A 125,344-nucleotide genomic window follows, 5' to 3' on the forward strand; every position below is an offset into this window, starting at 1 on the left:
CCAATTTCCCATCAACCCACATAGCCTTCCAAAGGTGAAAAAGTTTAAAGTTTCCCAAAAAGGAAACATCAGCTGGGAACATCAAAGCCAAGGCGCACAAAGCCATTTTGCTGGGCTGCGCAGACTCTTTGTTGGCTACATGTCTGTGTTGCCCAGTTTCCTGACGCACATTGTCTTCGGCTGCTAATGGATTTAGAGCCAAGTGGGAAGGGGTAGGGAAACAACAGCAGGGCTTCGAAAATGACTCTCCACTGAGCAAAGCTAAAAAGAAATCTCATGGCATACTAGATTTGGACAACAACAGTCTTCTCACTCTTGGTCAACAGAACACCATACCTGTATGTGTGGTGACAGGCCGGCAGCACTCTGTAGGAGCCAGCAGAGTTTCCACTTTGGCACAGCGTGGTTTCACACTGGAGCACCCCAGCGGTTGTTCTACTGACCACAGGAAAATTGAAAGTTTAACGTTTTTCCTTCTCATCACCTCGCCACCCCCTGATGGGCGCTTTCCTGTCATTTTGTCTTTCCGGATGGAATGATGCAGAGGAGACCTCTGGGGATGGCTGAGAGTTCGTGCCAGAACACAAGGGCGGGGAAACCAGTGGACAAGATGTGAAAGGGCTTGATAAACAGGTGAGAGATATCGAGGTGCCAAAACACAGCTGCAGAGCTGAGCTGCCGGCTTTGCTGAAGCTGAAGCCCCAGCGAAGACTGGGGTATGCTTTCTCCTGTTGCTGGGACTTGAGAGGGTGGGAGCCCCTCAGGCAGGAGTGTTTCTGTTCTCCATGGAGCTGCCCAGCTAAGACTTGCTGTTTCTCAACAGCCAGGTCATGATGAAAAGGAAGAGATTTTCCTCCAGGACAACAAGAGCTTCTGTTTCCAGGATGCCGCCCCTGCTGTTACTGTGCTGTGTGACCAGGGCAAGTCTCAACTTTTCCACCTGTAGTTTTGTCATCTGTGGGTAGTAACAAACCGCTTCTCTGGGACTTGGACCACTTCGTTTATCAAGTGCAGGAGGAATGAGGAAATACTCACTGAACTCCAAAACACCCTTAGGTGAAAGCCTTATGGGGGCGGGAAGAACTTTGCTTTCTCTCCAATAATCCCCCTGGCTTCTTCCAGTGGTGTGTGGCAGTAATACAGGGCCACTGACTTGGAGGCTGGATGCCTGAACACCTGTTGGCTCTGCCTTGCAGTGTATCTGGAACACGTGGCCCCCCAGGGGCTCTCTATATTGTATTGCCTGCTCTGGTCTTCCATAGCCTTGAGTCTAAAGTTGGAATGCCACCTGGTGGAAAGTCGACCAGATGGATACAAGAACTCAGGTTCTTGCCCAGCTCTTCCCAACAGCTCAGAAATTAACACATCCTATTTCTTTACTGTCACTATGCAGTAGGTCACCTGAGGGAACTTGTAAAAAAAAGAAAAATACCACTTCCCTGTGTCACCAAACCAATTGAATAAGAATCTGAGGATGAGGCCCTGTTTAGGTTTTTTTGTTTTTTAAAAAAACTCCACAGGTGATTCCAATGTGTTTTGAAGGCTGAAGCATTTAACCTTCGTGATTTACAGCTCTTAGAGGCAAGAAGCTCAGGTCCAGTGCTGACCCAGACACCCTGTTAGTTGGCAGCAGAGTCAGGACTGGACCTCAAACTTGGAACCCCTAATCCTTGAAAAGTACCTTGAAGTGATTTACAAAAATTGCTACCTTCCCCACATATAGAAAGTCTTGGGTTTCCTCAATAAAAATCATCCCCAATTCTAAAAATATCCATGGGGGCGCATCCCTATCCACGTGGAAGGGCAGTTGGGCCCTGCACTGAGAGTGACCAACAGTGACCTTCCCCTGGATGGACTCACTAATCACAGGTGCTGCTACCAAGCTGGACAGAGGACCCCTCACTCCCAGCTAGATACAGCTTTGCTAAAATGTTGAGGGACAACTGATGGGAAGTAGCCACAGAAAGTCACATCTACCAAGAAACTCTGTCCCCACTTTCACTTACATATCTTCTGAAAGTTTTACCAAACCAAACTTGGGTCCACTTGCCCACCACACAGCAAAGCCAATTTATTGACATGGGGTTGTGGTGAAGGAACACACAGCGTTTATTTACAGGACCCCAAGCAAGGAGCATGGGTGGCTCAGGCTCAAAAGACCCAAAATCTTTATTTTATTTTACCTTTATTTTATGGAAGTGTTTTTTACTCCTTGCTTTTTTTTTTTTGCCACACCATGCAGCATTTAGAATATCCCAACCAGGGATTGAACCCATGCTCCCTGCAGAGAAAGTAAGGGGTCTGATCCACTGGACCACCAGGGAAGTCTGGGGAGGGTTTTTAAAGACAGCATTTGGGCTGAGGGATACAGGGGCCATGACTTGTTCTGATGTGGTTGGTGGTGACAGTGTGGCTTGAGGAATCTTACTCATCAATCTCTGGTTCCAACCAGTCTGGGGTCTATATGCTCAGCTTGTAGTCTACCGGCCTTTGTCTGACAGGGTTGGGGCCATTAGAGCCTGTAGAACAGCTCAAAGGTACATGTCGGATTGTTCTCCCGTGAGGGAGAGCTCAGACTCTGTTTTATGGAGGAACAATTGTCTTTACTTTTCTCATTTGACTCCTTTCTCTTTGTTTCCACATTCCGCTACCCTAATTACTAACTGCTTGTGACTGCTCTTCTGAACTCAGGGAAAGCCTAGGAGACTGAAGCCTTTTGCCACAGACAAGAAGCAGGGGAAGTAGAGGGGCTTTTGTACCCAGAGGGGCCCTGAAGGGTTCTGCTTGGTTTCAAGAGGAATGCCTGTTGGATGCTTCCCTGCCTGGGCCCATGTGGCTGAGGCCGTTCTCTTTTTTTTTTTTTTTTTAATATTTTATATCATGTTGAGGTGGGGGTGGTGTCACTTTATTTATTTATTTATTTATTTTTTATTTTTTTTTAAATTTTTTTATTAGTTGGAGGCTAATTACTTCACAACATTTCAGTGGGTTTTGTCATACATTGATATGAATCAGCCATAGATTTACACTTATTCCCCATCCCGATCCCCCCTCCCATCTCCCTCTCTACCCGATTCCTCTGGGTCTTCCCAGTGCACCAGGCCGGAGCACTTGTCTCATGCATCCCACCTGGGCTGGTGATCTGTTTCACCATAGATAGTATACATGCTGTTCTTTTGAAACATCCCACCCTCACCTTCTCCCAAAGAGTTCAAAAGTCTGTTCTGTATTTCTGTGTCTCTTTTTCTGTTTTGCATATAGGGTTATCGTTACCATCTTTCTAAATTCCATATATATGTGTTAGTATGCTGTAATGTTCTTTATCTTTCTGGCTTACTTCACTCTGTATAAGGGGCTCCAGTTTCATCCATCTCATTAGGACTGGTTCAAATGAATTCTTTTTGACGGCTGAGTAAAATTCCATGGTGTATATGTACCACAGCTTCCTTATCCATTCATCTGCTGATGGGCATCTAGGTTGCTTCCATGTCCTGGCTATTATAAACAGTGCTGCGATGAACATTGGGGTGCACGTGTCTCTTTCAGATCTGGTTTCCTCAGTGTGTATGCCCAGAAGTGGTATTGCTGGGTCATATGGCAGTTCTATTTCCAGTTTTTTAAGGAATCTCCACACTGTTTTCCATAGTGGCTGTACTAGTTTGCATTCCCACCAACAGTGTAAGAGGGTTCCCTTTTCTCCACAGTGAGGCCGTTCTCTTTCCCAGCAGACCAGAAGGTTCCATCAGGTCCGATAGTGGTCTGTAAAGTTCAGAGCAAGGGAGAAAGTCTGGGAGGCAGTCTAAGGGCTGTGTTCTCGCCTGGTAATTGACACCTGGAAGGGCTACCCTCCCGCTAGCCCGAAGTCTTTACACTCCCATGGCCTTGAGACGTTACCTGGCACCCTCCTCTCTTTCAGGAAATGCACTCAGCAAACATGCTCTCCTACGCCATGTTTCCCTAGCTATGAGACCTGGGATCCCGTCACAATAAAAGGACTTTCTGGGCCTCTAGTCATCAGTCTGGATAGGAGTATTGAGAGCTTCAAGTGCTTGCCACAAGACCTTGGGTCGATCCTTTGATTCCTCTGAGCTTTTGGCCCCTCAACTTTAGAACAGGAATCTAGAAAACAAACCCTGCTTACCCCTCAGAGTTGCAACAGAGATCAATCTCATTAGTGTTATGTGAAAGACCTTTATAAACTATGAAGACTGTTTGAATGAGGACCTTTAATGATTAGGGAATTGAGGCTTGAATGGGCACACAAATACTCAAAAGGATTGATTTTTCAGTGAATTAGCCCAGATCATTTTGGAGTTGGGAAAAAGCTTCAAGGGGTCCTTACCTCAGGGGTCTATTGTGGAGCATCTCTGCATTTATGGGCTCCCTGATGGCATACAGCGGGTGTCCTCCCCCTTACAGAGGGAGATCTCAGCACAGATCCTGTCCTCTCCTGAGTGGCAGAAGCTGTCCCAGAGCCAACACCTCTGTAAGGAAGGCTATAGGCACCTCTATTGCAATCAGCTTCATGACAAGAATTTATTTACTGGCAAATGCCAGTAAATGTTGGTTAAGTGAATTGATTCCAACAGAAGGTAATGCCCCACGCTAATCCTACACTCTTAAGATCTGCAACTTTTCAGGGAAGAAGTGATGGATACTATTGAAGATCAAATTAATTGGGGGGAAAAAAGAAATAACCAAATAAATCTCTCCAGTTATAAGATAATACAGACTGTCTATTGTAGCTAAGGAATAACAGGTATGTATTATACATGGACAACAAAAAGAAATAAGAGCACAATTCAATTTCATAAAACTTTACTAATGACTGTTATTAATATGGGCCCCAAACCAGGCTGGACATTGCAGTATGCAGAAAGAAATCACTCATAGTGTTATAACTGGGTGAAGGATTGAATGGTGATGAGGGGGGAAATGTCAGGAAGGATTTAAGGAAGAGGTGGCATTTGATGTGGGCAAAAAAGGGGAACTGGGGGGATAATCCAAGCAGGGAATCACATGATGAATGAAACTCTGGGCATATTATGATTAAGTCACAACAGCTACTGCATTTGCTGTGCGAAGTGTTTTATATACACTGTCTTATTTGTTCCTCATGGTAACTCTATGAGGTGGGTATTTTTTAAGTATTTATTTATTTGGCTTCAGGTGACTTCCCAAGTGGCTGAGTGGTAAAGAATTCACCTGCCAATGCAGGAGATGCAGGAGACGTGGGTTTGATCCCTGCGTGGGAAAGATCCCCTGGAAGAGGACATGACAACCCACTCCACTATGCATACCTGGAAAATCACATAGACAGAGGAGCCTGGAGGGCCATAGTCCATGGGGTTGCAAAGAGTCAGACACTACTGAAGCGACTAAGTGCGCGCGCACACACACACACACACACCCCGGGTGTTAGTTGCAGCACTCGGGATCTTTGATCTTTTGTTGCAGCACATGGAATCTTAGCATGTGAGCTATTAGTTTTGGAATGTGGAATCTAGTTTCCTGTAGGCTCCCTACACTGGGAGCATGGGGTTTTAGACACTGGACCACCAGCAAGTTCTTGAGGTAGGTATTTTTATTCCCATTCTACACATGAAGAAACTGGAGACCAGATGATCACAAAATGGCAGGAACAATGACACCCCCATCTCCCAAGTCTTTGCTCTTATGGATTCCAGCATGGATGGAATTAGCTGCTCATAGGATGATACAATGGGAGAAAAGATAGAATGAAGACAAATCATGGAACATCTTGTTTATGGATTCTGAGGTGTTTTATTTAACATAGAGATGGAGGGGCACAGAAGTTTTCAGGAAGGGGAGGAACATGACAAGAAATGTGCTTTGAGAGAGAGGACATATGTATATGTAGAACTGAATCACTTTGCTGTACATCTGAAACAAACACAACATTGTTAAGCAAATATCCTTCAATAAAAGTTAAAAAAAAAAACCCAATAATGTGCATCAAGGTCACTCCTGTGGCCAGCGGGAGGGTGGACAGGAGATCACTTAGGAGGCTGCAACCATGACCCAGTCTTGGAAGGAGAATGACGGCTTGCCCCCAAGCTCTGCTGACCAGAAAGTGTGGCTCCAAGACCAGTAGCCTCCGCATCACCTAGAGCTTGTCAACAATGCAGACTCTTGAGTCCCACCCAGACCTAAGGAATTTGAATTTACATGTTAACTTGATATCCAGGTCATTCTTTTTTTTTTCCCTTTATTTATTTATTTATTTTTTCAGTGGGTTTTGTCATACATTGATATGAATCAGCCATAGATTTACACTTATTCCCCATCCCGATCCCCCCTCCCACCTCCCTCTCTACCCGATTCCTCTGGGTCTTCCCAGTGCACCAGGCCGGAGCACTTGTCTCATGCATCCCACCTGGGCTGGTGATCTGTTTCACCCTAGATAATATACATGCTGTTCTTTTGAAACATCCCACCCTCACCTTCTCCCACAGAGTTCAAAAGTCTGTTCTGTACTTCTGTGTCTCTTTTTCTGTTTTGCATATAGGGTTGTCGTTACCATCTTTCTAAATTCCATATATATGTGTTAGTATGCTGTAATGTTCTTTATCTTTCTGGCTTACTTCACTCTGTATAATGGGCTCCAGTTTCATCCATCTCATTAGAACTGATTCAAATGAATTCTTTTTAACGGCCGAGTAATATTCCATGGTGTATATGTACCACAGCTTCCTTATCCATTCATCTGCTGATGGGCATCTAGGTTGCTTCCATGTCCTGGCTATTATAAACAGTGCTGCGATGAACATTGGGGTGCACGTGTCTCTTTCAGATCTGGTTTCCTCAGTGTGTATGCCCAGAAGTGGTATTGCTGGGTCATATGGCAGTTCTAATTCCAGTTTTTTAAGAAATCTCCACACTGTTTTCCATAGCGGCTGTACTAGTTTGCATTCCCACCAACAGTGTAAGAGGGTTCCCTTTTCTCCACACCCTCTCCAGCATTTATTGCTTGTAGACTTTTGGATATCCAGGTCATTCTAATGCTCATGGAAATTTGAACAGCACTGTCAAAGAACTGGAGTTCTGCCTGGGGGTGGAGTAGGAGAAGGGGGAATGCTCTGCCAAGAAGGATACGCCATTTTGGGACAGCAGATCCCTCTGAGAATCAGAGGAAGGTCAAGGGTCCTTGTCCCAGGAAAAAGCGCCCATGATGACCAACATTCACCTGCAACTTTAGGGCTTTCACAGAGCCCTGAAGAGCCTGAAGACCACGGGCTGAGTCTGTAAGGAATTCCCAAGTCTTAATTCATGAATAATTTAGTGGAGGAAGAGTAGCAAGGGGTTTATAATTTTAAAAAATATCCAAGTCTGAAGCCATGGGCTGCCATTCTAGAGGGCTGTTCAGAGCCTGGACAAGGCTTTGGTCACGGTGGCCAGGGCCAGGTCTCAGTTTCCATCCCACCCACCCGCCTTGCATTGTTCTCCAAATTCCCTGGTGACCTAAGCAGACACCCTGGAGCAGGCAACAAGGAGCAGCTTCCTCGAGCTGAACCAGGCCTGCTTGCCTGTCTGCCTGCTTTTCTTTAGTCCCAGAAAAGCCAAAATTAGTCTCACTTTTGTTTCTTTTCTCAGGAGCCTCTACATTGTATCTCAGGAAAGGATTATTGTGCTCTGGGGACCCTATCTTATCGTGGGGGAGGTGATGAGTGAAAGGAAAATGGTCTTTGACAAATTGGTTGAATTCGGGCAATCACATGACTTTCCAGTAATTGCCCACCACTGCTTCAGTGAGGCTATTGTTTCAGCTCCCAAATATTTAGCCAAGTAGGAGGCTGGGGAGGGCTGGGGAGCCATCAGAGAGGTTTAAGAGCTTGATAATGTGGGGAAAGGACATTTTGGGGGGAGATCCTCTGATATTTTGATGGAAATAGTGATACCCAGGAGACTCTGGCCCCCTGACTTCTTTATTACTGAGTTCTTTGGGGTTAAGCTGACACCTTAGGATCACTTAGAGAATTTGGAGAGAGAGGGAAAGATTCTTTTGGAGGGGTGGAATCCAGAGGCCATGAGCATGTGAGCCTCGTATGATTGGGCAATCACTTACCTCATGGCTGGACAGGCTGCCTCTCTGATGCCTCTGGAGCAATTTTACTTCTCACAATGAACACTGCTCTGAAAAACAAAATCAGGCAGAGTGAGCCAGGGGGCAAAAGTGACTTGAACTGTCAGAGCTAAAGTTTTCACGGGAAAAATTCAAGGCACAATCAGGCATTTGCCCTCAGACAACTTTTCAAAAATTCCTGCATCTCTGGGGAGAGAGAGAGCTCCTGTTGACCTCAGCCAGGCTTGCTCAGCTTGACATCATGGGACATTTGGGAGATGAGGCCAGTGGCGGCAGCAGCATGTGAGAATGTTGTGTTATCGACGGGGAACACTTTTCCCCTGGGCTCATGCGGTCATCTGTCTGATATGCTTGTGGGTGGAGGTGGGCAGAGGGGAAGGGTGTGTCCAGTCACCGGCGACAGAAAAGAGCCATGAGGTCATCAGAGTCCAAGGATTTCCTCGCTGACCGGTGGCAGCAATTGTCTTCCCAGCTTGCATTCCCAGGGGTTCACCTCCGCTCCCATGGAGGGTTCTGATACTGGGATTCCTGCTTTGGACATATATTTTCTTCTATCCGATAGCCAGATAGGGGTTTATTATTTGGCAAGAGATTTGAGTTTTAATGCTGAGAAGTGCACAGATGACAACTCCTTCCTGTCTCAGCCTTCCTGAGAAGCCCCCTTGCCTCGCATAAGCCCCTGCTTAGGCACCACTGTGTGGGCAACCCTCTACCCTCTTTGCACACACCCTCCCCATGGGTCCCTTTCTTGGCATCTCATGAGGATTTGAGATTCCTCCCCTCTCTCCCACTCCCAGATCTCCTGAATTTTAAAACTTGAGGATCTGTGTGATGGGCAGGCCCTGGTGATTCTGCTGCATTGAGTTTGGGAATCATTCAGCCAGCTGATCTCGGGGACAGATTTAGCTCTGGCATTCTTGGATTGAAATGTTCTGCGGGATAGCAGGCCCCAGGGAGTAAGCCCCAGCCTCCCACTGGCACAGTTGAGTTCTAATAATCATTAGCTCTCTGTCTTCTTACTTTAGTGATTCTTAACCCTGGCAGCATATCAGAATCATGTGTGGAGTTTTACAAAAATTACATATGATTTCTAAGCAGAGGGTAGATATGGGGCGGGGGGGTGGGGGGTGGTGGTTCTCGTCTCTTTTCTAAAAAGCAAAAAAGGGGCTTTATAAACCCCAGCAGTGGTTTCATCAGAAAGTTATGTGTTTGCACCTGCTAATCTCTTTGGGAATCTACCTAGTGAGGACCAGTCATTTGGGGCCACAGAGGACAGACAGCCTTCTGAGCAAAGAGGGGCATGGGAACCCCATGATTTGCCCAAATGACTTCTTTTAAAAGAGTAGCCTTCTTAGGGAAAGGGATGTGCTCAGATGCTTTAGGTTCCAAGAAGATCAAAGAAACCTCGGACCCTTGGGTAGATCGTTGCAGGGAAGGAGGTAGGAGAGGCAATTCTGGCTCTGCCAGCTGGTGAGGCTGGAACCGGGTCTGACTCAGCATTGTGGAGCCAGCTGGTGTCCTGGGAGGAGGCTGTGGGGGCGAACTGCTGTATTAGGAGACCACAGTTAGCAAAGGGGAAGGCAGTGGTTCCCTCTCCAAGGGCTAGGGCTGGGCCTGAGAAGCTGCTGGGAGCATCGGGGCACCAGTTGAGGCGGCGGCAGGACCAGCGTCCAATAGTGACACCATGAGGCAGCTAGCAGACACAGCACAAGTTGTGATATATGCTAATATTTCTTTGGTGTGGTTAGACCAGCACCGATCTAAGTGCCAAGCCCTTATTCATTCCTTTAGTAACAGCTCTGTGAGGGAGTTATTATCACCCTTTTGTAAAGAAAAGGAAATTGAGGCACGGAGGTTATAAGAGAGTAGCCGGCAGGCTGTGAACTGGGCAGTCTGGCTCCAGAGCCCCCATCCTTAACTGCCAGACAGGCCTCGCTGCCTCCATAACATTAGCCACTGTTTCCTGAGTGCTTACTACATGCTATTAGTTCTCTGTGCTCACCACTATCTTATGAGGTAGGAGCTGGTTTTCTTCCCGTTTCACAGATAAGGAAAGTGAGGTTCACAGATTTATTAGCGGACTGCTCATCATTATTCTCTCCCATTCTGGGAATGAAGGCCAGACTAATCCCACATAATCTCACCATGGTTCCTCTGTTTTTTGGAACTTCTAAACCTTTAGGATTCTTAGAAAACTGCAGTTAAGTGAGACTCTTGACTAGGGGATCCTAGGCCTCTTGCAATAAAACAAGTGTGGTCTTTAGAGGGGAACTGGAAAAACAAAAGTGAGACAATATTTCTACCTCCAAGCAGATCACACCAATTTCAGGAGTCCTGCCCCAGATTTACTGAATGAGACTGCATGAAGGGTGGGGCCAGGAAATGTGAGTTGAAAACAAAACCAAAAACAAACCACAGGTGATGCTGGTGCACAGTCAGGGCTGAGAATTACTGCCTTTATTTCACAGTAGTATTTTACATCCTCAGTGACCCAGCAGCAGTGGTTTCAGGAACTGTTTCTAGTTTCCAAATCCTCCTGCTTAGAAGGAAGCTGCGGGTGGGAGCTGACTAGAGGGAAGGAGCTGGCTAAAGACTGGGGACAGAGAAGCCAAGCCCAGGAGGCCCAACACTCACAACCACGTGCTCTGCGTTCATGCCCTCTGCTGTCCTTCTGTACTTGGAAACCAGTCTGTTGAAAGACAGTCTCAAATGTCTTATTCTTGGTGAACACTTCTCCTGTCCAGCTGGCCCTCCTGGCCTTGCTGCCACAAAGGCTTGCACCCTGGGAGACCCAGCACAACACTCCTTCTATGTTCTCCCCGCACCGGGCAAGACATGCTGGCAGGACTGGGTAATTTTTCACCTGCTCCCTGGCCCAGCAGGGTGTCTGAGACATAGTCCACTCTCAGCAGTGCTAGCTGACTGAGCAGAAGAGAAAGGAGGAAGGGAAGGGTGAAGACAGAGGGATGGGGAAGCCAGAAAGGGCCAAGTGCTGAGCAAGGATGGAGGATGGCCAGCGAAATTGTATTTAGTGCTGACCCCTTGAGCATTTGTGACCTCTGTTTGGACCCACGGAATATGCCAGTCTAGGCTATCTCCTGGCCACCCAGGACCGACAGAGTTAGGAAAAATTTTATGACTTCACCAAGAAGCATGACTTACTTGTGTGGATGCTTCTACTAACCCTAGGAGATAAGTAGGGTAGATGTTAATAACCTCATTTTATATCTGAGGAAATGAAAGATCAGGAAGCTAAAAAACAGGGATTTTCCTGGAGGTCCAGTGGTTAGGATTTTGCACTTTCACTGCAGGGGACCAGAGTTCAATCCCTGGTTGGGGAACTGAGATCCTGCATGCTACATGCCAAAAAAAAAAAAGGAAAAGAAAGTTAACTAATATGGTCAAGGTCACATGACCAATAAGCAGAGGATCGGATAATCCAAATTCCTTGCTAGTTCAAAAGTAGCTTAGATTCTTAAAATTGGAAGAGCCCTGGAATATCATCTGATCCATCTCTAGTCAGTAATGCCCCTTCCCCAAAACACTTCAGAGGAGGGGTGATGGAGCTGTGTGGGATAACTTTTAGTACCAGGGAACTCCTTGCCTCCACTGCAGCTGGGACAGAACCAAAGGCAAGTTCTTTTTGCACCAGCTCAATCCTCTCCTCCTGAAGATCAGCCAAAGGCATGGCTCCCTTTCCACTCTGTCCACTCTGCTCTACTGCCCCTGAGATGCCAAGGCTGACATCCAGGACTGAGTGGGGGCCCTCCTGTCTGGCGCGCTGACAGAGGGCCACCCATGCTCACTCAGCCAGGACAGCGACTCAGCCGGAACAATGTGGATGAGTCACGACTTGCCTATGGGGATCTATTTCCCAGTTACAGTATTTCAAAGGGGCAACATTCTCAGCCACTCTCTGCCTGTTCAGGAGAAGTTAGAGCATCTCAAAGCATCTCCATCCTGCCTCCTCAGAAGTTGGAAAGGTTTTACTCATACAACCTCATAATAAAAATGTACTCAAGGTGGGAGGGAGGCTCAGGAGGGAGGGGATATATGAATACGGCTGATTCACATTGTTGTACGGCGGAATCCAACACAACATTGTAAAGCAATCATCTTCTAATTAAACATAAAATTTTAAAAAATGTTCTCAGGGTCTAAAAGACATCCAGGTGAGTTTGGCCTGAAGAGGAGGGAAAGCTACAAAAGAAATTGCTTCATGCTTAGGGAGTCATGATAATGACTGACAGTTCGATGGCCTTTGGGAGTTGAAAAACCCTTTCATGGTTTGTTTTCGGGTTTTGCAACCTATCAGTAAGGCAGATGGGAGAAGAGGAAATAATTTTGTGTCTGTGTGTGCAAACAAGAATAAGAGAATCGGTCCCTGAGCTGGCGAGTGGTGGTATCAGGACTTGCCCCCAGGCCTTCTGGGTCTGAGGTCGCTGACTTTGGCCAGGGGGAGGGACCACCCAGCGCTGACAGCGCCAGGCTCACACGTGCTGCCGCTCAGGCTCCGCGCCAGCCACTCCCGCTGGGACTGTGGCAGCACTTCTGAGTCTGGCGCTTTATTGCATACTATCTTATCTCAATAGGAAAAGGCAATTCAGGGGAAGAATTTCCTTGTCACCGTGCTCCCAGCTTTCCATTGTTCAGCTTTCTCAGCCCTGGTTCATCCCCTGGGTCTGACAATTACTCATATCCATGGAGGTGCCTTATCAGGGCTGTCTAAGATACAGGGCCTATTTTTCTCTCAGTACCAGATAAACTGGAATCTGTTCACCCTTTATGGCCTGATATCATCCCACAATCAGCCAGCTCAGAAGCCAGTTTGCACAGGGAAGCTGCTTGAACAGCAGTCTCTAGTAATCCAGTAGTTTCCTTCACAAAGCCCTAGAATTTCAGGGTCCTCTACAGGCCAGGGTGATGGAGAGCCACCTCTTGGTGAAGCTGACTGTGAGAGTCTTCACTCCTGTACTTCCGCCCTCAAATTTTACTCTGAAAAACTTCCAACCTACAGAAAAGTTGCAAGAATGATATGATGCACATGCTTATACTATTCACCTGGATTCATCAGTTGACCCCATCTCATCACGTTTGTTTTACCTTTCCTATATAGCTGAACAATACATACTTTTTCTTGTTTGACCATTTCAAAGTGGCCAAATCATGATGCTTCTCTTCTAAATAGCTGGCATGTCTATCTGAAGAATAGGGGGTTCTTCTACACAACCATAATACTATTATCACTCTCAAGAAAATGAAATAATAATGTTAGCTAATATGCAGCACATGCTCCAATGTCCTCCATCTTGGTAATATGAACTTCATATCCTGGTTAAGGTGATATCCTCACATCACCCCCACAGTAATATGCAGATTTCATCATTGTACAGGGATCTATTTCCATTTGTAACTAATAAAGTAATTAGCAGGGTGTGATGAAATAAAATCTCTTTTAAGACAGGACAAGAAAACTTAAACATAAAATCCTCTCTCTGCATCCAGTTGCAACTCCTCCCTCTCCTTAATGTGCAGTGAGTATCTGCAATACACATACACCAGAACTTCTCAATGATGGGAGTGCCTCTTAACTGTAAAGTTCACTTTTACCCTTGTTTCCAACACTAGTTATGTAAATTCCTTGAATATCTGCACTTTTCCCCAATTGGGGAGTCCCCAATTCCCCAATTCGTGCTAACTTTAAGCCCACTTTGCACAAGTTTACCTGGACTACGTAAACTTGGTGAACTTTATGTAAAACATTAGTATGTCATTTTGATGTATTTACTGCCCTTTGTCTTAAGAATGACTTCTAACAGAAGGAACAGCTCTCAGAGCTTTCTGAGAGTCTGTTTCCTGGGTTATAATCTTCAGTATGGTTCAAATAAAATTCCCTTATTTTCTTCTTAGGTTGATTGTTAACTGAATTTTCATACACAAGAGGTACTTTGTAACCCTGTGAATATCTTCTCATGAGTTTTTAGCAATTATTGAGGTCCTTGCCTGTCAAATATTATTATGATGGATCACTTTGTTTTTAACCCCCCCAAAAAATATTCATTATGAAAAAGGTATAAAATACTGAAAAGTATAATGAAAATATAATTTCTACAGCCACACAGAGAGCAAGATGAAAATACATGCACAATACATAGTTACTTATAAGCTTCCTCTTCTAATATTTACTTCCTCTTCTAATATTTACATGAATGTTATTTGGGGGAGCATATAGGTATTTATAACTTTCTTCAGTTTATTTTGTATAATTATATGATAAACAATACTAATTTTAAAAGTTTATAATATTCTGTAACAACCTATGGGGAAAGAATCTGAAAAGGAATCTGAAAGTAAATCTGATTTACTTTATTGTACAACTGAAACTAACACAACATTGTAAATCAACTATACTCCGATAAAAAATTTTCTAAATGTTAATGAAGCACCAAAAAGTATTAAAAAGCATAACATTTACAAATATATCCATGACAGTTACTTATGTATATTAATATATATATTTTTTCATATGCCTCTTTTCTTATTCATACTAAAGAAAGTGAAAGTGTTAGTCGCTCAGTCGTGTCTGACTCTTTGCAACCCCATATACTGTGGCCCACCAGGCTCCTCTGTCCGTGGAATTCTCCAGGCAAGAATACTGGAGTGGGTTGCCATTCTCTTCTCCAGGGGATCTTCCTGACCCAGGGATCGAACCCACATCTCCTGCATTGTAGGTGGATTCTTTACCATCTGAGCCACCAGGGGGCTCAAACTACAGAACTCTCAAAAAAAAAAAAAAAAAATCTGTCCTTTTAGTCTTCCCACCTTGCTTTTAAACAACAACTAGGCTTTCATATTTTCTCAGGGGCTCTCTCCTGTCTGTTTTCCCTGGTTTGAGAATCATTGCTATCTGGTCTCCCTTTATTGTTCTTTGGTCTTGAGGGATGTGATGATCAGCAACGAGCTGGAACTACAGCAGCTGCTTGAGCCAAGGGATTTCTCTTGAAACCAAAGGTTTATGCTGCAAACTTGAAAGGGAAGAGAATTTAGAGGGAAATATTTTTAAACTGGGGAATGTATTCAACTGCTTCTACAGTAAAGAAACCACTACTACAAGAATCCACATAATCCCTTTACTATAGAAAGTCTCATAAAAAGACTCTTTTGATATTGTCAGTGAACAATGTTTTAAAAATAACTGCTAATATTGGCACACTCTCTTGGATTCTCCTTTTGTTGCCTGACATTGTCTTCTGCAGATTTTTCTTTTCATGTTAGAACTGGGAATTCAAGTTGTGAGAATGAGCAAGCCACTCAGGTACTGAACTAGGTGATTTCAAGGTAATTCAGATCTGTTCCTCTGTGGTCTTCTAGGTCTAATACCCAAATAGCATTTGTTCATGAAAGTATAATATTTAATCTTTCCAAACAAGTGGGGTTTTGAGGCTTTATCACTTTTGCGCCTGTTTTAAACACATTTATGAAAACATCTCACACAAATAGAAAGGCTTTAAAAGTAATTTCCTTAGGGCAATGTTCTCAAAGGATCACTTGAGGAGCTTGTTAAAGATTCCCAGACCCTGGGACTTCCCTGGTGGTCCAGTGGTTAAGACTCTGCACTTCCAAGCAGGTGGCTCCATGTCTGGTGGAACTAAGATCCTGCATAACTCAGTGCTGCAAAAAACAAACAAACAAAAACAAATGAACAAAAAACAAACCCCCAAAGATTCCCAGGCCCTGCCCAGATCTAGGAAATCACTGGGGTGGAGCCTAAGAGCCTATTATTTGAACAAATATCACACACACCAGAGCTTTAGGACATACATATTCCATAGTGCACTTGCTGATCAGAAAGAAAGGCCTGTGGGATAGCTCTTCTCACATGAGATCAGGCTGTCCTTGGGAAAGACAGTGGCAGCTGCAGTGCAGGAGAGCCCTTTTTCCGGTTGTGGGGTTAGAAAATCTCTGAGACTTGCATTGGAGATGCTCCAAGTACTAGGACACCTGCAGGAGAGATAAAAGGATGAGGGTCAAGGTCAAGTCCAGAGCCCAGGCAGGACTAGCTAGGCTGCTCTGAGAGCAGATGCGACCTGTTGCAGGCAGGACTTAGAAGCTGGAGGCTAGATCAAGAAAAACAGCAAGAGGAAAGGGCCCTGGCACAAAGGATTCCACAGTACAAGCAGGATGTAAAGACAGTTTTGACGAACAGTTCTCAACATCCCGTGGTGTCTCATTAGCTTGTACTTAATGGAAGTTGGAGATAATCTAGCCAAGAAAAACAAAACAAAAACAGTATAATCTTGGAAGCTTACGGCTGGAAAGCACGTTTGAAATCAAACCCAAAGGAGAAAACTGCTAGAACAAAGCAGTCTTTAAAAAAAAAAAAAAAAAAGAGTGGGTGGGTGGACCATTGCGGGCAGAAGGGAGGAGCAGGGCACGATGTTTTCCTTTACAAGCTTTTTGTTACAATCTGATTCTCTTTTTAAAAACCGTGTACCTGTACTATTAAAAAAAAAAAAACCGTATCTTAAATATATTTAAAAACAGAATCTGCTCTGCAGTACACCCTAAAGGATGCTGAACGATCTCAAATACTTTGAGAAGGGTAATCTCGTGATTATCCCCTTACAAAACAAGCGGTGTGAAATGTACCCCAGGAGGCGTCCTCTGCAGTTCCCCCAAGGCCCGGGCGCGGTGGCGGTGAGGTAGGAAGCCGCACACAGCGGGGACTGCGGGGCCGGCACATGCAGGATTCGCGACTCGCGTGAGGCGGTGGCTGCACAGTGCGCACGCGCCGAGCCGCACAGGCCCTCTCTTCCCGGAAGTTGGCGGGCGGTGGTTTGAATGGATCGCAGGCTGCTGGGGTCTGGCAGAATCCCAGAGGGAAAGGTAGCAAGTAGGAACTGGGAGTCACTTCTCATGGTGCCACTAGGGGCCTCCCTCCCCGTCACAACTTGTGGAAGCCACTTACTGCCCCACTAAGGCAGTGTGGAGGGTGAGAAGGGGACGAGCGCCCTTGAGCCAGGATAGGGACTTAGCTCTGCTGCAATCACATAAGAAAAGCCTTTCTTTTTCTTAATGATTGATGAGTTCTTTTTCTGTCACTGTGGAAAATATTATTCATATATCATATTTAAGACTTTTCAGTACTGGAAGGAAACTGCAGACATTTTTAACGTCATATACTGTGATCTCTTGTTACAGCAAAACTTGGACTCTTCATAAAAGGGGGATTTTATCTTAAACGGATAGTAAAATCCAAACAGAGAGAAGTACATATGATATAATGAAACCTATTTTTAAAGTGTATCTAAAATTTCTCTTGATAGTGCCTCTTTCTTAAGAGTTTATGAACATGTCAGTCTTCTGTAGGAAAGAATTCACTGGCATATTCATAAAAGGGAAAAAAGGACAGAAATTTGTCCTTTCATTTTATAGATGAGGAAATTGTGACCAGAAAAGGAAATGACTTGACAAGGATCTCACTGAAGCAGACCTAGGAACTGGAGTCCAGCCATGCTTCTTGCCTCTCCTGGCTCCGAGGGAACTCATACCCCATTGTAACAATCACATGTGAGTGTGGCATCAGGAGATTGTTCATACATCTCTTCATCATACTGAAGTACTGGGGGAGATAAGGGGATTGGTTCTCAGGGTCTAGACAGATTTTAAGAAAATTTTACTGATAACAGTTCCCCCTAAATCCCAAAGAAAGATTTCTTTTTTTGGGAGATTAAAATGGGTGAAATTTTTTTTTTTTTTTTTTTAAGTAGCTTAAGCAGGGGCCGGAAAACCACTCAATCACTTATTGGGGTTGTCAGGCTCTTCACTCCTCTGAAGTTTCTTCCATCTGACGGTGTGATTCTTTGGTTACCAACTGGCTTTTCGGACATATGTAGCCAGGAATTATAGGGAGGAAGGAAACAAATCCTTCTTCAATGTCTACTTTGAGTCATGAGTGTTAGTAGTGTTATGCATTCCATACATATTACTTACTCTTCACAACATGCTTTCTAGATAGCTATTATTCTCAGTCTACCCCAAGAGTTCACCAAGTTTAAGTAACAAGCTCCAAGCCATGCAGATAAGAGGCAGCACAACTACTATTATACCATCTCTTGTGTTCAGATGAATGGGTAGGAGAGGAGGGTTACACAATTGGTTCCCACCTTCTCCCTAGTGTAGGTAACCTCTTTGCACTGCTCTGTGAGTCTTCAGGGCAATTAACTCCCATTATCATCCTGGTCTGACTGAGTTAGGGATGGAGGTGCAACAGAGGCCCAGGGCAAGAATCCTCTTACTAGGAGGAAGGCATTTTGGCTGGCACTTCTTCGCAAAGGCTCCAGAGTTACAGAACTTCAAATAACAGGCAGGTTCTCATTAAACAATGAGGCCAAACTTTGCTTCCAAAATTCTCAGTTTAAAGGTTCACTCTGGATGAAGAGACTTGGGAGTCTGTTTTGAGACAAGCTCAGACAATTATAATAAGAAATGGTTTGTGAAGGAAGAGGCTGGGACAATGGGTTCTAAAGAGATGGTCAACATCTAGAGCTCAAGCAATTTGTGCTGGTCAAAGCCAGCAAGATCACTTGATGTTCTTGAATGAATGGACATTCCCATCAGGATCCAACCAATTTCTGGGAGCATAAGCCAGTCTCCCCTTGGGGGGAGGGGACTTGCTAAAGGCAAACTCCAAGGATGTCATCCTATTCCCATGCCTTTTACCTTTCCAAAGATAAACGCTTTTTCTTCCCTGCTGTCACCAGATTAAACACACTCCCCAAGTTCGTACTGTATCCATGACTGTACATTTCTGCTTCCTGAAAAGTTGTGGCTGTAGGGATGTAAAACTGACCAATCAGCTGTGGCTGATCTGAGGCATGCCAGCCAGCTTCCTACTCTATCTTCCAGTAGCTACCAGTCAGCTATAGAATTAAGTACCAACTCCCAGTTCCTCTCCAGCCTCTTCCCCTCTCTCTACTCCCATTCTGGCTACATCAGAGTCTTCTTTCCTTGGCTAGATTCCCCCCTTCCCTGCTTCCAATTCTCTGTGTGGTTTCATCTTCTGAAATGTTCTCCTAACTCCCTAACCCTGCCCCCAACTCAAAGTTTCATCTTCCATCAAAGTACAGCTTCAGTGATTAAGATCACAAAGCAAGACCAACTTTAGCAAACTCCGTTACAAGACAACCAGGAAGGAAAAAAAAAAAAAAAGACAACCAGGGTCCAAAGCAACTGGATAAATAGGGTGGCTTTAGGTTCACTTCTAGTTCACAGGTCACCCAGGGAATTGATTAGAATCTATGCAGAGACCTGTGGAATCAAACTGCTTCCCTGAGGCACCCCCTCTTTCATGCTGGTGGGACTTGCACTACCCCTTTGGAGCAACTGGGCAGCTGCAGCTGAATCACACAGGCTGCCAGGGGCCAGCCAAGAGCAGAGCTGTGTTTCTTGGCATTTCTCCCAGATCCCCTCATGGCCGACTTTGAAGGCTGTGCTGGGATTCAGATGTATCCCTGAGCTCCATGGTGAAATACTGTAGTTCTCTCAATCAGGATTTATTCATTCCAGTGTTCCTCCCACCTTAGCTCCAAAATAAACCTGCAAGAGGATTTTGGTGCTTGAATTTAACACTTCCGGCCATGCCTCTTACCCTTTGCGTGCTTTCAGCTACCTTCTAAGGCAGACAGTCCCATCACCTGCAGACCCTGCTCCAGCACACACTCTGCCAGATTGGAGCAAGTCCTCGCACCTAGAGCAATTAGCTTTGCTTGCCTTTGCAATACCAGTGATCTTGTAAACACTTGGCTGATCAAACAGTCCTCTCTCAACTTTCAGCAGGAAACTCTACTGGGTTACCGGAGGGCAGCAGCCAGGTCCCATCAGAACTTGTCATTGTGTCCTAGACACCCAGACTATGGGCCCACTGCTCGCTAGGCTTAGCCAGGTCTTGCAGAATGGGGCTTTACTGAGATTCAAACATATTAGCTGCTTGTTAGATGAACTCATTCACAGCAGATATTCAGAGTATGGCTGACTCCAAAGGGAAAAGGAAAAGAGGGCCCAAAGTCCTTTAGATTATATGTCAAAGCACGAGTGGTTTGTGACAAACTGCAGATCCTTAGAACAAACTTTGGGCATATTCAAGTCTGTCCAGTGGGCCCAAAGTCTTAGCTCCATTCTGAGCCATAGTGCAGACCATCCAAGCTCCATGACAGCTCCTGGTTCCTCACTTTCATGGGCAGCCTTGGCAGAAGCTTAATTCCTACCATGGCTGTCCCTGCAGGTTGATCCCTGCTCAGCTCCTGACAAATGCTTGACCTTGGTCTCTGGGCTGCTGAGTTGGCTCCAGAAAGTGTTATTCATCAGAGGGCAAGTCCACTGGCTTCACAGACCACCTGTGTACCTGTGATCTGAGTGTCTCCATGCTGTCTTTGTTCCCTCCAAGGTTTACATCTTCAGGATCCCACTGTGGAAAGAAGACACAAGAGGTACCTTGGTGGACTAGACCCTTCCTATCTCTTACGGTTCCCCCGACAGCTCCAGTCCTGGTTCTCAAGGCCCAGGCACAGATAGTAAACAGATAAGGACAGGTTAACCAGGCCTGTGATTCTAGGACCTAACAGGGCAAGTGTAACTTTAAATCAAGGAATTAACAGACAGCTACCCTGAATAGATCAGTCCTACTTCCCCTCCCATTCTCTATTCCCCCTGTCTTCACCAAGTCCTTCTCTAGTGAGCCTGAAGCATGTTCCCTTTATCCTAAGAATTTCCATCTCTATGCCAGACTTATTCCTAGAAAAGACCAGGAAAACTCAACCTATTCTTTATGGCCCAGGTAAGTTCCTTCTTTTCCAAGAAGCCTACCCTGATACCCACTGAGCTCTTACCCTCTTCTCTGTCCTGCTTGTATCACTAGTTTGCGGCTGATCATGGGAAGTCCTACCCTTTGCCTGAGTGTCTACTTTGTCCTGAGGTAGATAACAGAGCCCCTTATGAGTAGGGCACTAGTCTACCGTTGTCCCCCACCCCCCATATGGTGCTTCTTCTGAACTTGAGGTCAGCCAACTTGTCAAAAACAAACACTTAAAACCTAATCCAGAGTGGTGGTCACTGCCAGTGAATATTTCATCACTCTGACTCAGACAAGTATGGGAAACCGAAATTTGCAGGAGTAGGAGTAAAAAGTTAAAAAAAAATAGGTGAGCACACAAGTACTGATGAAGCTATATGCAAAGTCTTCCTATTGTTCTAATAGGATGGATAAGAGAGAAAGCTCTGTATGGGGGCCAAGAGCAAGGGAATCCTTAGTGATTCCAGCCACAGAGGTATGTGGGGGTCAGGCTCAATTCTCTTCTGTGGGTCTTAATTTCTCCATGTGTGCACTGGGAGTCTGAACCAGGAACTAGATAATATGAGCTCTCATTTCTCTATGACTGGTGATTCTGAGTCACAAGGTTGCATTTGAAGGTATCAAAAGACCCAGGAAACAACAAGCAAAGGCCACATAGGATGTGTCAGCCCAGGCCAGACAATCTATTTGGGCAAGAAAATAGAGCCAGGCATCGATGTGCACTCAAGAAAAATGCTCCTCCAGCTGCTCAAACATGAATCAAACAATCCAGTCCTTAGAAGGTCAGGACAAGGTCCTCAAGGCTCCCTGAGTCACTTGACAGACAACGCCTGCAGCCTGCCAGTTATAAAACACAAATTGTAGCTCTGAACAGAAAGAGTCCACTTTAATTCGTGATTTACTGATAATAACTGAATTGATTCTACTACTTGGTCAGGAGAAACAGCGTCGCATTAAAATGACCACCTCACCTTCCAGTCACCCTGCTGGTGAGGGCCCGAGCTGATCTGTTGGTGTCTGGGGCTGTGTCAGGCCCTGCCGGTTTCTCATCTACCTGTGGTTGCAGACTTGGGGGGATACCTCTAAGCAAATCCTTTCCAGATGTTATCAGAGATGCCAAGTAAAAGAGCTCCCTGGCCCCTCGGCCTCCAAGACCCAGTTGCCTAGCAGCGGAAGCAGGGGCCTGGTCCATTCTCTGAGAATGGACGGTGTGCTCCTGGGTGAATTCTATGTTCAAGTGGAGACCCACGTGCTAGATCTTGTTTTGGACCAGCCTTACCAGGAGGGCCCAGGGTGCTTATCAAAAAGGCTCCCTTGACCCCATATGTAGTTTGGGATCTAAGACTTGGCACTTGAACAAGCTCCTAGGGTGATTCTTAGCCACCCTAATGTATCAGAACCACTGATCCAGCTCCTAAAATGTCTCCTTAAGAGTTATCCTTGCTACTCCTGACCAGTTCAGCTGCCGGGAAACAGAAACTCTGATGAGGTGCACTCTTTAAATTGGAATGAAACCTTCAAAAACATTTTAAATCTCTTCCTTCTGAATTCCCAGAATAATGTGTTTTTAAATGTCTTTTTTAAGTAATAAAAACATCACTGGAATCCAGGCATTCAGAGAATTGAGCAAAAGATAATCTACTCTCTTATCATAAAAACAAAAAACATCCTGGGAGGTGACAGGCACAGGTGGCTGTCATGAATCATGTGCTCATTTGTCACTTGGAGGCGAGGATGGAAGGGAGACAGGAGCCAGCTGCCCAAGGTCTCCAAGTGACAACAGGGGGGGAATGTTGATCTCTGCTCTCGCAGCCACTCCCAGCACCATTACCATTAGGGAGCTGCCGGGCTTCCTCCTGTTCAGAGACTTTTGTTCCAACCACATTTCTTCCTTGGGTCATGCATCTTCTCTGAGTCCCCACTAGATGGTTCAGACAAAGCAGAAAGAACTCTGAACTGAAAGAGCCTGGAAAGAACCTCAACTTTCAGACTCTCCTCTTATTTTCAGATTTTTTTTTTTTCCCCTAGAGGAATTTGGCATGGGCCCAGCCATCTAAGAGGGGCTCACAAAAACAGGAACTGAAATCAAGCCACAGGAAGTCCCTTCTGGAATAAAGAGAGAGCACAATTGTCCATACCTGCTCCGAGATTAGGGCTTCCCAATACTTCTGCTGCAGAATAAAAAGAGATAAAGAAAAAAAGTGTTGAATAGAGTTTGCCACCATCCCTGAGCAGAGCAGAGATCAGCGCCAGCCTGTCAGCTCCGTGAGCCAGGAGCCTGGCCCTCCACTGGGCTGGAGGCAAAGGAGCAGCTGACTTCAGCAAGCAAGAAGGCAGCAGCTACTAGCGGCTCCAATTTAGTTAAATGGTCACTAGGATAACTGTGATAATTATGAAGGGCTTGAAAAAGATTATCATCTATACAGATTTTTTAATTACTATTATTAGGACTTATTATTATTAGACATAACAATGAAAATTCCATTTATTAACCACATGGCTGAGATGAGTCAACTCGAAACCATAAAACTAAGAAAGAAAGATGCAAATAAAATCTTCACCTTGAAACTACGGGGTATTTGCTACCACCCAAGATTCATTTTTAATCAGCCTTTACTGTACAGTTGGTTCCACCCCCAAGCCTCAAATATATCTGCTTCAGGTTCTTAAAGGGTAACATTGTCATCTGCTCTCATTCCTCCGGCACCTCCTGCAGTGCCCGGGACATGTGGGGTGTGTGTGTGTAGCTGTGTTATCTGAATTAAGTTTATAAAAACTTTATTGAACCCCTCTATTTGTCTGCTGATAACTGCTAGCCCACGGGACATGTGGGTGTGTGTGTGTGTGTGTGTGTGTGTGTGTGTGTGTGTAGCTGTGTTATCTGAATTAAGTTTATAAAAACTTTATTGAACCCCTCTATTTGTCTGCTGATAACTGCTAGCCCACGGGACATGTGGGGTGTGTGTGTGTGTGTGTGTGTGTGTGTAGCTGTGTTATCTGAATTAAGTTTATAAAAACTTTATTGAACCCCTCTATTTGTCTGCTGATAACTGCTAGCCCACGGGACATGTGTGGGGTGTGTGTGTGTGTGTGTGTGTGTGTGTGTGTGTGTGTGTGTAGCTGTGTTATCTGAATTAAGTTTATAAAAACTTTATTGAACCCCTCTATTTGTCTGCTGATAACTGCTAGCCCACGGGACATGTGGGGTGTGTGTGTGTGTGTGTGTGTGTGTGTGTGTAGCTGTGTTATCTGAATTAAGTTTATAAAAACTTTATTGAACCCCTCTATTTGTCTGCTGATAACTGCTAGCCCAGAGATGGGGCTCTGCCATATGTGTGTGTTGGGGGGGGCCCGGGACATGTGGGGTGTGTGTGTGTGTGTGTGTGTGTGTGTGTGTGTGTGTGTGTGTAGCTGTGTTATCTGAATTAAGTTTATAAAAACTTTATTGAACCCCTCTATTTGTCTGCTGATAACTGCTAGCCCAGAGATGGGGCTCTGCCATATGTGTGGGACATGTGGGATGTGTGTGTGTGTGTGTGTGTGTGTGTGTGTGCCATATGTATGGGACATGTGGGGTGTGTGTGTGTGTGTGTGTGTGTGTGTGTGTGTGTGTAGCTGTGTTATCTGAATTAAGTTTATAAAAACTTTATTGAACCCCTCTATTTGTCTGCTGATAACTGCTAGCCCAGAGATGGGGCTCTGCCATATGTGTGTGTTGTGGGGGGCGGGGAGGCGGGGTGGAGTTCCACTCTGGGCCAGGGCTGGAGGAAGGGGTGGAGCAGGCAGAGAGGTGTCCCAGGCTGTGCTGGCAGAGCTCTGCCCCAGGCTCACACCCAGGGCACCTGGAAGGCCTGGGGCAAAGGGCAGAGACCCCACCTTGACTCTGAGGAGGGCAGAGAAGGGGCACCAAGGCTGGGTTCTTGGTCAGTGCCCCCACACAGGCTCCCTACCCCTCACTGGGCAGGATGTGGTGGCCCCAGCAGGAGAGAGGGCAGCATAGGGGGGTGGGCGAGGCAGAAATGAAGCCTGACAGTCTTCTCCCCAGTTCCTCCCTCTTCCCCTGCCTTCCCTCCCCACACCGCCCCCCCCCGCCGAAGTCCTTCCCTCTTTTTGCAGGAGGACAGAATGTACTTCAAAAACTTGAGTCACCACTGACTTCAGCTGTACCACACCTTTTTCTTTTGAACAACTTTTAAATTATAAGGTTTTCAATCATACACAAAAGTAAAACAATAACACCCATGGACACATCCTCCTTCATTTGTTCTAGCTCCCCCAAGTTTTCATTTGCTGAAGTATTTTAAAGTAAATAATGTCATCTGTAAATACTTCAGTATGTATCTTATAGATCAGGACTTTTAAAAAAATCCTAAGCACAATTGCCATTATTATACCTAACAAAATTGTTATAATTCCACAGCATTCTTTTTTAATGACATCCTGCTGGAGGGAACATAAACTGAAAAACAAAAGATTAATTGGAGAAGATACAAAATTACTAAAAATGATGGTTCCCCACACACAGCAAAAGATGGAAATGTTGATGACAACATAGGGATTGAAAAAGTTACATAACTTCTGCAAACGTAATGGAAATAAAACAAGAGGTGAAAGAAAGAATGGTAACCTTCATCTTTCTTTAGAAAATACAGATGTTCATGTAAAATATAATTGGTGATGTGTGATTACCACAGTGAGTTTTGTTGTTTGTTTTAAAAAAATTACTAAATTCAGTGTGATATACTGGATTATATTCTGGAACAGAATAAGAATTTTAATGGAGAAGCTGGTGTAATTCAACTAAAGTCTGTACTTTAGTTAACAGTAATGTACTACCAGAATAATGTTAATTTCTCAGTTCTGACACATGCAGCATGGTGGTGCAATGTGTTGATCTTAGGGGGAATGGAGTGAAGGTAAACAAGAACTCTCTGCACTACCTTTGTAACTTTTCTGTAAATCTAAAATTATTCCCAAATAAAAAATGTATTTAAAGACAAGCAAACAAATAAAGAAGCTGGAGTCCTCCAACTAGGGTTGAAATGAAACCTTGAAACCTCCCTTCCAAAATCTTCAGCAACCTAAAATTTCAGAAGAGTGCCCTCTAGTGGAAGTAGTAGCCAGGACTTCTTTTTCAAGTACCTTTCTAAACCAATGAGAATGTCCCTAAGGAGTACAATTAATCCAAATCTTTGTAACTGAGGTCTTTCTCCACCCCTTACGAAAAAAAGTGAAAATAACTAATATTTTTGTAGTCTTTTCCCTGTTTCAGGAGCAAAATTTGTTCGTTTTTGTATAGAAACTTTTCAGGAAACCAAACTGAAGACTGCTCATAATTCTATCCCTGAAAGAGAGCCCTTATGATTTAACTCTCTGAAACACACACACACAAATTAAATTATGCAAATTGCTTTTCTCTCTTAACACAGAATAAGCATTTCTATATACCCTTAAATTGTCTTTAGGACCACAATTCCATCACTTTCATGAACCACAGCACACAGTATTTCAATTAGGTCATTGCTAAAAGTATACATTTTTGTGTTCTGAAATCTGCCCCCAGGTCATCTGCTAACTTCTTTGTTCCTGAAGACTCTGAGGTGTATCTCAGCCACTGAGGAGAGAGTCACTTTCCAGACTGGCAGCTGAATGAGCCCCCAGAGACCATCTGTCCAACTCCCTCCTTATATTTAAGGAGAAGAGACTTCCCCAAGCCTGGGGTGGTGAAATGTTGCTGGACTCAGGACCTGTTATAAAGGGTTTTTTTTGTTTTTTTCTGATCATAAAGTTTTGAGACTGGCCAGATACACACCAGCTACAGTTCGGTCTTAGACTTCATTAAGTAGATTTCCTTATTTATTTTCCTCACACCTCTCAGGCTTTTAAACCTTCCACTGTACACTTCAATATTTCATCCTTCCTATTTCTTTAGTTAATTAAGCAGTTCTGTAGCACTTAACTTGGGATCAAACATGGCTTCACCTCATACATTCTTTCCACCTCTCTACCAGCTCTCTACCTCTCTACCTTATGATTATACAGTGGAAGTGACAAATAGATTCAAGGGATTAGATCTGATAAACAGAATGCCTGAAGAACTATGGTCAGAGGTTCATGACACTGTACAGAGATCAAGACCATCCCCAGAAAAAGAAATGCAAAAAAGCAAAATGGCTGTCTGAGGAGGCCTTACAAATAGCTGAGAAAAGTAGAGAAACTAAAGATAAAGGAGAAAAGGAAAGATATACCCATTTGAATGCAGAGTTCCAAAGAACAGCAAGGAGAGATAAGAAAGCCTTCCTCAGTGATCAATGCAAAGAAATACAGGAAACAATAGAATAGGAAAAACTAGAGATCTCTTCAAGAAAATTAGCAATACCAAGGGAACATTTCATGCAAAGATGGGCACAAAAAAGGACAGATGGACCTAACAGAAGCAGAAGATATTAAGAAGAGGTGGCAAGAATACACAGAACTATACAAAAAAAAACCTTCGTGACTCACATAACCACAATGGTGTGACCACTTACCTAGAGCCAGACATCCTGGAATGCAACACCAAGTGGGCCTTAGGAAGCATCACTATGAACAAAGCTGGTGGAGGTGATGGAATTCCAGTTGAGCTATCTCAAATCCTAAAAGATGATGCTGTGAAAGTGCTGCACTCAGCATGCCAGCAAATGTGGAAAACTCAGCAGTGGCCACAGGACTGGAAAAGATCTGTTTTCATTTCAATCCCAAAGAAAGGCAACACCAAAGAACACTCAAACTACCACACAATTGCACTCATCTCACACACTAGCAAAGTAATGCTCAGAATTCTCCAAGCCGGGCTTCAACAGTACATGAACTGTGAACTTCCAGATGTTCAAGCTGGATTTAGAAAAGGCAGAGGAACCAGAGATCAAATTGACAACATCTGTTGGATCATCGAAAAAGCAAGAGAGTTCCAGAAAAACATCTACTTCTGTTTTCTTGACTATGCCAAAGCCTTTGACTGTGTGGATCACAACAAACTGTGAAAAATTCTTCAAGAGATGGGAATACCAGACCACCTGACCTGCCTCCTGAGAAATCTGTATGCAGGTCAGGAAGCAACATTTAGAACTGGTCATGGAACAACAGATGGGTTCCAAATTGGGGAAGAAGTACGTCAAGACTGTGTATTGTCACCCTGCTTATTTAGCTTATATTCAAAGTACATCATGAGAAATGCCAGGGTGGATGAAACACAAGCTGGAATTAAGATTGCCGAGAGAAACATCAATAACTTCAGATATGCAGATGACGCCACCCTTATGGCAGAAAGAAAATAAGAACTAAAGAATCTCTTGATGAAAGTGAAAGAGGAGAGTGAAAAAGCTGGCTTAAAACTCAACATTCAGAAAACTAAGATCATGGCATCTGGTCCCATCACTTCATGGCAAATAGATGGGGAAACAATGGAAACAGTGACAGACTTTCTTTTCTTGGGCTCCAAAATCACTGCAGATGATGAATGCAACCATGAAATTAAATGACATTTGCTCCTTGGAAGAAAAGTTATGACCAACCTAGACAGCATGTTAAAAAGCAGAGATATTACTTTGCCAACAAAGGTCCATCTAGTCAAAGCTATGGTTTTTCCAGTGGTCATGTATGGATGTGAGAGTTGGACTGTAAAGAAAGCTGAGCACCGAAAAATTGATGCTTTTGAACTGTGGTGTTGGAAAAGACTCTTGAAAGTCTCTTGGACAGCAAGGAGATCCAACCAGTCCATCCTAAAGGAAATCAGTCTTGAATATTCATTGGAAGGACTGATGCTGAAGCTGAAACTCCAATACTTTGGCCATCTGATGCAAAGAACTGACTCACTGGAAAAGACCCTGATGCCAGGAAAGATTGAAGGTGGGAGGAGAAGGGGACAGCAGAGGATGGGATGGTTGGACAGTATCACTGACTTGATGGTCATGAGTTTGAGCAAGCTCCGGGAGTTGGTGATGGACAGGGAAGCCTGGCGCTGCAGTCCATGGAGTTGGAAAGAGTCGGACACGACTGAGCGACTGAACTGACCAGCTCAAACTTCCTACTCAGCTCTTCCTTCCTGGTCTGTAGCGAGTAAAATGGGATGTGAGATAGCAAAATGGGTCACAAGCCATGGAGTGCTATGTGCAAGGCCCCTGGTGACCTGGATCAGTGAGAGAGAAGTTCTGACCCATGGTGGGCCGGTTTCCTTGATAAAGATGACAGTTTCACTGCAGGGACATGCCAAGGTTGGCATGAAGGGTCGAGATGGGGAAGCCATGTGTATCACAATGGTGGGCAGCAGGGGTTGGGAAGAAGGCCCTTTTCGCTCCGGTCACAGGGATTCCTAGAGTTTGGTTCAGCCAAACTCTAGGACCAGCAGGCAACCTTGGTCCTGGCAACCTTGGTTCCTATTCCTGATTCTTTAAAAATCTTTTTTACCCTTTAAAATATGAGATATAGCTGACATATGACACTGTATATTTGTGGGTTTTTTTGGAAGAAATTTTACCATTCATGTGCTACTCAGAACCAAAGAACTGATTCAGTGTGACTAACCTCCGCCTGCCTCCCCCAGCTGTACACCTTCACACGTAGAGTCACTTGCTAAGTGGGACCTGAAAAGATGACCTGGTCCACAGCTGAGCGTCTGTGGGAACAGTGCTTTGTCAGAGCCTCACCGGCTCCCCGAGCTCATCATCTTCACTTACAGAGCAAGTGAGAAAAAGGAACGGCACTGCCTGGCTCAGGGGCTCCAGGGCCAGCGTGGGGGTCCAGCCCACCTGCAGCCTTCTGTCCACTGCACTGCATCTAGATCCGTCGACAGGTTTGCAGAGCCCCAGCAGCACCCCCATTTGATCCTCACAATCTCTGTAATGTAGGCAGGGCAGGCCTCCTGATTCCCGTTTACAAAGGGAGAAACTCAAACCCAAGGAGTCCAGTGCAGAAGCATGGCCACCAGGCAGGTGAGAGCCTAACCAGCCCCACCCCTGCTCAGCGCCCTCTCTTCTGCTCAGCCCTGCTGCCCTCCGGGCCCAGTGGAGAGTCTTTCCTCACCCCCGGGGGAACTGGCTGACTCTCCACACATTTCCAAACATACCATCTCTCCTGGCTATAGGGCACATAGGAGCACAGATCTGGGCAGGGCAGATACCACACCCTGAACTTGATTTCTAGCCTTTGGGGCCTATTGGCATGTTCTGGCCTCTTTCTTCATACTTACATGTATTTTCTTTTAAAACTGGGACTTTTAGAGTCAGTGTGTATGGGCGTGTTAGTCACTCAGTCGTATTTCACTCTTTGCTCCTCTGTCCATGGGATTCTCCAGGCAAGAATACTGGAGTGGGTTGTCATGCCCTCCTCCAGGGGATCTTCCCAACCCAGGGATCGAACCAAGGTCTCCCACATAGCAGCCAGATTCTTTAATGTCTGAGCCACCAGGGATGATGTGTATGTTCTTTTTATTAACTAATTGTTTTTTCCTTAAAAAAATGATGTGGCTTTAAGAACAACAAACGTCAGAGGCCTCTGTCCTGACCTGTGGGTGCTGGAAGCTGGGTCTGGAACAAGCAGTGCTTGTTGTCAAGGTTGTCAAGAGCCTCAGGCACAGAATTAGCAGGACACGGGGGCTGGGACTGGAGCCTCTTCAGCCAGCCATCTGATATCTGGTGTTTGGCTCTGTACACACACACACACACACACACTGTGCTGGCTCCAGCCAGTCCTTCTCGACATGCAGACTTTCCTTCATTGACAGAAACGGGCCCCCTGCAGAATTCCTACAAAGCTTCTTACAGCAGGTCGACAGCATCGCTCGGAAGCACAGAAGGAAAAAAAATGACTAAGTGCTCCTTCCTCACCAAGAGGCACTCAGTCTTTTCTTGCATCCCAGAGGCTAGCAGGGGAAAGCCTGTAAAGGCACGGGAGTAGCCTCAACGCGAGGGTGAGCCTGCACTCATGAAGCAGGGGCTGGCCACTGTCCTGGCGAGTGAGGAGGCTGGCTGGAAAGTCCTGCTCCCTGTGGGCCCGGCCCCCCACCCCGAGACTGCGGCTGCTGACCCCTCCTCCACAGGTGCCCAGGATGCCCTCGGACGGCTGTGCTAGGAGGGGGCTGCCTCGTGTGTAATGGCTGAGGGAGTGAGTGGGCACAGTCCCCGTGGAGCGTGTCCTCTCTGGTGGAGACATGCAGAAATCCGTGCAGCCCACACAAATGACCTCTCTACTGAGTCACGGGTCACACTCAGGTTCTGTCGCCGTTCATCTGGTGCCCTGACCAGCCCAGCTGGTGCACACTTCGAGGATCAGTGAAAATAACCCAATTCTCCCTCCAGGCAAGTTTCCACATCTTATCTGTCTGGTCCGTCCCTTCTCTTGTGTGTTCTGCATCACTGGAATTCCTTGTAAATCCCAATGTTTTATCCTGTCTGTTAGACAGGGCCTTGCCTGAGAACAAAGGCAGAGCACAAGAGAGTCCTATGGAGAGTTTTTAATCTGTAAAATGGGAACAACCGATAATAGACTCGGTCCTGCCTACCGCCCTGGGGAGTTCCTGCTGAGGCAGTGGGGTGTAGTGGGTATGGGTAACAACAGGGTTTCTGAGCCAGGACTTCTGAGCCAGGTTCAGATCCCCAGGTCTGCCAATTATAACTATGACGATGGTGATGATGTTTTCTTGGGCATGTTACTTAAACTCACTTAATCCCAGTTTTCTCTTCTGGGAAACAAATATGTAAAGGTCCTTGCCTCGGGCTATTAGAAGGATTATACCAAACAGTGTTTGTAAAGTATAGAACATATCATGTGTGGCTCATGACACAACCTCAGTCACTGTGAGCAATGGTCTTAAAATGCTTAGTGAGCTGAGTGATGTGGATACAGTGTATGCTGTATTGAGGGGCCATTCTTCTCTCCACCTCCCCCAGCATGGCAGGAAGTAAGTCTTCAAATCCCTCAGTATGTGCCCCAAAGCCACAAAGCCACCCTCTGAGAGTTAAGTCACAAAACTATAAAGGTCAAAGACCACACAGGAGGTAAACACATCACCTTAGCGACACAGAGTGGCTCCAGGGCCTCACAGTGGGAGTGCACAAACGTTCCCTTCTGTACCCGACGGTCAGGCAGAAGCCCAGCTGGTTGGCAACAGACACAGACAATGAGAGGAGGTCAAGGGCACGGATGCCTACTGTGGCCAGAGAGTGGGGACAGATGCCCCGGGTGCTGCAGCCCAGTGTTACAAAACATTTGAACTGTGCAACGCTGGGAGCAAGAGAGGCTGCAAACCAGAGGAAGTGGCGACCTGGGGCCCAGCATCTGACCACAGGCCTCAGTTCCTTTGGTGTGTGGTCTGGAGGAGCAAGGTCATGATCAGGCTGTGGACAATCTACCAAGGGCCTCCCAGCTGGTGAGGTGGGTCAGGCCGGCTCCCCTGTCCTCACAAGGTTTTCTTTCAAATCCCGCCCCCCTCAGAATATGTTTGCTGAATGAGTGCGTGACGGAACAGGTGGGTGAATGCGGCATCCCACTCATCAAGTAAAATATGCTCTTGCTCCCCTTCAACCATCAAGGATCCAGAATCTTTAAGAAATACTGCTCTGGGGGAAAAAAAAAAAAGAAATACTGCTCTGAAAAGCCAGGGAGACCACCCTGTCCCACCACCCTAAGCTGCTGCTGGTTGATTGACAGGCTTGCAGCTTAATTTTCATCATTACACCTTCCAAATTTGGAAAACTCAGCAGTGGCCACGGGACTGGAAAAGATCTGTTTTCATTCCAATCCCAAAGAAAGGCAACACCAAAGAATACTCAAACTACCACACAATTGCACTCATCTCACACACTAGCAAAGTAATGCTCAGAATTCTCCAAGCCAGGCTTCAACAGTACATGAACTGTGAACTTCCAGATGTTCAAGCTGGATTTAGAAAAGGCAGAGGAACCAGAGATCAAATTGACAACATCTGTTGGATCATCAAAAAAGCAAGAGAGTTCCAGAAAAACATCTACTTCTGTCTTCTTGACTATGCCAAAGCCTTTGACTGTGTGGATCACAACAAACTGGAAAATTCTTCAAGAGATGGGAATACCAGACCACCTGACCTGTCTCCTGAGAAATCTGTATGCAGGTCAGGAAGCAACAGTTAGAACTGGACATGGAACAACAGACTGGTTCCAAATTGGGAAAGAGGTACGTCAAGACTGTGTATTGTCACCCTGCTTATTTAACTTATATGTAGAGTACATCATGAGAAATGCTGGATGTACTGGATGAAGCACAAGCTGGAATCAAGATTTCTGGGAGAAATATCAATAACCTCAGATATGCAGATGACACCACCCCTATGGCAGAAAGAGAATAAGAACTAAAGAATCTCTTGATGAAAGTGAAAGAGGAGAGTGAAAAAGTTGGCTTAAAAGTCAACATTCAGAAAACTAAGATTATGGCATCTGGTCCCATCACTTCATGGCAAATAGATGGGGAAACAGTGGAAACCATGAGAGACTTTCTTTTCTTGGGCTCCAAAATCACTGCAGATGGTGACTGCAGCCATGAAATTAAAAGACACTTGCTCCTTGGAAGAAAAGTTATGACCAACCTAGACAGCATATTAAAAAGCAGAAACATTACTTTGTCAGCAAAGGTCTGTCTAGTCAAGGCTATGGTTTTTCCAGTAGTCATGTATGGATGTGAGAGTTGGGCTGTAAAGAAAGCTGAGCACTGAAGAACTGATGCTTTTGAACTGTGGTGTTGGAGAAGACTCTTGAGAGTCCCTTGCACTGCAAGCAGTTCTAACCAGTCCATCCTAAAGGAAATCAGTCCTGGGTATTCATTGGAAGGACTGATGTTGAAGCTGAAACTCCAATACTATGGCCACCTGATGTGAAGAACTGACTCACTGGAAAAGACCCTGATGCCAGGAAAGATTGAAGGTGGGAGGAGAAGGGGACGACTGAGGATGAGATGGTTGGATGGCATCACCGACTCGATGGACATGAGTTTGAGTAAATTCCAGGAGTTGGTGAAGGAGAGGGAAGCCTGGAGTGCTGCAGTCCATGGGGTCACAAAGAGTCGGACACGACTGAGTGCCTGAACTGAACATCTTCCAAAATTTCTACAATAAACACATCTTACTTTTAAGAAGAGAACATACACATCACCAGAAGACCCGAAGAGTCACATATCTGACAAGCTACACTGTCCCCTGCTCACATATTCAACAGTCTGTACCGGGAGATTTACAATCCCAGTTGACCTGCAGTGTCTACGTCTAGTGAGCTTCTCAGTTATTCAGGACTCAGGGCTTTGCCATGTGTCGTGTACGTGTGTTTCAGGTAATGAAACAGGAGGACTGTGCTGGGGGGAGGCAGGGGTTCTGGGCGGCGGGCAGCTGAGCTTCTAAAAATATATTCCTTATTTAACAAGGGCAAACGTACTCATTTCCACTTGCCTTACTTGTGAGTGTGATCCCATCCCCTTGGAATTTACATAGTTAAGCAAATAAATGTCTAAAAAGAGAGAGAATAGAGGAGAGGAAGGAAAAGGGCTGCAAAACACAGAAATGGCCCAAAACAGTCATAGAGACAAATTTCCAAATTTTTCAAGGTCACGGTCCAATCCTGACCTCAGTTAGGATTTCCAGAGTGAGAGTGAGTGTAGCTTCCCACCCTCCCCCTCCCGCCTCCCCCTCCCCATCTCACCAACCCCACTGTCCCTTGCCCTCACTGAACACACTCTGCGCTCAGGCTCCCTCTCTCCCTGGAGCCTTGGACTCAGCTTGGACTGCTGGCTCCCGGCCGCCAAGCCATACACCTTGGGTGTCTGCCCATTCTGAGACCAAACCCAAGAAACAAACAGCATCAAATGCAGGACTTCGGCATACACAGACCCTGAATGGTCCCTGGTCTGAAATAGAATCTCTCCCTCAAAACCCAGCTCTCAGGGACCAGCTGTCTTTGTTCCAGGACTGAGAGATAAAGATGAGGGCAGCCCAGGCCTCCAGACCTAAAAGCTTGTGCACAACAGCCTGGCAGGGGAGGCAGGCCCCGGCAGCCCTCCAGGCCACACAACAGAAGGGGTGTAAGAGATGTATGGGCTGTGGGCACCCAAGAGAGGGAGGCTTTAATCCCTGGGGTGTGTGTGGGGTGGGGGAGTAGGTGGTATCTGGGTATGATTCTGACATGTGGAAACTGGGCCAGAGAAAACCCAGGAAGAAAGGCCCAGAACCCTGGGGACGAGGGAGCAGTCCCTGGCCAAGCAGGGCATGTAGGTGAGGGCGAGGAAGGGGCACAAGGCCAGGGCAGGTGTGCATGTGGCCTGCACACCACGGGATCTGGACTCTACCCCTGAAAATCACATGCTTTAAGTCTTTCCGATTTCAAGGTTCACTATGAGTCCAACAAGTATGGGGGACTGACTCGGGACCTGTGGCTCATTACTTTGCCAAATAAAGCCACTAGGACCAAAACCAAAACCTCAGCACCAACTAACCACTTCCTATTATCATCAAGTCATAAAAAGGTATTTAAACATCAAAAGAGTGGGAGAACCCAACCAACCCAGAATGAAGGTGTCCCCCGCTGACACCACCTGTCCATGATGCTGTCCTTGTTCTCACTGGCCGCAGACAAAGGGAAACTTCCTTCTGACCAGGGCTGGGAGCCACAGCTTGTGGGGCTGAGAGGGACAGGACCACAGACCTAAGAGTTATACCCATTTCTGTATCACAGAATGTGATGTGTCTTGTTCGCAGATCCAAAAATTCACAATGAGACAAAGCTTATGAAAGTGCCAGGTAGGATGCCCACCAAGGGCCTCTGTGTATCACCCCGGTGGCATCACAGGGATCAGCTGGTGCTCCTTGGAGGGGAAGAAAGGCTTCCCTGGTCAAATGGGTTTGGGAACCACGGAGACTCTTTAAAAAGTTTGTCTTTCAGCATTTATTTATCTAAGACGTGACTGTTTCCAGTGACTCAGTGGGCAGTGCTTCCCTGACTCATCTGACCACAGAAAGCTCTGCCCAGTGTGGATTGTGTAGGAAAGTCCTTGGAAGATGCTTATGCACTATTCAGCAGGCACGAGGTCAGCGTGGAGGAGTAGAGAGATGCAGGTACCATGGAGGCACGGGCAAGCCCGGGTGAAGGAGGACGCGTGCACCCACCAGCAGACCCAGCACGTACCTCGAGGTCGGAGTTGATGGAAGAGACCTGGGAGGAGCTGCTGGAGGACACACGGGCCTGGATGACCTGAACTGGAGGGTAGGAGGGGGGCTCCTGCAGGGACGCGGCTCCCGTGTTTGTCTGTCCGTTGCCAGGCAGCCTGCTGGCACTGCAGCTCACCTGCAAGGTGTGTGGGGAAGGGCAGGCAGAGACTTGGTTTACATCTTTGTTTTTTGCACTGTCAGGGCATTCATGTCCTTCAGCGTTCAAAAGATAGGAAAGGATGTAGCATGCAGCGGTCTCCACCCTCCTCCCGAAGCCACCGAGCTCCCTGCAGAGGCAGCCAGCACTCGTTTGTGTCCTTCCAAACTTTCTGTGCACACACGAGCAAATGCATGGACATATTCCCCCCATTCCACTAACAGTAGTGCACTCCATAGTCCTTATGTATCTTCCTTTCTTTTCCACTTAACAACATGCCTGAGAAACAGTACTACCGCAGTCTGTTTTTGTAGCATTGTATCCTGGTTCACAATCTGCTTAACCAGCCCCCTGCTGATGGACATTTTAGGGTATTCCCAAACTCTTGCTTTTATAGTCATTACTGAGTGTGGCAAATTATATTTTACATTCAAAATTTCAGGATGTACAGGATAAATTCTTAGAAGTGGAATTGCTTAGTCAGAGGGTATGCACACTTGTCATTTGGATAGCTCTAGGCAAAAGTAGGGCTTCCCTTGTGGCTCAATGGTAAAGAATCCACCTGCAGTGTGTGAGACCTGGGTTCGATCCATGGGTTGGGAAGATCCCCTGGAGAAGGGAAAGGCTACCACTCCAGTATTCTGGCATGGAGAATTCCATGGATTGTATAGTCGATGGGGTTGCAAAGAGTCAGAAATGACTGAGCGACTTTCACTCTTACTTTCACTTGGCAAAAGTGCACTCCATCGAGGCTTAACCAACACACCTGCCGGCAGACTATGAGAGTGCCTTGGGAAGGGTTAAGCGGGGAAGGAACTTGTGAGATTATCTATCTAACTATCATCTATCTGCACCTATCTATCTAGACTTCCCAGGTGGCCCCACCAATGCAGGAGACATGAGACGCAGGCTCGATCCCTGGTTGGGGAAGATGCCCTGGAGGAGGAAACAGCAACCTACTCCAGTATTCTTGCCTGAAGAATCCCATGGACAGAGAAGCCGGGCAAGCTATAGTCCATAGATTCTCAGAGTTGAACACGATTGAAACAACTTAGCAAGCACCCATATCTATCTATCTATCATCTATCCCTCTGTTCAACTCAGAAGAGAGCTTCCTCCCACAGGGCACACAGGTTTCCACAGGAATCCTTGAGGCTATGGGCTGGGGTTTCAGTTCAGTTCAGTCACTCAGTTGTGTCTGACTCTGCGACCCCGTGGACTGTAGCGCCAGGCTTCCCTGTCCATCACCAACTCCTGGAGTTTACTCAAACTCATGACTATTGAGTCAGTGATGCCATCCAACCATCTCATCCTCTGTCGTCCCCTTCTCCTCCCGCCTTCAATCCTTCCTGGCATCAGTGTCTCTTCAAATGAGTCAGTTTTCCACATCAGGTGGCCAAAGTATTGGAGTTTCAGCTTCAGCATCAGTCCTTCCAATGAACACCCAAGACTGATTTCCTTTAGGATGGACTGGTTAGATCTCCTTGCAGTGCAAGGGTCTCTCGAGAGTCTTTTCCAACACCACAGTTCAAAAGCATCAATTCTTTGGTGCTCAGCTTTCTTTATTGTCCAACTGTCACATCTATACATGACTACTGGAAAAACCATAGCTTTGACTAGATGGACCTTTGTTGGCAAAGTAATGTCTCTGCTTTTTAACATGCTGTCTAGGTTGGTCATAACTTTTCTTCCAAGGAGCAAGTGTCTTTTAATTTCATGGCTGCAGTCACCATCTGCAGTGATTTTGGAGCCCAAAAAAATAAAGTCTCTCATGGTTTCCACTGTTTCCCCATCTATTTGCCATGAAGTGATGGGACCAGATGCCATAATCTTAGTTTTCTGAATGTTGACTTTTAAGCCAACTTTTTCACTCTCCTCTTTCACTTTCATCAAGAGGCTCTTTAGTTCTTCTTTGCTTTCTGCCATAAGGGTGGTGTCATCTGCATATCTGAGATTATTGATACTTCTCTCAGAAATCTTGATTCCAGCTTGTGCTTCATCCAGCCCAGTATTTCTCATGATGTACTCTGCATATAAGTTAAATAAGCAGGGTGACAATATACAGCCTTGACATACTCCTTTTCCAATTTAGAACCAGTCTGTTGTTCCATGTCCAGTTCTAACTGTTGCTTCCTGACCTGCATACAGATTTCTCAGGAGGCAGGTCAGGTGGTTTGGTATTCCCATCTCTTGAAGAATTTTCCACAGATTGTTGTGATCCATACAGTCAAAGTCTTTGGCATAGTCAAGAAAACAGAAGTAGATGTTTTTCTGGAACTCTCTTGCTTTTTTGATGATCCAACAGATGTTGTCAATTTGATCTCTGGTTCCTCTGCCTTTTCTAAATCCAGCTTGAACATCTGGAAGTTCACAGTTCATGTACTGTTGAAGCCTGGCTTGGAGAATTCTGAGCATTACTTTGCTAGTGTGTGAGATGAGTGCAATTGTGTGGTAGTTTGAGTATTCTTTGGTGTTGCCTTTCTTTGGGATTGGAATGAAAACTGACCTTTTCCAGTCCTGTGGCTACTGCTGAGTCTTCCAAATTTGCTGGCATACTGAGTGCAGCACTTTCACAGCATCATTTTTTAGGATTTGAAATAGCTCAACTGGAATCCCATCACCTCCACCAGCTTTGTATTGATGCCTCCTAAGACCCACTTGACTTCACATTCCAGATATCTGGCTCTAGGTGAGTGGTCACACCATCGTGATTATCTGGGTCGTGAAGATCTTTTTTGTGTAGTTCTGTATATTCCTGCCACCTCATCTTAATATCTTCTGCTTCTGTTAGGTGCATACCATTTCTGTCCTTTACTGAGCCCATCTTTGCATGAAATGTTCCCTTGGTATCTCTAATTTTCTTCAAGAGATCTCTAGTCTTTTCCATTCTATTGTTTTCCTCTATTTCTTTGCATTGATCACCGAGGAAGGCTTTCTTATCTCTCCTTGTTATTGTTTGGAACTCTGCATTCAAATCGGTGTGTCCTTTTCTCCTTTGCGTTTAGCTTCTCTTCGCAGCTATTTGTAAGGCTTCCTCATACAACCATTTTGCTTTTGCATTTCTGTTTCTTGGGGATGGTCTTGATCACTGTCTCCTGTACAATGTCACGAACCTCCATCCATAGTTCTTCAGGCACTGTCTATCAAATCTAATCCCTTGAATCTATTTGTCATTTCCATTGTATAATCATAAGGGATTTGATTTAGGTCACACATGAATGGTCTAGGGGTTTTCCCTACTGTCTTCAGTTTAAGTTTGAATTTGGCAAGAAGGAGTTCATGATCTGAGCCACAGTCAGTTTCCGGTCTTGTTTTTGCTGACTGTATAGAGCGTCTCCATCTTCAGCTGCAAAGAATATATCAATCTGATTTCTGTATTGACCACCTGGTGATGTCCATGTGTAGAGTCTTCTCTTGTGTTGTTGGGAAAGGGTGTTTGCTATGACCTGTGCGTTCTCAGCAAAACCCTATTAGCCTTTGCCCTGCTTCATTCTATAGTCCAAGGCCAAATTTGTCTGTTACTCCAGGTATTTTTTTATTTCCTACTTTTGCATTCCAGTACCCTATGATGAAAAGGACATCATTTTTGGGTGTTAGTTCTAAAAGGTCTTGTAGGTCTTCATAGAACCGCTCAACTTCAGCTTCTTCAGCATTACTGGTTGGGGCATAGACTTGGATTACTGTGATACTGAATGGTTTGCTTTGGAAACGAAGAGAGATCATTCTGTCGTTTTTGAGATTGCAGCCAAGTATTGCACATTGGACTCTTTTGTTGACTATGATGGCTACTCCATTTCTTCTAAGGGATTCTTGCCCAAAGTAGTAGATATAATGGTCATCTGAGTTAAATTCACCCATTCCAGTCGATTTTAGTTTGCTGATTCCTAAAATGTTGATGCCATCTCCTGTTTGACCACTTTCAATTTGCCCTGACTCATGGACTTAACATTCCAGGTTCCTATGCAATATTGCTCTTTACAGCATCGGACTTTACTTCCATCACCAGTCACATCCACAACTGGATGTTGTTGTTGCTTTGGGCTCAATCTCTTAATTCTTTCTGGAGTTATTTCTCCGCTGATTTCCAGTAGCATATTGGGCACCTACCGACTTGGGGAGTCCATCTTTCAGTGTCCTATCTTTTTGCCTTTTCATACTGTTCATGGGGTTCTCAAGGCAAGAATACTGAAGTGGTTTGCCATTGCCTTCTCCAGTGGACCATATGTTGTCGGAACTCTCCAACATGACCCGTCTGTCTTGGGTGGCCCTATACGCATGGCTCATAGTATCATTGAGTTAGACAAGGTTGTGGTCCTTGTGATTAGATTGATTAGTTTTCTGTGATTGTGGTTTTCAGTCTGTCTGCCCTCTGATGGAGAAGGATAAGAGGCTTATGGAAGCTTCCTGATGGGAGAGACTGACTGAGGGGGAAACTGGGTCTTGTTCTGATGGGCAGGGGCATGCTTAGTAAATCTTTAATCCAGTTTTCTGTTGATGGACAGGGCTGTGTTCCCTCCCTGTTATTTCAGTTTAGTTCAGTTCAGTCGCTCAGTCTCAGTCATGTCCGACTCTTTGTGACCCCATGAATCGCAGCACGCCAGGCCTCCCTGTCCATCACCAGCTCCCAGAGTTTACTCAAGCTCATGTCCATTGAGTCAGTGATGCCATTCAGACATCTCATCCTCTGTTGTCCCCTTCTCCTCCCACCTTCAATCTTTCCCAACAACAGGGTCTTATCCAATGAGTCAGTTCTTCACATCAGGTGGTCAAAGTATTGGAGTTTCAGCTTCAGCATCAGTCATTCCAATGAATATTCAGGACTGATTTCCTTTAGGATGGACTGGTTGGATCTCCCTGCAGTCCAAGGGACTCTCAAGAGTCTTCTTCAACACCACAGTTCAAAAGCATCAATTTTTCGGCACTCAGCTTTCTTCACAGTCCAACTCTCACATCCATACATGACCACTGGAAAAAACCATAGCCTTGATCAGAAGGACCTTTGTTGGCAAAGTAATATCTCTGCTTTTTAATATGCTGCCTAGGTTGGTCATAACTTTCCTTCCAGGGAGTAAGCGTCTTTTAATTTCATGGCTGCAGTCACCATCTGCAGTGATTTTGGAGCCCAGAAAAATAAAGTCAGCCACTGTTTCCATTGTTTCCCCATCTATTTGCCATGAAGTGATGGGACCAGATGCCATAATCTTAGTTTTCTGAATGTTGAGCTTTAAGCCAACTTTTTCACTCTCCTCTTTCTCTTTCATCAAGAGGCTTTTTAGTTCCTCTTCACTTTCTGCCATAAGGATGGTGTCATCTGCATATCTGAGGTTATTGATATTTCTCCCGGCAATCTTGATTCCAGCTTGTGCTTCTTCCAGCCCAGCGTTTCTCATGATGTACTCTGCATATAAGTTAAATAAGCAGGGTGACAATATACAGCCTTGACATACTCCTTATCCTATTTGGAACCAGTCTGTTGTTCCATGTCCAGTTCTGGGGCCAAACTAGAACTGACTCATTTGAAAAGACCCTGATGCTGGGAAAGATTGAAGGTGCGAGAAGGGGACGACAGAGGATGAGATGGTTGGATGGCAACAATGACTTGATGGACATGAGTTTGAGTAAACTCCGGGAGTTGGTGATGGACAGGGAGGCCTGGTGTGCTGCGATTCATGGGCTCCCAAAGAGTCGGACACGACTGAGCAAATGAACTGAACTGAAAGTATGGTGTGCTTAGTTTGAGCCTCCCTGGTGGTTCAGGTGGTAAACTGCAGGTGGTTCTGCCTGCATTGCGGACACCTGTGTTCGATCCCTGCAGTGGGAAGATCCCCTGGAGAAGGGGAAGCCTACCCACTCCAGTATTCTGGCCTGGAGAATTCCATGGACTGTACAGTCCATTGGGTTGCAAAGAGTCAGACACGAGTGAGCAACCTTCACTTTCACTTTCAAACGGTGGAGGTAATGAAGATAACGGCGACCTCCTTCAAAATGTCCCATGCTTGCACTGCTACACTCAGTGCCCCCAACCCTGCAGCAGGCCACCGCCGACCCACGCCTCTGCCAGAGACTCCTGGACACTCACGGCAGGTCTGGGTCAGTCTCTTGTGGGGTCACTACTCCTTTCTCCTGGGTCCTGCTGCACAGGACCTGGTGCACAGGTTCTGTTTGTGCCCTCCAAGAGTCTGTTGCCCCAGTCCTGTGTAAGTTCTGGTGGCTCTATGGTGGGGTTAATGGTGACCTCCTCCAAGAGGGTTTATGCCACATCCATGTCTGCTGCACCCAAAACCCCTGTCCCTGCAGCAGGCCACTGCTGACCTGTACCTCTGCAGGGGACACTCAAACACAGGTCTGTCTCAGTCTCTGTGGGGTCTCTGGGTCCTGGTGCACACAAGGTTTGTTTGAGCCCTCTGAGTGTCTCTGGTGGCTATGGGGTTTGATTCTAAACACGATTTCGCCCCTCCTGCTGTCTTGCTATCTCAAATCCTAAAAGATGGTGCTGTTAAAGTGCTGCACTCAGTATGCCAGCAAATTTGGAAGACTCAGCAGTAGCCACAGGACTGGAAAAGGTCAGTTTTCATTCCAATCCCAAAGAAAGGTAATGTCAAAGAATGCTCAAACTACCACACAACTGCACTCATCTCACATGCCAGCAAACTAATGTTCAAAATTCACCAAGCCAGGCTTCAACAGTACATGAACCGTGAACTTCCAGATGTTCAAGCTGGATTTAGAAAAGGCAGAGGAACCAGAGATCAAATTGACAACATCCGTTGGATCATCGAAAAAGCAAGAGATCCAGAAAAACACCTACTTCTGTTTTCTTGACTATGTCAAAGCCTTTGACTGTGTGGACCACAACAAACTGTGGAAAATTCTTCAAGAGTTGGGAATACCAGACCACCTGACCTGCCTCTTGAGATATCTGTATGCAGGTTAGGAAGCAACATTTAGAACTGGACATGGAACAACAGACTGGTTCTAAATTGGAAAAGGAGTATGTCAAGGCTGTATATTGTCACCCTGCTTATTTAACTTATATGCAGAATACACCAAGCTCAAGCTGGAATCAAGATAGCTGGGAGAAATATCAGTAATCTCAGCTACGTAGATGATACCACCCTTATGGCAGAAAGCAAAGAAGAACTAAAGAGCCTCTTGATGAAAGTGAAAGAGGAGAGTGAAAAAGTTGGCTTAAAACTCAACATTCAGAAAACTAAGATCATGGCATCTGGTCCCATCACTTCATGGCAAATAGATGGGGAAACTGGGGAAACCATAAGAGACTATTGTTTTGGGCTCCAAAATCACTGCAGATGGTGACTGCAGCCATGAAATTAAAAGACGCTCGCTCCTTGGAAAGAAAGTTATGACCAACCTAGGCAGCATATTAAAAAGCAGAGACATTACTTTATCAACAAAGATCCGTCTAGTCAAGGCTTTGGTTCTTCTAGTAGTCATGTATGGATGTGAGAATTGGACTATAAAGAAAGCTCAGAGCAGAAGAATTGTTGCTTTTGAACTGTGGTGTTGGAGAAAACCCTTGAGAGTCCCTTGGACTGCAAGGAGATCCAATCAGTCCACCCTAAAGGAAATCAGTCCTGAATATTCATTGGAAGGACTGATGCTGAAGCTGAAACTCCAATACTTTGGCCATCTGATGCAAAGATTTGACTCATTGGACAAGACCCTGTTGCTGGGAAAGATCGAAGGTGGGAGGAGAAGGGGATGACAGAGGATGGGATGGTTGGATGGCATCACCGATTCAATGGACATGAGTTTGAGTAAACTCCGGGATTTGGTGATGGACAGGGAGGCCTGGTGTGCTGCAGTCTATGGAGTTGGAAAGAGTCGGACACGACTGAGCCACTGAACTGAACTGAACTGATCTCTCTGTCTGTCTCAGAAGACAGCTTCCCCTCACAGGGCACATGGTTTTCCACAGAGATCCTCGAGGCTGTGGGCTGGGGTTTCAGAGCATGCATATCTATCTATCTGTCATCATCAATCTATCTCTCTGTACATTTCAGGAGAGAGCACCCTTCCACAGGGCACACAGGTTTCCACAAGATCCTTGAGGCTGTGGGCTGGGGTTTCAGAGCCAGGCAGTCATCACACTGACGCAGCACAGGAGGAGCAACCTGCCTTCCAGACCATGTGTCCACCAGCTAACTGTGTGACCTTGGCAAAAAACCTCCTCCTCCTAAACATCACTTTCCTAACATGTAGGTAGGGCTGGTAGCCCCTGCCTGTCCTCCTCTTAAGTGTTCACGAGGATAAGATTTAGTAAACACCCTGGACACATGAGAAGAACAGTGCTTGTACTGGTCCCCAAATCACGCAGGGCTGCAACCCTAGACAGGTCAAGGGCACAGATCCCTGTGAGAGTCGGCTGGAAGGGAGGAAAATCCACAAAGGAGACACAGGCAGAGACACAGGGGTGTGGCAGAGGCCTCCCAGCCACAACAACGAAAGAATCTATAAAGTCCCCAGGGCTGACCACATCTGAGTCACAGATAAAATGGAGTTTCAAATGCTGCGAGTTGTGGACTCCTAGGACCCCACGCCCTCAGCCTGGCCCCAGCTGTGCCTCTTGGGAAATCTCTCATTAGACCAGTGTTCAGGAGGGGATGTTGGGAAGAGTGGGCACCTCACTGGCTCGTTTGCCTGCTTCATAGGGTAGTCCAAACAGGATGTGTATTAAAGCACATGGCATCACAGTACCAAACCACAACATGCCCAGTAGGGCATTCTCATTTAAAAAAAAATATGCTAACAAAGCAGGCATGAAATGGTGGCAGAAAAAGCATGTCCTTTTTATAAAAGCTCAGGACACAGAATCAGACAGGCTTAGTCTGAAACCTATTTTTGAGATTTTCCAACTATGGGATCTTGGGCAAGTGAGTTAACCTCTCTGTGACTCATTCTAAAATAATAACAAAGTATTAAATATAATAACATAATAATAATTCAATAATTTCTATAACAATAGAAATAACACTTGTATCTACTTCCAGTTGTTATAAGAATTTGTGCTGATGATAATTTTAAAAAACATTTATCAAGCCTTTTCTGGGTGTCAGCCATTATGCCAAGTAAGAAGCTGCATAACTCTGTAAGGAAAGACACAGACTGGGTAGAGACAGGTATGAATCCTGGTTCCAACACCAACAGATCGTGTGACCTTGAGCAAGCTTCTTAATCTCAACCGGCCCCTTTTCCTTCTCTGTAAAATGAACACAGTAACCTCAAGGGTTAGGTGTTGGGATTAAATGATGTAATCTATGTAAAGCACTCAGACCAGTACTCTAAGCACTATGACCAGTACAGTTATCACCAGAAGGGTTGGTTGTTATCAGTTACTCAGCCTGACAGGCAGCTATTCCTCAGTAAACAGACCACCACGGGAATGACGACTCTTCTGCTCATGCTAGAGGCAGGGCTCCAGGCTCCCAGCTGGGAGCTGTCATGAAGACAACGCTCGCCCTCTGGTGGACACAGAAGGAAGAGAACAAGACAACACAGTCCTCCCAGAGTCTGTTTCCCAGCAGGCATCCTCTCAAGACTCAGATACTGGGAGTGTTGCGTTTAAGTGAACGCAACTTTCGCATTATTGTTTTTTATTTTGCGTCATTCTTTTTTATTTTGCATTATTATTTTTCAGAAATTCCATGATTTCAAAATTTCTAATGCAAAGCGTTGGCCAGATGCTGCCAGGGTTCCTCGTGCTTTCCCCAGGGCTTCCAGTCACCCACTTACCCACCCACCCTCCCGACGGAAGAAGAGCTTAACGGCCAAAGTAGGCTCTTAATTGTGAAAGCGTGCTCCGAATCTCCCTAAACTTCACTTACATCACATACAGATTATCTGCACCCACTTCCCAAGAAACAACAATAAAAATAAAAACCTCTCTATCAGGACCAAACTCTGAGCTGTCAGCATGTCCCAAGGTCAGCTCAGTGGGGCCCCAACCACTGAACTCTTCATTCCAACACACCTGGTGCTGTGACTCGATGCACCAGGGTTGAGGCAGATAAGACAGAAGGAGACAAGGTTTATATCCCAGCAGGAAACAGAAAACAAACAAAAGTAAAAGATCATGAAATGTGCTTTGCAGAGCATTTTAACAAGTAATAAAGTAATACAGCAGAAGAGGTAATACACCCATTTGACTGGGTGGTGGAGGAAGAAGGGCCTTTGGAGAAAGTGATGTTTCTACTGAACAGAAAGACGAGAAATAAGCAGACATGTAAAAAAATCAGGAGGAAGAGCGTGTAGGCAGAGGAATGAAGAGATACTCTGTGTGGCCAGAGAGGAGTGAAGCAGGGTAGAAGAGGAGGCAGTCAGGGATTGGGCGAGCACAGGGCTGGGAGGGTCTAACAGGTCTGTGTTAGGAGATTAGATTTTACTCTGCGTGAAATGGGAAGCCAGAAGTGAAGTGAAGTGAAATTCACTCAGTCGTGTCCGACTCTTTGTGACTCCATGGACTATACAGTCCATGGAATTCTCTAGGCCAGAATACTGGAGTGGGTAGCCTTCCCCTTCTCTAGGGGATCTCCCCAACTCAGGGATCAAACCCAGGTCTCCTGCATTGCAAGCAGATTCTTTACCTGCCAAGGGAAGCCAGAGGAGTTCTTTAAATCAAAGAGTGACAAGATATAATTTACATTTTAAAGAGAACTTTCGGGTTGTAAATGGAGGGGGTAGGACAAAAATAGCAGAGAGGAGCAAACCAGTGACAAGGCTCCTGGATCTACTTGTTTTCCCACTTTTTAAATTGAAGTACAGTTGATTTACAATGTTATGTTAGCTTTAGGTGTACAGCAAAGTGATTCAGTTATACATATTTATGTGTATATGTCTATATTCTTTTTTTCAATTCTTTCTCATTATACCTGCCAAGCTCCTCTATCCATGGGATCTCCCAGGCAAGAATACTGGAGTGGGTTGCCATTTGCTTCTCCATAGGATATTCTCGACCCAGGGATCAAACCCAGGTCTCCCACATTGCAGGTGGATTCTTTACCATCTGAGCCACCAGGGAAGCCCTATAGTTTATTACAAGATATTGAATATAGTTCCTTGTACTATGTAGCAAAATCTTGTCATTTATCTATTTTATACATAGTTTTGTGCATGTTAATCCCATACTCCCAATTTATCCCTTCCCCTACCTTCCACTTTGGTAACCATGTTTGTTTTCTATATCTGTGAGTCTATTTCTGTTTTGTAAATAAGTTCATTTGTAGTACTTTTTAGATTCCACATATAAGTGATATCATATAACACTTGTCTTCCTTACTTCATTTATATGATAATCTCCAGGTTGGATCTACTTTATTTTTATTTATTCATTTTTTGGCTGTGCCCCGTGCCAAGCGGGATCTCAGTTCCCCATCAGGGATCAATACCCATGTTCCCTGCATTGGAAGTGCAGAGTCTTAACCACTGGACCGCCAGGGAAGTTCCTGGATTTACTTTAAATGAAGTATTTACAAGACTCGCCCACGGGTGAGATGGGCATAACCACATGGTGGGAAGAGGGGGATCTGGGTTTGCCCCATTGCACTGACATGAGGAAGATAGGGAGAGGAGCAGAAGCCGGTCTGGGCATGGAAATCCAGAATTCCCTATTGGACACGGCATGTGTGAGATGCCATGTGGTGACAATGAAGGGGTAGTCGGGCAGCCAAGACTGAAAAGGATGGAGACACAGGCAGGGGAGATCACAAGAGCAGGCAGGTGGGGCTATGGGATCAGAGAAGGGAGCCCTCCTGAGGCGGAGTTGGGGTACTGCAACCTTGAAGTCAGGCTCGCCGGGAGGAGCCTGCAGGAGTGAGGGAGTCGGAAAAACAAGGACAAGGAGAGCACCAGAAACTGGAAGAAATGGGTGGCTGAATGAATTGACTCTCAGCTAGGACGGAAATTATCCCAGGATTTAGCAACAGGGAGGTCACTGTAGCCTCGACAGGAACATCTTAGTGGGGTATGGGACATGAAGTGGATGTCTTACCACCTTTTTCAGTCTTTTCTCCAGCCCTCCTCCTCCTGAGGGCCCCACGAACAGGCCAGAACCCCGGGAGTCACCCCATACCCTCACTGCTCTACCCACTGACTCCACTGAAGCTCTGCGTCTCCATCAGCTCTGACCTTGGTTCAGGCCGCACCAGCTCTTTCCCGGACTTGCAGCTTCCCTTACTGACCCCCTTATCTCTAGGCTCCTCGCTCCAATCTGCCCCCAACATGGCCTGAGTGATGGCTCTAAAATGCATGTCTGACCCTGAGTCTCTAGTCCTGAAGTCTCCTGGACTCCCATTATCCTCAGGATCATGGTCAGCTTCCACACCGTGACCATCTCACCCTTGTCTCTTCCCCACTTTTTCATCTTCCCAGCTCCACTTCATCTGACCACCTCCTGCCTACCAAGACCTTCAAAAGCTCTTTCCTCTTTTTTACATGCTTTCCTGATTCATTCTGCCCCTCCTGCAGCTAAAGCGTCACCTCTTCAAGAAGCCTCCCATGACCATCCCCCACCCTTCTGGGCACCCGGCTGTGGCTCACGGCCGCTTACCTGCTGCACCGGTTCAATGGTCAGCTCCATGTAGCGACTGATGGCTGCCATCCTCTTGAGCGGCTTGCAGTGTGGGAGTGTGGTGAGCGGCACCCAATCCGAGTTCTTTCAAGAGGAGACAGGAAGACAAAAAGGAAGGAGACACTTTCTAACAACAGGATTCCATTTTCTTCAAAAGAATCCCTACAGTATTTTTTCTGTTCTTTTATGGCACATCTCACTTTCTACTTCCTATAAGATGTATCTTATCTCTTTGATATCACAGAAGGTGGGTGGGTCCAAAACTTTGCTGCACAGTGGAACTACCTGGGATTCTTAAAAAACAGCTAATGTTTAGCTTTTAACCCCAAACATTCTGATTTAATCAGTGTGGAAGTGACCTGGAGAGTTTAAAAGCTCCCCAGACAATTATAAAGTTTGGCAAAGCTGAGAGACCACTTAAGGGGGTGCTAAACAAATGCTTTTAGAAGAAGTGGTTCTCGAACTTTACTGTGCATCAGAAGCACCAAGAGGACTTATTAAAACACCTTGAGCTGTGTTTTGGTAGAGCTTGGTGGACCCTAGAACTTGCATTTCTAACAAGTTCTTGGGCGATGCTAGTCCAAGGACCACACTTTGAGAACCAGAGCAGTAAAGACTGCTGAAGAGATGGTGAAGGCTCTACTTCCTCTCTTCAGAACACTAAACACATGAGGCTCTCTTGAAATATTTTAGCTCCCTTTTGGAATATAATTTCATAACAGATTCCAGAATGGAATGAAAATAACATCCATTAGAGCCTTCCTGGGAACTTGGATCTTTGGTCCAAGAACCTATATCACCACTTTTAGCTTGGCCATACCTATACGCTATCTCCTATTTCATTAATTCAGTCAGATTATGCCATTAAACCTAGAACATTTGGAGGAGTGCACCTGGCTCACTCACAAGGAGTCTCATTTCCACTCTGAAAGAAATGAGAATAGTGAGGAGTCTACATAGGAGACTAGATTTTTTTTTTTCCTGAAAAAATTATCTTAGAAAAGAGGGAGCTGTTTATGTTCAAGTCTTAACAAACTCTCTTATTATCATGAGGTACTTGCTCAATTATTTGTAGCCAAGGACTTCTGACAAAGACAAACTCCCTCAGTTAGCATAGTTCTCTTTACTTACAGGAGTCACCTGATTAAATCAGTAAAGACAGAGACAGACACATTTACAGATATGACATAATTGTAAATGGTGGATCTTATTGTAAGCAACACTTTAAAAATCAGCTTTTTAGCAATATCATCTTTTTAAAAAGTTGTGTTATTGGTGGTGATGCTGTGCATGTCAAATGCATGCAAAAAGTAGGGACATAAGTTTTTACTAAATGAGGGCAAAAAACACATTACTTCTAAACTCAAGTATTAATTTATATAGTAAGTGAACTTCAATATGTGTGTAAATTACCAAATAGCATAAGTGGACATTTGGCTGTTTTATCTACATTGCTAAAAAATGTTCAAGTTTATATAGCGATTAAAAAAAAAAAAACTTTAAAAATATTTTGTATTTGGAAAAACAGAGGATCCTATTTTCTCAGGGCACTCAGCATTGGGCATAACAGTAGTTCTTTAAAGTGACTGGCGGGCCCACACCGGAGGGACCCCCAGACTCCCAGGCTGGGCCCTGGCAAGGCTCTCCACCTCTGCCCATGCTGGGCGCAGACACCAGTTGGCCCCGTCCAGCTGGGAGACCTTGCCTCGGTCATTGCCTCCTGGTTTTCTTCCTCCTTCTCTGCACAGGTCAGAAGGGCTTGGGTGTCGGGGTTCTCTCCTGCTTCAGAGGAAAATCCGAAGACCTGCCTCATCTTGCTCTTCATCACGCAGGAAAGGAAAATGATCTGAGAAGTGGGAGTTAAGGTTCAAGGAAGCGGAGAACTTCAGTTGCCTGATGCTGCCTTCACCTTGGCAGCCCGAGGGCTCCACCCTAGAGTGACGTCCTCACTCCCCAGAATCATCCTGCCAGGGTAGGCCCCAGAACAGACACGAGACCATCTGACGACAGAGCCAGGTGCAATTCTCTCTGTTCCCCCAGGGCCCACCACCCAGCCAGGTGCTCTATTCACTTGGTGAATACTTGTTAAACCAAAGGATTGTGAAAACCATCTTCCTCGGCTGAGGAAGGATGGTACACCTAGTGGGTTGAAGAGCGTCCTCTCCAGATTCATATCCACCCAGAACCTCAGAATGTGACTTTATTTGGAGACAGGGTCTTTGCTGATATCAAGAATTAGTTAAGATGAGGTTGGCAGTGGACTAGGGCGGCTAAGGTAAGTCCCACAACAGGAACTTTCGAGGAAAAGCAGAGATACACAAAAGGAAAAGGGCCACGTGAAGATAGAGGCAGAAATGGGAATTATGCTGCCAGGAACCAAGGCACCCCAGGAGCCCACCTGAAGCCGGAAAAGGCAGGGCAAGACTCTCTCTTTGAACCTTTGGAGAGAGTGTGGCCCCGTCTGGACTTGGGGCTTCTGGTCTCCAGAGCTGAGATAATAAATTCCTTTGGCTTAGGCCATCGAGTTTGTGGCGATGTGTTATGGCAACCCTGGGAGACTCAAACAGTAGGTGAGAAATCGTTTTTGAAACTGTTTCTGCTAAATCCACAGGGTTTTTTCACACACTCCCTCGCCAGCAGAGGTGTTATCCACTGTCAGCATCTCCACCCTCCATTGTCTGAGCTTAGCGTGCCCTTGAGGCCCTCACACCAAGGTCACTGGGGTGTCAGCACATTGGGCAACATCCACCCCAGGCTCCAGCATCAAAGAGGACAGAAAATCAGTGGAACAGAATAGAAAGCCCAGAGAGAAATCCACGAACCTATGGACACCTTATCTTTGACAAAGGAGGCAAGGATATACAATGGGAAAAAGACAACCTGTTTAACAAGTGGTGCTGGGAAAACTGGTCAACCACTTGTAAAAGAATGAAACTAGAACACTTTCTAACACCATACACAAAAATAAACTCAAAATGGATTAAAGATCTAAATGTAAGACCGGAAACTATAAAACTCCTAGAGGAGAACATAGGCAAAACACTCTCTGACATAAATCACAGCAGGATCCTCTATGACCCGCCTCCCAGAATATTGGAAATAAAAGCAAAAATAAATAAATGGGACCTAATGAAACTTAAAAGCTTTTGCACAACAAAGGAAACTATAAGCAAGGTGAAAAGACAGCCCTCAGATTGGGAGAAAATAATAGCAAATGAAGAAACAGACAAAGGATTAATCTCAAAAATATACATGCAACTCCTGCAGCTCAATTCCAGAAAAATAAATAATCCAATCAAAAAATGGGCCAAAGAACTGAACAGACATTTCTCCAAAGAAGACATACAGATGGCTAACAAACACATGAAAAGATGCTCAACATCACTCATTATCAGAGAAATGCAAATCAAAACCACAATGAGGTACCATTACACGCCAGTCAGGATGGCTGCTATCCAAAAGTCTACAAGCAATAAATGCTGGAGAGGGTGTGGAGAAAAGGGAACCCTCTTACACTGTTGGTGGGAATGCAAACTAGTACAGCCACTATGGAGAACGGTGTGGAGGTTTCTTAGAAAACTGGAATTAGAACTGCCATATGACCCAGCAATCCCACTTCTGGGCATACACACTGAGGAAACCAGATCTGAAAGAGAGACGTGCACCCCAATGTTCATCGCAGCACTGTTTATAATAGCCAGGACATGGAAGCAACCTAGATGCCCATCAGCAGATGAATGGACAAGGAAGCTGTGGTACATATACACCATGGATTATTACTCAGCCATTAAAAAGAATTCATTTGAATCAGTTCTATGAGATGGATGAAACTGGAGCCCATTATACAGAGTGAAGTAAGCCAGAAAGATAAAGACCAATACAGTATACTAACACATATATATGGAATTTAGAAAGATGGTAATGATAACGCTATATGCAAAACAGAAAAAGAGACACAGATGTACAGAACAGACTTTTGGACTCTGTGGGAGAAGGTGAGGGTGGGATGTTTTGAGAGAATAGCATCGAAACATGTATATTATCTATGGTGAAACAGATCACCAGCCCAGGCTGGATGCATGAGACAAGTGCTCGGGCCTGGTGCACTGGGAAGACCCAGAGGGATCGGGTAGAGAGAGAGGTGGGAGAGGGGATTGGGATGGGGAATACATGTAAATCCATGGCTGATTCATGTCAATGTATGACAAAAACCACTACAATATTGTAAAGCAATTAGCCTCCAACTAATAAAAATAAATGGAAAAAAAAAAGAGGACAGAAGGTGCAGGATCAGCTGTGCAGGCCAGGTCGGCTCGCAAAGCCCTCCCCAGCCCCTGAGAAAGACAAGGCGAAGGTAAGAAAACAGGTTCACAGAGGGTGGGGCCGACGCAGTGGGGAGCAGCATGGAGACAGGAGCCAGCTCTTCTCTGAGCCCAGGGCCAAGAAGTTCACATTCCCTCTGCGGTCTCACAGAGCTCCAGTCAAGAGATACTTCTTATTATAAAAAAAAAAAAAAGGAAAAAAATACAGAATTGCATGCTGCAATTGTGTCTGCCTGCCCTAGGCTTCAAACCACCACCCTGGCCACTGAGAAAGAATTCCTTCTACCAAGAGGGTAGGAGGGCGTGGTGGGGCAGAGGGGAGAGGAGACACAGGACACCCCGGGACCCGGGATGGATACAGACAGGTCCAGCGCCGCGCGGCCGAGCGAGGTCAGGAACCAGGGCGTGGCCCGCAGCAGGTACTCAGGCCGCCGGTCATGGGCCACGATGGCCGAGGCGTAGAGGAGACCGGCCAGGGCTGACAGGAACCGGGTCCACAGGTGGATGGACGGAAATGTCTTACCCCGGCACTGGGCAGAGAGAGGAAGGGGCTGGGCTGGGAGGAGCACTGCCACCTCGCCCAGCTCCCTTCAGTTGATTCTAAGACCCAGGGCCCTTGATGTGAGAGGTTGGAAGGCAAGCCCTCTGGCCAATGCCAGCGCCCAAAGGTGTTGTTTCCATTGGGCTTCAAGCTGCTTCCAGGAATTCCCTGGCAGTCTGGTGGACCACACGCTTTCACTGCAGGGGACACAGGTTCAATCCCTGGTCAAGGACCTAGGATTCCGCAAACCATGAGCCAAGGCCAAAAAAAAAAAGTTGCCCCCTTTGTCTGGTGAACTCCTATTCATCTCTCAGAACCTGGCTTAAAATCAACTCTGGGAAATTATTCCTTGCCGCCTCCACCCTAAGGGGAGCAAGTAATGCCCTCTTCTGGGTCCCTCACAACTGACATATCCCTCTACTGGAGTGCCTTTCACCCTGATCATGACTTAGCTGCTTACATATCTGTCTGCCCAACAGAAAGAGAGCTCCTCAGAGCAGGGCTGAGGGCCTCACCATCTCAGTGCCCTGGCACCTGGCACTGGGCAGGGGCCTGTGAATTTCAGTGGGGCAAGCATGAGGAAGATAGAGTTATGGAGAGCCAAGCCCTGACCCTTCTCTTCCTGGGACCACCAACTCTGAACCAAATCTGTGCTGGGGGCTGGAAGTGGGCCATGCCTCGGCTGCTCCTGCAGCAGCAACGATTCCCCATGTTAGCACAGTGCTCTACTGATCGGAGCATGTTTCAAATCCCTTGTCTCATTCAAGGACTTGCCCCTGGAAAAATGGGATCTTCTCCCACCAAAGCTACCCAGCCAGACTGCGGCTCAGCGACCCCACCAGGGGTAAGTTAGAGGCAGCTTCTGGGGGATCCAGGGTCTGAGGCCATGCTGGCTCAGCTTCCCATTGCACCCCAATCCTGCTGGCTTTCTTCCTAATGAGGGAACCCTAGCTCTGGGCTTTTGTTCACTGGACCAGACACACTCAGGGCTGGCAGGCCCTCTAAGATTACCCAGATCAGTCCCAATGCAATCTCCCTCTATCTTCTTGCCAAGGGGTCATCTGGCTTGAATGCCTCTAGTGATGAGGAGCTCACTACTTACTAAAGCAGGAATAACAATACCGATTGCCCTCAACATGCCAGCCACTGCAAAGTGTCTAACCCACGGAGTCTTCTTCTCACTGAATGGGAAGTGGCCCTCCCAGTAACCTGCTGATTATTGGTTCTGGTCTTGGTTCTGATCACTGAGACCGCAGAGAACAAGGCTACTCTTTCTGCCCCAAGACAGCCCTCCATTTCCTGTATCCATGAACTCCCTATTTTCTAGGCCAGATACAGTCGCTAAGTGAGAAGTGTCTGCTGGCACGACCCTGGGCAGACCCCAGACGTCCGGCACACAGCCAGAAGTAACACAGAGAGGGCCACTGCTCTCACGGTGCCCACCCTCTGCTGGGGAACCAGGCAGCCACTCGGCAAATAGCTAAAGGAGCCAATTTCAGGCTGTGATAAATGCGATCAAGAAAATGAAGCAGAGGGAGGGACCCAGAGGTGGGGTTGGCTTGGGGTATTTTAGGGGGGCTGGTGTTATGGGTTGGATTGAGTTTCCCTAAAAAGACATTGGAGTCCAACTCCCAGAGCTAGTAAATGTAGCCTTATTTAGAAGTAGGGTCTTTGTAGATGATCAAGTTAAGCTGAGGTTGTTAGGATGAGTCCTAATCCAAGATGACTACGTCCTTATGACAAGGTGAAAGTCAGATATAGGAATGTATGGAGAAAAGGCCACGTGAAGACTACATGCATTGGTGCGTGCATGTGTACGTGCACACGTGCGCACACACACACACATACACACACACAGAGAACACCACACAAATCCTGGAGTTGTGCTGCCACCAGTCAGGGAACTAGCAGAAGCTCGGAGAAGGGCCTGGAACAGATCCCTCTCTAGGGCCTTCAGAGGGAGCGTGGCCCTGACACTTTGGGGTCGGGCCTCTGGCCCCTGAGACTTAAAGACAATACATTTCTGTCGTTCCCAGTTGTGACACTTTGTTACGGCAGGCGAAGGAAACTTTTATAATACAGGTGGCCAGGGCACCACAGCAGTTCCTTCAAAGGTTGTCATGTGACACAGCTTCCCAGCCCCCACACTACCCTGGAGACCCCTCCCAGGGGGGCTGAACTGAGCACAGTGCTCCCCATGCTCACCTCCATTGATCTGGAGATCACACCTTTGCTGAGGAGGCCGGGTGCCCTGGGAGGTTTCAAGCTGCAGCTCTCAGAGCGCTCAACTAAGACCCCGACATCCCCAAATCCTGTTCTCCTGGAACTGCTATTAAATCACAGCGCTGAGACTTCCCTGGCGGTCCAGTGGCTAAGACTCTGCACTCCCAGTGCAGCGGGCCCCAGTTCAATCCCTGGTCAGGGAACTAGATCCCACATGCTGCAACTAACAGTTTGCATGCCACAACTAAAGATCCTACACACCGTAAAAAAGATCGAAGATCCTGAGTGCTGCAGTTAAGACCCGGCCCAGCAGAATAAATAAATTAATATAAAAAAACCACAGTGCTCTTGGGCAAGTGACCGTTTTAAGACTAAAGGATGGGCTGACACATTTCTGGGGTTGCGTAATATGTGGCTCTCTTGCAGGTGCCCTCTTGCCTTGGCGGCCTTCCCTATGCTCTCCTCTGCCCCTAGTGCTTCCGCTCACCTCTGCTCCTCAGGCCCCACCCTGCCTTCCTGCCGACCTGGACTCCCCCAGCACCCAGTGGTGTCAACAGTCTGCACCCTCATTCATTTGCACAACGCAGAGGTTTCTCTCCCTCTTTTCCAAAACCCCAAACATTTGATTCTCTTTCTAAGAGCATTCGAACACCTTGTTTTCCATTTCTGTGTCTTCTTGAGACTGAGCTCGCCAAGGGCAAGCAGGGCATCTCAAGTCATGTCTGTTTCCCCCAGGGGAGTGGCCAACACAGGGCTTCCTCTACCCCAGACACAGGGAAAATATCTGCCAACAAGACACGCTCGAATATAAAGAGCCCTGGAGCTGAACAATCCTATCTTCTAAAACCTCAAACCTTTTCGTTCCTTAATAGGATGCTTGTTCATCCAAACCCAGGGCTCCTTCCTGAGAGCCTGCTTCTCATTTGCCACAAGAAATGGAGTGAACACAGAGCTCTCCTGCTGTGAGCCTCAGGATCCCCGGAGCCTGGGGCCAGCTGTCCTCTGGCCTGCACACATATACACACACACACATATCCCCCCCACCACATACATACAGACACGGCTGTGCACACGGGGACACCACCTCTCCACCCCAGTGACCTGGTACTGGGAGGATGGTCCCAGATGCCCTAAGACCTGCAGGGGTGACCCACGGCCCCAGCCCCAGGCTCACGATTCTGGAGAGTGGGGGGATCCGGGAAACCCAGGCGCCCAAGGCCGCGATGCCACCCAGCAGGAAGCCGAGGATTTCCGTATTGTCCTGTGGGAACAGTGATGCACTCAGCACCCTGGGGAGACGCCCAGGCACTCTAGGCCCGCCTTGTCCTGCTTTAAGGTGGTTCTTCCCAGCAAAGCGTAAGCCTGACCCCCACCCCCCGGATACTAGTTGGGACTGTGTGGAGGGGAGGGACCCACATTCCCCGACATCATACCCCCTTCCCCCAGCCCGAGCAGGCCTGGCCTCACCTGCACCAGGATGCCCAGCAGCCTCCGCTGTGGCCCTCGGTCGCGGCCTGAAGCCCTCGGGACGGCGGCCCACAGAGCCCAGCCCGGGCCCAGGCTCAGTGGCAAGACCAGGGCAAACACGCTGGCCCGGAGCTGCCGCCTCCTCTTCCTCTCCCGGGAGCCCCGACCTGCGCCAGACACCAAGATCCTGCTCAGCTGCCAGGATCTGGAACCCGACAGACAGCCGTGTGGGAAGAACTGGTGTTGACCCCAGCCACGAGGCCAGGGCGGGCTCCCACGTTGTTCCACAAGCCAGACCTTGCCCACTCTTGAAGGGCCTGTGGTCGTGCCCTCTCATTCCCCCCATCCCCCATGCCTGGTGCTCCTCCCCTTCCTCAGCCTTTCATGTCGTTTTATGTTTCAAAGCAGGTCAGCATTATCCTTTATCACATACATCTGCTGTTCATCCTAGACTGGAGCCCCCTAAGGGCAGGCACTGCGCCCAGGCAGCTCTAGAATCTGCGCAGAGCCTGGCACTGAGCGGAACCCGCACAAGCTTGGTGAATGCGCCATGAGGGGGCGGAGTGGTGCCAAGGCATCAAAACTGTGAGCAGGAGAAGCATCGTCTTCTATACAAGTCTTCTTGAAATAGAAGGCAGATCATCTGCTGAACAATTCCAAAAAGTGCATTCCTCCTCTGGGCAGCATTGAGCCCAAGGACATCTTACATTACGCCCTGGTGCAAGCACTTCCTTTTAAGACAAGGGTCCGAGCGTGTTGCTGCCCCTTGTCAGGAATGTCTGGTCCTACATACTCCCAGCCTACCCATCCCATCTCAGTCACCTCCAGCCCCTGCTCTGCCTGAGGCCGTCCAGGCCATTCCTGGACTCCATTTCCAGAAGCGGTGGGGCTTCACCTGGAGCCCCTGGACGTGCACGCTGGGTATCACTGTCTGTCCCCTACGCCCTGCCCCCTCCTTCTTCCTGACCTCTTCCCAGGCTGCTCTTTCATCCGGAAAGCCCTTTCCTGCGGTCCCAGTTCCAGCGTCACCTTCTCCCGACACCTGCAGACCCTCCCCTCCTCTGCGGCCCACTGTGCGCACACACCCTCACTAGCAGCGCTAACTGCCTCTTAGCGCCCTGACTCCCTGCTCTGGCTGAGGCCGGGGAGCTCGCCCATTCATCTGTGCCTGGCAGGGGCCCAGCTAGGGCACGACAGGGAGAGGTGCTGATGAATGAGATGAGTGGACGATGAAGTCAGGAACAGGTAGCAGCACACTCACCCGAACTGGACTTGAATTTGGAACCACAGACTGGGAAGAGAACGGACACAAAGGTCACCAGGTCAGCAGCTGCCAGGTAGGCACCAGTAAAGACCTGCGAGCAAAGGAAAGGTCTTGGTGTTCAAACCTCTTTCAACAACTGTAGTACCTCTCGTTCTGGATCTCCTCCACCACATATGTTCCACCGAAATAGGGTTTCCAGGGATGCCTCCAACTCCATCAAGGTTGGTTATCACCTCCATTCGAGGAAATGGGGTTTTGCTTAAGTGACCAAAGCCATTATAAAAATGTTCATCATAGAGATAGGACAAGATCCCAGCCTGCCACACTTTCCATTGCACGGCGTAGTCTTGTTGTGCAACTTTGGCCCAGCCACTGACCTTCCCAGGGCCTCTGTTTCCTCATCTGTAAAGCAGGGATAATAACAGCACCTCTTTCAGTGTGAAGTTGATGATATGAGCTGACACATGGGAAGTTGCTTAGGCCAGTGACTGGAGGGGAGTAAGATGCACCTACTGAAACTTGCAGTAGCTACTGACAGTACAGTTGACACTTGAACAGCTCAGGGCTTGGGGCGCTGACTTCTTTGCAGTGGAAATTCTGAGTGTCACTTTACAGTAGACCCTCTGTATCTGGTGTTCTGCATCCATAGATTCAACGACCCGTGGATCATAGGGTGCCATAGTGTGTATTATTTGAAAAAAATCCATGTATAAGTGAATGCACACAGTTCAAATCCGTGTTGTTCAAGGGTCCACTGTATTTAGTGCTTAAGAGCATGTGTTCTGGGGTTTGAATCCTCACACTGTTCCTTATAAGAGAATGACTTTAGCAGGGTTATTTAACCTCTCTACACCTCTCCACACCTCTTTTACACCTCATGGTGTAAACAGGGATGATGTGAGCACCCATAATTTAAGGATTAAGTGAGTTAATATATGAAAAGCCCTTACTATTTAATAAACATCAGCTATTATTATCAGACTCGAGCTGAACTTCATTATCGTCTATCAGCTAGTGAGAATTGCCTCCAAAATGAAAGGTGATTTGTTTCTGATAGAATGCTGCTGACAGCAGGGTCTAGAACTCTCCAAATCTGTGTCTGAACACCAGGCCGCCCTCCTTCACATCTCCCTGGGTGGCAAAAGGCCAGGACCAGCCCCCTTAAGTGGGGCCCACAGGTCCTTCTTCCTTGGGATACGTGTTTCAAGACAGGCTTTCAAGACAGGCCCCTTTCTACACAGATTTGTTTAAGGGCCCAGACTTTGGAAAAACTCGAAATGTTTCTCACTTGCTCCAAAGCCCACATCACCACCTGAGAAAGGACTCAGATACCCCTGAATGAGTGGGGACAGTGCCTGGGCTCTAAAAAACAGTAACAGCAAACATCCTTTTTTTTTTTTTTTTTTTTTAATTGGACATCTACTATGTGTCAGCTCCTGTTTTAAGTGCTGGATCGGCACTGAATAAAAGTTGTTGCCCTTATGAAGCTGACATTCTAGTAAGGGTTAACATGCAATAAAGAATCAGTTCAGTTCAGTTCAGTAGCTCAGTCGTGTCCAACTCATTGCGACCCCATGGATGGCAGCACGCCAGGCCTCCCTATCCATCACCAATTCCTGGAGTAGACATAATGAATAAAGTAAAGCAGATGGTATATTAAGGGGGAAATGAGCAGGATGAGGGGTCTGGAGCAGATGTGGGAGAGGTAAGGCACAATTTTAAACAGATGGTCAGGAGGTCTTATTGAGAGGAGATTTTCGAGCAAAGACTTGAAGGAGGTGACCAGTGAGCTGCATGTTTATTGGAGGAGCAGAAAGACCAGCAGGGGCACAGGCCCTAGAGCAAAACTGCTTCACGTGGGAAAGGAACAAATCAGAAGCCACTGTCACCTGTGGTCCCAACCTACCTGGATGGTGAGCTGTTTGGCCAGAATCGCCCCAATGGTGTCACACAAACTGGTCAGGAGGCAGCACGCAGCCCACAGCACTGACTGGTCCCGTCCAGATTTCCTCCCACATCTCAGATACAGAAGCCTGAGGGGACAGACAGGGGTGTGGACAGAATACAGAGATGTAAGGTTGGGCTCCCAGAGCAGGTGTCTGAAAAAGGCAGCTGTGACTTTGTGTCCTTACGAATCACTTTCTTCCCTGGATATTCAGCAGGTGTTTTTGACCTTAGTTTAGAGATGCAAAAAGTAAAGGATGGAAAGGACTCTAGCCTCTGACCAGCAAGCCCACAGCAAGAGCCAGGCCTCACAAAAGAGGTTTTCTTTCCCCCTACCAATCTGGCAGCCTCAAATTTACGACCCACCTCTCAGCACTGACAAACGAGCTGTCAGCTTTTATTTTTTTGAAAGGAAACAGGAGAGTTATAAAAGTAATCCAATCATTGCAGTTTCACTGCAGAGCAGAGTTAATTGCCTAAATGAAAAAGGCAACTTGTTTCTTTGCAATTAACATGAAATCCTTCTAACCCATCTGTGCAGTGAGGTGGCTCGGTTTCTGCCAGCCGCATCTGAATTGATTTCATTTTGGGTGCACGTTCTTCACACACGGGGGGAAGATTCCTCAAAGATGCCGTGGCACTTTGGGTTGACCTCCCTCTAGGGTCCCCCACTGCTGGCTTCTCTCCCTTACTGTTCACTTTCTACCCCCACATTCGCCCAGGAATAAGTGCAGGAAGGCAGGACAAGCTGGAAGGGGCCAGATGTCTCTTTGTCAGCATCATTAGTCAGATCTTGGAAATACTTTGTATGAGCTGTTTCCCTGCCAACATTTTTACAGGTTTTACAGGGAAACTGAGGCACAGTTGCAGCTCTGGTTTCATTTCCTTTAATCATTGGGTAGGACTCACTCCACATCATTAGGACCGTTTGGCCAGTTCTGAGCGTCAGCCCTTGGGACCATTCTATGAGGACAGAAGGCTACTGGGCTCCCAAACATTCCTGACCTACACGATGAAGCCCAAGCTCCCAGTGGGAATGTCAACTCTTAATTTTGAGTCCTGAAACTGTCTGAAGGCCCAAGAGTGAAGACTCTACATCAGAGACTCTCCGAGTTGGACACAGGTTAGAAATAATTCATTTCAACCCTCCCATTTGAGAGAAGAGAAAACTGAGGCCTATGGTGAAAGGTGAGTTAATGGCGGGCCTTCTACTTCACTTGTGGAGACCCTGTGTGTGCCCTGATGCTCTTCAGCCACTTCTCCAGCTCTCAGGGCCAGGGACCCCGGGCAGGCCCTGATCCAGCCCCTACACAGCTGAGGCAAGGTGAAAAGGCAGAGGCTCTGCTCTCAGGCCAGCCAGTGGGCATTCTCACAGAAGCTCCGTAAACTCTCCAAACTTAGTTCGTAGAGGGTAAGGTGTCTGATAACACCCATCTCAGAGGGTGGCGGTGAGGAACATGTGAAATGCAGGTAAACTGCCTCCTTAGTTCCCATCCTCTGATCTGGGTAGTCCCCTCACAAGCCTGCCCCTTCCAGTAGGTCCTGGGGTTTCGGTTCTCCCCATTCACTCAGGCAAGTTAGTTAACTTGTAAAACCTCAGGCTTCCTCATCTAAACAGAGTCAATGACAGTCCCTGCCTCTCAGGGTGGTGGCAGGGATTGGTGAGTTAATGATGGCAGGACTAGGCCCTCAGCAAATGTTCCAAGCGTTTTCTTATTCATGGCCTGCAGACTCTCTTCAGCAACTTCAGACCTGTGAACACGATTGAGTGGTGAAGGTAAGCAGGTGTCAGCCTCCCTGGGGGCTGCCCCCCCCCCCCCCCAGGGAATACATGGGGGGTACCATCCTCCAGAGCTTGGAACAGGGTGGCAGAAGACCTAGAGACCATCTTTAGTCAGACATCACCCTTAGAACCCAGGTTATGGTGATCACTCGGCCAGACCACTTCAGGTGTTGGACAGACCAGGGCAAAGTGTGTGGCCAGGGTTAGATAATTACCTCTCCCCTTCTCAGCTAGGAGGGCCGTGGGTAAACTGAAGCCAGAAACATTGAGAGACAGGCCGATGTCCTCTGCCAAGGGTGGATGGCAGTGCGGGAGCAATAATAATGCTGTTTAATGAGCACTTCGGAAGAGCTCTACCAGCACTAACTCATTGGATCCTCCCAGCCGGTCCCATGTGCTAACATTCCCATTTATGTGAGGAAAAGTGAGCCCCAGGGACTTTACAGCTCGCCTAGCTCACAGTCAGTCAGCGGGGGAAAGGCTGACAAGAGAACCCAGGACTGGCGGCTTCCAGCCCGCGGTCCCGTCCACCATACCACCCAGCCTCCTGTGGGCTCCCAGCCCAGCCTCCTCGTTCGTGGAATCCGGAAAGAAGTATCTGATTTCAGTCTACAGCAAATGTTCCTTTCGACCCTGGAATTGTCCTGCCTCTTGCATCCTCCCTTTCTGCCCTCCTCCTTCTAGGTTCCCAAGAGCGAGTCAGCAGGGCCAGCGCCCCGTTCCCCCCGCGGCCGCCCGGGTCCCCATTACAGTGCGTGAACGGCGATCCAGCAGGAAGAGGCGCAGATCCACAGGCCGAAGGAGATGCAGACACGGTGGCGGGCGAAGCAGCGGTCCAGGTAGTCCCAGTCCCAGAGCGCGGGCGCCGGTGCGGGGCTGGGCGCCTCCCCCATGGCTGGCTCCATTCCGCCCAGTCCGGTGCCTGCGCCTCCGCGTGGCCAGGGACCCGCGTGCAGCCTCCCTTGCTGCCCGCGGCCCCGGCGCTGCCGCCCCGCACGCCCCCTTCTGTGTTCGGTTCCGCAGCACAGGGCCGGCCAGATCACACCGTCCGCCGGCCGGAGATGGGCGCGCCCAGCTCCGCGCTCCCGGGGGCGGGCGGCGGCGGTCAGGTTCCAGGGAAAAGTTTCCGGAACCGTGCTGCTCCCCACCACTCCTGCTATTGTCGGGGGTCTGCGGGCCGGAGGCCGCCCCCCAGCGGCGGGAGCCCGGAGCAGCCTCAGCACAAAGGCTGCGCTCCCTGCCCCCCAGACAGCGGCGGCGCGGCTCCGCGGACCCCTTCGCTGTCACCCATCCCCCAAACCGGAGGCCAGAGCGGAATACAGTGACCTGCCCGCCCAGTGGGAGGCACCTTCATTACCCCACATTTCCTGAGCCAAACAATACATACTTGGCTCCTGGCGAGCCGCTTGGACTCTGGTGATCCCAAGAGGTGTGAGATCGTTAAAACGGCACGATACAAAGGGTGCGGTGGGAGGCCAGGAGAGAGAAATCGCACGCGCTCCCCGGCATCCTCGCTCACCCTCTTTTCTGAGGCTGTAGGTGCAGCCTGCGTCCCCACCATTTGCCCAAGCGGGGCTCCAGAAGTGAAGTCCTCCTGGGCGGCGACCCCCGCGGTCAGGGAGCCCCCTGATTTTTGCAGTCTGTCCCCTCCCATTCAGACACGTGGCAACTCAAGTACACAGGACGATTTTTCTTGAAAATAAACTATTATAATTAAAAATTTTCCTTGTTGATTTTAATAACTTAAAGAAAGACTTGACTGTATCGTTTCTTTTTTTATTTTTAAAGATAGCTCTATGGCGATCCCATTCATATACCATAGGAAATTCATCCTTTTAAAGTGTACTAGTCAGTGGTTTTTAACATATCCACCGAGTTGCTGCAGCCACCATCATTATCTAATTTTAGAACATTTTCATTACCTGGCAAAAAACCTAGTACCCACTAGCAGTTAGTTACTCTCCATCCCCCTCAAGCACTCCCAGCTCTAGACAACTTCTGTCTCTATGGATTTGTCTATGCTGGACATTCCTTATAAATGGAATCATCCAACAGATAACCTTCTTGTGACTGACTTCTTTCACTTAGCATCATGTTTTCAAGGTTCATCCACATTGTGGCATGTATCAGTGCGTCATTTCTTTGTTATTTATTTGACTGCACCGGGTCTTGGTTGCGGTACTTAGGAGCTTCCATTCCCTAATTCCCATGCAGGGATTTAGTTCTCTGACAGGGATTGAAGTGGGGTCCCCTACATTGGGAGTTCGGAGTCTTAGGGCCTGAACCACCAGAGAAGTCCCCATTTCTTTTCACGACTAAAAAATAATCCACTGTATGGATGTACCACATTTTATTTATCTTTCCATCATTTGATGGACAATTGTTTCCACTTTTTGGACATTATGAATAATGCTGTTATGAGCATTTGTGTACAAGTTTTTGTGTGGCTATAGGTTTTCAGTCTCTTGGGCATATACCTGGGTGTGAAATTGCTGGGTCCCATGGTGACTCTGTGTTTCAAGTTTTGAGGAACTACTGGACTGTTTACCAAAGTGGCTGTGCTGTTTCACTGGTTCATTCATCTTTAAAAGCTATGATCACTCACAGGAGAAACGAACACTGTCAGTCTTTGTGCTAAGAGCTGGGGACACACTGTTGAGAAAAACAGACATGCTTCCTACCTACCTTTACAGTTCAGTAGAAGAGAAAGATACTAAATAGGCAATTGAGCAAATAGAGATTAAATTAAAATATTAAACAAAACGGGCCAAAATTCAAATAGTAAAATGATTAAGACAAAGTGATATAAAATTAATGCCAACTAAGACGGTTGGTTCAGTGGTAAAGAATTCACCTGTGAATGAAGGAGATGCAGGTTTGATCCCTGGGTGAGGAAGATTGCCTGGAGGAGGAAATGACAACCCACTCCAGTATTCTTGCCTGGAGAGTCCCATGGACAGAGGAGCATGGCAGGCTACTGTCCATGAGGTTGCAAAGTTGAATACAACTGAGCATGCACACACGCAAGACAAGATTAGAGGGATAAATTAAAAGGGAAAATACATGTAACCCAAGTTTCTCATAGTCTATAAACAATAAATACCCATAGTCTAATCTCTGTCTTCTGGTTCTTTTTGTTTTTGTCTTCCGGGTTTTTGTGGGTTCTTCCGGTGTTTTCCTCTGTGCTTACAAATGGTCGTCTCTGCCTTGATCTAATCACCCATGAGTGCTGACTGGTGGCCACCTAGATCCTGGGTTCCTCTGGTGCCTACAGCTCCCAGAGGCAGGTCTATCCCAAAATAATCTATCCCACTAGTTGTCTTGCTAAGGTGAGGACTGTCCACGCAGTCTGGTGTCACCCTTTCACCAGGCCCAAGATCACCTTATACTATCAGTTTTGTTTAGACCTGAAATTACCACTGTTTAACTTGATTCAGTCTTTATTATGGTTTCCTTCTCCCTCAGCATCAGCATAAATCCTGGGGAGATGGACCTAATTTAAAAGTTGTTTCAGGGAATTCCCTGGCAGTCCAGTGGTTAACACTTAAGGGTTTAAGTCCTACAGTTGCCCTTCCTGAGACGTTGAGGTGTTGTGGCCCACAGATTGTCAGTATCAGAATCGCTCTGGTTGCCCTTCAAAAAGCAGACCTACTAAATCCAGCTCCCTGGGCGTATGTCCTTGGAATCCACATGGATTAGTGTCCTAGGTCTGCTGAAACAAATCATCACAAATCTCGTGGTTTAGAGCAACAAAAAATGCATTCCCACACAGTCCTGGAGGCCCAGAGTCTGCAATCAGTGTCACAGGACGAAAATCAAGGTGTTTCCTGGGCTGCCTGCCCTATTCCCTAGTGGCATCTGGTATCTGGTGCCTGCCCTACTCCCTGGCACTTTAATGGAGCAGCTCTTTGTTGTCCCCCCTCTTCCAGCATCTGGTGGCTTCGAACACTCCCTGCCTTGCGGCTGCATCACTCCAATCAGTCTCTACCTCCTGTCTCCGTGTCTCTATCACCTTTTCCTCGTCTATGTTTAATCTCCCTCTGCCTCTCTCTTATAAAGACATTCTGTTTACAGCCTCCTCAAATAATCCACAATAATCTCCCTGTCTCAAGATCCTTAACTAAATCACACCTGCAAAGACCCTTTCTTCATACAAGGTAACATTTACAGGCTCCAAGGATCAGGACTTGATATCTTTGGGGGCCATTATCCAGCCAACTGCACTGTTTTATGCAAGCTTCCTGGGAGATGCTTATGAGAAACTGGGTTATGAGATGGCCCTGGCTTGGGGTGGAGAAACTGTGGGGAGCTGTTTCCAGTCACTGGATATCTGGGGACATCGGATGATGCAGTAGAAAAGTGTGGGTTTTGGATAATTTTGGACTGGAATTCACATTCTGCCTCCTTGCAGCTATGACTGGGTAAAGCGCTGATCCTTTCTGCACGGGAGTATTCTTACCTGTAAACTGATAACAAGAGTACCTACCATAGAGTTACTGTGATTATTAGAGATCCTGCAGATAAAGCATCTGGCACATGCCAACTGTGGCAATTATTACTGTTACTGTCTTTCCCAGGAAGAGCCTCAGATCTACTTAAAAACAAATGTGGTTCAGGGACTTCCCTGGTAATCCAGTGGCTGGAGCTCTGTGCTCTGGTCTGGGAAATAGGTCCCACGTGCCGCAACTAAAGATCCCTTGCACCACAACTAAGACCCAACACAGCTAAATACATACATACATATATATTATATATAAATGTGGTTCAATGAAAATGTGAAAAGGAACGTCAGCTAATGGAGACACAGCTCAGTTCTTTTCTTTTTTTTTTCAGTTCTTTTCTACCATGTGCCAGGAGCATCGGTCTTCTGCCCCTGGGTCTCCGGAATTATCCACAGCTCAGAACTCCCAAACTTCAGTCTCACATAGAAACTGCCTATGTGACATGTCTTGCATGTCTTAATTGAGCACATCTACAATGAAACTGGATGATTTTCCTTTCCAAACCTGCTCCACCAGGATGGTATTCCCTCACAGGTGATTGGGCATCTTGGTCCTGAGGGGTCCAGTGCCTGCTCTACTCCTCTGTTAGGGACTTTCAAGCATGCTAAGTGTTGTCTTTCTAGCAGGCTGTGAGCGCCCTGCCATGGTTGAGTTCGTATCTGTCTCTGCAACTCGGTGCTTGGCACATAGTAAGGAAAATACATATGGAATGAAAATATTGATTTTTAAACAGGCCAGAGAGTGATATGTACTTAAGAACATACTGGAAATGCTCTAACAATACCTAGTATTGTGTGTGTGAGTACACTAGGGAAGGCTTTCAAGAAACGCATGAGCTGAGCTTTGAGATCAGGTGCTCCTGCTGGCAGGAAGGGCTGGCCTGTTGGGCACAGGCGGCAGCAGAGATGCTGCAGCAGGTAGAGCCGGGTGAGACGGGCAGTCGGTCCAGTCCCAAGGGAGCCAGGACTCCGTCCTGTAGGGGACACTTAGGATGATGAATTCTAACCAACTCCCTCCCTCCCAAATTCTTTCAGTACCTTGCATGGGGTTCTCCACCTGATCCACCCTCAGGAAGCAACTCAGTTCCTTTACATGGCTCCTCCCAGGCCATGTCTTCTGGCCATTGTCCAGTTTGACAAAAAGGAAAATTTAACAAGGGAATCATAACACTCGTCCTCCCCACACAGCTCGTAAGCACATCCTGTTGGCAGAGGCACTGCAGCCACGGGCATTGTCCTAAAGAAGGAAGGGCTGCAGCAGGCTGACCAGTCTTGCAGGAGTGGGCAGCCAATCGGGCCATAAATCCCAACTGCCTGTGAAGCGGGTGGGGCTGGGGCAGGGGGAGGTGGCTGTGGGCGGGTGAGCAGTTCAACAGCTTTTCTCTTTTGAGGACACACTGTCTCCTGTCAATGTTCTCATAAAATGCATTATATAGAGAAAGAGCTTGTGGCTACTCCTCAAATAACATAAAAAAAGTTCATCAATTTACCTGCTATGTAGAAATTAATTCTACGATAATGCATTAAAAAAAAATGTATATTTATCTCTCTACTTGGCTACCCCAGGCCTTAGTTGCAGCAAAGACCTTTGATCTTTGTTGCAGCATGCAGGGTCTTAGTTGAGGCATGTGGGATCTAGTTCCCTGATCAGGGATCTAACCTGGGCCTCCAGCATTGGGAGTGTGGAGTCTTAGCCACTGCATCACTCAGGAAATCCCTAAAGAATGCATTTTGAAATACTGGCCATTTCAAATCTTAAACAGTCCCATTGTGGACAAACTGGAGTCGAGATTGAAGCAAGTGATAGGATTGTTAGGGTCCTGAGTTCTATTTAGAACTTTGTCATCAACACATTGTACAATCTTGTTTTTAATAAAACATTTAAAAATTTTACTTAGGGACTACTGTGTGAGCACTTTATGCTAACATAATGCCTTAAAAAAAAAAAAAAAAGGAATAAACTATTTTGTTGTTATTGTTTTGGCCATGCCAAGCATCATGTGAGATGTTGCCCCACAAAGGATAGAACTCACAGTCCCTGCAGTGGAATAGGAGTCTTAACCACAGAATCAGGTAAGTCTTTCATTTTAAATTGCTCAAAATGGCTGTTACTTTTTGTAACTGGAGACTTTTTTGAAAGCACTTTCCTTCCTGTACGGCCTCTCACCCTCAACTAGATTACAGTACATTGAACACACAGACAACAAATGGCTCTTAAGGGTGGAAATTTAAAACAATTTTCACTTCTCCACAAAGACTGAAGAGGGGAAAGGGCTAATACAACAAGGTGGCACTTGGATTTCTGGCCTGCTATCAAGTTTTACCTGTTTACCCACAAAGAAAACATTGCTATTGGCTTCTTGACAAAAACTTTACTTCCTTCTAATTTCCTGAAAGTAAATAGATGACAGATCTATAGCAGGTTCTGCTTTAAAAGAATGGTATGTCCCCTGTAATAAAATATTGGAAAAAATTAAGAACCATAAAGTGGTAATGACTGCCCTTTGAAAATCTCAGAATACTAATCTCTACGAGGGTGGGCATACTATTTAAAAATTTCAAGTCAGCTTAGGAAGACATACTCCAGGCAGAAGCAAAAGTGAAAACAGAAATTCCCCTTCAGGATGTCCCAGTTTGGGTTCCTTAGACTCTAAGCAAAGACTTAGGTTCAGTTAGTTTATTTGGGAGGCAAATCCATGAAGCAGAAGCGAGGAAGCGAAGTGAGACAGGGTAGGGAGAAGAGCAAGGAAAGGTGAGTTAACAAGATAGTTTAACCATGAGCATATAGGGCTCAGTTCCACAAAGCATCTTGTGATAAACATAGAATGCTGCGTGACAGGAACCCGGGGTACTTACCAGCCAGCCCCCACTCCTTACTGGTTGGGGGTTACCCTGTGGGGCTTCAACCTCCTGCACTTCCAAGCTGCCCTTTGTGAGGGCTGAGCAAGCTTCTGGGGTGCCAGAAAAGTCCTCCTGTGGGAAAGCAGGGAACACAGGGCTTGTGGCAAGCTGTCAGCCTGTACAGGAGCTGGGCTGCAGGAAGGTGGACGCCATGATGCCGAGGGATGTGGAGTGTGTGTGTGGGGGGGGTGGGGGGGCACCTGCAGAGACATCCATCTCTTACAAGCTGTACTTGCTAGAAAACTGATTCCAATACTATTGACAGTTGTTATCCACTCACGAACGTTTGACTTCTCAAAGGTACATCTCTAGAAATGCCCTCACATTTATGCTTGATTTTCCACAAAGGTGCCCAAACAACTAAATGGGAGAAGGCTAACCTTTTCAACAAATGGTGCTGGGTCTACTGGATATGCACATGTGAAAGAATTAAGCTGATCCACTTCCTGACTCACACTACCTACAAAAGTTAACTCAGGTCCAGAGACCTGAATTTAAGAGCTAAAACCCTAAAACTCTTCAGAAAAAAAATATGAGTGTATCTTAGTAATCTTGCATTTGGCAATACTTTAATTCTAACACCAAAGCACAAGCAACCAAAGAAAAAAGATAAATTTAGACTTCATCAAAATAGAAAAGTTGGTCAATGAGTATTTGTTAAACTGGTGAATAAAAAATTTTAAATTCCCCAGATAGAACACATTTTCAAATATACCAAATATATTACAGTCAGTTAAAGGCAAGTCTTCTTAACTGTGAATTCATGAACTTTGGGGTCTATGAATCTCTGGATACATTTTGCAACTTTGCATAGGTGGTAATGCACATTTTTCTGGAGAAAGTGTCCATAACTTCCATTAAATTTCCAAAACCATCTATGACACAAAAAAACACATGCTCCCCTCTGGGGTGGAGACTCATGTAGACAGTAATCTTCAGTAGGTCATGCTCTCCACAGGGTTTAAAACTCACCCACGCCAACCCCCGTTCCAAGATCTGATATGCCTTCTGCCATATCAGGGGTGTAAGTTGGTATGTGTTTGAGGTTGAATATCACAAATTTAATCATGTAGTAAAAAATCCAGCCATGTTTTAGCAAATTAAAATCATTTAAAGAATGTGAAATGTGCAAAGAGCAATAAATCTATATGAGCCAATAAAAAACCCACCAAGTAGCAACTGAACTTTAATATCTTTCCCCCAAATTCCCAATTTATAAATTACTATGCATTTGTGTATATATTTACACACATATACATCATAAATTCCCTCATCTTAAATTCAGCCTTCCACAGGAGCAGGGTTCTGGGAATAAGACAACCGCTGGTCTGAGTTGGCGCTCTGAGGAGGCCCTCAGTCTTGACACCAGCTGTTGTGTGTGCCTCACAAGGGTCCACTCTATAGCACCACAGATGCACAGCAAAGGTGCCAGTTCTGCTGCAGTCCAAGTTCATGGATCCAGGTGCTTATAGAGTCTGCGGCTTTTCTCTTTTTTATTTCTGTTGCCATGTTTTTTCCAGGGCTTCCCAGCCCCCCTCTCAGAGCTCACAGCAGCTGCTGTCACCAAGCCACTCCCAGGCTTGTAGCCCATCACAGCCTGGACTCCTTTGGTCAGAGCTCTCACATTTTCCTAGGAAATAAGGGAAGATATTAATGGCAGTGTCAGCAATCTCCTTCAGAGGATACACAGAGAATTGCTTGTGGAGAACTCCAGGATAGTGGACTTCCATCTCCAACTGCTCTTCTCTCTCTCCCCATTCCTGAAATAAGTTTCTCAGAGTTTTGTCTTCAATTCATTCTGCCTTCAACTTTTGTTTAGTCCCATGGCTTCAAACACCATCTATAACAATATTCATAATACCAGCTATTTTCTGGAAATCTCTCTTGATATCAAAATTCTACTTGTGCAACTCAGTTAGTTAGAAGCTGACTCTACATTCTTTATTTCGGCCAGTGGTGTAAGAACCTGCTCAGCCGCCAAGACGACACACTCTCTTCTTATCTGTCACAACAGTTAGGCACTGAGTTCTGTGGACTCCAGTCTCTAGAACTCCGTACATCTTCCTCTCTTATCCATCTCCACTGCTTTAACCCAGGGGTTCATTGGCTTTTACTGGAGCACTGCAAGACACTTCTATCAGAGTTCTCTAATCTGTATCTCTCTAAGTCCTGTTCTCACAGATCTCTGAAGGTCCCATGTAGACTGGGGAATCAAGTCCACATTCCCTCCAATGGCAAACAGGGTCACCTGCAACATGGGTTCTGTGCCTATAAAGCCCACACTCCCCTATCTTTTTGCCTCTGTTCATCAACTCCTTCTGCCTAGAAATTTCATCTTCCCACTGACACATTTTCTTTTGTTTCTCAAAGTCTAGCTTAAATATCATTACCTTCTGCAGTTTGGCAAGGATGTGGAGAAATTAGAACCCTCATACATTGCTGGTGGGAATATACAGTGGTATAGCCACTCTGGAAAAAAGTCTGGCAGCTACTCAGACGGTTAACTATATAGCAATTCCAATGACTCAGCAATCCTACTCCAAAGTATACAGCCAAGAGAAATGAAATACATGTCACAGAAAAACCTGCACATGAATGTTCACAGCAGCTGATATACAAAAAGTGGAAACAACCCCAATATCCATCAACTGACAAATGAATAAACAAAATGTGGTATATTCTATTTAATGGAATATTACTTGGCAATAATAAGCAAAATATGTACGGATACATGAATGAACCCTGAAGCTATTAGGCTTAGCTAAAGAAGCCAGCCACAAAGGATCATACAGTGTATGATCCCATTTATATGAAATGTCCAGAACAGACAATCTATTTACAGAGAAAGTAAATAGAAAGATGACTGGTTGGAAGGGGCTAGGTGAAGTAGGAATGGGAAGTGAATGCTAATGGGTACAAGGTTTCTTTTTGGAGTGATAAAATGTTCTAAAATTACATGGTGGTGATGGTTAACACAACTCTGTGAATATACCATAAACTATTAAATCATATATTTTAAAAGGGTGAATTCAATGATACGCAAATGACGTTCCAATAAATCTGTTACACAAAAAGTGTACTGGATCCGAAGTTAAAGAAACTTTAAAACTCACCTGATGGAAAAAAGTTTTATCCACTACATTTTCAATCTGATGTGCCTTTTTATTCCTAACCACCTGCTTTATTTCCCCACCATTCACTTTTTTCTCCAGGAGTCGCTGGTGTTGGTACTGAAAGGTCACAGGATCTCTGCCAGGAGGAGGATGACAGTACAGGAGTTTACCCTGCAGAGGCAACACATGTGGTAACAGCGCATCCTCAGAGCATCTGTGTGAAGTTCACAGAAGTAGCCTCTCCCCAGGGCACACTGATGGAACTTTCTTCCTTTTGATAGCCGAGCTGAGTTCTGGTCACTGCGACTAGAGAAGTCCTAACACCTAGACGATGATCCTTAGTGTTCTATAGGCCTCACCTTTCCATAGTCCTAACTTAGAATGAAATCTTTCTTCTCTGTGCCCCTAGAGTCTTGTTTAATGTACTCTTCAGTCCAAGTATGTGATTACATTGGGTTGGCCAAAAAGTTGTTTGGGGTTTTTCTGTAACATCTTATGTAAAAACCTGAACAAGCTTTTTGGCCAATCCAAAACTTACTGTGGTAGATGGTGGTTCAGTCGCTCAGTCGTGTCCAACTCTGCAACCCCATGGACTGCAGCCCACAGGCTCCTCTGTCCATGGGATTCTCCAGGCAAGAATACTAGAGTGGGTCGCCATTTCCTTCTCCAGGGGATCTTCTGACCAAGGGATTGAACCGGGTCTCCTACATTGCAGGCAGTCTCCTGCACTGTACGTGGATTCTTCACTGACTGAGTCACCAGGGAAGCCCTATACTTAATGTGAGTATTTTCCAAAACAAAAGCCAGGATGCAGTTGGATAGTGTGGCTGCACTAATAGGGACACTATTGCCACTACTGTCTAATGCCATTGTTCACTGGGTGCCAAGTTTCCTCTTTCTACCATATATACACATAAAGACTTTTTAAACTCATTTTCCCCATCCTCCACCTAGACAGCGTATTAAAAAGCAGAGACATCACTTTGCCGACAAAGGTCCGTCTAGTCAAAGCTATGGTTTTTCTAGTAGTCATGTATGGATGTGACAGCTGGATCATAAAGAAGGCTGAGCCCAAAAGAATTGATGCTTTCGAACTGTGGTGTTAGAGAAGACTTCTAAAGAGCCCCTTGGACAGCAAGGAGATCAAATCAGTGAATTCTTAAAGGAAACCAACCCTGAATATTCATTGGAAGGACTGCTGCTGGAGTTGAAGCTCCAATACTGTGGTCACCTGATGCAAAGAACTGACTCACTGGAAAAGACCCTGATGCTGGGAAAGGGGGTGAAAGAGGATGAGATGGATCAGAGACTCAATGGACATGAGTTTGAGCAAACTCCAGGAGATGATGGAGGACAGGGAAACCTGGCGTGCTGCAGTCCATGGGGTCGCAGAGTCGGACACAACTGCGCGACTGAACCACCACCACCACCCCATCCTTCACAGATTTACAAATGGCAAAGAATAATTAATTAATAATTCATCCATATAAGTATTCTATTAACTATTTTCCTCCTAAATTTAAAAAAAACCATGGCTGCCCTCTTTTATTTCTGTGCCCCGAAAGCCCCACTGATGACATAACTGAGAAGAGGAGGGAATAAAGTGACATCCTCACAGCCAATTATTATACCCCCTGTAATACTTTTTGTGGAAAGAAATAGCTTACTACTACTACTACTAATAAAAACTACCGGGCTAATTTTACACTAGGCACTGAGCTAAGTGGTGTTTGTGTATATGGGGGTGTCTGTCTCCAACTCATATATACCACTCTCATTTATTTCCCATAGTAATCTCATGAGATAGGTACTATGAACTCCTATTTTGCTGATGAGAAAAACCCAAAACTCACCATGTCCTCACTGTAACAGGAAAATAATAGCTCATAGACTTACATACTTTATCACCTTTACTGGTAACAGATATTCAGAGATGTTTATCTATTTCATATCACGTCAGTCCTTTCTATGTTTTATACGATGCTGGCTCCCCCGGATCAAGAGTACAATTCCAGTTATAAAACAGTATCAAAAAGAAAATATCTCCTTTATAACCCAGCTGGTTGCCATTACCCTAACCACATGCAATGGAAAAAGACCTACTTACTTATTCGAGAGGAACAAGAGGCAGGGTTCACTTACATTGACATAATCCTTCAGGATGTAGCGCGCAGATCGAGGCTGGTCTGGCTGTCCATGTGCTGTCATGAATCCTCGCATACCTATAAGGAGAAATGAATTTTGTAAAACCTAAGTTAGAAGACATTGTAACAAAGAAACTTGAGGTAATGGAAATCTAGCCTTTTCTGTTACTACACTGCATTCTTATTCTACCTTAAAAAAAAAAAATCAATTAACAATGTAGAAAATACTTTGGTTAGCATTACAAATACAGCTGATAATCCAGGACCAACTATACTGGTACATCTGCTCTTTTGCCAAACACCGAGCAGCATGTGACAGACATGCTCAATCTCTCTCTACTCTAGTTATTTCTTCAATCTCTTCCATTTTAAACACTGATTCAAGGAGGCTACTTGTAGAATGATACGTCGTCATTATCAGCAAAACCAAAAGCAATAGATCAAGTTTTCTTATTTAATGATATACCTACACTTTTTTCAGTTTCCCAAACATACAACAAAGATCCCTTTAATACTAATTCAATTAGAAGGGAACACCAGAGCACAGCTGGTAACAACACAGGCTTTAGCTGACAGGTTAAAAACCCAGCTCCTCATCCTAGCTCTATGTTGGGTCCTTTAGTTTAGAAGAAAGTAGTTACAACTATACACAAAAAATACATTCAGGAGGAGGATGAAAATCTAAAAATTAGAAAAAAAATTATAGGAAAACAGTTTTTCCCAAGTAAAACACCAAACCCAACAAAACTAAAAAGGAAAAAAACTACTGAAATCATTGACTTCCATAGGGCTAAAGAAAATGTACATCAGGAAGAACATCTGAAACATAGATAGCAAAGAATTGCTATAAATCATTAAGACACAAACAAATGCTGCATAGAAAAAAGTGATTCTTAGAAGATAAAATGGTTAACAAATATAAGGACAGATGATGAATTGTACTAGTATTTTAAGAATGTTTAGGCATGTGTTTTTACAAACTGGCTTTGTCCTCACTTTTTGGTTTGTCAGAGAGAATTAGATGAAAAATTTGAAGACTCATACTACTTTCAGTTTTACTTGGATATCAAACCAGATGGAAAGTCTGATACAAAGTCTACTTTTCCCCATCTTTCAGGCCAGCACAAGGGAGAGATGGATTAGGAAAGAAACCTGGGTTCTCACTGAGGCTATGCCACTGACCAGACACCACCCTGGGCAAGTCACTTCATGCTCGGAGTTCAGATTACTTGTCATAAGGAAAGGGAGATAAAAGATGGGGAGATCTTTAAGACCCCTTCTTATCCTATGATTTTGTGACTATATCAGTCTTACCACAAGTGCTTAATAGCCATCCTCTTTAAAATATCTCAACTAAAAAAAAAAAACCAAAAAAAAAAAAAAAAAAACCCAACTCAACTAAGGCAAAAATTCAAGGTCTGATTTAACTGTGGTTTATATCAAATCACCTTTCTCTGCCAGTAAACACTCAAATAACCTGAACTCTTTCCTGACTGAGGGCAATTTCTTGAAAGGCAAGATACATACACATGGAAATTTTTTTAACACAGCTATTTCTTTAGGTAGATACAGGTCTTTCCAGATTAAAGTTTGTGTTCAAGATAAATACATCACAGTCAATTGGAGAAATGACAAAGATAATTCACATGTGTGTGTACGCTAACTAGCTTCAGTCGTGTCTGACTCTGTGCAACCCTATGGACTACAACCTGCTAGGCTCCTCTGTCCATGGGATTCTCCAGGCAAGAATACTGGAGGGAGTTGCCATGCCTTCTCCAGGGGATCTTCCCAACCCAGGGACTGAATCCTCATCACTCATGTCTCTTGCACTGGCAGGCAGGTTCTTTGCCACTACCACCACCTGGGAAGTTTCTACATGGAACTCCCATGAAGAAAAGCCAATAGAGCCTCAGATCAGAACCCCAACATCTACACTTGGGTACAAGGCCTCCTACAGGAAAGGGCCTGAGACCACGAAAGCCTGGGAGGACACGTCTCCCAGGCACTGATTTCTATGGTGAAAACCTGGGGAAGAGGCGAGGAATATAGCACACCTCCTTCTCTAACTAAAAAGCACCTAACATGAAGTAAAATACCACTCAGGCAGCAGTCGGCTCCCCCTCCTTTACTGCCGGACCCTGAAACCACTACCAAGTCAGCTACCTGGAGGCTACTCTGCAGGCAAGACCAATAGGACCACAAAAATATCAACCCTGAAAGATGACAAATGCTAAGGGAAAATTCTGAATTTGTATCTTTGCAGGGTACTTCTGTCAGTAATTACATTGTTACTTTTTGTTCACATTTTAAAATAAATCACCGCTCACATCCATAAGCCGTCAGCAGTTCTTCTGATGTTGGAGGTCGCTGGGGATCTTCATCTTCTCTAGGCTTTATGATGTCAATGCCATAAGTAGCTTCTAAAACATGTCTTGGTATATTCTGGCAAACATAAGCTTGTCAAGGAATCTACTTCTCTGAACTGACCCCCCTCTCCCTCCCCATGGCATCTTCTAAGAACACTGTATTTTGGCACTATGGTGACAAAAAACTTTCCACCTCTCCAAAGAAATATGATTATTCTTAATTTTAAAAGACTTTCAGTCCCTCTTTTTTTTTTTTTTTCAGTCCCTCTTTTAAAAAAAGCCTTATGCACCAATGACTACCTCCAAATGTATCCTTTAAAAATATTATCTCTGAAACAGACTTCAAGATGACACATTTTTACCTAAATACATTACAGATTTGTGAGATGATCCTAATTCAGAGACAAATCACACTATCTTTGTTTCTAATCCTTACAATTATGTAAGGAAGGATTATTTTTTCCTCCCCTATTTAATTACTCAGATTTTTCTGAAGCTCCAATATACACAGAACAACCACAATTTTGGCACAGCACCAAGGATATTAGTGATACAGGTGGGACATGATCTCTCATCTGGTCAATTGGGAGGATTCCACTGCAAATCATCTCAGCTTTGGTAGAGACAAAGGATGGCATCACCAGGCCTGGGCAGTCACACAAGCAGAGGCCAGGTTCTACATAGAGAGTCTGAAGGACAAGTAAGGGGGTTATGCTGGGCACACAGCATGGGAAGGGAAAGAAGAGCAGCACACGGGTGGCAAAGAACTTCAGAAAATACTCAGAGGGAGGACTGTCTGAGTAAATACAGAGGCTGATGCTGTAGAAATACCTGAAAATGCTTGGTGTGACCAGGCGTAGCAGACACAGATACCTTCTTGTTGCCTAGGATGGTGTTGATTGTTGAACTCTTACCAACGTTTGGATAGCCCACCTAGAAGGGAGTCAGACGGAATGTCTACAGTAAAAGTTGGCAATCATCACAGGATGCCAAAAGCCTACCCTATCTAAAAAGCCTGCATCACAGGATGCCAAAAGCCTACCCTATCTAAAGGAAAGAACACTGGACCAGAGGGCAGAAGACAACCTTAAAAGTTTTCATTCTGGTATCTCTTGTAAGTCACGAGACATGTAGGGATTAACTGGGAGACTGTAGAAGGTAATACGAACAGGGGTGTAACCAGTTTAAGCCTTGAGAAAGTTCATTCTTTGAGCTGGGCTGTCTGTCACACATGGCCTGCTCCCACGACGCCCATGGGCAACAAGAAGTCTTCAGTCTTCCCTATGACACCAGGGCCTCACTGGTCTCTGGGGTTCCAGTGCAGTGGGAATACAGACCCTCATGAATCAATTTTATGACATATCTCATCTTACCAGTCCAACAGTAAGTTGTCCATCCTTCACCTTCTTTCCAGAGTGCAGCTGCTTAAAGACCTTGAGTAACTCCTGCTTTGATACCAAGTGACTAAAATTGTGTATTTGCCTCTTCTGCGGGGTTTTCCTTTCTTGAGCCTCAGAATCCAGAGTATGGGCCTCCTTGCGGTCCTGGCCACAGGCTTCCTCATCAGGGCTGCTGCCATCTTCCAAACACGTCTGCCAGTCCTCCTCCTCCTCCTGACAGTCCTCATACTCACTCTCTTCTTCTTCACTACTGGCAACTGCACCAAGTGAAAGATGTTCAGCCTCTTCGTGTAGAATTTCAGCTTCGTCGCAACTGGAGTTTTCAAACTCGGCTGTGATAGCTTCTCCAGTGTCTCTGTTTACTTCTTCCTGATGAAATAACAAAAACCACAAAAGTTCAGAAGTGTGTAACAACTGCACTTTTCACTCTGGTAAAAACACTCAGAGTTGGTTATCTAAGATGAACAGAGGACAAAAAACATTATGAAAAGGAAAGGTAAAAAGAGGGAGATGAGATAACATGAGGATATAACTGAACTATCCACAGTGGTGCCCTCCAGAGAGGGGGACCTTCATATCACACATTTTTGTATTATTTGAACAAATAACATCTATTACTTTTCTAATAGATAACTCCTGTCTATGGCTATACTACCGTGAACACCTTGATCTTGTCTAATAGATAACTCTTTTATCTATTAAAAAAAAAAGTAAGAGTTTAGAAAAGCCTGTGTCAAGCTGAATTCCTTGGCAGTACTTTTGCAATGGGCTATAGAATAAAACAAAAGTATTCTCATTAACAGTAAAACAGTTAATATTCTCTTCTCTGCACAAAGCAAGAAGGGTATAATTTATAATTAATATAAATTTTCATTTTAAAAGACAGTGATTTTCATAGTTAAGGAAACTATTCTTTTATAACTATCTTTAATAAATCATAGCATCATGGGGCACAGGTCCCTGTGTGTGAAATATGAGAGCAACAAAACAACTCTGTGCATGGAAATTATTTGCCGAACAATGACTTCTTTTGGAAAGAGAATGGTAAAAATGATTTACAATTCATGGGTGTATTAATCCTTCTGGATGAATTATAAGCTGGAATCAAGATTGCCAGGAGAAATAACAACCTCAGATACGCACATGATACCATTCTAATCACAGAAAGTGAAGAGGAACTGAAGAGCTTCTTGATGAGGGTGAAAGAGAAGAGTGAAAAAACTGGCTTAAAACTTAACATTCAAAAACTAAGATCACAGCATCTCGTCCCATCACTTCATGGCAAATAGATGGGGGAAAATGGAAACAGTGACAGATTTTATTTTCTTGGGTTCCAAAGTAACTGCAGATGGTGACTGCAGCCATGAAATTCAAAGATGCCTGCTCCTTGAAAGAAAAGCTATGACCAACCTAGACAGCATATTAATAAGCAGAGACATTACTTTGCCGACAAAGGTCTGTACAGTCAAAGCTATGGTTTTTTCCAGTAGTCATGTATGGATGTGAGAGTTAAACCATAAAGAAGGCTGAGCATCAAAGAACTGATGCTTTTGAACTGTGGTGATAGAGAAGACTTTTGAGTCCCCTGGACAGCAAGGATATCAAACCAGTCAATCCTAAAGGAAATCAACCCCATATATTCATTGGAAGGACTGATGCTGAAGCTGAACTCCAATACCTTGGCCACCTGATGTGAAGAACAGACTCAATGGAAAAGACCTTGATGCTGGGAAAGATAGAAGGCAGGAGAGGGGGACAACAGAGGATGAGACAGTTGGATGGCATTATCGACTCAATGGACATGAGTTGGAGCAAACTCCGGGAGACAGTAAAGGACAGGGAAGCCTGGCGTGCTGCAGTCCATGAGATCACAAAGAGTTGGACAGGACTTAGCAACTTAACAACAATCTTTCTGAATTCTTACAGATAATAAAGCAGAAATACAACAATTCACAGTATTACCAATTCTTATCAACAAGGGTGAATTGATTTAGATTTAGAAGTGATGCAAACCTATCATTTCCAAATAATCTAGTGTTAGAATGAGTAGCCACTACAGGAGAGGGCATAATAAACTCAGTTAAATAGATATCCTACATTTTAGGGAAGAAAAAAAGTCAGGGAGAAGAGGTATGATTTCACTGTCATTTCAGGAGACTCAAAAAGAAACTTGGAATTGGAGCAATTTCTATAATAAAGGTCACAAAGTCACTGTGTACTATTCTGAACATTTAAAAGTATGAAAGAGGCAGAACACAATAATGTGAACTGAACATGGGTATTTGCTAGGAAAACTAAGGCTTGAAGCAGTTTAGGTTCAGGAAAAATGATAAAGGCAACAAAAGGACTTTGCAGTAGTTACATCAAAAATTAAAAGAAAGAAGGGACCAATTGAAAAAGTATATACAGCTCCCGTGCTAAGACTAGCAAGAGAGGCACTCTCCATCCCCCCTCTAGTGTCTATATCAGAAGCTTTCTCTGTCCCTTTTTCACTTTAATAAAACTCTGCTACACACACATACACACATAAAAAAAAGAAAGAAGGGAAAAGTCCATCTTTTGGGGAACACAGTGCAATTTAACAAATGGCCGAGAGAAAACAAAAGTACTCAATTAAAAAAAAGTCTCATGGCTGATTCTTATCAATGTATGGCAAAAACCAATACAATATTGCAAAGTAATTAGCCTCCAACTAATAAAAATAAATGGAAAAAAACAAGTCCCATTAAAAAAAAAAAAAGAATGGTTAAACAACCATGGAGAAAAGAGCAAACTTCAGATAGGTGAAAAAACAGTGAATATCTATTTTTTAATAAGTTCATGCTTGATATTCAAATGACAGATGTGATTAGATACGATAACACAACAGTAGTAGCTGGTAACAACTTGGAAAATCATGAACAGAGATTTCAGAAGATTTAGGAAGAATAAATAGGGTTCAACTTTTAAAAAGGAAGAAAGAATATCTTCCATAAACCAAGCACTGGTAATCCAGTCTGACAGGGAAACAATTCTACAAGTAAGCTAACAGACACAACAGGAGGCAGCAAAGATTCCCTGAGAACACATCGTGCAAACAAATCCCATTTCCCTTGGGAATCTACTCCTTGGTTGCCAGTTCAGGGAATACCAGAGATGTAAAAACTGATCCTTTTCCCATTTTCAACAGGGCCACTGGGCTGATGCATCAGGGCTGAGTGACATATTGATAAATAGTTATTCAGCACTGCAACTAGACACCAACTTCCAGGAAGGATTTGAAACAAGAGAAGCAATAATGAAGAGGACAGACTATGAAGCCAGATTGCCCGAGGATTACAAGCACTTAAATTCTTTCTGGAGAAGATGAAATAAAACACAGAAAGTACTCAGAATAGCAGTGCCTGCTAAGAACAGGTTTTCTGTGGGTTAGTTTTTATTAATAACAGTAACAGCACAATAACTACTGTTATAGTCTTTCAAATACATCTTAAATGCTTGGTACACCTGCACTTATTAAGTCCACAAAAGGTCGCAGAACTCTATCCTCAGCCCCAGACTACTCAACAGCGTTATCAATGAACATTAAGAAGACACAGAAGGGCCAACACAATACCTGCAGATGATTCAATTCTGGAAGAGAAAAACAAATGACATATCCAAAATGAATTCTACCTTGTCCCCAAACCACTAATATTTAAGAGGAACATGTCCTAAGCTGAGCTAAAAATAAAGTGAGAAACTTTCCCCACATGTAAAGATAGATGAGATCTGCTTGCTAAAAGTCTTATCTTTAAAATACTGAGTTGGTCAAAAAGTTCGTAAAGGTTTTTCCCTTAAGGTAGTATGGGAAAACCAGAACAAACTTTTTGGCCAATCTGATATTTGAGGGATACAGTTGTTCATAGGTTTAATGAGCCAAAAGCATAAGGTCCTTTGAAAGAAGGTGAATTAACAAAAACCCTGAATTCCTGGGAGTATCCTAGTCACAAGAAATAAGAATACACGTCCTCGGCAAAGCACACCTGGAGGACTATACTTGATCAGTGGCCACCCATTTTGGGTGCTCTCCTGACTCAGGCAGAGAGGCCCTCAGGGTGAGGAGTGCACTGGAGGACACGTCTATTAGGAGCAGCAAAGCAGAGATATGTACCTTCTGCAGAAAAGAGAACACAGGGAGAAAGGAAGAGGCCTTAAATTAAAGTTAGGAGAGCTGAACCTTATTGGACTAAAGAACTTTCACCCTGGAGAGAAAAAGAATGAGACACCTGGTATGTATGGCCTGAGAGAGCATGTGTGTGACTGTCTGCCAGGGAGGTGGAGGGAAGAAGCCCTTCACAGAGTCAGAGCTCACTAACTTCTGAGCTCACCAACAAGAAGGGGTTGTATTTAGAGCACCCAGCTCAGGCCACTAACTCGTCAGCAATGGCTAACAGAGGTGAGACCAAAGGAGGCAGACAGGAAAAGACATGACTTTAGGTCTCTTTCAGCTCTAAGAATGCTGTTGCTAAGTTCTTTCCATAGCTGGTTATCATTAATTTTTATTAGAAAATAACCCTTAAACTGTTTCTAGCAAAATTGGGTTAAAACACATGGTATATATTAATTTAGTATTACTTCATTTCTTTGTTTTCAAAACAAAGTCAAAAGAGATTCTAGTCAAGTCCAGAGAAGTTATTACATTCAGCTGTATCTGAATTTTGGTTTTGACTTCTCTTAAAAGCAACTGTAAAGTCATTAGGAAAGTTCCTATACAACTTTCTGCCTAACATTTTAAAAAGTATGTGTCTTCAGAGAAAGCAACTTTGCAACTTACTTTTCTGTAGGTCATCATACTACCCTACTACTTAGGGAAAAAAGAAATAAAGCCCCACAAATCAACAATAAGAAAAAACAAACAAAGCACACTTAACAGAAACCGAAATCTTCCAACCCGAGAAGTCCCCAGTTACCTTAGAGTTAGCCATCAGTTGAATGGCTTCAGCCAAAGCTGACCAGAAAATGACCTTCACGTTTTCTTTTTCGAAGAATTCAGCCCAGGCACTCCGCTGCTCGATAGTCAATAAGTCTGCCTTATTCACCAGAATAACATTCTCCTTGTTGTCATCAATGGTTTTCACATAACATTCCTAGGCAAGACAAAGATATTCAGATATCTCTCCAAATGGGGAAAAATTTGGCTAATTATACTGAAGATCCCCTTCCCTAGTCCCTTCTAGTTATTACTAAAAGGTCTTACTGTCACCGGTTTAAAACAGTCCTAATATGAAAGATTTTTAATCATAGTACATGATTAAATCCATGGTATGGATACTTTCAGCAGGCTTTGAAAAGAAGTTAGGTCACATATGCTTACAAACTCTTCACAAAAAAAACTAAAGGGTAAAAAGGAAATGCTTTCCTGCCCTGCTCTTATTTCTTTAAATTATACAGTTTCTTTCAAGCAAAGATAAATAATTGTATTTAAAAAAAAGATTTGTCAGTCAGCAGGAACTATTTTCAAGCCAAATGATGACAGTCAATAATCTTATAAAAAATATTTTTGAAGTCTAAAAGGAAAATAAGACCCAGTGATTAAGTTAACCCCAAGCATAGCTTTCCATTAGGAAATACCCTAAAAATATTGAAAGCTGAATTAGTAAGAGTTTCCCTATTTTGAATTTTGTTATTCACCAGATTTTAAAATAATGGTCCTGCTGTGGTCCTCAAACAGAAATAGGAACACTTCATGTGTTTTCAGTCTTATTAATTCAAAGCCTGTATCGCCTCATTTCTAGTGATACTCACACCTTAATGATGACCCCCTGCAGTATTTTACAAACTTAGATCATTTGTAGAATACCACAGAAGGTAGTAAATCTGGTGTGCGAAGAGAAAGCTTAGTGGGATGAACGGACTAGGCATATGCCCAAATCAGCAAAATGCTACTTCATTTACTTAAAATTCTCTTAAAAAATGAGACACACTGGCAAATTCCTCTGAACAGAGTGGCTTCTAAACTAAAAGCTAGAAAGTTCAAGTGTTTGAGGCTTCCTGCAGATGGAAACAGCAGTCTGAAGAAAACATGTCTGAAGGGCCCCACTGCGCAGGCTCCTGGCCCTGGGAGGAGCGGGAGAGCCGCGAGAGCAGGGTGCCAAGGGCGGCTCAGAGCAACTGCTGTCGGTGACGCCGTCTCCCACTGCTGCTCCAAGGGCTTGAAGTTTGAATCTTGTCACGTTTCACTTACCAAATCCTCACACCTGAACAGGAGTGGATTGCGAGCATCTACTATCTGGACCACGATATCACTGAAAAACACATGTGAGACATGCCAATCACTGTGAAGTGAAAGGAAACAGTATCGAGAGCAAACATCTTCCGTATGTCAGGCACTGATATGTTGAATTTTCAATAGGTACAATTATCCCCAGTTTATATGTGAAGGAACTGAAGCTTGAACAGCTAAGTGGCCTATTCAAAGCCACAAGGTACTAAGTGATTGAGTTTGAAGGCGAACTCAAGCACTCTGGACCAGAGATCATGCTACAATCATAACATTTTCCTGCTCTCAATATGCTAACATTTTTAACTATACCTTCTAGTAATCTCTCCTGGAAAGATTAAAGAGTTATTCCAAAGACTTCAATCCAAGGTGATGTCTACTATATACTCAGCACCCAGTCTACACTTGTGTTAAGACCTCAAAAAGCCCTAATATATCACCTGATCACAGCTGCCACTATAAAGCCTATAAACCTCACTTAAACCCTTCTGACATCTAGCAAATCATCATCCACCAGTTTCAAGAATGTGCTTAAATGATAAAATTCAAAACAGCAAAATATCAACTTAAGTTGCCATGGTGAAGCAGGAAATGATGAATGCAACCCCTTTCATCACACAGAAGATGGAGCAATATGAAAACTTTCTGCACAGACAGCAAGTCCCTCGAATTCCTCACAAAGGTAGCGGGGACCAGCAGGCCAGCACTGCATGAGTACTACACTTCTCCAATAGGATCCTCCCTACCTTCAGCCTCTGTGGTTAGGAAAGATGCTGTGACCACCGCTGGGAGGGAACAAGCTGTGCATGTACCAGCACCTTCCAGCAGTCTTCCCAATCCACGTCTGGTTCGCTCTTCCTGGAGTAACTCCTATGCAACTATGCTGAACACCAAGGAAATGTGCTAAATCAAGGCTACCACTCAGGGCAGGACTTTTGACAAATCTGGGTCTGCATTTTCCTTCAGAATAAATTTCCAGCATAATCTTGTGAGTAAAGGAACTCATAAGCTTGCTAACTTATGACAAGATGCTTAAAAAGTTCTCTAGTTAAGTGGGCCCTAGTATTTCCTTCTTTAAGGTAATATCTACTGCTTTCCATCTGTAAGGATTTAACAGTAAACGCAAAAATGACTGCAAAAAACGGACAAAGTCTAATGAACCAAAGTCCATAAACATTATGTCTACCTGCCAAAGAGGCAGAAAGAATAACCAGCTTAAGACACACCAGTAAGAAAAGAAGACAAGTTTAAGATGGCTTGCTTCGTGTACTGAATTAAGATGCAGGGCAAAGTGCCAGTTATGTGCTAGGAAGTGTTGACGCAACGCAATGGAAACACCTTGTCTGACTGGAAGCAGCATTCTGCCCTCTGTGCCTCAGCAGTTTCCTGCATTTAATGAAATGTTATACACCAAATCCTTTCTGATAACTATTCTTGAAATTAAAGAGGCAGACGACATAGCTAGTCTGTTACCAAACAGGAGACACCTGCTGTTTTACAGAACATATCAATAAATATTTCCTGTTAAGAGACACGGCAGGAGTTACTTTATTGATATTTTTATGTAATTCACATCCACGTCCATGTGATAGAGCAACAGAACAAGTGATGCTGTAATCCAATTGAAGCTACAAGTTTCAACAGGTCCAGGCTTACTCTGGGGAAACAAACAGCTTATCTAGGGGCATAAAAAATAAGGGAAGGGCCTTCCTGTTAAACATGGAAGAATTCATATGGTTACCTTTGTTCCCTCTCAAGACCTACAAAAATGAAAGGCTGGAACTCATTAGGACAAAAAGAAAGAAGAGCAACTCAGAAAGTCAGCCAATGAGAAGCAGGCCTGTTCACACTCCAGAGCTCTGAAGAAGCTCAGGATCAGAAGCAGTTTTTGAAACAAGGGCGAGGTGTGGGGCTAAAACCACTCTGAACAGGGAGTGATTAGGTCCATTCCCTTGTTCCATTCAGCCAGGCAGCCACACTTCACCCCACAGCCCCTCAGACCCCTGTCCCAATGGCAGAAGGCCAGGTTTTATTGTGGAGAAGATGAACCTGAGAGGTTCCAGAACTAGGACCTCAAGCATAGGAGAAGGTGGGAAAGAGATGCCATACTGAAGAGAGGAGGATTAACGTAAGTCTACACATACCCCAAATGGTAGAAAGGCCCAGCCCCTGTGTAATATATTATCACCTTTACCCCGTTCTTGGCAGACGATCGTGCTTCTCTTTAAGAAACTGACTGATCCTAGGGAAAACACCCATACAAACATTTTGTAGGGAATCCCAACAAAATAAAATTGATCTCTGCTCAGTCACCATACAGAGAAGTTCACCTGGTGGCAAAATCACCCAAACAGAAGTCCTGTCAATCAGCTCTGTAACACTTTGTTTTCTTAAATATGAACAGATGGCAAACATCACTTGACACCTGTGAAGAGCCTCTTACACGAAAGTCAGAAACCAGAATAAATAAGGAAAAAAAGAAATGTGGAAAAAGATAGCCAATATATGAAATAGGAGAAAATCTAGAATTAAAGAATTAACTAAGAGTGTGCAGATGGGGGCATTCCCTCAAGGTTGAAGTTTCAATATTTCACATTGTTACCAATTCTATTTGGAAATAAGAAACAGCATTTTCAGTAAGAAAACAGGCGTTTTCAGCAATATACATTCTAACTGCATGAAGGAGAGATCAGTCCACTCCAGTCCCCAAAAGAACCATATTGGGTCTTCCTAAGCCCCATTCAAACCTAGGTCAATCTAAGAGGTCAGCATGGAGCCTGGCAATTAGCAGCAACCTTCCCCTTCCTTCAGGCTTAGAGATTTGCTTTAATATTCTCACCTCCTCACATCCCAGCCCAATGACCCTCTCTACCTGAGGGAGCAAGATGGGTTGGACGCATTTAAGTGACTTTTAAGAAAAACAGATAATTAACGTTATCGTAAAATTCATCCTTTTAAAAGTATACAATTTAGTGGTTTTTAATACAGCCACAGTTCAAAAGCATCAATTTTTTGGCGCTCAGCTCTCCTCACAGTCCAACTCTCACATCCATACACGACCACTGGAAAAACCAGTCTTGACTAGACGGACCTTTGTTGGCAATGTCTCTGCTTTTTAATATGCTGTCTAGGTTGGTCATAACTTTCCTTCCAAGGAGTAAGCATCTTTTAATTTCATGGCTGCAATCACCATCTGCAGTGATTTTGGAGCCCCCAAAATTAAAGTCTGACACTGTTTCCACTGTTACCCCATCTATGTCCCATGAAGTGATGGGACCAGATGCCATGATCTTAGTTTTCTGAACTGTGGTGTTGGAGAAGACTCTTGAGAGTCCCTTGGACTGCAAGGAGATCCAACCAGTCCATCCTAAAGGAGATCAGTCCTGGGTGTTCATTGGAAGGACTGATGCTGAAGCTGAAACTCCAATACTTTGGCCACCTCATGTGAAGAGTTGACTCACTGGAACAGACCCTGATGCTGGGAGGGATTGAGGGCAGGAGGAGAAGGGGACAACAGAGGATGAAATGGCTAGATGGCATCACCAGATCGATGGACATGAGTTTGAGTAAACTCTGGGAGCTGGTGATGGACAGGGAGGCCTGGCGTGTTGCAATTCATGGGGTCGCAAAGAGTCAGACACGACTGAGCGACTGAACTGAACTGAACTGAACTGACTGAATACAGCCACAAAGTTGTATAACTATCACCACTAATTCCAGAGGATTTTCATCACCCTAAAAAGAAATGTAAATAACTTTTACAAATTTAATCCAAGTCCTTTTTCTTGGTAATAATGCTAAATATGCTAATATCCTTTCCCAAGAATCCCAGTGAAAGCATCCTGTTTCCTAACATTCTTACTGGGTATATTTTATAGATTAACCACACACACACCCCTACCCCCTGAAGGCTTGTTGTTAAAAGCATCATTTCAAATATAAGGTTCATTTAAGGGGTCCTTATAAATAATTCATACACTCTTTTGACAATAATAAAAAACCTTTAGCAATAACCATTATTTTATCAATGTGTTTATTAATAACAACCCCCCCCCTATATTTTAAAAGAAATGTAGGATCACAGTTTCAGTTTCTATAATAATTCTCAGTAGCCCTTTGTAAAGCTTGATCCTGTTCCTTTAACCCCTCCCTGGGCTCACAAACATATATAACATGCAAATCTATCGTAACACCACCACCACATCCTCCTTACACAAAAAGAAAATGGTAATCTACCTTCTCTCAATCACCCTCCAGAGTTGGCGCCAAAAGTCCAGATTTCTTTCAAATGGTGTCAATATCAGGTTTTGGTCCTCTTCCAACCTGGTTTTAGAATGAGAAGTTTATATTTCTGCTAGATTTTGATAGTTAGGTTTCAAGTAATATAAATACTCAAATTCATTGCATTAAAAAATAGGCACACAAATATTGTCAAATGATTTTTATATCCTTTCTGTTGAGTTAATATGCAAATCAAATTTAAATTTTCTACTTAAGCTTTTAAGTCCTAGAGGTTTATCCATCACGTTGGAAGAAGGCTCCAGGGAGCAGTGATCAACTCCAGAGTGACAAACAGCAGGAAAAGGATATGAAAAGGAGAAAAGGCCAAGAATGCAGCAATGAACTCACAACCTTTGTGTAAGGAAACACATGCACAAAGCAATGTGGCTTGCACACACACCGATTTGCATGTATAAGATGAAATCTACCACTTCTCTTTAAAAGAACAAAGCCTTAAAAATGCAAACAGCAATGCAAGCACACCAACATGCCTAACTCAAAATTTCAAGAAAATTCTTCATGGAGGTGAACACTCACCGGACAAGCTGACGTCTCCATTCTAGAAAGTTATCTTTCTCTGCCTGTTTGAGTTCTTCTGGACTAGTTTTTTGGTCCCACTTTGGTCTGAAACAATCATAAAGTAAAAAATAAACAACCCCACATGAGTTACCAAAATAGAATAGGATAACTGGATTTAATAATGGCAGTTGAGAAAAGAAAGCAGAAAAAAGTGAACACCAAATAAAAATTTTATATTTAGTGGTTTCGTTATGTCTTTTAATATCCTGCATTTTTACTCAACTCACCTCCTTGGTATACACAGGAACTGTTTGTTTTCTTCATGGAGTTTCTTAATTCTCTGGTTCTCCTCAAAAGACAGTAGTCCAGTTCTGGCCTCAGGAGGCACAAATTTAATATTAAGCTTCTCTGTCCATGGGGGGAAGAAAAAAGTACTTCTATTTAAGAGACAGTATAGAGAGTGAATTCATTACTTAGAATACTAAAAATATGAGCACCTAAAACAGAATTTAAGCTTTCTTGATTTACATAGATTCCCTTAACCTTGAATAAATTATAATTTTCCAAAGGAAGTTTTCTACCAAAAAAAAAAAAAAAAGATCTTTACTAAATGTTTCAAAAGGTCAACCACTTTTTCAAGTACTGATTTTTATAAAACTCCATATGCTAAATGCATTTCTTGGAAACAGAAACAAGAGGAGTGGGAAGTGATTGTAAATATTCATTACAACCAGTCTCCTCATTTTACCCATGGAGAATAATTTTAAGCCAAAGGGACTGAGGGGAAAAGAAAAGTTCAGAAAGGAGACTCACTCCAATCAGAACTGGTGAGCTACTACAAAGCTAGAATTTACATAAAACATTTATCAGTTCAGTTCAGTCGCTTAGTCGTGTCCGATTCTTTGTGACCCCATGAACCACAGCACGCCAGGCCTCCCCGACCATCACCAACTCCTGGAATCGACTCAAACCCATGTCCATTGAGTCAGTGATGCCATCCAACTATCTCATTCTCTGTCGCCCCCTTCTCCTCCTGCCCTCAATCCTTCCCAGCATCAGGGTCTTTTCAAATGAGCCAGCTCTTCGCATCAGGTGGCCAAAGTATTGGAGTTTCAGCTTCAACATCAGTCCTTCCAACGAACACCCAGGACTGATGATCTGTAGGATGGACTGGGTGGATCTCCCTGCAGTCCAAGGGACTCTCAAGAGTCTTCTCCAACACCACAGTTCAAAAGCATCAATTCTTCGGCACTCAGCTTTCTTTATAGTCCAACTGTCACATCCATACATGACCACTGGAAAAACCAGAGCCTTGACTAGACGGATTTGTTGACAAAGCAGTATCTCTGCTTTTTAATATACTGTCTAGGTTGGTCATAACTTTCCTTCCAAGGAGTAAGTGTCTTTTAATTTCATGGCTGCAATCACCATCTGCAGTGATTTTGGAGCCCAGAAAAATAAAGTTAACCACTGTTTCCCCATCTATTTGCCATGAAGTGATGGGACCAGATGCCATGATCTTAGTTTTCTGAATGTTGAGCTTTAAGCCAACTTTTTCACTCTCCTCTTTCACTTTCATCAAGAGGCTCTTTAGTTCTTCACTTTCTGCATTATAAACACTCACAATCAAGCTGTACAAGAATTTAAAGGAATAAAACAATAGCCAGTGTATGTATAAACCAGAGGCCTCTGCTCTAGGCTCTATCCCAAGTTGCTCCAGGCCTCTCTACTGCACCCCTCCACAGCCACCTAGTCTCTGGGGCAGGTGACTGCAGTGAGATAAGCACTTGGAAGCCAGCTACGCTTCTTACCAAAATGTCAAGAGGAGGTCCTATTCAAGGATAACAGGTCATCTTTAGCAATGGTTCTCTTCTTCTTTAGGCAAACACGGCAATCTACTACCTTCATGTGACCACCAATACTGGACAGTCCAGTCACCCAGAGTACATACAGCCTCCAGTCACCATTCTCATCATGTCATCCTCAACCACCAGTCAGAACACTCACCCCTCTAACCCATACTTGATCATTCTTTGACATTAATTTCTCCTTCCAATGGTGACCTCCCACCCAATGTTCCCACTTTGCTTGGTCCAAGCTCTGTAAATCCCTCTAGCCCCTTGATTCTTTCCTCTTCTCCCAGTCCACCATCTAGCTTATAGCTTCACTTCTTTCCCTCTTTGGCTAAAACCACAGAGTATACCCATTCCACACTCTGACTGAACATCAAATTCCTTAGTGCACTGCAGCTGCTCCCAAATCTCAAATCTTAGGGAGAGTCAACTACCCATTCCTGTTCTCATCTCAGTAGCCACAAGCAGTAAGCACATGATGGATGATGCAGCCACCTGTCTCTGAACTGCTTTCACTACCAACATTTCTGATACCAAATGTATGAGTTTTCTCACACCAACAACCAGTTTTCCAACTCTCCAGACACCAACTGGGTGTCCTACAATTCAATTCTATTCTGACACTATCAAGAGACTGCCCCAACTTCAGATGCCAAATTTGCAAATGGGTTTTTATGGAGGCCTCATTACACAGGCATTAAATAGTTGGGCACTGGTGATTAACTCAATCTCCAGGACATCTCCCATTCCCAGAGCTTGGGGGAGGAGTTTTGCAAAGTCCCAACCCTCAAATCACAGGGTAGGTTCCTGTGGCAATCAGCCCCCTGGCAGAAGCACTGTCCATCCTTCTCACAGCAACCTCAGGTCACCTCATTAGCATAAACTCTAGTTAAGGCTGATAAGTGAAAGTGAACGTTGCTCAGTTGTGTCCAATTCTTTGCGACCCCATGGAATTCTCCAGGCCAGAATACTGGAGTGGGTAGCCTTTCCCTTCTCCAGGGGATCTTTCCAACCTAGGGATCAAACCCAGGTCTCCCGCACTGTAGGAGGATTCTTTACCAGCTGAGCCACAAAGGAAGCCCAAGAATACTGGAGTGGGTAGCCTTATCCCTTCTCCAGCGGATCTTCCCGACCCAGGAATCAAACTGAGGTCTCCTGCATTGCAGGTGGATTCTTTACCAACTGAGCTATCAGGGAAGTCCAACCTAGTAAGGTTGAAAGGGGCTTATTATGAATAATAAAAGACACTCCTCTTGCTCCTACCACTCAAGAAATCACCAGGGTTTTAGAAACTCTTGTATCAAGGAAACAGAAATGAAGACCCACTATAAATGTACTACTTTTATGTCACAATATCATATCTTCTGCTTATTTGCTGAGTACGGCCTTTGCCATCTTTTAAAAGTGAAGAGTTCCCAGTGAACATTTAGCATTTTTCATTGTCCTGCACTCCTTTGTTAAGGTCAGGGATCCATGAGAACTAGCTTAAAAACCATGGACCATCACCCTATTCAAAAGTACATGTATACACACACACGACACACACAAGTACGATTCTGCCTGCAATCTGAGGGGTTCATGGACAGCTGAAACTTGTAGTCTCCAGGTTAAGAATCCCTGTTCCCGAGCGTCCAGAAGACAAGTGCCGTCTGAAGGCCAGAGAATTGAGGAAAATCCTATCATTAAATAATTCTAAGGAAAAGGGAATTAATTTCAATGAGGGATTTTTATGGATTTTTTGAAAGGCTGATGGAAATTTCATTATGGAGGTACGAGTGGATCAAGTCATCGGTCACCAGTGATTAACTTCATCTCTAGCTCCTCTCCTTTCCCTCACGCTCACGTCAGTGTCTTCAGTTGTGTCCAGTTCTCTGGGACCCCATGGACTGCAGCTCTGTCCAGGCTCCTCTGTCCATGGGCTCCTCTATGCAAGAACACTGGAGGGAGTTGCCATGCCCTCCTCCAGGGAAGTGATCAAACCTGCATCTCCTGCACTGCAGGTGAATTCTTTACCACTGAGCCACCAGGGAAGCCCCCCTCTTCTCCTGAGTGGGACTGAAAATTCCAACCTTCTAATTATGTTTACATTGCTCAGAAGACCAACCCGTATTCTGAAACTATTTAGGAGTACTCATTAACATGCAAAAAAGACACTCTTCTTCACTTCCTCCAGCCCCTCTACAAAGTCTGGTTTAGTCTAACCACGAACAGCTTTGTTTCTGTTCTTTTCTCCATTCTTCTCTTTACTACTACTTCAGCCCTGGCCTGGTTCGCTTGCTGGACTAAAGAAACAGTCTCCTAACTGGTCTTTCTTGTTCAAAATCCATCGGTGATCTTTCAAAAAATATACTTGCTTCACTTCAGTCAGTCAGTTCAGTCACTCAGTCGTGTCCGACTCTTTGCGATTCCATGAATTGCAGCACGCCAGGCCTCCCTGTCCATCACCAACTCCCGGAGATTACTCAAACTCATGTCCGTCGAGCCGGTGATGCCATCCAGCCATCTCATCCTCTCTTGTCCCCTTCTCCTCCTGCCCTCAATCCCTCCCAGCATCAGGGTCTTTTCCAATGAGGCAACTCTTCGCATGAGGTGGCCAAAGTATTGGAGTTTCAGCTTCAGCATCAGTCCTTCCAATGAACACCCAGGACTGATCTCCTTTAGGATGGACTGGTTGGATCTCCTTGCAGTCCAAGGGACTCTCAAGAGTCTTCTCCAACACCACAGTTCAAAAGCATCAATTTACTGAGAACCCTCTAAAGACACCTTTAAGGACCTCATTCTTTCCTGGACGTGGCCCTTCCCTCCTCCCTAAGTGTTTGTTCACCGCCTCTTGCACCCATGTACTTTTAAGCACCGTGAAATTTCTTCTAACCATTTTCTGAACAAAGCAGGCTGCTGCTCAGATCTTAGCTTGAAGTGCTCTGCTTGCTTGTGTGTAACGTCCTGCATCATCTCACCTGTCCTGCTAACATCTTTTAAGGCTCAGACCCAGGGTAAAGAGTTCCCTGACCAGCCCCAATTTTCCTTCAGATAGAAATGGACACCTTTTATTCATCTCTGCTACAGACTCCTTTTACAGCACCTAAGACAAAATTCTGTAGAAATAAAAATTTGCCTTATACAATACTATACTGTCAGTAGGCACACAATACCTGAAAGTAACTGGGGTTCAATAAAAGCATTTTGAACAAATGAACAAGTTTGCTAAACAACATAACAGTTCTAACAGAAGAGCAATAGAAATAGTAGTTTCTAAGGGTATCTCTGTGCCAGGTAGTTTGCTAAATGCTTAGAAAACACACATAAACACACACACACACACAAAACCACAAACAAACCAAAAACAACAAAAAAGGGCAAGCAGTGACTTAAATAAATTATATGCATGGAAAAATGCACTACAGTGTGTGACAAGTACTTAAATTTAATTCAGGATTTTGCTTCCAACAATGGTAGCAGGAAACATTTTCTGGTAAAAGCTGGTTACTGTTCACTATAATGTTAACTGGTCTCTTCCCTGATGAGAGACTGAGTTTCTCGAATTTGACATGATAGATAACCACAGATGCTTTTTAGAGCTGAATTTTAAAACTGTGGCACATTTTGTACTTCCCTGTTGAATTCTGACCCTTCCGCACTGCTCCTGGGATATCTGCCTTTGGGTTAAAAACAGCTCCCTTATGAGTTTAGGAAGATTGGCAAAACACCCCCAAGCAGACTTACTTGTATTTAGTCAGCAAAGATAGAAATGTGTTGGAGGTACTCAGCAACAACTTACCAGCTACAAACTCTGTTCCTGCAAGTTCCGCAGTGGCAAGGAAGTCGTCCAGGGAACTCTGTTCAGTCACGGACTGAAGATTAAGTCGACCCCAATCATAGCCATCGTTGAGTTCACTTGTGTGCAGCTAAGAGTAAAACATAGGAGGGTAAGATAGCTGCTTTCTTCTGCTCCTTACATCCAAACAAATGCTATGTTCCCAAAGAACGTTCTATGGCCTTGAGGGTGGTGTCAGCTCTTTTAGTCAACATTAGTAACACTTAACATTTAAATGAGTACTTTCTTACCTCATGATAGTTATTTTCCATTTACTTTCTTATTTAATTTTCAAAATATTTTGAAATAAACTTCATATCTCTATCAGGATTAAACTGGATAGAATAAATTGTCTATAGTCATAAGCTAATAAGTGGCAGAGGTATTTGAATCTAAACCCATATACCATATACTCTGGTTCTGGCAACCACTGTTGGTCAACTTTTTTAGACAGACACCCACAGTAAGAAATACATTTCACACAGTGACTCAAATGCTGTGAGATACTGTGAGATGCTGTGTATCATTCGATATAGTAAAGTGAAAACAAAAGAATCCTGCAAGTTACCTTTATTACATTCCACACAACATGGTATTTTCTTGAGTTTTATTCTGTGGGATGAAAAGCTTGGCTAGTTGCCACTTACTGAATGGATTCCAGACACACTTCAGTTTTATAAGATAAACACCATCCTAATCTACATGCTCTGTACAGGTACAAACAAATGAAAATAATTGAAGGTTAAAAGGCTAGGTGGTTTGCCCAAAGGCCACAGAATCAGCAAAAATCAGGGTAAGGATTAGAATCTAGTTCTTTACTGAGAACTTGTGAATTCTCAAACACTTCGAGGAATGAATGTCAAAATGACAATTACAAATCAATCAAACCATTTCATCTGCTCTTCAAGGATCCTAAAACTATGACCATTTCCAGGCCCAGGAAGCTACTAGGCCCGCCAAACTTTGGAGAAATGTTGTCCAGCTCTGAGTAATACCACTAGGGAATAAAAAAAAGGTGAAGCACGAATCTGAGTTATTTTGTACTTCTGCTACCGACCAGCGGCTCTTGGAGGATCAATTCTTTAGACAAACGAATACAACACGAAGTCGTTTTTGTGTCATTCCTGTGCAGAAACTTCCAAATGCTTCCACGGCCTACAGGATAAATATAAAACTTTAGCCCCGGTTTTCAAGATCTCACTCCGACCTCATCACACTAGCCTCCACCTCTGGGCCCTGTGTCTTGCTAGGAGGGCCTGTTTCTCGGCCTGGTCGATTCTAACGGTCTTGAGCATTTGCACATTTCAGTATCCGAGAGGGGGTGGGGGTGGGCCTAGAACGGATCCCCGCCGTTACCGGGGGGAGATTGTATTCATCTCTAGAAACCCTATTTTGGCATCATTTCCTTTGGAATATTTCCCTGAGAACCCTGACCGTAAATTTCGCTGCGTTCAGACTCACAACTAGGCAGAAAGAGTGAGAAAGACAACGTTTTTACCCAGGAGTCAGTGTGGCGGTGACTACGGCTCCGTTGAACTTGCTGGCGGATAAGAGTCCGGCCAAGGGTCCCACCCTCTAGCGCTCTCCTCCGACCCATGCTTGTCCAGTAGACCGACGAAAAGCAGCAAGCAAGAGTCACACCAGTTTTCTGGGTGTTCAGGAGCGCGATCTCCGGAAGTGACGTGTGGGCGAGCCCAAATGGTTAAGGCCCGAAGTCTCAGGGAAACAGAATAATTTGCCTCAAATCGCCACTTATATATCTCACATTTGCCACTACGATAGAAAGTAAATGCAAAAAGTGGCGCCTCAGAACTTAATTTTCAATATATATTCCTCAGAATATCTCAAAGTTGGATAAAGCAACGCGATTAAACGAATGGTACCTTCCAAATTTGTGCATCGATTTTTAGTGTTCGGGGTACAACTAGGAGACTCGGAAAAAAGTGGCCGGACATATTTGCGGTGGGAGCCACGCCTCCGGTTAATTTCGTCAGGAGGAGGCGGAGACTTGGGTGAAGGGTGTTCTGCAGCGCTAGGTGGCGTTGCTTCCTGGCGCTAATTTTCGGCCTAGTGTTGTAGGGTGTGGCTTCACCGCTGTCACGCCTGGCAACTAAACAGCTTTGTGTTTACTTGGTCTTCCAAAGCTGTGAATTGGTGAGAAGCGTTCCTGCGTGGATGGCATTTTGGAATGGAAAGAGCTTGACAAGGTTGCAAGGAAAGCCAAAGGAATTTGACTTAAATGTTGTTGTTGTTTTCAAAGAGCTTTTTAAAAAGCGTTTAAAACTTCCACCTAGAATTGTATTTAAATTTTCCTATAAATTAAAATAAAGTGAAAAAAAATAAAGTGAAAGCAGTGACCCCCGCTCCATTCTTTGCGGCCTGACTTTTGCTCCTCACTTTATAGAAGTCGTATTAGAGTTATGTGGGTGTTGGGGATTTTAACTCCATTCTTATTAATCAGGAGAACCACCTCATTGTTGTGATGCTCTGAGAGCAAGCAGCTTGCCCAAATCATAGCTGAAATATATTTGGTCAGGCATCAAACCCAAGTCTCCTCAATCTTTTATCCATTCCTGGGGCAGATATTGAGGGGAGAATGAGGGTTGTTATTGTGTATTTTAGAACCCAGTTCTTACCCAATTTTGATGTGCATGTGAACCCTCTAGGAATCTTGCTAACGTGCTGATTCTGATTGATAAGGTCTAGGGTCTGGCGGCACTGGGTTCTTCCAGGAGATGATGATGATGTTGGTCTGGCCCACAGGCCACTCTGAAGAGCAAGAGAAGTCCATTTCCTGCTGGTGCAGATGAAGACCCTGAAGAGCACTGGCTAGAAGTCAGTCATAGCAAGTCTGGGTCAGGAAGAGCTGGAACCATATCCCCCACCCATCTCTGCATTCCCTGCTAAGCCCTGCTGTGGGCTCTATCTCACTGCTGACTCTAACTGAATTGGAGTGAACTTTGGGAAACACCCAAAGGATTGCTGACAAACCATGTAGTAGTCGGCAAGGCTTTGGGAAGGCGGTGCTCACAGATCAGTGAAGGAAAACATTAGAACGTGGTTTTTCCCATCTCTCAACTTAGAGACAGCATATCTTTAAAAAACCTGAGGAATTTCGTGGCAGTCTACTGATTAAGACTCCACCCTTCCACTGCAGGGGGCATGGGTTGGCTCTCTGGTCAGGAACTAAGATCGTACATGCATTGAGGCATGACCACAATAACATACAATATAATTGGATTACTAAAACAAACAGACAAACAAAAAAAACCACACCAAAAACCTGAACATCATCTCCAGAACTAAAATGGAAGAGACAGTTTCTGGCATTCTCTTAGAGCTAAGTGGATAAAGAAAGTAAGAAAGAAAATGAAGTTGCTCAGTCGTGTCTGACTCTTTGTGACCCCATGGACTGTAGCCTACCAGGCTCCTCCGTCCATGGGATTTTCCAGGCAAGAGTAGTGTAGTGGGCTGGCACTTCCTTCTCCAGGGGATCTTCCTGACCCAGGGATCAAACCTGGATCTACTGCGTTTCAGGCAGGCGCTTTACCCTCTGAACCACCAGGGCTCAGTGGACAAAACTAACTCATAAAGCAAGATTCAATGAACTTTCTATTCTAGTGACAATAATAATCAGAGGATGTAAACAAACCTGCCACCTAGAGCTCAGTTAGAAACTTGGGACTTCACCTTCATTTCCTTTTCCAGATTTTGTCACCCTCAGCGATTTAAGGAAAACAAACACTTTTGGTTTCTATTGTCATTCTTCTCCTGGGCTTCAAAAAATCTGGATCAAATAAAGTGATAATTTAATCAAGATAGATAGGGCATCAAAAAGACACTGACATCATAAAATGTCAACAACTACTCTTAGCTGACAAATAAGTAAAGCATGAAAAAAATCTACTCCCCCCTGAGATACTCCTCAAATCTACCACTGACAAAGAACTAAATCTCAGCTTTCTTATCTGGTTAATGAGGATAATAATAATTCCTGTCCTGCAGAGGTAGTAAATGAGATAATGCTGCAAGATCATTGCCTAGTATTTTGTGTTCATTTTCACAACTGAACAATTTTTTCCCCAACAACTGGACAATGCTGGTGAGATTCCAGATGTATAATTGGTTCATACTGAAGGATTATGAGGCTAGTTCAGTGAGAGGGCAAGGAGGAAGGGGAATTGAGGATGCTGGTGAAACACGGTTGTGGGATCCAGATTCAGAGGAACAAAGTGAAATGGGGACACCGGGAGTGATGATGGTGATGGTGAAGGGTGGAGAAGGTGTTGGTTGCTGCTCCTGAGTGAGGAAGTTGCAAAGATGAATCAGCCCAGTCCCTACCCTCTAACTACAAAAGCCATTCCACCCACACACTTCAGGGAACAACACAACCCAGTCAAACTCTCCTCACTTTGTCATGACAGTGGAAATGTTTGTGTCTGGAAAACTAGTCAGATCTTCCTAATACCCCATATAGCTGAGACCTGTTGAGGCCAAGATTCCCTAAATAGCTGACTCTTGGAGAACGTTGCATTGATTTGGAAATTGGGAGCCTCCTATTCAGTTTCCAAATAGCAATATGGGGTGTTCCTCATTCTTGATTTACTGTGATTCAACAAATGTAATTCCAAGTCCCCCAAACCCACATGTAGGAATAAACCTTGGAGTAGCTTTCTGCGCTCCAACTTCACACTCTCGTGCCTCTGGGCTCCACCTCTCTCTGGGGATGGAGAGGGGTGAGTGGGTGGGTTTCTGTTTTGGTTTTGTTTTCACCCCTTGGCCAACAATGTATCAGTGGCAGAAAAATTGTCCCAAGGCAAGCTTGTAACCCTGCCCTCCCTCTTTCCCATTCTCTACACCAACTTCTTCCACAAGGACATTAAAGCAGTTTGCATAAGACTGAGAGTTGTGAAAATAGAAGTCTGGCACTCTCCACAGAGTCACTGAATCAGTAGGAAACTCCCTTTGATTATCTATGATTCTCAGTTTATCCCTGTCAAAAATGGGTGGATTCCCACACATAAGCAAGTTTCAATAGTTCAACAGTGACTATAAATGATAAATTTGAGTCACTTCAAACATTGCTTTCCTGCTTGTGCAAGTCACTGTGTGTTCAATGAACATGTAAAAGACCTCTCGTTTGGTGGGTAGGCTACAAGATCCTATGTGTACTGTATTTGAACCCATGAATTTTTCCCAACTCTTGGAGTTATATCTGGAATTTCTGGAGTATTTTATTCACAGATGACTCTGAAAATTATTTTTTCCCTCACAACAGCAAGTAAGAAAGGGCACTATCAGTTTTCTGAACTTCTGGCAGTAGAAACTGAGATCCAGTGAAGTTCAGTGAAGTAATACAAAATAAAGAAGGCTCCTAGTAGAATGAATAATCAGCAACTCTATAATCTTCAGATGGAAAGTGCCAGGTTTCTTTCATTTGTTCATTCATTCATTCATTACTAGTCTCTGGGGTTCAGCAATGGACAAACTCCCTGCCCCCATTAACTTATATTGTAGTGGTCATCAGTCCAACAGAGGGACTCATCCAAGGTTAAATAGCTCAAGTCAGTGGTGGAGTGATGAACTACACCACCAGTAAGACCCTAATCCACTAGGAAGGCCTTCTGACCACTGGGATTTCACTATTTGTCTCTAACTGTGGTCCCTCCCCTAAATCATTTTAATAGATACATTGATAATATTAGCAGGTATGCTTGGATGGCAAGGAATTGAGAAAAAGTTGGAGGAAGTGTGAATAGAGTCAGGAGAAAGTATATAGGGCCGTTTCTGTTTATCTGAAGGACTGTCATAGGGCCAGAAGAGGATTGTTCTGACAAGGCAAGTGGAACTAGAACAAATAGGGAGGAACTACAGAGTTGCCATTTCAACCTGTGTAAGCCTTCTTACAATTGGAGTGGTTCAAAGATGGAATGACAGCTTTGAAAGGGAGTGAGCTCTCTGTTGCTGGAGGTGTTTAAGCAAAGGCTAAATAATCAAGCATCAGGATGTTCTCAAGTAGGCTCATGCTTGAAAGTGGGTGTTGGAATAGATAATCACTAAGGAGCTCAATTAGGTAACATTCTTACCTAATAGACTCCTTGCCCCTCCTGCTTATGCCACCCTTTGTTTCACTCCAGTATTTGAAATAATAGTGGCACAAAGATGATCTCAGAGAAGGTGCCTAGGCTGGCAATATCAGCATGGTACCTTCACTATATAACCCCGGAAGAAGAGAACATCCTGCCCTCTTTGTCATGTAAAGGTCAAGGGCATCATGATCTAACAATCTAGGAAATGTGGTCATTATTATTTACAAGTACTACTAGTATTTATTCATCGGAAGGACTGATGATGAAGCTGAAACTCCAATATTTTGGCCACCTGATGCAAACAGCTGACTCATTAGAAAATACCCTGATGCTGGGAAAGATTGAAGGCAGGAGGAGAAGGGGATGACAGAGGGGAGATGGTTGGATGGTATCACCAACTCGATGGACATGAGTTTGAGCAAGCTCTGGGAGTTGGTGATAGGGAGGTCTGGCATGCTGCTGTCCATGGGATTGCAAAGAGTCAGACATGACTGAGTGACTGAACTGAACTTACTAGCACAAATGAAAATGTGAAGATTAAAGGCTCCAGTTTTAAAGATAACCATGCAGGCAGAGCAGTTTCTCTGTCCTCTGTCTTTTGAGGGAACAAACTTAACATTCATTCCTTGCCTCTGGTGGTGCTGATGAGAAAGGCTCACTTGCAGGGCTCATAGTTTCACTTCTCTTGACTGCCTTCTTATGCCTTTGCATTTCTGCCAGGCCCTTCTTCAGGTGGTAAACATTCCAAGCAAGCAGTGCATTAAAGGTGGGGCTTCAGGGCAAGCAAAGTCATGGTGAGAACATTTTTGGGGCCTTAGGACACAGGATGACCTCCAGAGTTTATAGACATCTCATCTATTTTCTTCTCTTACCCTTGCAATTTCGTACTATGGCCTTTGCTTTGAGTTGAATGCTGTCTTTCAATAACAGAGATTCCAGTCTTAACCTGATAAGATATTATTCGAAAATAGTATCTTTGCAGATGTACTAAAGTGAAGACAGGGTCACATGTGATTAGAGTGGGCCTTACTGCAATGACAGATGTCCCTATAAGAAGACACAAATTTGGGCACACACAGAAAAGATACAAAATCGGGGGAGAACATCATCAGAGAAGGAAAGCAGAGATGGGGCTGATGTGTCTACAAGCCAAGGAATGCCAGGGATTGCAGAAGCTAGGAAGAGGCAAGGAAGGATGCTATCTTCTACTAGCCTCAGGAGCTGTGAGGGAAAAAAAAAATCTCTATTATTTTCAGCCATTCTGTTTATGGTAATTTGTTATGGCAGTCTTAGAAAGCCAACATAGCTTCTTATGATCTTAGAACCAGAGGGGAATTTGCTCAGTTCACAAGCAGGAAGGAGAGGGCCCAGGAAGAGGCAGCATCTTGCTCTGGGACCCTCAGTGAGTCAGAGCTGGGACATGGGCGTCTGAGCTCTGACTCTGATCACAGCACATCCCTACTCAAAGGCCTCCAGTGACTCACCCAGCTTGCAAGATGCCTCTACCTGCTATTCAAGGTCCTCCGGAGTCAGGCCCTGATCTGACTCAATGCAAAGAGCATAGCCTGGGAATAAATATTTGCAAATGATGTGACCTACAAGGGCTTCATTTCCAAAACTGCTCATACAAACAGCTTATACAACTCAATGACAACAGTAACAAAATCCAATTGAAAAAATGGGCAGAAGATCTAAGTAGACATTTCTCCAAAGAAGACATACAGATGGCCAATAGGCACATAAGAAGATGCTCAACATGTCAATTATTACAGAAATGCAGATCAAAACTACAATGAGATACCACCTCACACTCATTAGAATGGCCATCATCAAGTTCAGTTCAGTTCAGTCGCTCAGTCGTGTCCGACTCTTTGCAACCCCATGAATCGCAGCACACCAGGCCTCCCTGTCTATCACCAACTCCCGGAGTTTACTCAAACCCATGTCCATCAAGTTGGTGATGCCATCCAACCATCTCATCCTCTGTTGTCCCCTTCTCTTCCTGCCCCCAATTCCTCCCAGCATCAGGGCTTTTCCCAATGAGTCAACTCTGCATGAGGTGGCCAAAGTACTGGAGTTTCAGCTTCAGCATCAGTCCTTCCAACGAACACCCAGGACTGATCTCCTTTAGGATGTACTGGTTGGATCTCCTTGCAGTCCAAGTGACTCTCAAGAGTCTTCTCCAACACCACAGTTCAAAAGCATCAATTTTTCGGTGCTGAGCTTTCTTTATAGTCCAACTCTCACATCCATACATGACCAGTGGAAAAACCATAGCCTTGACTAGACGGACCTTTGTTGGCAAAGTAATGTCTCTGCTTTTTAATATGCTATCTAGGTTGGTCATCACTTTCCTTCCAAGGAGTAAGTGTCTTTTAATTTCATGGCTGCAGTCACCATCTGCAGTGATTTTGGAGCCCCCCAAAATAAAGTCTGACACTGTTTCCACTGTCTCCCCATCTATTTCCCATGAAGTGATGGGCCCAGATGCCATGATCTTAGTTTTCTGAATGTTAAGCTTTAAGCCAACTTTTTCACTCTCCTCTTTCACTTTCATCAAGAGGCTTTTTAGTTCACCTTCACCTTCTGCCATAAGGGTGGTGTCATCTGCATATCTGAGATTATTGATATTTCTCCCGGTAATCTTGATTCCAGCTTGTGCTTTATCCAGCCCAGTGTTTCTCATGATGTACTCTTCATATTAGTTAAATAAGCAGGGTGACAATATACAGCCTTGACATACTCCTTTCCCGATTTCTAACCAGTCTGTTGTTCCATGTCCAGTTCTAACTGTTGCTTCCTGACCTGCATACAGGTTTCTCACAGAAGACTACAAATAATAATGGTGTGGAGAAAAAAGAAGAGACCTACATTGTTGGTGGGAATGTAAATTGGTGCAGCCACTATGGAAAACAGTATGGAGTTTCCTCCAAAAAACTAAAAATAGAATTGGCATATGATCTGGCAATTCCACTTCTGAGTATATGTCCTGACAAAACTATAGTTCAAAAAGATACATGCAAAAAAAAAAAAAAAGATACATGCAATTCTATGTTCCTTGCAGCACTATTCACAGTAGCCAAGACATGGAAACAATTAACAGATGAATGGATAAAGAAGATGTGGTACACATATTCAATGGAATACTACTCAGCCATAAAAAGAATGAAATAAAGTCATTTCCAGCAACATGGATGGACCTATAGATTATCCTACAAAAGTCAGAAAAGGAGAAATACCATATGATATCCCATATAGGTGGAATCTAAAATATGACACCACTCTAACTCTTTTACATCCTGCTTTCATTTAAAAAAATTGAGGTGAGATTCATGTAACATAAAATTATCCCTTTTAAAGGGAATAATTAAGTGGTATTTCAGTTCAGTCCAGTCCCTCAGTCGTGTCCGACTCTTTGGGACCCCATGAGCCACAGCACGCCAGGCCTCCCTGTCCATCACCAACTCCTAGAGTCCACCCAAAGCCATGTCCATTGAGTTGGTGATGCCATCCAACTATCTCATCCTCCGTGATCCCCTTCTCCTCCTGTCCTCAATCCTTCCCAGCATCAGGGTCTTTTCAAATGAGTCAGCTCTTCGCGTCAGGGGGCCAAAGTATTGGAGTTTCAGCTTCAACATCAGTCCTTCCAATGAATATTCAGGACTGATTTCCTTTAGGATGGACTGGTTGGATCTCCTTGCAGTCCAAGGGACTCTCAAGAGTCTCCTCCAACACCACAGTTCAAAAGCATCAATTCTTCGGCACTCAGCTTTCTTTATAGTCCAACTGTCACATCCATACATGACCTCTGGAAAAACCATAGCCTTGACTAGACGGACCTTTGTTGACAAAGTAATGTCTCTGCTTTTCAATATACTGTCTAGGTTGGTCATAACTTTCCTTCCAAGGAGTAAGCGTCTTTTAATTTCATGGCTGCAGTCACCATCTGCAGTGATTTTGGAGCCCAGAAAAATAAAGTCAGCTACTGTTTCCACTGTTTCCCCATCTATTTGCCATGAAGTGATGGGACCAGATGCCATGATCTTAGTTTTCTGAATGTTGAGCTTTAAGTGGTATTTAGGATATTCAAAATGTCATGCCACTTGACTACCACTTCCGTCAAGTTCCATAACATTTTCATCACCCCAAAGGAAACCCTGTATACATTAAGCACTTACTCCCCCTTCCTCCATCCCTCCAGCCCCTGGCAATCCCCAACCTGTGTTCTGTCATTAGGGTTTCACTTTAGCATAATGTTTTTGTAGATCTCCACTTTCACGGACCATGGTGATTAGAATGAGCCCATCTGGATAATTCAAGCTATTTTCCCCGGTTATTTTCAGTTGGTTAGCAATCTTAATTCCATTTACAATCTTCCTTTCCCTTTGCCATGTACTGTAACTTATTCATAGATTCTGGGGGTTAGGACATAGGCATCTTTGGGGGGGGTGAGGTTGGTGGTGGTGGTCGTCGTGGTGGTTCAGACGCTCAGTCGTGTACGACTCTTTGTGACCCCACGACTGCAGCACACCAGGCTTCCCTGGTGTCCTTCGCCATCTCCTGGAGCTTGTTCAAACTCATGTCCATGGAGTCAGTGATGCCATCCAGCCATCTCATCCTCTGTCATCCCTTTCTCCTCCTGCCTTTAACCTTTCCCAGCATCAGGGTCTTTTCTAATGAGTTGACTCTTCGAATCAGGTGGCCAAAGTATTGGAGCTTCAGCATCAGTCTTTCCAATGAATATTCAAGACTGATTTTCTTTAGGACTGACTGGTTTGATCTTTTTGCAGTCCAAGGGACTCTCCAGAGTCTTCTCCAACATAACAGTTGAAAGCATCAATTCTTTGTGCTCAGCTTTCTTTATGCTGGTGGTGGTGGTGATTATTCTGCCTATCTTAGGATGGTCAGAATGTGTTGATGCACTGTCTGAACAACTGGAGGATTCTACTTAGCATTCTGACACCAGGAGCAGAGCACAGAGTAATCCAGGGATGGAGTGGATACAGTGCACAGAAATTGTGAACCTGATGCTCATCCAGAAGGTCTTGGATGAGGAAGAGGGCAAGGATAAGAAGTTAGGAAGGAGTTGATAGTAGGAAAAATGAAGTAGGCTAGGGCAGAGCTCCCTGCACTTTAGTATCTGTTCAATCACAAAAAGTTGAAGCACACATATTCCCAGCCTCTAACTCCAGGTATTCTGGTTTATGGGTGGGATCCAGGAATTTTCCCACGGAATTCTGATACAGCCAGGGGGTGAGTCTGCTCTTGGAGGAATGCTGATGTGATAGGAGTCAGGAATGAAGAGGGCTGGAAGGGTAAGAGGCTATAATCTCACACTAAGATTTTGAAGTTGGAGAGTCCTTGAACCCACTGGAGTCATTCCCACTGTGGGGACTTCACATTGGCTATGCACTCTGCCTAGCACAAAGCTGTCCAAATGCATAGTTTTAAATGTTCCAGCAGCCACATTAATGAAGGGAAATGGGAAAAATTAATTTTAATAGTATATTCTAGTAACTCAATATAGCCAAAACATTATCATTTAATATATAATTACTATAAAATTATTGAATATTTTACATTCCTATCTAGGTCTTTAAAATGTTGAGTGTATTTCATGTTTGCATCACATCTCAATTTGGATCCAGTACTTCTCAGGTGCTCATTAGCAGCATTTGGCCTATGACGACCATTTTGGCCATCACAGGATGGAATGTTCTCCCTCCATTTCTTTGTCTGGTTGGTTTCATCCCATCCAGGTCTCTGCCCAGAGAGGCCTTCCCTGGCTCTGCAGTCCAAACCAGCTACTTCTACTCCTAACACTGCTTTCTTTTCTTCAGAGACTCTTCACTAACTGGTATTTTTTCAGTTATTTGTTTGCTTGTTATCTGCCTCGCCACAGGATATAAATCCCATGAGGGCAAAGACCTGTCTGTCTGCTTTGGTGCAGTATCCCCAGCAATGACATCACGTCCACAGTGGACTCTCAACAAATATTTGTTGAATGACTTTGAAGATCCCAGGTATGTCAATTGTCATGGCTGAGGCCAGTGTTCATTCAGTGGGATGTAGGGGGAGGGGGGCCAAGCAGGAAGAGCATTATGCGGGAAATAAGGTGGGAGAAAGCCAGCCCCAAAGCTTCATGCAAGTTAAAAGGCTTACTCTTAGATGTTATGTTAGAGACTGGGTTTCTTTCCAGCTGTGACTTGGCTGTGTGTTGATTCAACTGCTGGCTTATCTGGTTCTGTGAGAAAATGTTTCACCAAGTGTCACTTTTGCCTGGCACCAGTAGATGGGGCAGTATCATAAAAAACAGTCTATGGTCCATGCAGTTTCTAGCCATGCAGTTTTGGTCAGCCCTTGCCAGCTGACTTTGCTGAGGTCTATTCTGGAACTGTTCTATGTCTCGGGTCTACACAGTGTGTGTCTTACACATCGGTGTGCTCATATTTGCCTAAAACTTCTCTGTCCTCCCAGGTTGAAAATAAGCTTACTAAGAAGATAGCCCAGGAGCAGCTCTGTGAGCCTGTGGATCTGGGACACTGGGTCTGCTGGAAAGCCTGGCCCACCAGTGGAGTCCTCCCTGCTGCTGTGCACCACTGGTTTCTCTGCCACTGCATGAAACCCAAGGAGGTGCCTCTCGTGGAGGATGAGACAAGCCCGACCTCCCATCACCAGCACCTCCACTTCCTCCCTAAACCCTTCTGATCCTTGGTTGTTGTTCATTGTTGTTCAGTCACTAAGTTGTGTCCAACTCTGTGACTCCATGGACTATAGCATGCCAGGCTCCTCTGTCCTCCGCTGTCTCCTGGAGTTTGCTCAAATTCATGTCCTTTCAGTCGGTGGTGCTATCTAACCATCTCATCCTCTTGCCGCCCCCTTCTCCTTCTGCCTTCCATCTTTCCCAGCATCAGGCTCTTTTCCAACGAGTTGGCTTTTCGCATCAGGTGGCCAAAGTATTGGAGCCTATCAGCTTCAGCATCAATCCTGCATTAGAATATTCAGGGTTGATTTCCTTTAGGATTGACTGGTTTGATCTTGTAATCCAAGGGACTCTCAAGAGTCTTCTCTTGCACCACAATTTGAAAGCATCAATTCTTCAGCACTCAGCTTTCTTTATGGTCCAATTCTCACATCAGTACATGACTATTGGAAAAACCATAGCTTTGACTATACGGACCTTTGTCGGCAAAGTGAGATCTCTGCTTTTTAATGTGTTGTCAAGGTTTGCCATAGCTTTCCTTCCAATGAGCAAATGTCTTAATTTTCATGGTTGCAGTCACCGTCCACAGTGATTTTGGAGCCCAGGAAAATAAAATCTGTCACTGCTTCCACTTTTCCCCTTCTATTTGCCATGAAGTGATGGGACTAGATGCCATGATCTTAGTTTTTGAATGTTAAGTTTTAAGGCAGCTTTTTCACTCTCCTTTTTCACCCTCATCAAGAGGCTCTTTAGTTCCTCTTTGCTTTCTGCCATCAATGTGGTATCATCTGCATATCTGAAGTTGTTGATATTCTTCCTGGCAATCTTGATTCCAGTTTGTGCTTCATCCAACCTGGCATTTCGCATGATATACTCTGCATATACATTAAATAAGCAGGGTGACAATATACAGCCTTGTAACCCTTGGCCCTCTGAGTAATTTGGAAATGTTAACTGCTTGAACATGATGTCTGCTTTTGTAGAGTCTAGACTTTGAGATATGGACCAGCTAAAGGTCACTTAGCACAAGTTAATTTGGTGTGTTTTTTATAGGATTTTTTTTTGGACCACTTACTCTCTCTACTTCATTGCCACTATAAGATATTCCAAAAATGCAAGCAGAAGAGGAATTAACCTTGGCTTAAGTGGCTTATTACAGTCCTAACCAGCTCCTTCCAACACCTTGCCTCCATTAACCTATCAGTGCAGTTGAGGGGTAAGTCATTATAGCTCTGGTCTAACGACATTCTGGGCCCAGCCAGCCATGAAAAGGCCATTCCTTCTCTCAGAGACTAGGAGAGCCCAGAAAGCATGATCAGGAGAATTCCTTGTTTGATCAGGAAATTTTCCTCTTTCACTTAAAAAAACTATTTAATTTATTTTGTTTTGGCTGCCCTGGGTCTTTGCTGCTGGATGCAGGCTTTTTCTAGTTGCGGAGAGCAGGGGCTATTCTGTGGTTGCAGTGTGATCTTCTCATTGCCGGGGCTTCTCTTGTTGTGGAGCACAGGCTGTAGGGCACGTGGGCCTCAGTAGCTGTGGCACATGGGCTTAGTTGTCCTGTGGCATGTAGAATCTTCCCAGACAAGGGATCAAACCCATGTCCCCTGCATTGGCAGGTGGATTCTTAACCACTGAACCACCAGGAAAGTTCTCCTCTTTCATTGTTATTAAATGCCATCCTAAACTGCACATGTGCATGCATTTTTATGTTCTATGTTTGCTATATCTGGAAAGTCCTTTAACTCTTTCCTGCTTGGTGATGTCCCGCTCATTTTAAACATAACCACCTCTGTGGAACCTTCTTTGATTTTCCTAGTGACAAAGAATCTTTTCTTCTTCCAGCTTCTCAGAGTACTCTGGGATCTTCGCAGGGCATTTGATCCATTCCATCTTCTTGTTTACATGCATGTTTCATTCATTCATTCAACAATTAAGTGGTGCCAGGCACTGGGGCAGACAGGGTGCTCTCATACAATTTACATTCCAGCAGAAGCCCAGAGTTGGGTGAAGTTTATATCCTTCACTGGACTGGGAGTTTCTTGGAGACAGGAATTAGGTCTGTCAGCTCCCAGTTCAGGGCCTGGTACCAAAAGGTACTCAGGAAAGTTAGTTAAGCTGAAATTCAGTACCAATGACTCTAGAAAATTGGGTCGTGGCTCAGCTGGTAAAGAATCTGCCTGCAATGTGGGAGACCTGGGTTTGATCCCTGGGTTGGGAAGATCCCTGGAGAAGGAAAAGGTTACCCACTCCAGTATTCTGGCCTGGAGAATTCCATGGGCATACAGTCCATGGGGTCGCAAAGAGTCGGACACGACTGAGTGAATTTCACTTACTTTCAAAGAAATGTTAAAAGTTAGCAAAAATAGAGGGCCAGAGACTCTCCAGGAGGGATTACGGTTGTACTGACATCAGGACCTGGTATGAAAGCCAGAGACACCCAGATCCCCAGAAGCCTGGGCCTGGAGAGTGGGAGGGTCTATTGTCCTCCTGTGGGATGAGCTTGGGTGTTTGATGCAGGGTTATCGGACATTTATTACACATTCCAGCCACAAGTGGCTTTGCTTTGAGTGAGCAGACCATAGAGGAAAGCTGGTTGTTTCAAGAGCCCAGAAATGAGTTACTAACCAAGGGTCAAGCCAGCCAGATGATTAAAGCGACAGTGTCAAGCTGGCACAAGAGAAGAGAATGATTAATGCTAATCATTCTCATGGAGGGTGGGTGGGCATTATTTGAAACAAATAAAAGTCATTTGAATTTTTACTAGGAATTTTCATCCATAATGTGATGGTGATGTAATAAAACTAAATGACTGGCCTGCCAAAGTAAGCTGAGCTCTTAACCACACACAAGGATTATTTAGAAACTGTGTATATCTCAGAAAACTGCTCTCCTGCTTAGGCCCTGACAGAAGGCGGGGCCTCTGCTGGGGGTTAGGAGCTTATTTATCAAATACATACTGTAGTGTTCACTCCAATCATCTTATTACCACTCATCACTCTTTTCACTATCTGCTCTTTATCTGTGGAGAAAGGGCTCCAAGACAGTGAAAGATGTTTTCTTTTCCCTTCTTTATTTTCTTTGACAGTATAAAATTCTGGGGGAAAAAAATAGCACCCAGTCATTCTCAGAAAGCTGTCACACACAGAAAGAATTACTATTTCCCCAACCTTTTTGCATATTATAGTCTAAATCCCACCTTCCACCGCCTCCCCCAGAAGTTTCGATGGAGACATACATTTATTCAGTGAGTTGCAATTCAGCCTGGGGGTGGAGTGTCAGAATTCAAGTTGCTTTTCCTGCGGGGTAACCCCAGGTCTTGGCGATTTCTGTAGATATAGGGGATATTGGTATATTTGGGATGAAATTGCCAGACTGGATCGGTCTCCCCTTTCCCCCAACCAATGGCTGCAACCAGATCCCTTTAAAAGATCCGCAAACCGCGGGGCGTCCAAGCCTGAAACTGATCCTTGTCTCAGCTCCTCCCCTGTCCCCGCGCGGCGAATGGTTCGTGCCGGCCTATATTTACCCGAGATCTTCCTCTCGGACGGCAAGGATGTGAGGCTGGCGAGCAGCTACCGCTCGTGGCACCGGAGGGGGCGCGCTGCAAAGGCTGGCAGCCGAGCCAGGGGATCCCGGGAGCCCAGTCAGACACCCTCCGGAGAAAAGAAATGAGGTAGCGACCGTCCTGGGAGCCGACCATGCGCACGCCTGGCCCTCGGAGCCCCGCGCTGCCCCGGCCGAGCCAGCCCTAACAGTGAGCCGCGGAGCCCGAGTCCCCGGCGTCCTGCCTGTGGGAAGATGCAGTGAGCCACGGGGGTACTGCTGCGCGGGGCCCGCCGCGGCCATCCGGACCCACCATCGGAGCGCACTTGGGGCAAGGAACTGCTTCTGGGACCCGCTCACCCGAGGGGCTCTCTGCCTCCAGCACCCCTTGGAGGTGGGGAGTACCGACCCCTGGGTACACTCGCGGTTGAGTTTCCGCGGTTTCTGGCCCTAGCGACTGTGTGTGTGAGTGTGAGAGGGGGGCCCTTTTCACCTTCGCCGAGGAGTTCTTGCGTATTCTCGCACCATCCCGGCTGCTTTTGCTGGGGGCTTTCTCATTTATTTGCACGCGCACATCTCTTTTTTTCTAAAGACGTTTTCCGCTCCACTCTTGTGCTGTCTTTCTCTCATTTTGCCTGCCTAAGACTCTTTGCCCTGATCCTGCTCAGGCTGGGATAAATCTGTGTGCTCCTTCCCGCCTCCCCATTGCAGTTAAATCTTAAAATATTCGACCCCTACCTCTTTTGCTGGGTTTTCGAGCCTTATACACCCCCACACCCCCGCCCCCACTCCGGACTGGGCCACTCCCAGCAGAGTTTTATTTTTCGGTCTTGCCCCGGCCGAGCCCGGCTGGGGCGGGTGGCTCAGCCGGGCTCTCAACCGGCGCTCCGCCGCCGCCGCCCAGCTGCGCGGGGGCGCCCTCCGGAGATGCTGCCGTGGAAGAAGCACAAGTTCGAGCTGCTGGCCGAGGCGCCGCCACGGCAGGCGTCCAAGCCCAAGGGCTACGCGGTGAGCCTGCACTACTCGGCGCTCAGCTCGCTAGCGAGGGCGTGCCCCGAAGGCGCGCTCAGCCGGGTGGGAAGCATGTTCCGCTCCAAGCGCAAGAAACTGCACATCACCAGCGAGGACCCCACTTACACTGTGCTCTACCTGGGCAATGCCACCACCATCCAGGCGCGCGGCGACGGCTGCACCGACCTAGCGGTGGGCAAGATCTGGAGCAAGAGCGAGGCGGGCCGTCAGGGCACCAAGATGAAGCTGACGGTGAGTGCGCAGGGCATCCGCATGGTGCACGCCGAGGAGCGCGCGCTGCGGCGCCCGGGCCACCTGTACCTGCTGCACCGTGTTACCTACTGCGTGGCGGACGCGCGACTGCCCAAGGTCTTCGCCTGGGTGTACCGGCACGAGCTCAAGCACAAGGCGGTCATGCTGCGCTGTCACGCGGTACTCGTGTCGAAGCCGGAGAAGGCGCAGGCCATGGCCCTGCTGCTCTACCAGACGTCGGCCAACGCTCTGGCGGAATTTAAACGGCTCAAGCGGCGGGACGACGCGCGTCACCAGCAGCAGGAGCTGGTGGGCGCTCACACCATCCCGCTAGTGCCGCTGCGCAAGCTGCTCCTGCACGGACCCTGCTGCTACAAACCGCCGGTGGAGCGCAGCCGAAGTGCGCCCAAGCTCGGCTCCATCACCGAGGACCTGCTCGGCGAACAGCAGGAGCAGGAGCTGCTGGAGGAAGAGGGAGAGGAGCACGCGGAGGGTTGCCCCGAGGAGGAGGAGGACCGAGCCGGGGAGGGGGAGCCGGCCGAGCCAGAGGCCGAGGCGAAGCGGGCGCTGGTGGTGGCCATGCACTTCGAATGTGGGGACTTGCTGGACACGCTGGAGAGTGGCCGCGAGGAGGCGCTGGGGGGCGGCGGGGTCTCGGCGGGCCCCGAGGCTGGGTCGTCGCCTCTGCTGCTGGGCAGCACCTCCGACATGAGGGCCGAGCTTTCGCAGCTTATTAACGACCTGGGCGAGCTCAGCTTTGGCAACGACGTGCGCAGCCTGCAGGCGGACTTGCGGGTGACGCGCCTGCTTTCAGGCGAGAGCACCGGTAGCGAGAGCTCCATCGAAGGAGGGGGCCCGGATGCCAACACTGCCACCGCCGGGGACCCATCCGGCCCCGCGGACTGCGCCAGCCCAGACGAGCCCCACTCGGGCTGAGCTCCCATCAATGTTCTGTGCGCGCCCCTGGCGCCCGATCGTGACCCCCACGCGTCTCTCCGCCACTTCCTTACCTCCCGAGCTGCCCCAGGAAAGGGGAAATGGGACACTTGAGGCCCAGACCCTCCCTCTCTACACCCATACATTTGGCTGTGTTTGAAGCGGGGCTCAGATTGCAAGTGGAGATACGGGGGAGGGGAAACCCTACAACGAAGCGGAAAGAGGTCGCCCTCTGGGTTCTGGGGAAGGGAAAGGCCGCTGGTGTTAGCAAAGCCCGGCGGGCTTCAAGTGCCTGCCGGCCAGTTTCCTGTTTGTGGGGCAGCTGGGGCCTGAGGAGGAGGGGTTAACTTCCTCCCCCACCGGCCATCTGGGAGGGCCTTGCGTTGTCTTTAACATGGCAGTTTTTGTTTTTTTAAATTGCTTTCACAGTGTTTGAGGCTTTAATGCCACCTCCTTGGACCCAGTCTTTTCGGTGCGAGAGCTTGGGTTGTTTACCTCAGACTCAGACCCTTGAAATTCTGCCAAATTCCTCAAATAACTAGTGGGGAAGGGAGAGGGGGAGAAAGAAAGTCGCGTTTTGTTTACAGTTATTGACATCTAATACCTAGAAAAAGTTTTCCTTAAGAAACACACACACCTTGCTCCTGCTCAAAAGATCTCACTCCGTGATACTGTGTAAAATATTTTTGCACTGTTGTGAAGTATTTTGGACATCTTTTTGGTTTTCTTGTACATAACTGTGTTCTCAGAGTCCAATGTTTATATCTTTTGCTGTGCAAAAGGGACATGTAAAATGTTGTTCAGTTGTATATACAGAAATGTGTATAAAACATTTGGTTATTTTTTAAGAGTAGCACTGCTCTGGTTCTGTTTGCACGCCAGTGGGGAAGAGAATAAAGAGGAAAATTGAACAGAACAGGTGAGCATCCAAAGCTGCTTCAGAAAATGCTTGGCCATGGGGATGGGCGGGAGAGGGTGTGACCATGACTGGGATAGGGTTGGGAGGATAGTCTTTGTCCTTCAAAGGACTTGGAGGTGATTAAGAAGGGGGAATCCACTTTATGCATAGTCTGGGGCCTTTCCTGTCCTCTGAAACTCTGGGTACTGCAGCTAGGCCCAGATTCTTCAGTTACTCAGTTCTGTAAGTATCAGCTGTTTCTGACCTCTTTGAGGCAATTCTTAGAGATGCCGGGTGAGTTCTGTTCCTCACTGCCAGACCTGTGAGGTGATTTAGGGAGGGGTAACTTTCAAGGTCTTCTAGGGTTTTACCACCTCCTGTGGTTCACCTTTTCCTTCCCAAACAGCTCAAGGAGCTGTAAAGATGAGAATTAGAGAACTAATGGAAGTCCCTATGAGGTTCTCTAAGGAGTGGGAGCATCTCTGTTTTTCCTGAGAGGAAAAGCAAGGAGAAAGGAAAGTTAAGTTCTACTCATGGCTTGAATGAGTCACAGTGCAGGTGGGGTGGGGTGGGGAGCAGGTGGAAAAGCCCATTTCCTTTCCTTCCACAACCCAGCCTGACCCAGTGGGAGAGTGGTTTGGAGGTCAAGGCGGAGAAGGACTGCTAGAGCTTGGTCTCTGTGTGTGTGTCTAGCGTTTTCATGCTTGCTCTGTGTTTGTTTCTGTTGTAAACTCCAAACAGATGTCTCTAGTTTGGCTGCACCCGATCAGCTGGAAGCTGTAATAAGATGCTGCCAAAACTGCCTTCTGCAAATTATTTTTTTCCCTTTGCCCCGTGGGCCCTTTTTTCCTATGTTGCAGAAATTGATTGCTCTCTTGGCCTTCCCTGCTGTCCTGAGGCCCTTGGTTTTGTTTTCATTGTAAATGTGTTCTAAGCAGATAGATCCAGTGATCCTAAGGAGTCTAGAATTCACTGAAACCGTAGAGGAAGGGGGTAGGGTGGGGAGAAGAGATTTTCTTCCTAATTAACAGAAGTTAATAGGTGATCCTTATTAGAAAAGCAAGGGTGGGTGGGTGGGAATTTGAAAAATATTCAGAGTCACTTCTTGAGGGCCTTAGAACAAGGTCCATCTTTATCTTTCTCTTTTATTATATTTTGATTTGGTTGAGCGTCCCTATCCCTTTTCCTGAATACCTCAGATACACATTATTGAATGATATTTTCAAACCCCCAGGTAGAGAGAGGTCAGGAAGGTCAGCTATGTAGTCTATCACTAGTTTGCATGCTTAGATTTCACATTTCAAACTATTGCCATACACTGCCAGGTTCCTCTGCTGTTTGAAACTGATGAGAGCCTTAATCAGGGTGAAGATCATTTGACAAATACTTGGGGGTGGGGCAGAGTCTACATGTCATTCTTCTTAGTCCAGTTGAGTTCAGAGAGAATGCCATGGTGGCTTTTGTCTGTGATTAATGGGGTTACAATGATGGGTCAGAAGATTCAAACAAATGACATTCACACCAATACCATCAATAAACATAAGGCAACTATGTCTTTAAAGTCTGATTTTTCCTATTCTCTGATTTATAAACAGGGAAGGGGTGTTTAGAGGGTGAGGCAGGAGGAAGAAGAAAATAAGCAGACTGCAGAAGAATCAGCTTCCTCTCTCTACTCCACTGCGCCCTCCCCTTCCCTCTTTCCTCCCCTCTACTTTTTGGCTTTTATCCCCACTGCACCCCAGGGCTCTGGCTGTTGTAATTCTAGATGCGATAGGAAGGTGATACATGATTCACCTCTTATTACATCTCAGTCTTCCAGGGATGATATCACTAGCGTAAGGAGAGATGTTTTGAATGAAAAAAACAAAAACCAATTTACTCATAACACTCAGAGGGGAAAGAGTGGTGTGACTCAAGTACAGTGAAGTAGAGGAGATACACGTTACACGTTATGGAAGGCACCTGAGGTCTGGTTTATTCGTCAAGCAGCTTTTCTGTCTTGCAAGGTGAGGCTCCTCCTTCTCCTTTACAACCCGATGGTACTTTAAATGCAGTGAGACACTTGCCACATTCTTCACAAGCGTGAGTAATCCTCCATGTCCCACAAGGAGGCATTGACTACATGAAATGAGTGACTTCAGGTGGAAAGAGAGATGGTTGCAGAGGTGGCTGCGTACATCCACAGAGGAGGCGTTCCTCCACCTCTCTTGGCACAAGCATCCCATATTTGCACAGTTTGTTGTGTGTGTTGAGGCAGAAGGAGGGAGGAGTAGCATGGTGTAAAAGAAACAATAGCATTATGTACCCTTGGCTATTACAGTGTCAGACCAAACACCCACTCCACACACACACATGCTCCCCCCTAAAGAAAACCTTCCCTCAATGCTGCCCCACAGTCAGCAGAAGAGTAGATTTTAAACAATTTAGAAAGGCTCTGTTATATTAAGCAAGCACGATGCCCTCCCAGGGACAGAGCTGCTTTTAAGAGTTCAGCTTGTGAAAGGAGAAAGATCTGGCTGGTAGAATCCACCCCTGGCACCACACAGGAGATTAGAAAACCTCATGGGAGTTGCCAAGGACTATGAGAAACATAATTCTATTACGAGCTCATTGCCCTCATTTCTACCAGGGTTTAGTAATGCAATAAACAGAACTTTGCTCTGTGTAGTATGCATCAGTAGCCTGAATATTTGCTGGTCAGTGATGCACGACAGAGCTAGAAATGTGCACAGACAGCTGGGGCTAGGAGCCCCGTCTGACATGTGGGAAACTATTCAGGGCTTCAGGCATGTAGGCAGGCCCCTGAGGCCATGGTACTCTGTATTCTCGGCACCAAGTTTTTCTATACTTGGCCACATCTGTCTCAAGGTAGTTTTTGATTTCCTCTTTGATTTCTTCCATTGGTTGTTTAGAACCATATTGTTTTGCCTCCACGTGTTTGTGTTTTTTTCCCTTGTAGTTGATGTCTAGTCTCATAATGTTGTGATCGCAAAAGACACTTGATGTGATTTCAATTTTCTTAAAACTACCAGGGCTGGCCTTGTGACCCAGCACATAATCTATTCGGGAGAATGTCCCATGTGCTCAGCACATCTGGATCTGGCTTTATGGTTAGCTGGGGCCTTTCCTGCTTCTGTTGGCTCATCCATGTTCACAAAATGCTTGGGACCACCCCAATATCCCACCTATGCCCCCAACTCTGGAGTGACCTAATTTGAACAGCCTTAAGTAACCATCATTTTGGTGGTTTGAATGGTTAGGTGACCCTGAAGCTTGGCACTAATTCCATCACTTTTCTAGGACTGTTCCGTGACACCAGCAAAGGCCCCTGTGTCTAACCCCCAAGGAGAGGTGCTCTTGTGACTGCCTCCTTTCTGGTTTCTCCTCTTCATCTCTCTCCAATCCCAGTTCCTCTAACACATCATTCCCCTCAGGCGTCACCTATTACCCAGCTTTCTACCTGACCCTGGCTTCATTTCTCTTCCTTTTCACAAACCTAGTTCAGACTTGAGTCACATAAACGAAAGGAAAGCCCAAACTTTAAAAGAAAAGTAAGCCAAGCAGACAGTCGTTCATCAGCACCAATCCTGCAATCCCAGGGCATGCTCTGGCCCTGCCCCCACTTAGAAATGAAGAAATGAAGCACAGAGGGGTGATGTCCTGCCCAGGGTTATACAAGGAAAACACCATGACCAAGGGGTCCAAACTCCTCCTCTTTTCACATTCCTCCAGTTTTAATGGCTAATAACTAGGTTTTTAGCTTTGGGATCCAGAAACTGGCCATTGAATTGTTCTTTGTTTCCCTCTTTCTAATGTATCCCTACATTTTACACATGGTAGATGCTGGATAATAAACTTGTGTGCTTTTCATCAACATGCCACTCACACCCCCAAGTGTGCATGAGTGTCTACTAGCTGCATGATGCTGGAGGTAGAGGGGCCAGGTATCTCTTCCTGGCAAGGATCCTTCTGCAGGGGTAGAGTGGCAGCCCCCAGAGGAACCTGGTCTCTACTTAATTCACTTCTGAGATCTGGTCTGGCAAGGTCTTGCCCTAGAAGAGAAGGTATAGTTTGAGGGTGGGGGAGCTCTTTCCATGGTACCATGTTTATTGATCATCTGTATCATTCCTGGTTGGCTGAGTTCTCCAAGGACAGGCATGTAACTTTAGGCCTGTCGGATCCACCAAATTTAGCATAGAGCCCAATACTTACTAGGTGCTCAGGAAATGCTAAGGAAGAATAAAGAAGTGATTCCACTTCAGGATAGGAGAATAGGGCTGATAAAGTTCAAGGTCATCACCTAGATGGAGGAGTCAAGATTTTAAGGATATATGTTTGGAAAGGAGGGAAGGATTGGGATTCAGTTGACTTCTCCACTCTATATAAGGTAGATTCAGTTCTCAACTTTTTCCTTGAAACTTCCCTGATCTTCTAAGGGAGGGATGGTTCTGGTTAGAGAAGGGTGGTTTACTTGTAATTGTCTTTGAATGGAATTGTGGACCAAATCTTTCCCTGTAATTTGAGCCAAATAAAGGTTCACATAATGTGGTATGGCAGAAGTCTGCAGGAAGAGTCTTGAATCCAGGCCTTGAAGTGATCTGGACTCTGGCTGCACTGGGCCAGTCAAGTCATTTTCTCTCTCTAGTCTCAGAATCCTTATAGATAAAATAGATGGGTGTCATTGTGGTTCAGTCACTATGTCATGTCTGACTCTTTGTGACCCCACGGACTGGCAGCATGCCAGGCTCCTCTGTCTTTCACTCTCTGCTGGAGTTTGCTCAAATTCATGTCCACTGAGTCTGTGCTGTTTTCTAACCTCTCATCCCCTGCTGCCCCTTCTCCTTTTTCCTTCACTCTTTCCCAGCATCAGGGTCTTTTCCAATGAGCTAGCTCTTTGCATCAGGTGGCCAAAGTATTAGAGCTTCAGCTTCAGCATCAGTCTTTCCAGTGAATATTCAGGGTTGATTTCCTTTAGGATTGACTGATTTGATCTCCTTGCAGCTTGATAATTGCAAAACTAATGTTCTGAGTTAAAAAGGAGCAAAGGTTGAAGTTAAGTGTGTTTCTGCTTTCCTCTATCTCCTAGTAGATAAGAATAGAGGAAACATTTGCCTGTGGGCTAGAAACTTTCTGGAGCTCTGGGAACACCTTTAGGTCTCACTGTGGCCTCGGCCATCATCACAGTTTAATTTGGAAGTGATGTTCCTCTTGGCCAAGCCAGAGCAGGAGTTGCCTGACAGACATCCCTTTCATTACCTCCAAACTTGGGGCCATGCTGTGTCCTAAAATGCAGACTGACATTCTACCTAAGGGCCAGGTTCTGCATACTCAGTTGCTAAGTCCTATCTGACTCCTTGGGACCCCCATGGACTGTAATCTGCCAGGCTTCTCTGTCCATGGAATTGTCCAGGCAAGAATACTAGAGGGATTTCCCATTTCCTTCTCCAGGGATCTTCCCAACCCAGGGATCGAACCCATGTCTCTTGTGTCTCCTGCATTGGCAAACAAATTCTTTACCACTGCTCCACCTAGCCAGGTTAGGGGATATAAAATTATGTGTCCAAGATCACTCAACAAGCTGGGCCAGAAGTCAGATCTCCTGACTCCAAGTCCTACACTCTCTTCCCCTGTATCTTTTGTATTGGGATAAGTTAGTTTGCAAGCAACCCAGCTTCTCTTCGAGGAAAGAGCCTTGGCGTCTGATCAAAGACCATGAGGGAACCTAGAAGCACTGGAAGAAGTCTGGGAGTAAGAGGGAGTTGGCATCCTGGGGCATCTTCCTCACCACCATGCTCTTCCCTGCTCCGGGACCCATCCCAATCACAGATCCCTGTCCTAGGAGAATTTGTTCTTTGCTGCCTGTCGGGGATTCTCCATCCCTTCTGTCCCAGGATTAGCCACCAATGAATGGTTCAGGAGGTCACCAGCTCACTCCCAAGATCATCTACTTTTTCTTGAGAGTCTGAGGGCCAGACCGAGCTAGTCAGTCCCTTCCTTTTATGGATGAGAACACTGAGCTCAGAGAAGGGAAAGGACTTGTTCAAGTGACGTGGGTAGCTTATCGCAGAGCCATGATTAGAACTCAGGCTTCTAATTTCTCCCAATCTCTTTACAACATGCCACACTACTGCCTCTTAGGAGTCCCCTCAACAGGAACACAGGGGGCCTGTCTGCCTCAGTGACGTGGGCTGAATATGTGTGTGTGTGAAGTGCCGGGCCCGCCTGCCTTCCAGAAGTGCCCACATTCACGATTCACCTTTTTAAGCTATTGTTCCTAAAGCCACCAGTGAGTCCCAAATTCCTTCCTAAGTCGCTTTTTCAGGAAACTGACATTTTAATAGGGGTCTCTTGGATTTTAAAGCTTTTGAGATATAAAAGGCTGAATAATAGAATTTTAGGCACTGTGTTGGAGGAGGCCACAGTGAGTAGGAAGAAATATTTTAGTGCAGGGGATACCTCTCCTAACATCACAGATGTTCTGCAATCGTAAGCCATGTTCCTAAAGGTTGCACTTTTGCAGCTGAACTCATATGCACAGAAAGTGAGGTTTCCAAGATCACCTGAGTTCAAGAAAGGAGGGTGGGTAGGGCCCCTGGGTCCTACTCTCAGTTCTATGTGCTCAATCAGGGCTTGCAAATGATTCCCAGGCACCATTTAAAGATCTACAAGAGCAAGAACTGCAGTACCTTGTCCATAGCTGCTGTCTGTCCTCTCCCAAGCTTTCCTTGGCAGGTAAACCGTCTTAGTCCTTGCAGGCCAATACAGCTCATCCTCAGCATCCTTGATTCCCAGGGAAAATGCTCACACTACCTGATTTCCAATAGAGGAGCTCATCTCTTTAAAGGAACACTGTGTGATCAGGTACTCCTGTTTATGCTGCTTGCTTGAATGAGATATGGAGCCACACCAAGGTGTATGGGGCTCTTCTCACATCAGTAAGAGTTGCTGCTGATGAAGTTCGCAGAGCTCATGGCTGGTCAGACCCTTTTGGAGGTGTTCACGTTGATGAAGTCCAAAGAGATTTTAGTTTTTTGTAGTACGTATCTCTGTTACTTCCTTCCTTTGACCCAGGTCTTAGAAGATGTCTAGTGTTAACTGAAAAGTGTGAGACTGGGGGACTAAGATGGGGTGGCCACAGTATTCCTGTGGGTGAGACTGTGGGTATAGCTGAAAGAGAAGTGGATTTGAGACTTGGTTCTAGCCTTGATTTTCCCATCCATCAGCTCTTTGACCTTGGGCAATTTCCTTTGGGGGGCCAGTTCTTTTTGTGCAATGGAGATAGTGACAGCTAACCAAACCATCTCTCAGGTTGCTTTGAGGCTCAAAATCTAAATGTTGAACAAGTTGGCGCTCTTGACAAAGAGCAGTGCAGAAAAGGAGTGGTGGCTGCTGGAATATTCAGATTGAAATAACACAGTTGGGACGAGTGAGCCTTCATGGGGCTTCCCCGCAGAACAAATGTATACCCGGGCAGGGACATTTTCCATGAAACATGTTCCAGAACCCAAGGAAGGAAAACAGGCAAATGAGTAAGTAATCTGTTAGGGAGAGGGAACAGTACGTGGGCGTTTGAATGGCATGCTTTCTGTGGAAATATTATGGGCTAATTTTCCATATGAAGCTCTAGATATTCACCTAAGCTACATGGCTCCATCTCCAGCCCAAACTCTTCCACTGGCTATGGCAGAAGAGACGGCAACTGCCTGTGTTCTCTGGCTGGATTTTTGTTTGTTCTCTGTAAAGAGAGTCATTTTGTCGCATGTGGTGATTAGTCCAGATCAGTATTCCTAGTGTGATTACTGTTCTATACTCAGACCAACAGACATACACACACATACATACTACCTCCCCAAAATATTTACAGTTATTGACCTCTCTAATAGATGGTTCTGAAATGGACAGAGTTCTCTTTTCTAGAAATGTGGAAGCTCTAGGTAGTTTCTTGGGAGACATGCTATATAAATAGAGTACACACAGGAGTGCCTATGATCTCTTGTCCTGATGCAGCTGGTGTGTGTGTGTGTGTATGTGTGTGTGTGTGTGTGTGTGTGTGTGTGTGCATGCATGCATGTTCCTGTGGGTATGCCTGGGACCATGCTCTAGGGCACAGCTGAGCTGTACTGTAAACTCAAGCTGTTGTGCTTGGCATAGTGGGAAATAATCAGTGAAAACTCACAGCACAATGCGAGAGCTATGCCGATCCTCCACGTTTAGCCAAGAAAAACTTCAAATCACATCCCCCATTCCTTTCAATTGTACTCTGAGTCTTCTTTCTTATTTGTTTTTAATCTTAAAGGGTCCTTAAATGAACAGAAATCACCAGTTTCCTTGAGGAAGCCTCTGTATCTTGGTCAACCATGATCCACAGAGGCCTCTACTGGGATGGCTCAGTTGCGGCCAGCAGGATCTTCATTGTGGCATGAGAACTGGTTCGCTTCAGACAGTTCCCATTTACACCAATGTCTTCATGTAATTATAGCAGAGCCATCTTTCACTATCAAAAGTGACCTAATTTGCATGATAAATTGGATGTTTCCCTACCTATTACTTAGATAATTTCGACCTTAGCCTATGCATGTCTTCATCCATTCATTCCTGTTCTCTCCTTCACTGAAAAGAACATTTATAATGCACCTACTGTGTGCCAAGCACTATTCTGGTTGTGGGCATGAGGTGGGTGAGTCTGAGAAGGGGGTTGGGGTGGACCTAGGTAAACAAGAAGGCATCCCTGCTCTCATGGAGCTTGTAATCCAGTGGAAGAAACTAAAACATGTAATACATGTGTGCTTAGTCGCTCAGTCATGTCCGACTCTGCAACCCCATGGACTGCAGCATGCCAGGCTCCTTTGTCCATGGGGATTCTCTAGGAAAGTATATTGGAGTGGGTTGCCATGCCCTCCTCCAGGGGATCTTCCCAACCCAGAGATCGAACCCAGGTCTCCCACATTGCAGGCAGATTCTTTACCAGCTGAGCCACCAGGGAAGTCCATTTAATATCTATACAACCTAAAAAGAAGTATGGACAGTCTATGTCCATATTGAGGGAACCCAGATGAGGGGGCAGCCAACCCATCCTAACCCACTCAAAGGAGGGAGGGATGGTCACAGAGGGCTTCACAAAAGAGATGATTATTCTTTTCAGCTACCATGGTGCTCTTCTGAAATGTTCTGACTAGGTTATAGAACTTTGACTTATCTAGATTGTGGGGGAAGTATAATCCTCCGTAACTTTTTTTAAAGGGAGAGATTGGAGGATTTTTTTTGAAGTTCCCACCAACCTTAGCCTCTCTGGGGAATTTCTGCATTTAAAAAAATATTTATTTGGCTGAGCTGGGTCTTAGTTGTGGCAGACAAGATCTTCATAGCAGCATGTGAATTCTCAGTTGTAGCATGTGGGATCTTGTTCCCTATTCAGGGAACCCTGGGATCCCTGCACTGGGAGCACAGAACCATAACCACTGGACCACCAGGGAAATTCCTGGAGGATGTTTTTGAAAATTTCCTACTTGCAGCCTCTCTCAAGCCCCGTACTTCTAAAGGGCATTTCAGAAGAATATTTGGGTTTTCTTTCTCATTGTTCCATTTATTAACCCATGAACTTGGCAACTGGAAGGAATAAAATATGTTGGGTATAATTAAATAAGGCAAGGAATGCTAACTGCTTTAACAAATCCCATACTCTTACTGGGTTATCATAATGAGAGTTTGTTTCTCACCTATGCAATATTCAGTGTGAGTATTCATGATCACAGTCATTCAGGGACCCAGGCTCTGAATACATTGTGGCTCCACCATCTTCTGGAGCAGGAGACATGGGCCAAGTTGGACCTGCTAGCTGTTTTTGTATATGAAGGTTAATTGGAACACAGTTATACTCATCCATTCATATATTGTCTATGGCTGCTTTGGACTACAATAACAGAATTGAGTAGTTGCAAGAGACTGTATAGCGCATGAGTCTAAAATATTTGTCATTTGGTCCTTTACATAGAAATTTGCTGACCCCTACCCTGGTACTTCAAAACTTTCTCTGGATCATTTGTTTCCAGATAGAGAATGTCTTCCAGTGGACAGAGAAAAAGTATGCGTGATCATTTGGAGGTTTTAATGGGCAGGTCTAGAAGTGACACACACACAACTTCTGACTGTGTTCCACTGGCCAAAATTCAGTTCACTGTTACACATAACTGCAAGGGCAGCTGGGAAATGTAATCCAGCAGTGTGCTCAGAACGAAAGGGAAATGGACCTGGGGAAGAGACACACAGTCTCTGCAACAGAGACTCTTCATCTTGTGACCACAGGCCCAGGTTTATACAAGCTGAGACTTTAGGAGGGTCA

General features: G+C 45.3%; 3 protein-coding genes and 2 long non-coding RNA genes across 13 annotated transcripts; 3 read left to right on the plus strand and 2 right to left on the minus strand.

Moving 5' to 3' along the window:
* Nucleotides 1-14,795: 14,795 nt before the first annotated feature.
* On the minus strand, nucleotides 14,796-64,154 carry TMEM44 (transmembrane protein 44). 9 transcript variants are annotated; one of them, XM_043873975.1, is made up of 13 exons: nucleotides 63,191-64,154; nucleotides 60,620-60,746; nucleotides 58,711-58,804; nucleotides 57,450-57,616; nucleotides 57,157-57,243; nucleotides 53,578-53,748; nucleotides 50,602-50,742; nucleotides 48,876-48,980; nucleotides 36,131-36,289; nucleotides 23,093-23,125; nucleotides 20,508-20,570; nucleotides 15,984-16,105; nucleotides 14,796-15,775 (listed from the first exon to the last, which is right to left on the minus strand). In XM_043873975.1, exons 1-12 carry the CDS (start codon nucleotides 63,343-63,345, stop codon nucleotides 16,097-16,099), a joined length of 1,311 nt encoding a protein of 436 aa, XP_043729910.1. In that variant the 5' UTR covers nucleotides 63,346-64,154; the 3' UTR covers nucleotides 14,796-15,775; nucleotides 15,984-16,096. The 9 variants fall into 9 exon arrangements, with proteins under 9 accessions (XP_043729910.1, XP_043729909.1, XP_043729905.1 ...); XM_043873974.1 differs by having other exon boundaries at nucleotides 15,926-16,105; XM_043873970.1 differs by having other exon boundaries at nucleotides 15,926-16,105; nucleotides 19,755-20,570.
* On the plus strand, nucleotides 20,930-36,439 carry LOC122675366. Its single transcript, XR_006335238.1, has 3 exons — nucleotides 20,930-21,058; nucleotides 28,104-28,106; nucleotides 36,429-36,439. It is a non-coding gene; the product is annotated as an uncharacterized LOC122675366 (long non-coding RNA).
* Nucleotides 63,142-69,009, plus strand: LOC122675365. Its single transcript, XR_006335237.1, has 3 exons — nucleotides 63,142-63,279; nucleotides 67,274-67,476; nucleotides 68,936-69,009. It is a non-coding gene; the product is annotated as an uncharacterized LOC122675365 (long non-coding RNA).
* Nucleotides 69,010-71,015: 2,006 nt separating this feature from the next.
* Nucleotides 71,016-97,253, minus strand: LSG1 (large 60S subunit nuclear export GTPase 1). The gene is made up of 14 exons (XM_043873968.1): nucleotides 97,072-97,253; nucleotides 95,538-95,664; nucleotides 90,194-90,314; nucleotides 89,925-90,011; nucleotides 89,343-89,429; nucleotides 85,071-85,131; nucleotides 83,797-83,973; nucleotides 78,839-79,234; nucleotides 78,297-78,398; nucleotides 78,011-78,154; nucleotides 77,427-77,550; nucleotides 75,098-75,177; nucleotides 72,956-73,126; nucleotides 71,016-71,472 (listed from the first exon to the last, which is right to left on the minus strand). Exons 1-14 carry the CDS (start codon nucleotides 97,168-97,170, stop codon nucleotides 71,293-71,295), a joined length of 1,956 nt encoding a protein of 651 aa, XP_043729903.1. The 5' UTR covers nucleotides 97,171-97,253; the 3' UTR covers nucleotides 71,016-71,292.
* Nucleotides 97,254-111,897: 14,644 nt separating this feature from the next.
* Nucleotides 111,898-115,023, plus strand: FAM43A (family with sequence similarity 43 member A). Its single transcript, XM_043874874.1, has one exon. It carries the CDS (start codon nucleotides 112,836-112,838, stop codon nucleotides 114,105-114,107), a length of 1,272 nt encoding a protein of 423 aa, XP_043730809.1. The 5' UTR covers nucleotides 111,898-112,835; the 3' UTR covers nucleotides 114,108-115,023.
* Nucleotides 115,024-125,344: the final 10,321 nt, after the last annotated feature.

This window comes from Cervus elaphus, chromosome 19 (genome assembly GCF_910594005.1).
Source record: "Cervus elaphus chromosome 19, mCerEla1.1, whole genome shotgun sequence".
Lineage (NCBI taxonomy): Eukaryota > Metazoa > Chordata > Mammalia > Artiodactyla > Cervidae > Cervus > Cervus elaphus.

Coding starts and splice junctions, on each gene's coding strand:
- LSG1 (XM_043873968.1), bottom strand. CDS start 97,170: ATGGGTCGGAGGAGAGCGCTAGAGGGTGGGACCCTTGGCCGGACTCTT. Junction 89,430..89,924: donor TGGAGACGTCAGCTTGTCCG/GTGAGTGTTCAC, acceptor TTCTAAAACCAG/GTTGGAAGAGGACCAAAACC. Junction 77,551..78,010: donor ATGTCCCACCTGTATCACTA/ATATCCTTGGTG, acceptor TGACAAGCTTAT/GTTTGCCAGAATATACCAAG.
- FAM43A (XM_043874874.1), top strand. CDS start 112,836: ATGCTGCCGTGGAAGAAGCACAAGTTCGAGCTGCTGGCCGAGGCGCCG.
- TMEM44 (XM_043873970.1), bottom strand. CDS start 63,345: ATGGAGCCAGCCATGGGGGAGGCGCCCAGCCCCGCACCGGCGCCCGCG. Junction 48,981..50,601: donor ACCAGGAGGCAATGACCGAG/GCAAGGTCTCCC, acceptor TCCTCTTGAAAG/AACTCGGATTGGGTGCCGCT. Junction 36,290..48,875: donor CCATTGAACCGGTGCAGCAG/GTAAGCGGCCGT, acceptor CACACCTTGCAG/GTGAGCTGCAGTGCCAGCAG.